General features: G+C 37.7%; 1 protein-coding gene across 2 annotated transcripts; it reads right to left on the reverse strand.

Moving 5' to 3' along the window:
• Positions 1 to 48661: 48661 nt before the first annotated feature.
• Positions 48662 to 121263, reverse strand: LOC129025944 (deleted in azoospermia protein 1-like). 2 transcript variants are annotated; one of them, XM_054473488.2, is made up of 31 exons: positions 121053 to 121261; positions 114607 to 114753; positions 114241 to 114332; positions 113631 to 113682; positions 113132 to 113195; positions 112903 to 113042; positions 96831 to 96977; positions 96466 to 96557; positions 95855 to 95906; positions 95361 to 95424; positions 95132 to 95271; positions 92768 to 92818; positions 86240 to 86386; positions 85874 to 85965; positions 85262 to 85313; positions 84763 to 84826; positions 84534 to 84673; positions 83052 to 83141; positions 80636 to 80707; positions 78187 to 78276; positions 75769 to 75840; positions 73321 to 73410; positions 70902 to 70973; positions 68435 to 68524; positions 66036 to 66107; positions 63589 to 63678; positions 61190 to 61261; positions 58763 to 58834; positions 57972 to 58006; positions 53159 to 53257; positions 48662 to 48955 (listed from the first exon to the last, which is right to left on the reverse strand). In XM_054473488.2, exons 1-30 carry the CDS (start codon positions 121053 to 121055, stop codon positions 53194 to 53196), a joined length of 2520 nt encoding a protein of 839 aa, XP_054329463.1. In that variant the 5' UTR covers positions 121056 to 121261; the 3' UTR covers positions 48662 to 48955; positions 53159 to 53193. The 2 variants fall into 2 exon arrangements, with proteins under 2 accessions (XP_054329463.1, XP_054329464.1); XM_054473489.2 differs by lacking the exons at positions 61190 to 61261; positions 63589 to 63678 and having other exon boundaries at positions 121053 to 121263.
• Between the last annotated feature and the right edge of the window lie 3565 nt (positions 121264 to 124828).

Genomic DNA, 124828 nt, shown 5'->3' on the forward strand with positions numbered 1-124828 from the left:
CTTCATGTCTAAAACACCAAGAGCAATGGCAACAAACGCCAAAATTGAAAAATGGGATCTAATTAAACTTAAAAGCTTCTGCACAGCAAAAGAAACTACCATCAGAGTGAACAGGCAACCTGCAAAATGGGAGAAAACTTTCACAACCTACTCATCTGACAAAGGGCTAACATCCAGAATCTACAATGAACTCGAACAAATTTACAAGAAAAAAGCAAACAACCCCATCAAAAAGGGGGCAAAGGACATGAACAGACACTTCTCAAAAGAAGACATTTATGCAGCCAAAAGACAAATGAAAAAATGCTCATCGTTCCTGGTCATCAGAGAAATGCAAATCAAAACCGAAATGAGATACCATCTCACACCAGTTAGAGTGGCAATCATTAAAAAGTCAGGAAACAACAGGTGCTGGAGAGGATGTGGAGAAATAGGAACAATTTTACAGTGTTGGTGGGACTGTAAACTAGTTCAACCATTGTGGAAGTCAGTGTGGCGATTCCTCAGGGATCTAGAACTAGAAATACCATTTGACCCAGCCATCCCATTACTGGGTATATACCCAAAGGACTATAAATCATGCTGCTATAAAGACACATGCACACGTATGTTTATTGCAGCACTATTCACAATAGCAAAGACTGGAACCAACCCAAATGTCCAATAATGATAGACTGCATTAAGAAAATGTGGCACATATAAACCATGGAATACTGTGCAGCCATAAAGAATGATGAGTTCGTGTCCTTTGTAGGGACATGGATGAAATTGGAAATCATCATTCTCAGTAAACTATCGCAAGGACAAAAAACCAAACACCACATATTCTCACTCATAGATGGGAACTGAACAATGAGAACACATGGACACAGGAAGGGGAACATCACACTCTGGGGACTGTTGTGGGGTTGGGGGAGGGCGGAGGGGAGAGGGATTGTATTAGGAGATATACCTAAGGCTAAATGACGAGTTAATGGGTGCAGCACACCAGCATGGCACATGTATACATATGTAACTAACCTGCACATTGTGCACATGTACCCTAAAACTTACAGTATAATAATAATAAAAAATTTAAAAGAAATAGAAAAAGAAATTATCAGAAATAAAGAATATGTTTTTCTGCTTCAAAAAAAACAAGAATAGATATCGTTATTTCTTGCATACTGTCTGAGAAATCCTTTGAGAGTGTGTGGTAGTAGGATAACGAAGTAGATAAACTGGGTATTCCAGTTCCTGTAGCAGTAGCCATTCTTAACCCTATAAGAAGGGGTATCAGTGGTATGGCTCTGCACTGACAGACCTGAGCTTTGAGGGTTACCGATAAGGTCTGATTTCCTGGGGCAATGTTAATGTTGGGACTTAGAAAGACTAAGGTGTAGGTGCCTGTCAAGTTAGTGGGGAGGCAGATATAGGTCATTGTTCCACATAAGAAGAATATGCCTTGTCTGGGTAGACAGAACTTTGCTCTGGCTTTTAAAGGAATAGGGTACACTGCTTTTTTCTTTACTATTTCTTTCTCTCTCTTTCTCTCTTTGACTCCTTCTTTGTCTCTTCCCCTCTTTTTAAGTCCCTCTTTGACTTTCTGTGTCGGTCCTTCTTTCTCTCTAACTCCTTCTCTTTGTCTCTCTGCTTCTTCCTCTCTCTTTCTCTTTCTCTGACTTTCTTTTTCTCTCCTTCTTGCTGGTCTTTCCCTACCTCTGCCAGTTGCTTATGCTGCTGTTCTCCCCTCTTCTTCCCATTTTGATGGCTGTGGCCGTGTAAGAGTGCCACCTGCTTGTGTTTTTGCATTGCATATAATAACTCCATGATCTCCTTGTGGTATTTAATGGGGGTTCCCCCAGAGGTTAGGAACTCCATCTCTCCATATTGCAGCATGGGCATGCAGGATTAGATAAGCATATTTGCTCTCTGTATACACATTTATTCTTTTTCCCTTTCCCAGTTCTAAGGCTTGGTTAAGTGCCACCAGTTCTGCTAACTCGGCATTGGTCCCCAGGGAAAGAGGCTTACTTTCAAGTATGGATACATCACTAACTATGGCATAACCGGCCCTTCGTATCCTATTCTCCACAAATGAAATTCCATCGGTACGTAGGTTAAGGTCAGGATTAGTTAAGGGGACTTCTAAGAGATCATCTCAGGTGGCATAAGTCTGGACTACAATTTGTTGGCAGTCATGCTTGATTGGTTCCCCTTCCTCTGGGAGAAAAGTGTCAGGGTTGAGCGCCATGCACATGTGTATTTGAAGCACCAGTCCCTCAAGGAGTAATGCCTGGAATCTAAGTAGGTTGTTGTCTGATAGCCACAGACTTCCTTTGGCACCTAGTATACCATTTACATCATGAGTAGTCCAGACACTGAGATCCTTTCCTTGTATTATTTTGATAGCCTCTGACACTAAGGTAGCCACTGCTGCAACTACCCTTAAGCAGTGAGGGCAGCCTTTTGCTACTACATCAATTTCCTTACTTAGGTATTCCACTGGTTGTGGGGTGGTCCCACGAGTATCAGTAAGGACTCCAAGAGCTATCCTGGCTCTCTCTGTAAAGTATAAAGAGAAGTTTTTTCTGGTGGGAAGGCTTAAAGCTGGAGCTTGTACTAGGGCCTGCTTTAAGGTTTTGAAGGCTGTTTCTGCCTCTGGTTCCCATTCTACTAGATGAGCATTTGCCTTCTGGGTTTCCTTGATTAGAGTATAGAGGGGCCTGGCTATCTTATTGCATCTGGGGATCCATAGTCAGCAAAAGCCGGTAATTCCAAGGAACCCCAGCAAATGTTTTAACGTTTTAGGGTGAGGATAAGCCATTATAGGCTGTATCCATTCCTTGCTGAGGGCCCTGGTCCCTCTGGCTAAGATTAGATCTGGATATTTGACCTGCTGTAGGCAAACCTGGGCCTTCGTCCTAGACACCTTGTACCCTTGATTAGCTAGAAAGTTCAAGAGATCTAGAGTAGCCTGCTGGCATGAGGCTTCCAAACCCATAGGCAAAGTAAATCATCCACATACCAAAGGACCAGAGTGCCTGGACTTGAGAAGTGGCCTAGATCTTGGGCCAGTGCCTGATCAAACAGGTGAGGGCTATCCCTAAACCCTTGGGGCAAGACCGTCCATGTTAAATTGGGACATGTGGTCTGTGGGATCCTCAAAGGCAAAGAGGAACTGGGAGTCAGAGCACAGGAGAATACAGAAGAAGGCATCCTTGAGGTCCAGAACCATGAAACATTCTGCTCCCCCTGGTATTTGAGAGCTGGGTATAGGGGTTGGGTACAACTGGATATAGAGGAATTACTGCCTCATTGATGAGTCTAAGATCTTACACTAGTCTCCACTGACAGTTCAGTTTTTGTACTCCAAGAATTGGGGTGTTGCAGGGATGGCTGCATTTCCTTACTGAGCCTTGAGCTTTCAAATATTTAACAATATTCTGTAATCTTTTATTAGCGTCATGCCCTAAGGGATATTGTCTTTGATAAGGAAAAGTGGTGGGATCTTTCAACCTGATTTGGACTGTGTGGGCATTTTTTGCCCTTCCAAATTGTCCTTCCACTGCCCAGACTTAAGGGTTGATTCCCTCCTCAAGTAGAGGACAAAAAATGGGTAACTTGTTCCCCATATTCATGTAGATAATAGCTCCAGCCTTGGCTAATATATCCCTCCCTAATAAGGGTGTGGGACTTTCAGGCATAACAAGAAAGGCATGTGAAAAGAGCAAAGTTTCCCAATTCCAACTCAGGAGATGGGAGAAATACCTGTTAACAGGCTGTCCCAGGATTCCTTGGATGGTAATGGACCTTGAGGACAGTCATCCAGTACAGGAGATTAACACTGAGAAGGCCGTGCCAGTGTCCAGGAGTAAGTCAATTTCTGGGCCCTCAATAGTTAAACATACCCGGGGCTCAGTGAGGGTGATGACGAGCTGGCACTTGCCCCAGGCACCCTCAGTCCTGTTGTTGGATCATCTGGTTGGGGGCTTCTGACCCAGGAAACTTTTGTCCTCTGGGGCCGTGCACCTTCCAGTGATTGCCTCGGCATAGTGGACATGGATGAGGGGGCAGCCTGTTTCTCACTGGACAATCTTTTTTAAAGTGTCCTAGCAAGCAACACTGATAACAAGCCCTACTGGTGACTGACCTGCTCCATTTTCTGTCCTCTCTGAACCACCAAGGTTTGTTTATCTCAGGGCCAGGACTAAGGTTGCAGCCTCTCTCTGATCTTGCTTTTCCTTTTCGGTCTGTTCCTCTTGGTACCTATTATAGAACAACGAGGTTGCCAGGTTTCATAGTGCCTCTAGATTTTGTTCAGGGCCCAGGGCTTGCTTTTGGAGCTTTCTCCTGATATCTGTGGCTGATTGGGTATTAAATTTATCTTTTAGAATCAATTGACCCTTGAGGGATTCAGGTGAGAGGGGAGTATATATTCTTAAGGCCTCTCGTAGCCGCTAGAGGAAGGCAGAAGTATTTTCTTCCCTTCCCTGAGTTATGGTGGACATCATTGAATAATTCATGGGTTTTTTTCTAATTCTCCTTAGTCCCTCTAGAACACAGGTCAGCAGATGTTTACGACTCCAGTCCCCATGATCTGAGTCAAGGTCCCAGTGGGGATCCATACTGGGGATGGCTTGCTGACCAGTAGGGAATTTGTTCCTTTCTTCGTCTGTCATTCTGTCATTTACTGACTAAGATACCAGGTATCTCCAAACTCTCAGGCTGCAGCTAAAGCCACATTGTTTTCATTAAAGGCCAGGGTTTGATCTAAGGGTAGCATGACATCTCTTCAAGCAAGGTGAAAGGTTTGCCCTAGATCATGTAGGACATCTATGTACCTATCAGGATCATCTGAAAACTTCCCCAGGTCTGCCCTGATCTCCTTTAAATCAGAGAGGGAGAAGGGGACATGCACCCATGTTTGGCCAAATTTCCCTCCCCCTACAGCTTGAAGGGGACATAACCGATAGCCCAGAGGGGTTTGTGGTCCTTTGGAGATTTCTTTGCTTATTTCCTTCTGGGCAGGGGAGATTAGAGGAGGATTATCACTAATAGGAAGGGGAGCTATAGGGAGGCTAGGATATAGGGGTAAGCTGAGAGGTCCTCCTGTGGGATGTAAATTGTAAGCTTTGCATAGTTGTGTATTCTCCCTCAATGAAAAGAAAGCTTGGGCATAAGGTATTTCACGCCTTCCCTCTTACAGAAAAGGTCAAGCAACAGGATAGTACTGTAATTTCTATTTCCCCCAGGTGGCCATTTTTCCCCATCAGACAGAGAATATTGGGGCCAAGCCATAGTGCAGAAAAACATGAGCCAGCTCTTTTTCAGGGTTTATGGGTTAAATTGGTCCCAATGACTTAGGATGCATTTCAAGGGTGAGCCTGTTGATGCCTGAGTGTTTGCCACCTGAAAGACAAAACTGCCTGTGGTTTTGGCTTGTTTTGTTTCACTCCCTGCCCTAGAACCCACAACGGTCCCTGGACCCTGCTGATCAGAATACTTGCACTCACCAACGCAGCAGCAGAAACCACACCTGCCCAAGAACCCACAATGCTCCCTGGACCCTGCTGGTCAGAATAGTTGTGCTCACCGATGCAGCAGCAGAAACACTAGTTTTCCTCCCAGACCACATGGAGGACCAAGGAAGGTCGGTCCTTACCAACACGTTCTCAAAAACCTGCACCATTGCCTGTCCTCCTAGACCACAAAGAGGACTGACTGAGAAAAATCAGATTTAGTGGCCCCTACCGACACATTCTCAAAAACCTGTTAGAGTCCTAAGCATTCACCTGTTGGTATTGGGACTTTACCCCTGTCCTATAAAGATGTTATGCCCCAAAAATGAAGTGGAGGGCCATACTCTGAGGGAGGGAGGGGATCTCCAGGGCTGGAAGAGTGACACCTTTTGTCCTCACTTACATGAATAGGAAGGATACAACTTCTGAGGCTCCCCATATCCTAGCTTCAGGAATAGCTTTGGTTAGGCCTATTAGTCTGAGAAGGGATCCTAAAATTCCAGGTAGTCCCCACTATGATGGGGCTTTGGGCAAAAATTATGTCTTTCCAATTGGTGAGCCTGGGTGCCTAAAGAAAGTAACAGAGTCCTGGAGTTTATACTAGAAGTCATTCTTATAGGAGAAACTAGAAAAGCACCAGAGACAGGTAACAATTTTTAGAAGCAGGACTAACCTCAGAGAAGAGAGGCAAGAGGAAGTTTGTGTGGCAAGCATTTGGACCCAGGGGGCAAGGGTCAGGATAGATAAGATATATGGGTGAGTCTCGCTTGGGTGACATGCCTTTGAGAGTTCTGCTTATGGCTGCAGGGTCAACCAACATGTTGTCGGGATCCCAGAGCTGTGTGGCTTTCCTCTCTGTTGACCCTCGGCTCAGCCCAGAAGTACAGGAACAGCAGAAGCTTGTTCTAGGCAGACCAACACTCCCAACTCCAAAGAGTTGGGGGTTGCTAGAGAGCCTTTTTCCAAAAAGCCTGACACCCGTGTCTTTAGTCTGGTGGCCGCACTAGTCGCTTTTGGCTGGCCAACAGGTGCCTGGTATTTAGACCCTGAATTCTAAGGAAAATAGGACACAATAGCAAGCAAAAGGTGTCCGATGGTAGTCACTGCTTGGTGACAGGCGATAGTCCCTTGGTGGTCGCCAAAATGTGTCTGGAATTGGTGGGTTCTTGGTCTCACTGACTTCAAGAATAAAGTCGTGGACACTGGCGGTGAGTGTTACAGCTCATAAAGGCAGCATGTCTGGAGTTTGTTCCTTCTGATATTCAGATGTATTTGGAGTTTCTTCCTTCTGGTGTCTTCTTGGTCTCGCTGGCTGAGGAGTGAAGCTGCAGACTTTTGCGGTGAGTGTTACAGCTCTTAAGGCAGCATGTCTGGAGTTGTTCATTCCTCCTGGTGGGTTCGTGGTCTCACTGGCTTCAGGAGTGAAGCTGCAGACCTTCTCAGTGAGTGTTACAGCTCATAAAGGCAGTGTGGGCCCAAAGAGTGAGCAGTAGCAAGATTTATTGCAAAGAGCAAAAGAACAAAGCTTCCACAGTGTGGAAGGGGACCAGAGCAGGTTGCCACTGCAGGCTCAGGCAGCCTACTTTTATCCTCTTATCTGGCCCCACCCACATCCTGCTGATTGGTCCATTTTAGAGAGAGCCAATTGCTCTGTTTTACAGAGAGCTGATTGGTCTGTTTTGACAGGTAATTGGTGCATTTACAATCCCTGATTGGTGCGTTTACAATCCCTGAGCTTGACACAAACCTTCTCCACCTCCCCACTAGGTTAGCTAGATACGGAGTGCCGATTGGTGTATTTGAAAACTCTGAGTTAGACACAGAGTGCTGATTGGTGTATTTACAAACCTTCAGCTAGATACAGAGTGCCTACCAGTGCATTCACAATCTCTTAGCTACACATTAGGATTCTCCAAGTCCCCACCAGATTAGCTAGACACAGAGCTCTGACTGGTGCATTTACAAACCTTGACCTAGACACGGAGAGCCCACTGGTGCATTCACAATCCCTTAGCTCCACATAAAGATTCTCCAAGTCTCCACCAGATTAGCTAGATACAGAGGGCCTGTTGGTGCATCCACAAACCCTGAGCTAGACACAGGGTGCTGATTGGTGTGTTCACAAACTTTGAGCTAGACACAGACTGCTGATTGGTGCACTTACAATCCCTTGGCTAGACACAAAGGTTCTCCAAGTCCCCACTAGACTCAGGAGCCCAGCTGGCCTCACCCAGTGGATTTCACACCAGGAGGCACGTGGAGTGCCCGCCAGTCCCTCACCATGTGCCCGCACTCCTCAGCCCTTGGGCTGTCAATGGGACCAGGTGCCATGGAACAGGGGGCGGGGCTCATCTGGAAGGCTCAGGCCAGGCAGGAACCCATGGTGGGGAGGGGGGGATGCAGGGGCGGGAGCCATTGCGGGGGGATGGGTCTGTGGGGACAGCGGCTTGGGGGGCGGGTTGGGGGGAAACTGGGGTGGCAGGTGGGGTAGGGACCACTGGGCGGGCGGGGGTAGGGGCCGGGAGACTCAGTCATGGCGGGCTGCAGGTCTGGAGCCCTGCCCCGCAGGGAGGCAGCTAAGGCCGGGCAAGAAATCCAGGGCAGTGCCGGTGGGCCAGCACTGCTGGGGGACCCGACGCACCCTCGCAGTGGCTGGCCTGGGTGCTAAGCCCCTCACTGCCTGGGGCTGGCAGGGCCGGCCGGAGGTTCCGAATGCGGGCCCGCCAAGCCCATGCCCACCTGGAACTCTAGCTGGCCAGCAAGCACCCTGCGCAGCCCCGGTTTCCCCTCGTCCCCCCTCCCCCCTCCCCGCCCCCTGCCTCCTTCTCCATACTTACCCACAAGCGGAAGGAGCTGGCTCCAGCCTCGGCCAGCCCAGAGAAGGGCTTCCATGGTGCAGCGGCTGACTGAAGGGCTCCTCAAGTGCGGCCAGAATGAGCGCTGGGGTTGGGGAGGCACCGAGAGCGACCGAGGGCTGCGAGGGCTGCCAGCACGCTGTCACCTCTCACTAAGACAGAGATTCTCAAGTTTTTCCAGATCACAGCTCCCCTAGTAGCTCTGTAATTTTTTCATGGCACATACAGGTCAAAAGAAATACCCCAAAATTTGTTTATGAATTGGGTCCAAATAATTTACCAATTATTTATGTCCTGAGAACACCTTGGCCACTTCAGGAAAAAATAACACAGACGGACTGAAATAAAAATACATTTACTTTATTTTCAAATGATTACAATTTTTTTTTTTTTTTTGAGATGGAGTCTGGCTCTGTTGCCCAGGATGCAGTGCAGTTGTGTAATCTTGGCTCAGTGCAAGCTCCACCTCCCAGGTTCACACCATTTTCCTGCCTCAGCCTTCCGAGTGGCTGGGACCACAGGTACCCGCCACCACGCATGGCTTTTTTTTTTTTCCTGTATTTTTAGTGCAGACGGGGTTTCACCGTGTTGGCTAGGATGGTCTCGATCTCCTGACCTCATGATCCACCCACCTCGGCCTCCCAAAGTGCTGGGATTACAGGCATGAGCCACCACGCCAGGCCACAATTTCTTAGTAATGCAAGGTGTGTGCCTGTTGGGCACTGAACAGTTACTCAGACCTTGGACTCAGATTGGATACTGCCATTGTCATTTTCTATTTCACACTGATTTTTTTCACAATGCATCTTTTTTATCATAGCAACTATCTGAAACTCAGATAGTGTGCAAAACCATCGAAACCAGTGCTTTTGCACAGTATCTGACAGATGTTAATGAGTTTCCTTCAAAAGGCTAAACTGTCTTGCAGTGTTCCGATGTGTTCACTGAGGCACCTCAGAGAGCCTTAGCACACAATTTGAGAACCATGGCGTACAAGTCACCATGCTATTCCTAGATATGGCTGTTGTGGAGGAGTAATGCCTTCTAACCTCCCTGGCAGCCACTTCCTCTGTCCTTCCCAGGCTCCTGTGTCATGCCAGGAGGACAAAGGGCTGACGATTTGACCAGCAATTTCCCTGCTACCATTCCCCACTCAGGAGGAACCAAGCTTCCCAACATGAAGCAAAACCTAACCCATTTAAAAAGTAAAGTTGATGATGGTAGGCTCCTGCATGTTTCCTGAAATTACCTATATTCCTCTCATCCTGTGCTCACAGGCGTATGACATAGATAAGACTGAAAACTGGATTGGATTGTGAGGAAAGAACAAGTTTCCTCAGCTCCCAAGCATGTTCCATCAGAATACCAAAAACTATGTGTAAATCTTAAACAGCAGGGTGTGGAGGAGAATGCATTCAAATTAGAGTCTCCTGGGGAAGGAGATCTGAACCATCAGGCATCTGCAGAACTGCTTGGTGGCGAGGTAGTGTCGAGGCATTTCAGTGTGGTTAGTGCTACACATAGCCTCCATGCAGATGGGTGAGAAGCCTGATTGTCTTTGACTAAGACTGAATTTGGTTCCACTTCAAACTCTTATTCTACTGCACGGTAGAAGTGAAATAGCAGGCAGTTCAGGCTTTCCAATGATGTTACACAAAACAATGTGAAATTGCTGCTATTTGATCATTTCTAAACTATAAAAATCACAACTACATATGGCCCAGCTGATAATTTATCTCCATCACTCCCAGGGTTTGTGACAGTCATAATCACAGGGGCCACCTGGTTTCCATCACCACCCACTCTGTTGTGCCTCTGAGATGCCCTTGCTCTCCTATGCTCTCCATCATTGGTCCACAAAGACCTCATCTGCCTTAGCCCCATCAGTCAGGGCTTCCTGAGGCTGGAATGAATCATCTCAGCATTTCCCACATCTCCCTTGGGTGCTGCTATGAAAGGTCTGTGGCAGGAATGAGGCACAGTCCCTTTTCTCAGTGACATTTACCAACAGCCAAACTCTCATGGTCCCTAGTCTCTCTTCTCTCCCGCTCTCTGGAGTGAGAAGAACCATCTCTTCCAACTTTATTTACATCTTCCAAGTCAAATGCTTCTGGCATCAACTTAGTACCTGAACTGTAAGGGTCAGGGTTTTAAGCTCCTGCATCTCAAACCTTTGGTGTGGGAACAGGAAACATGAGTGTCTCTTTATAGTCCCCAGCATCCCTCCTTTTAGACAGCACATATCTCCCAGTGTAGCTCCAATGGAAGAAAGCCCTTGGGGTGAAACTAGTGAGGAAATCAGGACCCGCACATCACCTTGGTGTGCAGTGGGTGTCTGGCTCCTCTCATGCCTGGGTCTTGTCCAGGTGTGTGGGATGCACCTGACAGGGAAAGTCCTGACCTCAAATTTCCAAGCTGTGTAACCCTGGGCAAGCCACTGACCTCTCTCCAAACATCAGTTTCCTCGGGCCCTCAGAGTTAGAAAACATACTGCCAGCAGGACCAAGGCTCATCCTGTATGGTCAAATACAGTCAAGCAGAGAGAGAAAAGTCTTCCAGATTCAACAAAAATGCAACAACTTCCTGTTGCATTAGGAGTAGCAAGACTGGATGGCTTTCTAAAAGCTTAGAGATATTATTTTTGAAGCTATCTGTGTATACTTTATTCCCTTTCATATATCCCCTTCTGGCTGACCCAAATGAAAAAAGATATGAAACTCATTTCTGGCCCATCTCTTGCCTGATCAGATGGAATGTGTGGTGATACACCCATTTTTCCGCTCAGTTGTATTCCTGTTTACTCCTGTGAACACATGTTCTCTGTAATTGACAATAATTTTTTTCTTTGGGATATTTACCTTCATTTTATGGGCCAGCCCAGACTCTTGGGTGGATCCGTTTCCCACTGAATTACCAGAAAAGGGCATAATGTGATTGGGAGAACTACGTGGAAGAAAGCTCAGTTCCCAGGCCCTCACACAAGGGACTCTGTGCTCCCATCTATGTCAGAGCCTGGGGGCTGTGAGGAGATTGAAACGGAACATCCTGTCCCCTCCACCAACATTCTTTCCCCACCAAGCAGTGGCATTTTCTTTTCTGTTCTCACACAATTCAGACTAGGTGGAGTAGCCTGTACGGCATGACTGGAATGACCCTACTGAGCAGAAGTGTTCCCCTTCTCCCTTGCCAAAACTGTGGGCTGAGAGAGAGCCTGCCTGATAGCCCCCTGCTTTGGAGGTGTTTCTGTGGTGGTCCTTTTAAAAAGGTGTATTTGGGGCATGGGTTGAAACACCAAGGGGGCATGGGTTGAAACACCAAGCAAGTATAAATCACAGGCTTCACACACTTGGCTTTTGGGAGGCAGGTCAGCTCCAAGCTGCAGCAGCTGAGAAAGAATACATAGGGGTCCTTGAGGACAGAGAGCTTTGTCGATGACCAGCCTTAGGGCATAGGAGAAAGAGAAAGGCTGGAGCAGCCACAACCACTTCTCTGTGCCCAGCAGTGTAGCCACCCGCCTAACAATGCTCCAGCCATGCAGAATGGGCCTGCCTCCTCTCTGCCCTGTCCTGAGGATGGAGATAACTCTGACCTGGAGGTCCTAGGACTTCACTTCCTAAATGTGTGACCCTAGATAAGTTGCTTAACCTCTACCAGAACCTCAATTTCATCATCTGTAAAACAAGAATAATCAACCCACCTACCTCATAGGGTTGTTTTGATATTTAAATGAGACAAAGCCCATGTCTAAGGGTTTTCTGATTCGTAAAACATCACAGGCATATAAGGATTGTTCTCCTGACTTCTCCTAGGATCTTTTGAAAGAGACCTTCAATAAGAGACCTTCAGTAAGTTCTCTAAGTTCAACCTGTACTATGCAGAATCCTGGACAAAAGGCCATCTACCCTCTGCTTGAATCCTTTCTATTATGGGAAACTTACTACCTTCCTTTGAAGAAAAACTCACTACCACAAAGCCCTATGACTTGAGCTTCCTCTGGTTAAATCACAGCCATCTCACATGAGCTCCAGAGTAAATGGGAAGGCAGAACTTGACTCATCCAGCAATAGCAGAAAGATCATCATGTAGATTGGGTTGTTCAGCTATTTACAGATATTTGTGAAAAACCTGAAGTCAAAGTCATTCCTCTTCCCTTTTGAAGGTTAAGTGTGTTTGTTTTTGTTTTCATGACTGGAAATACATTAAAATTGGATTAGGAGCAATGTTCAGAAAAATTCACAGATGCTCAGTGCAGTGTATTCATTGTATAAACATGGAGTGAAATATTTGTCCCAAGACTATTTCACTTTGTCCCCTTAGAAAGATTTCCTGTGACTTGCATAAATGTGGAAGAAAGCTTCTTCATTTCTTTTTAGCCAGGATAGTTTGATGACATTTTCAAATGTCAGAGAGACTCCTAACTTAAATCTGACCTACAAAGGGCCACTGAGAAGAGTGATGTGTGCCCCCAAAGCCAAAAACTTTGTATAGTTTTAATTTCAGTATAGAGGTAAATCGGCTTTTGCTTTTGGATTTAAGATTTGGCAAGCACGTGAAATTAAATATCACTTAGGGGGACATTTTACAGTGGGAAGCTAGGAGATTATGAGTGTTAGTGCTTACAGTTTTAATCTGCAATTAGCATAAACATGCAAAGGTCACCCTAAAGAGATGCTTGCCCCTGTGATCTGTAGGGGTAGCTGTCAGAAGTAGAAAGAAATGGCACACAGTTTTGCAAACAAATGTGTGGTGAGAATTCAGATTTTCTTGTACATGTTGCATCTGTGGCCTAGAAGATATCAGACACATGGCCTAGCAGAAATCAAGGGTGAGAAATCACCAGCCCACAGAGAAGATATCACTAACCTTGAGGCTAACAGAAGTAAATGACAATTGTGGCAGCAGCTGTTGGTCACCAACTCGACAGTGATTACCTCCTTCTTCTTTGTTAACAGAAAATGATTTCTGTTCAGGAACTGAGCAGCAGGTAGTTTTTAGAATCTGGACTCCATTGAAGTTTCAAGGTGTAAACCTTGATTAGTCTGTGTCCAAAATTGTAGTTCTGTGCCCCTTGTTAGTGATTGGTTTAGGATGAGGCATGTGGCACAATTCTGGTCAATGAGAAGTCTGCTAGAGGTACTTCTAGAAGAGTTTTCCTTACTCTTAAAAAGGAAGAAACCAAAGAGACTTTCTGTTTCTGTCATTTGGATGTTGCTGGGAGATAATATGATGCTTGGAGCTGTTGTAGCCATTTTGCAACCATGAGGGGAGGACCCTGAGGCAAAGGCAACGTGCTTAGGGTAACAGAATAGGAACATTGACAAATCTCGACTCCTGTATTAGGTTGAGCTGCTAAACCAATCAATGCCAGTACTGCCTCTCTGTAGACTTATTACCTGGTCACTCAGAGATGAGACTACGGAGTCAGATTTTCTAGGTTCAAATTCCAACTTTACCACTTACCAGCTGTGTGAGTGTGACTTTGGACTTCTCTGTGCCTGATATTTATGATTTGTATACCTACCCTGTAGTATTCTTGTTATAATTAAATGAATTAATATGTGGAGAATGCTAGAACCATACCTGATCACTCAAACATTTAACATTTTTCATCATTTAAGTCATTTTGAGTTGCATCTTCTAGTTGTTGCTTTTGAAAGTATCCTATGAAACACAGCAACTTTCAGTTAATTTTTTTCCTATCAAAAAGTTAGGAAACTAACAACAAAAAGACAAACCATCCCTTAAACAATGGAAAAAGGACTTGAGTGGATATTTTTCCAAAGAAGATAGACCATGGCCCACAAACACATGAAAACCTGCTCAGCATCATTCATCATTAGGGAAATGCAAATAAAAATGAGGCACCACTGCACACCCATTAGGATGGCAATAATTTTTTAAAAAGAAAACAGAAAACAGCAAGTATTGGGGAGGATGTGGAGAAAATGGAATTTGTCTATTGCTGGTGGGAATGTAATATGGTTCAGCTACTGCAGGAAACAGTTGGTGGTTCCTCAGATGACTCAACACAGAATTATCACAGGACCCTGCAATTCCACTCCCAGCCGTCTGTACCCAAAAGAATTGAAAACAGGGATGCAAGTACATGCATACACATGTTGATAGCAGCACACTAGCCAAAAGGTGGAAGCAAACCACATGTCCATTGATGGATGAGTGGATAAATAAATTGTGATATATGCATACAGTGGAATAACATTCAGCCATAATAAATTAGAAAAAAATGATGAGAAATGAGAAAAATATCCCATTTACAAAAGCAACCAACATCATAGAATACTCAGAATCAAACACAGAAGAAATACAAAATGGCCTAAGGACACGGAAGAAGACATGAAATGAAGGGAAACCTCACACATGTGAATGAGAAGTCTCAGGCCTGACAAGATATCAATTATTTCCCAGTCACCCTGTGAATTTAGTCAATCTTTGATTTTTTAACTTAGAAAACTGATTTTTAAATTCTACTCAAAGAATACATTTGTAAAAGTAACTAAATTAATTTTTTTAAAGGAGTCAGGTGTGGTGGTGTGAGCCTGTAGTCCCAGCTACTCTGGAGCCTGAGCTGAGATAGAAGGGTTGCTTGAGCCCAGAAGTTTAAGACCAGCCTGGACAACAGAGTGAGACCCCATTTAAAAAATTAAAGGGGATAGCTCTTACTAGATAGTAAGACATATTTTTAAATTACTCTAATTTAGGAATTTGATACCAACATAGGAATGAGAAAATTGATTACTGAACCATAAATCAGAATTTATCATATACTGATTGGTATTTGCAATCGGCAGGAAAAGGACAGATTAATTAAATAGTCTGGGAACAACTGCCTTGAAACTAATATACTAAAAGAAACTCCATGTGGATTAAATACAAAAATAAAACCACAATAGAACTCAAAGAAAATATAAGAAAATATTTTCCCATTTACCAGAACTCATCCACATGGTTCAATTCAACTGCAGGGGAGGTTTGAAAACGTGTGTGGTTTTTTGGGAGGCACTCACTGTTATTGTCATAGATACATAACCTATTTCTAGGGATGAGGGAAAGGACAAAACAAAGGATTGAAACTGAAGGGCTTTCTGCCTATCCTTATGTTTATCAAAAAATTCCAATACCCAAAATACACCATCCCACAGTTATAATTGGTTGCATAGGCAAAGCTTCTCTTTCTCGTTTGATGATCCTAATATATCTCTATAAGGACCACATCTTAGCTGATACTCCAGCTGCATATTGGAATTACATCTGTTCTCATTCTCATATTCATAATGAAGCTTGATTAATAAATTGCAAGGGCTAACTCTGGAGCTATTGGTTCAAAATTCCTTGCTAGTGAGGAAAACAAAAGAACAAATGTATTTTAAGAGTAGATCCACCATAATAACATGCTGATGGTCAAAACTGATCAGGTGGTCTGGATGAAGCCTCACACCTTCCTACACTTTGCAAAAGAAGTAGCAGGTAAGGAAGGACTAGCCTGAGCTCCTGTTCAGCCCTGGGGAGGAAGCAGGTATGGTGGAGCTGGCAATGTGGTCATTCCTGCTGTGCTCAGCCATTTTGCTTGAACTTGAAACAGAAGTGCTAAACTCATGGTGTGCAAGTTCATCCATCCTCTGCTTTTGTCCTCCTTGGAGGCTTTCAGTGGCACACATTGGGGGAAAAGAAAGGCGCTTGTTCTCTTCTCAGTTGTACAGGGCAGCTGATCAGTGTCTGCAAGACTTCTTGAACAAAGAATATATTTCAGACCTTCTTATTGCTTGCTTACTTAATTTAACAGATGTCAGTTGTGACACACACATACGACTTTCTCCCTAGGCAATGGATTATGGCAAATTTCATTTTATGCCTGGCATGAAAGCCATGCAATATTGGGTATTGAAAGGGCTTTTTTTTGAGAGAGAGACAGAAAGAGGGGAAAAACCGTTCTGCCTTAAAATCCCTAATAACGCAAGAAAACCAATTTCCACAAAGGCATTGTCCTGGAAAGCTTTGTTGGTTTATGTTGCTACCTAATGGGAATGTGTCAGATTACACAAGGGCTGTTGTGTCAGGTCACACACCCTGTCACAATGAACACACTGGTGGTGTGTGGGTGGGAATGCAATTTATGGGGATGCCTGTGCCGGATGAGATGTTATCTTCACATTCTGTGTCTACTTCTAGTTATTTAACCTTGGGCAAGTCTCTCAACACCTCTTAACTCAAGGATCCTCACCTAAAGGAGGGTTCTGGATGCCAGCTTTGTGAGATTGTTGACAGAACTAGGAAAAGGTGTACTTAACTGGGCTAGGTGGCTCATGCCTGCAATCCCAATGCTTTAGGAGGCTGAAGCAGGAGGATCACTTGGGGCCAGGAGTTAGAGACCAGCCTGAGCAAGATGGCAATATCTCATTTCTTCAAAATAAAAATTAAAAAATTAGCTGGGTGTGGTGGTGTGAGCATGTATTATATGGCATACCTGGATAACAGAGGGACTCTGTCAGGAAAGAAAAGAAAAGAAAAAAGAGAAGAGAGGAGGAGGAAGGAAGGAGAGAAAGGAAGGAAGGGAGGGAGGGAGGGAGGGAGGGAGGGAAGGGAAGGGAAGGGAAGAAGGAAGGAAAGAAGGAAGGAAGGAAGGAATATATTTTAAACTGAGGCATAGCCCAGGGCTTGTCAACTCAGGGTCCTGTGAGTGGATGTAATAAAATCATGAAGCTCTACATATTTTGTTTTTCTTCTTTTGGTATAAGCTTCGGTTTCAGAGGTATGTTTTTTGACACAAGTAAAACTTCCAGCATGGAAATAAACTGCAGTCAATGGCTCCCCGGGAAGTTGGAGAGGTGATAGGAAACTGCATTGAACTGGACTGCATTGAACTGGTTTGACTGGCTGCATTGATAGGCTGCATTGAACTGGACAACACTTATCTGGTCTCAGGTGGATGACTACTGTCAGCCCAGAATGGCCAGGATGTGTGGCAAGATTTTTCTGTTTATCAAAATCGACCAACCACTTGGGATATACTGCTTGTAAATGGTTTTTATCCTGCTTGTAAATTTTTTAAACACTACAGGGGCTAAACAAATCATCCCTGGGGACCAAGTTCAGCTTGTGGATCTCAGCTTGCACTCTGCTGTTCATTGCTATAGTCTTGCAATTAGGTGGGTGCTAGGTGGGGAGCCTACTCTATCTGGGGTACTCTATATGTGGGGAAGGGGGGCTCAATGCTCCATGTCTGTGGGGAGGTTAGTGGGAATCTAGAGACAGAATCAGGATTGGGGACCTGAATTACTATGTTACTGGCCTGACGCCAGAGGCTCAGCCTGGTAGAGGTCTATGTAAGGCCTTCCCTGGTCGTCAATCCTCCTTCCTCGCCACCATGTCTTTCTCTCCTCTTCCTTGGGACAGCTCTCCCTGAAGCCTCCAGGCGTCCCTTGTGAGATCCCCCCAAGAGCTAAACAGTTCCTGGAGACCACTGAGAAGACTGCCAGAATGAGAGTCAGACTTGTGGATACACACTTGCTGTTTGGCCTTGAGCAGGAACCTCCATCCCTCTGAGTCTTTGTTTCCTCATTTGTAAAGTGAGGAGGAAGAGAAAAGCCTTTCCCAGCTTCGTCAGGATGGCACCTGGGTAGAGATCATAGAGATGATGCATGAGGCATGCTTTGTGAACTTGAAAGTGCTGAGCAGTACTTGGTCATTTTAAAACAATGACGTCTTTGAATAATTCTTAAATCCTGGTACAGAATTAAGAAAGGATCATCTATTCAATTAGTCAACTATTTGTTCCAGAAATATGTACTGAGCCTTCATTATGTGCCAGGTACTTCTAAGCAATGACTAAGACAGACATGGATTGCCTGTCGTGAAATGTCAATTCTAGAGTAGGAGGCAGAGAATACGGAAGAAAGGAGGGAAGGAGGAAGAAAGGAAAGGAGGATGTGAGAAGGAAAGGAAGAAAAGGAGGGAAGGACAGAAGAAATGAGGGAGGGAGGAGGAAACGCAGGAAGGAGGGCAGAAGCAGAGGAGGGAGGGATGGAGTGAAGGAAAGAAGGCAGCTTAAAATTGGCCATGATGAGTATTTATACTACTAACATTGAAAAACCCAGTTTCTTCAGGGCTGATGATAGGTTGTGTCATTCAACCCATTCTGCACTGACCACCATTTGACTTTGCTACTAATAAATAATCAAAATATATTTCCCCACCCCTTGATGTGGGGTTTGGCCATATCAGTTGCTTTGGCTGAAAGACTGAGATGAACGGGAGTGACAGGGAACTCGTTATGAGATTTCTGTTTTAAAGGCTTTCCACATTTGCCATTGTCATCTGCCATTGTTTGCCACCAGAGGAGAATGAGAGACACACACTCCAGAGCCAGCCTAGCTAAGCCATGCCTAGGTCAGCCAAAAAGCAGCTGACCTGCAGACACGTGAGCAATTATAAATGATCATTGCTTTATCCTGCGGAGTCTTGAGGAGGTGTTTGCACAGCAACAGCTGAATGATGCAGGGCCTTACTGTGTGTCCCACAGTGTAGTTTGGCTTTTCCTCATTTGGTGTAAGTAGGGACTTCAATTACTTCTAAATGCTTTCCAAATGGTTGATTACTATTTATTTTGGTAGTACTGAAAGTGCCTTTGCAAAAATTGTATCCGTGAGAAAAATTATAACAGTAAGCTGAGCTAACTAGTTACACGTAGTTAGAGAGGCATGACTGGGACAAGAGAGAGATCTTCCCCCTCCTACTAGGAATGTTAGGTGATGGTTTGAGAGCTATCACACTGTTTCTGAAAAAAACATACTTTGGGGGTCTAGGCAGGGCAGTTCACACCTATAATCCCAACACTTTGGGAGGTGGAGACCAACAGAGAGCTTGACCCCAGGAATTCAAGGCCAGCCTAAGCAACAAGGCAAATCCTGTCTCTACAAAAAATACAGAAATTAGCCAGGTGTGGCAGCACACACCTGTAGTCCTGGCTACTCAGGAGGCTAAGGTGGGAGGATCAATTGAGCCCTGGAGGTTGAGGTTGCAGTGAACCATGATTGCCCCACTGCACGACATCTGGGGTGACTGAGTAAGACCTTGACTCAAAAGAAAAAAAAAAAAAAAAAAAAGCTTTTGTTACCATAGGTAGTTAGGCAGACATGAGCAGGGAAGGAGATGGCCCTCTTCACCAGGAATGTCAGGCGACCATAAGGTGATAGTGAGGTGATTGTTAAACTGTCTCTAAAATAATAATTAGTTGCAGCTGGCACCAGGGAAAGTCAGTCTCCCAATAGATAGAAAACACCTGAAACTGATGATCAGCAGCTTCCTGATTAGAGCTCAGGAGTTGGGTGAGTGAACTCAAGCACGCACACTAAGAGGCAAAATGGTGGAATGAACTGGTATATGACCTTCCTTAGGGAATACTCAACCGGTAAGGGAAAAATGTTTCAAGGCAGCCTGCATATAACTTTAGTAAACACACTGCACATGTGGCCCCTACTAAGTGCTGGCAGGCCACTCAAAGGGAAGTATCAGGGGAGAAGGGCACAATCACCCCAGAAGCATAAAAACCCAAGTCAAAGGTCAAACCTTGCACTTGATCTCTCAAGTCACCCGCTTACCCCTCTTCCAAGTCTACTTCACTTCCTTTCATTCTTGCTCTAAAACTTCTTAATAAACTTTCACTCCTTCCCTTAAACTTGCCTCAGTTTCTCCCTAGGCCTTATTCCCTTTGGTTGAATTATTTCTTCTGAAGGAGGTAAGAATTGAGGTTGCTGCAGTCTTGTATGGATTCACCACTGCTAACAGTTAAAATGGTAAATTTTATGTTGTGTATATTTTATCACAATAAAAATTACCAAATAAGAGATAATTGGCTATTTAAACATAAATAATAACCATGTATTATTGGGGTTATGACTTATATAAATTGGAAAACAAACACAATAACATAAAGGCTGGTGGGGGAGAAATAGAAGTATAGTCATCTAAGGATGTCATACCACATATGAAGAGGTATAATATCACTCAAAAGTATATTGTGATAAGAAAAGATGTATGCTACCACTAAAATAACAAAACAAAGAGTTATAGCTAATAACTCTATAAAGGAGATAAAATAGATCATAAAAATACTCAACTAATTCAAATCAATCCAGTTAATCTAATTAATCCAATTAATCTGAAATAAGACAGAGAGGGAGGAAAAAAGGAACAAAGAACAGGTGGAACAAATAAGAAACAAATGCCAATGTGATAGAGTGAAAGTTAGCCATTACAGATAAAAAGTTTAAATAAAAATAGTCCAAATAGCCCCATTAAAAGGCAGACTGTCAGACTGGATAAAAATGCAAGACAACTTTGTGCTGCCTGCAAGAGATGCACTTTAAAATATAAAGACACAAATGGGTTAAAAGTGAAAAAAACATTTTTTTTCTTGAGGCCAGTCTGTTCTCAAACTCCTGCACTCAGGATCCACCTGCCTCAGCCTCCCAAAGTACTGGGATTACAGGCATGAGCCACGGGGCCTGGCCAAATAGTCTTATGTTTTGACAAGGGTATGCTATTGCTGACACTAGTCAAGAGGAAGCTGGAGTAGCTGAGCAGTTTTCTGAGAGACAAAACCCAACGCTGTGTGTGAGTTTTCAGCCATTACAAAGGCCTTATCACAGGGTTTGTTCCATGGGTGCTCCCCACCCAGCCTCGGTGCACAGAGCACAAAGTATCCTAAGGGAGTTGTATCCAAGACTCAGTTCCCCCCGCACTTATGTTCTTACACATACCTGCATTCCCAGCCCAGATACTTCCTTGCAGAGGTCCCTGGATCAGGGGGGTCCTGGCAGAGGTCTTTCTTGGCTGCCTCTACTGGAGACCAACTTTTTGAGGGTAACCTGAACAACATGCTTTTCTCTGTTCTTCTTCTCGTTGTTGTTCTTGTTGTTGTTGTTGTTGTTGTTCTTCTTCTTCGTCTTCCTCTTCTCTTCTTCCCTCCCCCACGCCTCCCCCTCCCCTACGCCTCCCGCACCCCCCACTCCCCTCCCCTCCCCCTCCCCCTCCCCCTCTTCCTCTTCCTCTTCTTCTTCTTCTTCTGGAGACGGAGTCTCATGCTGTCGCTTAGGATGGAGTGAAGTGGCGCGATCTCGGCTCACTGCAATAACCTCCACCTCCGTGGTTCTCAGTGTTAATTATCTTCCACTCCTAGCCGTCCCCAAACTCCCACACTTCACCACAGGGTGCATAAATTCCCAGCAAGAGCGAAATAGCAGGAGGCTCATGTTTGGCAGCCCCTCTCCCTAAGCCGGGAGATGATCACCCCCATACCCCAAACTCCCCTCCTCTGAGCTGCTCCATGGGGGAAAACATGGAACATTCTGGGAGCTGCCACTTATTCCTTTTTTGCTTCTTGCTTATACTACTGCACAAGTGAATAAAGTCTTCATGGTCTCTTTTTTTTTTTTTCTTTTTACTTTAAGTTTGGCCGTTTTCTTAACTGACCACGTTAAAACCTGGCAGCTCAGCTCTCTCTCCAGCTCAGCCCTTGACAGAGGCTATATTAATATACTAAAAGAAGTCAATCTTAGAGTGAAAAATGTTACTGTAGTCATTTCATCATGACAAATTGGTCAGTTAATGAAAATGTGACAATTCTAAGTGTTTATGTACTTCATAACAATGCTTCAAAATTCGTGAGGCAAAAACTAATAGACTGCAAGGAGAAATAAACACATCCATAATTGTAGTTGGGAATTTCAATAATCCTTTCTCGATAATTAATAGAACAAGTGGACAGAAAATCAGCAAGGATATAATAGATTTGAACAATACTATCAAACAACTCCTAATTGACATTTTTACAACACTCCATCCAATGGAGGCAGAATACATATTATTTTCAAGTACACATGGGCCATTTACAAAGACCAACTACATTCTGAGCCATAAAACCATTCTCAATATATGTAAAAAGATTCAAGTCATACAAATATGTTCTTTGACTACAGTGAAATTAAATTAGAAATCAATAGAAGAGGGATAACTGAAAAATACCCAAATATCTGGAAACTAGATAACATGCTTCTAAATAACTCATAGTTCAAAGAAGAAATCAAAAGGGAAATTACACAATATTCTGAAGTGAATGAAAATGACAATACATTATATCAGAATTCATAGGATGCCACTAATATTTGGCACCTAATACTAATACTAATACTAATGGAACTGTATAACACCAAATACCTATTTTACCAAAAAAAAAAAAAAAAAAAGATTCCAGACAATGAACTCAGGATCCATATCAAGAAATAAATAATAAAAACAAGAGTTCACATTAAACTCAAAGGAAGCAGACAGTAGGAAATAATAAAGATCAAAAGAGAAATCAATAAAATAGAAGACAAAAATAGAGAAAATCAACAAAAACAAAGTTGGTTTCTTGACAAGAAAAATAAAATGGAGCTGGGCACAGTGGCTCATGCCTGAAATCCCAACACTTTGGAAGGCCAGGGCAGGTGGATCACCTGAGGTCAGGAGTTCTAGATGAGCCTTACCAATATGGTGAAACACCATCTCTACTGAAAAATGCAAAAATTAGCTGGGCTTGGTGGTGCACACCTGTAATCCCAGCTACTCAGGATCTTGACGCAGGAGAGTCGCCTGAACCCAGGAGGCAGATGTTGCCCCATTGAGTTGAGATCGACCCATTGTATTGCAGCCTGGGCAACAAGACTGAATCTCCATCTCAGAGAGGAAAAACAAAAACAAAGCAAAAGAAAATGGATATGTCTCAAGAGAGACTGATTAGGAAAAAGGAGAGATCAAAATTTTTCATATTAGGAATGAGAGAATAGGTATCACTAGTTTCTAAGATATTAAAAAGTATAAAAAGGGAATATCACTTTTAAAATTTTATGCCCATAAATTTTACAATGGAAATGAAATTAACAAATTTCCTAAAACACATAAAATATCAAAGCTCAGTCACAAAGAAACAGATAATAGCCTTATATTTAAAAAAAAAATCAATATAGGGTGTGCACGGTGGCTCATGCCTATAATCCCAACACACTGGGAGGCTGAGACAGGTGGATCATCTGAGGTCAGAAGTTCGAGACCAGCCTGACTAACATGGCAAAACCCTGTCTCTACTAAAAATTCAAAAACAATTAGCTGGGCATGGTGGCACACACCTATAATCCCAGCTGCAAGGGAGACTGAGGCAGGAGAATTGCTTGAACCCAGGAGACAGAGGTTGCAGTGAGCTGAGATCGCACCACTGGGCTCCAGCCTAGGTGACAGAGAGAGATTCCATCTCAGAAAATAAATAAATGTATAAATAAAAATAAATTTAAAATTTTTCAATTTGTAGTTAGAAATCTTCCCACAAAGGAAATTCGAGACCCAGATAGCTTTGCCAGCGAATTCTCCCAAATATTTAATGAAGAAATAATACCAATTTTATACAAACTATCCCAGAGAATTTATGAGATGGGGAATACTTGTAAGAGACCAGAATTACCATGACACAGAAACCTTACTAAGATGTAACAAAAAAGCAAACTATAGGCCAAGATCCTTCATGAATATAGAAGAAAAAAATTAAAATTTTAGCAAGCTGAATTCAAAATATGTAAAAAGGATACAATATCATGATAAACTGGGATTTTACTTCCCAGGAATTCAGAATGATTCTACACTGAAAATAAATCAATACAATTCTCCATGTTAGCAAAGAGATAAATCACATGATCATCTCAAAAGACACAGAAAAAGCCCTGCACTTTTTGAAGAGTTTGAATAATCAGGCAATTGACCGCATCAAACAAATTAATCTCTAGGGAGAGGTTGAAAATCCCTCCTCCAAAATGCTTGAAACCAGAAGTGTTTCGGATTTGGTGGGTTTTTTTGTTTGTTTGTTTTTGATTTTGATTTTGGTTTTGGAATATTTGCATATATATATAATGAGATATCTGGGAGTGAGACCCAAATCTAAACATGGAATTCATTTATGTTTCATATATACCTTAGGCACACAGTTTGAAAGTAATTTTATACAACACTTTAAATAATTTTGTGTATGAAACAATGTTTTTGTACACTGAACCATCTGAAAGCAAAGGTTTCACTATCTCATGTTAGCACTGAAAAACTTTCAGATTCAGGGGCATTTTTGGATTTGGGATTTTTGTATTAGGATGCACATCCTGTACTGATTTTAAAAGAAGGCTTTCCTGGGAATGATGCAGCCCAATAGAAAAGGCAACTGCCATCAAAATCAAAAAGCTAGATTGAAATATTATCAGAATAAGTTGCCACATCACTGATTATTCACTAAAACACTTCTATTCAAAAGGCCCAATTTTTGTAGATTCCTGAAGTAGGACTTGACACCAGGTATCACAAATTTACAAACTTACCACTTCAGCGTTTTAAAACTTTCTTACCAGGATCCCTGGACTTCCGGGTGCCATGGCAACTCCAACTAGAAAAAAAAAAAAAAAAAAAAGAAAAGAAATTCCCCTCAGCTGGAAACTCTGTTCATGTCATTCCTGAGCCCCCCTAGGTGTCTAATGTAGATTATATAAGCTACAGTTGACAAATGCACTTTGCATTTGTTCCACAAACCCTGCTGAACACCCGTTTTGTAGGAGGTTCCACCTGCTGGGCAAAGAAGAATGAATATAACACAGTCTCTGCCCTGGAAGAATTTACAAAGAAATAGTGGTACTACAGGTGCTGTGGAACAGCAAACAGTGTGTAAGTGTTAGCTTAATGGTATCTTTCTAACATCAAACTTTTTTATGTCTTCTGTTTTCACACTCTCATTGCAAAAAACTCAAATAATTCAGAAAAGAATAAAGAAGAAAATTTAAGACTCTTTGAAATCCTACCATCAAGTAATAAGCATTGCTAACATCTGATGAATATCTTTCTTAAGCAGTCATGTATTAAAAAAATGAGAATTATACTCTAAATGCTATTTTTATAAAATCAGTGCTATTTTTCAACATTCCTTTTCCTAATCAGGAGCATGCAGTAGATCTCATGAGATGTTGCATCTTTTTTTTAACGTGATGTCAGCTATTATCATTTATATGCATTGGCCTGACATAAAATTCTGCAGAATCTAACTCAGGCCACTTATTTTCATTCACCTCTACCTTATCTTGTAGGTGCTGCCTCTTGTCCCAGTGTGGAAGGAACCGTGACCTTGCAATTGAAAGGCCTTTCTTCTGGTGCTGACCATGTTCTGACTCTCGGCCATCCCTTAAACCTCCCTAAATTCCAATGTTCTCTTCCATAAAATGAGGGTTGTAAATATTTGCCCTGCCTGCCTTCTTCCTACCGGCTATTCCCTCTACCAAAAACTGGGCTACTTGACCTCCAGGAATCTACAGGCCAGTGGGGGATACAGGTAAGAAAAAACAAAATTGCAAAACACTGTCAAGGGCTACCTCTACCCTAATACCCTAACAGTTTGTTCTCAACTCAGTATCTAGAGTGACTCCTTAAATACATAAATCAAATCTTGCCACTTGTATTAGTGTGTTCTCATGCTGCTAATAAAGACTGGATGATTTATAAAGAAACAGAGGTTTAATGGACTCACAGTTCCACCTGGCTGGGGAGGCCTCACAATCATGGTGGAAGGCAAAGGAGGAGCAAAGGCATTTCTTACATGGTGGCAGGCAAGACATTGTGTGCCGGGGAACTTCCCTTTATAAAACCATCATATCCCATGAGACTCATTCACTATCACGAGAACAGCATGGCAACCACCACCCACCCCCACCATGATTCAATTACCTCCCACCAGATCCCTCTCATGACATGTGGGGATTAGGGAAGCTACATTTCAAGATGAGATTTAGGTGGAGACACAGCCAAACAATATCAATACTGCCCTATTCAAAAATATTTCAGTGGCTAAGAACTCATTCGGAGTTAAAAACAATGTCCTCACTATGATCTCTGAGGGCCTTTGTGATCTGGCCACCCATTACCAATCTGTCCTCACTCCTGCCACTGTGTTCTTCCCTCACTCCACTTCAGCCACACCAAAAAATCAACAGACTTGCTGTTCCTTAAGATCACTAGGCATGCTTTTCCCTCAGACCCTATGCACTAGCTGTCCCCACTGTCTGCAATGCTCTTCCCCAAGATATCAGTATGATTTCCTACTTGACCTCTTTCAAGTATTTGCTCATTTGTAACTTTCTGAGTAAGGCCTGCTGCCACCATTCTATTTAAAATGGAAATCTCACTCTGCTGAAGCCATGTGGATCTCCCTTGCCACCTTGCTCTATTACTACTTGTTAACCTTGCATATGTGTCACTGCTTATTCTCCTTATCATCTTTCTCCTTCACTAGAACATACGCGCTACAAGGGCAAACATTTTTATATGCTTTGTTTCCTGATATTTCTGTCTAGAACAATGTCTAGTGTAGTAGATGCCAAACAAATGCTTGTTGAATTAACTGGATAGAGCTGAACAGAGAACGGGAGGTGGGAAGACTGCCTCATCACACAACTCTGGGGGCATCCTTCACATTGTAGTCCACATGATGGCATCTCCTTGAATTGTGCAACTACACAGGCTTCACAGCTGTGCGGCAACCCCAACAACAACCATGGAAGTACTTTGTCAAAGAGTATGAATTATTAAATAAAAATATTTTTTCTAGTAATGAAAAAATGTGAAAACAAAAAAAGGAAAAAAAATCATCTCAAATTCTTCAACCTAGTGATAATATCTTCATTAATATTTGCTGAACATCCTTTGGACACTTCTGTACTGATATATATACGTACCAATCTTCATTTTGCATAAGTGACATCGTACCATAAATGCTATACTGATATCTGCTTTTGTTTTTACCCAATAGTATGTTACAATCAGCTCTCTTTGTCAGTAAATACAAATCCATATCATCTCTATAAACCAGGGGTCTCCAAATTAAGGCTCACAAGCCAATTCCACCTGGGTTTTTTTTTTTTTTTGTAAATGAACAAAGTTTTATCAGAACATGAATGTGCTGATTCCTTTATATATTATCTATGGCCATTTCTGTGCTACAATAGCAGAATTGATTATTTCTGACAGAAACCACATGGCCCACAAATCTACAATACTTACTATCTATTCTTTTCCAGAAAAGTTTGCCAGCCCTGCTTCGTAGCTGAGTATTAAATGGTATGAAAATACTCTATTTGAATTATTCCTCTATTAGAACATATTTAGCTTGTTCCAATTTTTGTTGATGAATATGTCGTATACACGTCTTTCAACTCATGTCCGGTATATCACCTTAAGATAACTTCCCAGAAGTGGATTGGCTGGGCCAGACATGAACTCTATAAAGGTTCTTGATACACATGATTAAAATGTCCATGGCATGGAACCCTCATCTATTTCTGTGCTTTTGTATTTTCTGTGCGTATTTCAGTTTTGTTTAGTTGGCTCAAGTAAAATTAGTTCCTTTTGGAAACGTTCAGCTTGTATGAACTCAACTAAGGGTACCAGGAATTTCCATCCACAACCCAGCCAGGAGTTTGCCAGAGGCCAGGAGAGCTCCTGTCCAGGCAGCTCCAAAGAGGCCCGGGGTCCGGTGAGGAATGGAGAAGAGCAAGACTGAAAACTTAGAAGAGAGCAGCCAGGGACTGATGCCAGATCCTTTGACCCTGTCAAAAGATCTGAACTCTGGCCCACATTTGTCCTTTTGACCCCATCAAGTTAACCAAGAGTTTAGCCATCCATGCTCCACACAACTGTAGCTTTTCTTCTTCTTCTGAGCACCTATAACTCTGTCTCATTAGATTGCTCTGAATTTTGTTACTGATTATCTAGGAAATAAATACAACCAACTTTTTGCCTATTTCCCAATTGTTGCAGCTGGCAGAAATAATCAGCATAAAATAAAACTGACAACAGGTGATACCATACATGGCAACAGTGCTATTGATTAAAAATGGAAAGAAGGCTCGCATCCTTTTAATAAAATTCATTCAAATTTTATTTTTTGTTTTGTTTTTACTTTTTATTTTGATAGCTTTAGGGGTACACGTGGTTTTTTGTTACATGGATGAATTGTGTAGTGGCGAAATGTGAAATTTTAGTGCACCCATCACCTGAGTAGTGTATATCGTACCCAAAATGTAGTTTTTAGCCCTCATGCCTCACCCACCTTCTCCCCCTTTTTGAGTCTCTGATGTCCATTGTAGAACTCTGAATGTCTTTGTGTCTTTATAGCTTAGCTCTCACTTGTAACTGAGAACACATGGTTTCTGGATCTCCATTGTTAAGTTACTTCATTTAGAATAATGGCCTCCAGTTACATCCAAGTTGCTGCAAAAGACATTTTCTTTACATTTAGACTTGCAACATTTGATGTCAGGGAGATTTGGATTTGGAAAACAAAAGCAAAAATTGCAGTGGTTGAAACTAAATAAGGAAAAATTAATGTGATACAGAAAACCGATCAATGAATCTAATTTGTGTAAAAACAATGGAAATAAGGAAAGAATTGCAGTGAAAAGAAAGTTCAACGAAATAAAAATAAACACAGCAAACATGGAAACTGGCTTTGCTGCACGGTACAGAATACAATCAAGGGATTAAATTGGCTTGAGATTGTGCTGGAAAATATTTTCTTGATGAAAAGCCACCTATGTTGGGGATGAAATTTCTTTAAACCAACAGCTAGACAAATAACTTTCTACTCATTATTGGACTTCTTTAGTCAATTTTTCACAAGAATGTTGGGGTCTCTGAAATCACTAAAGCCCCAGTAAAAAGGAAAATGGAATCTCCTCTCAGTTGCTGTATGTAGAACCTCTTTTGTAAGCAAGTGGCAGCCAATGTTAACACTTCTCACACTGACCTTAACAGTTCTTAGAATATTAAAAAAATTCTGCACAGAAATTAAGTATTATGTACTTATTTCTAATAATTCCAAGGAGGTAAACATTATTGTACAATTTCAAAGTCTTTTTATAGTGCACATTTAATAGCAAATAAGAGAATATTTTACAGTTTGATTACATAATTTTACATGTGAGTTTTGTAGGGTTTATAGGCCATATTATTTTTTACCCATCTACTATACTTATTTAATAGGCTTCTGGAGAGGATTTTATAATGTTACACTAATTTGTCTTATTTTTATTAGAATACGCTTTTTATTGAAGATTTCCTATATCAAAGAAACAAAGGAGAAAAATAAAATACAAAAATTAGAAATCAGCCATAGCCTCTATGGAGTGCAGTCACCAATATGCCAATTCCAGAGGCAAAGTATTTTTGTTTTATTTATATTGTTATGGCTCATGTGGTGACTTCATTTAAAGACACTGTTCCCAAAGCTGAATTATGTATGAAAGCAAATACGGGAGACAGGAAGCAGGGAAGGAAAAGAGTAAAATCAAGAAAGCAACCTCTCAAATACCATGAATGATCCCGTTACTTTTTCACCCTCATCAGGACTGACTCAAGGCCAGGGCTGCAAAATACTGAGAAAGACCAATTAAAAACTAAACTGTCTGAAATGACTGTGGTCACACAGGTGAAATTTTGTTTTCTTAAGAGAAAAAAGAAATTTGTCAGCTTCTTGAGGGCAGAAATATTGTTGTAGATCTCTATGTTGCCGACACTTAGTAAAGAGCTAGTATAGTTCTTTTTGAATAAATGAATGGGTAAGAAAAAAATGATGCACAAATGAAAATATGTCATTATTTAAATACCTGGGACTTGTCTGTCTAGTCTTGCTCAGTGGTTCTCGGTGGTTCTCAACATTGACTGCACATTACAATCGTTTAGAGAGTTATTTTTTCTTCACTTTGTACTATGTATTATATACAGAGAAGTACACATTTCTAGGGGAGCTTTTAGAAACCGCTAATGACCCCTATAATGGTTTAAATTTAAAATACTGACAATATTGGTGTTGTGGCAAAAATGTAGGACAACTGAACACTCACACATCACTGGTGGATGTGCGAAACAGTACAACTACTTTGAAAAATGGTTTGGAGGTTAGGCACAGTGGCTCGTGGCTGTAATCCCAGCACTGTGGTAGGCCGGAGAGGGTAGATTATGAGGTTAGGAGTTGGAGACCAGCCTGGCCAACATGGTGAAACCAACGCCTCTACTAAAAACACAAACATTACCTGGGCATGGTGGCATGTGTCTGTAATCCCAGCTATTCAGAAGACTGAGGCAGGAGAATTGCTTGAACCTGGGAGGCCGAGGTTGCAGTGAACCGAGATCACGCCATTGCACTCTAGTCTGGGAGAAAGAGCAAGACTCTGTCTTGGAAAAAAAGAAAAATGATTTGTAAGTTTCTTATAAAGTTAAACAGACACTTACCATAAGACCCAGCAATTCTACTCCTACACATTTACCCAAGAGAAATGAAAACATATCTCCACACAAAGACTTCTATGAACGTACACAGAAGCTCTATTCATGACAGTCAACACGTGGAAACAGCCCAGATATCCATCAACAGGTGAATGGATAAACAAAATGTGGTACCTCCATACAATGAAATACAAATCAGTAGTGAAAAAGAATAAACTATGGACATATGTAACTATATGATGACTCCGAGCCAGACTGTTAGATTCTGTGTATACAAAATTCTCAAATAATCACCATTAATCTATAGTAACAAGCCAGATCAGGGGTTGCCTGAGGTGAAATGTGGGGTATTTGAAGATGATGGAAATATTGTATACTTGATTAGAGTGGTGTTTATACGGAGGATATATACTTGTCAAAACTCATTGAACTGTACACTTAAAATAAATGCATTTTGTTGTATGTAAATCACTACCTTTGAAAGATTAATTTAAGAAAAAAAAAAAAAAAAAACTATTGACACCCAGACTCCACCTCAGACCAATTAAATTAGAATCTCTAATGGAATCCAGACATTAGACCTTATTTAAAAGAGCTTCCTGAGTAGTCTGATGTGTAGGAAGAGTTGAGAACTAGTGGCCTTAACTTTAAGAGAATACTGGAGAGAAAATAAAACAACAAAATAATTTTTTAAAGAGTGACATGAAGGATCATGGATGATTTTTATTTTCTTCTTTAAGCTACTCTTTATTTTTGGATTTGTTTCCATCATGAATTACGTGCATAATTTTCAAAGACAGTGTTATTTTATTTATTTACCTATTCTACTCCTTTCATCCTCTCCAATTTTGCCCTCTCATTCATTTTGGTTCAGATAAGCCATTATCTGACATTCGTTCATCCAAAGCTGATTAGCCATCCTTTTATGCAAAGGACTGTTTTAGGAATTGAAGGTGCAAAAAAGAACAAATAAATCTACTCCAGGCAATCAAACGCATGGGCGACAAAGATGTACACATTTATTTTTAAAAGAACCTCCAAATATTACAGTAGCAACAAAGATGACAAGAGATAAGATTATGTTAATTTATTCTTGTGTGTTTCCAGAAAACAGTGTGGAAATTTCTTTAAAAACTTAAAATGCACCTAACATAGGACCTTGCTGTTCAATTCCTGGGTGTTTGCCCAGAAGAAATAAAAGCATACATCTACACAAAGACTTACACACTAATGTTAGTAGCAACTTTATTTGCAATAGCCCCAAACTTGAAATAGCCCAAATGCCCATCAGCATAAGAATGGAAGCACAAGTTGTGTAAAATCCTTATTATGAAATACTACTCAGCAATAAAAATGAAGAAACTATTGATACATGCAACAACACAGACAAATCTAAAAATCATTATGAGAAATGAAAGAAGTCACAGATCAAAGGGTATATACTGTATGATTCCATTTATATAAACTTCTAGAAAGCTTGAAGTAATTCACAGTGACAGAAAACAGATTATTAGTTGAGGGTGGGTTGGAGAATGAATTACAATGAGATGATGGGAATGTTTCTTATCTTCACTGTTGTGATGGTTTCACAGTTGTATACATATGTCAAAACTCAGCAAGGTGTACAATTTTAATATGTGCAGTCTATGTACTGCACATATTAAATAACAGCAATGAAGCTGTTAAAATTAAAAGGAGGAAGGAAGAAAAAGTGAAACCAACAAGGCTGTGAATGGGCCTGAATGAGACCTATGGCATCCAATTTGTATCCTTGCTAACAACAAAGAACCATTTTGTGGGTCTGGACTAGGGAGAAGAATCTGGTGACTTCCTAAACTTTAGAGTCTGTTACTAATAGGAGAAGCAGCCAGTGGAGAGGAGGACACTTGGGATGGGCCTTCTTTGAACCTTGAGAAGAACCTGCATGGATGACAGACATATCAAGAAAACATGGGGCAGAGTCCCAGCCCTTCCTTGTCTCATTGATTCTTTGGATTAAGCTAAAGTGATTTCAATCACTATTCAACAAACAAAAAGGTACCAAGACCTTTTAGTGGGGGAAAGAAGTGTTTTTAATGATGCTGGGACCACTGAATATCCAAATGCAAAAGAAGAAAGACAAGACCCTACTTCATACTATATAAAACGTTAACTCAAGATGAATCAATAACCTAAATATAAAAGCTAAAACTATACCCCTTAGAAGAAACCATAGGTGTAAATCTTCTTGAAAGTGGATTTAGCAATAGATTATTACATATGACACCAAAAGCATGAAAACAAAAATAGATAAATTATATTTTGTCAAAATTTTAAAATTTTATGCATCAAAGCAAGGACATTACCAAGAAAGTAAAAATCCAGCCTACAAAATGGGTGAAAATAATTGCGAATCACATTTTTGATAAAGATCTGGTATTGAGAACATACATATAAACAGCTTTTAACAACTCAACTACAAAAATACCTAACAATCCAATTTAAAAATGAGCAAAGGACTGAATAGGTATTTCTATAAAGAATATATACAAATGGCAAACAAACATGATTTACAAATGTTGAATATCATTAGTCATTAGGGAAATGCAAATAAAAGCCACAACAAAGTATCATTTCACAGCCTCTAGGATAGCCATACTTTTTTTAAACGGAAAATTAACAAGTGCTGGTGAGAAATTAGAACTTGTACATTGCTGGTTATAATGCAATATGGTTCGGCTGCTGTGGAAAACAGTTTGGCAATCTCTCAAAGGATTAAACACAGAATTACCATGTGACCCCCAAGTTCATTTCTGTGTATACACCCAGGAGAATTAAAAATCGGAACTCAATAAAAAATAATAGATGCTAGTGAGGTTGCAGAGAAAAGGGAACCCTTATACACCATTGGTGGAGCGTAAATTCATTCAACCCTTATGAAAAGCGGTATGGCAATTCCTCAAACAGCTAAAAGCAGAACTACCATTCCACCCAACAATCCTATTACTGGGTATATACCCACAGGAATACAAATCATTCTGCCTTAAAGACAAATGCACACAAATGTTCATTGCAGCAGTATTCACAATAGCAACAACAAGGAATCAACCTAAATGCCCATCAATGACAAATTGGATAAAGCAAATGCGGTACACATACACTATCAAATACTATGTAGCCATACAAAAAGAACAAGATCATGTCTTTTGCAGGAACGTGGATGGAGCTGGAAGCCATTATCCTCAGCAAACTAGTGCAGGAACAGAAAACCAAATACTGCATGTTCTCACTTATAAGTGGGAGCTAAATGATGAGGACTTATGAATACAAAGAAGGAAACAACAGGCACTGAGGGGCACTTGAGGCAGGAGGGTGGGAGGAGAGAGAGGAGAAGAAAAGGTAACTGTTGGGTACTGGGTTTAACTCCTGGGTGACGAAATAATCTGTACAACAAACACTCCCATGACACGAGTTTATCTACGTAACACACCTTCACATGTGCCCCCAAGCCTAAAATAAAAGTATTAAAAAAGAAGAAAATAGGGACTCATAAATAAGTACATGTGCACACATGTTTATAGCAGCACTATTTACAATAATCAAAAAGTAGAAACAGCCCAAAAGTCCAGCAGGGGGAATGGATAAACATAATGTGGTATATTCATGGAACGGAATATTATTCAACCATGAAAAGGAATGAAGTATTTGATACCTGCTACAATGTATGCTAAGTGAACAAAACATACTAAGTGAAAGCAGATAAAAGGTCACATACTGCATGATTCAATTTATACAACATATCCAGAAAAGGTAAGAGTGCACATTGGTGGTTTCCAATGATTGCAGTTGTAGTGGGATGGGGAAAAATTGCTTAAAGGTATTTTTACTTTGGCATGATGAAAACATTTTAGAACTAAGATAGAGGTGCTGTTTGTATGACATTATGAATCTACTTAGTGCTACTTTAAAATGGTTAATTTCATTATATTAATTTCACCTCAACAAATTAATTTTTAAAAAGATTCTCCATATTCATGTGTTTTTTGGCTGCATAAATGTCTTCTTTTGAGAAGTGTCTGTTCATGTCCTTTGCCCACTTTAGCTCACCATCACTGGCCATCAGAGAAATGCAAATCAAAACCACAATGAGATACCATCTCACACCAGTTAGAATGGCAATCATTAAAAAGTCAGGAAACAACAGGTGCTGGAGAGGATGTGGAGAAATAGGAACACTTTTACACTGTTGGTGGGACTGTAAACTAGTTCAACCCTTGTGGAAGTCAGTGTGGCGATTCCTCAGGGATCTAGAACTAGAAATTCCATTTGACCCAGCCATCCCATTACTGGGTATATACCCAAAGGACTATAAATCATGCTGCTATAAAGACACATGCACACGTATGTTTATTGCGGCATTATTCACAATAGCAAAGACTTGGAACCAACCCAAATGTCCAACAATGATAGACTGGATTAAGAAAATGTGGCACATATACACCATGGAATACTATGCAGCCATAAAAAAGGATGAGTTCACGTCCTTTGTAGGGACATGGATGAAATTGGAAATCATCATTCTCAGTAAACTATCGCAAGAACAAAAAACCAAACACCGCATATTCTCACTCATAGGTGGGAATTGAACAATGAGAACACATGGACACAGGAAGGGGAACATCACACTTCGGGGACTGTTGTGGGGTGGGGGGAGGGGGGAGGGATAGCATTGGGAGATATACCTAATGCTAGATGACGAGTTGGTGGGTGCAGTGCACCAGCATGGCACATGTATACATATGTAACTTACCTGCACGTTGTACACATGTACCATAGAGCCTAAAGTATAATAATAATAATAATAATAATAATAATAATAATAAAAAAAGAAAAAAGAAAAAAAAAAAAAAAAGAAAAAAAAAAAAAAAAAAAAGATTCTCCATATTCTAAACAAATCAGATCTGTTCTATGTAAACCACTGCCTTCTAAGAAAAGGGCATGGAGTGAGAAAGGATTGAAGTTTAAGTGACAGAGGAATTTAGGGTGGTAAACTGGGGGGCTCTGCAGTCAGACCCCTGACTCTGTAGCTAACTAACTCTGTGACATCAGCTAAGATATTTTATAGTATAAGTATTTGTGTTCTCACATACAAAAAATAAGAATAATATCTAACTTCACTAGGGTGTTGTAAGGATTAAATGAGGGGAGTTACTGAACGCAATTTTGTACAGAGCCTGCTGACACATGGTAAATTTTAGCTCAACCTATTCCAAGTAAATTTTTTTCTCCCTCAAATTTTAAGTTGTCCATTTCACATTATAGTCCTGGTTATAGCTTTTATAAAGCCCAGTCAAAAATATTTCTGTCTCTTGGATTAATTAAGAGCAAGGCTGACTAGAAGCCCCTAGAGCTTGTCTCCATCACAGATGCCAGAAAGACTAAAAAAAACGACATTTTAATGAGAGTAACTGAAGGAGAGTTCCAGAGAAACTCAGAGGAATAGCAGGAACCCTGATGAGCACAGAAACAGAACAGCTACAAAGAGAATGGAAGGAAATGCCAGGCCTTCACCACTCCATCCCCAAATTGAGGTAAGCTAGGAACAAAGAGGAACTTCTTCATACAGTGAGGAGGTAAGCAAGAGAACACCAGCAACCCCGATCAACATCTTGGACATCCACAGACCTCACCATGGCAGAGGTGCCCTACGGTCCTCACAGGCACTACCTAAGCCCACCTGAAGGAGCTGTCTAGAGTTCACAAAGCTGTGCTCCCTTCAGAGAAGTAGCTAAAACTATGTTCTCCTCTGTGGCCCACATGTCTACTGTGCTATATACCATCTTGCAGCTAGACCTACGGCTGGAGTGTGTTGTGCTCAGGGTTCAAGTAGGCACAGGGCCCCTTCACCCCTGAGGCTAAACTGCCACCACAACACCCCCAGCCTAGTGACTGAACATCCCCAAGGTGAGCTATAAGCAGCTGTTACACACTTCTCCTGGGGCCAAGTGGAGGTGGAGCTGATCCACCTACTCTTCCCCTGACTCCTCAGGCCAGATCTGAAACAGTACCCTGTCTCCAAGAAAACAATACCTTAGTCACTTTGAGCAGTCATGTCTCCCTGTGCCTAAGTTTTAGCAGTGCCCTGTGTCCCAGAAAATGGTGTCTGGGCCACCTGGGGAATCAGTGCCCTGGCCAAGCTGAACTAAACTGCTGCAGTACCTTGCATCCCAGAGAAGCAAAACCGTGGCTGAACTGAGACAGTCAGCCCTACAGGCCAGACAACTCTAGTATCCTAACTCCCTGGAGAGCTGGACTAGCCACCTAGAGCTGGAGCTGCTGAGACACCCCTCTCCCTGGAAAGTAAAATCATCACGGTGCTGTTTCCTGCCTAACACGGCCCAAAGGACAGCTGTTCTCCACTTGCTACTTGCCACTGCTACATCTGGCCTCAGGGTACTTGCTACTGCTACACCTGGCCTCAGAGAATCTGGAATACTGCTGACTCCACCATCACAATGTCTAGAGTCACTACTACTGCCACTACAACAACTACTACTACTACTACAACTACAACAACTACAACTACAACTACTACTACAACTACTTCTACGACAGCTACAACTACTACCACTACTACTACTACTACTACTACTACTACAATGGGACCCACATTGCCACTGATACCTATTGGCTTAGGTTCCCGAATTGCAGCACTACCCTGCCATCCCTAGGTCCAAACATCCAGAGCACCCCTTCTTCACCAGAGTTCGTCCAGTGCTGCTCCCTGGCCACTAGGGATAGAATCACAGCTGCAACCCAAATCCCTGTAAACAAGCTGCTAGGGGGTACCTCAGAGTCACACATCTTTGGGCAACCTGCATTCAACCTCACCACAGAGAATAAACAAGCACCCCAAGATCCAAGTGCCACAAACAGTTCATGAGACCTTGAGCCTAGGAACCTAGCACCATAGCCATTTGGAACACCTAAACCTGGAACCCAGCACTGCTATAGCTACTTATAGGCCATGTCAGACTTGAATCCAGAAAGGATACTCTAGTCTAAATCTACCCAGTGTGTGGAAAATGAGAATGAAGAAAACCCCCAAAGCCTTTGATACGGAGGATATTAACAACTTATGCCACCATGACTACCACAAATTTTTATGGTCTAGGCAACTGAGGTACCCACAGCTACTGCTGATATTGAATGAAGCCAAAGAAGCTGCATGAGGCCATACCATTTCACCTATCTTGAAAAAGAGTCACTACACCCTTCTCAACTGGCACACTAAAACTCAGATGCACATGAAAGTCTTTCTCTACAAAGGCAAGAGAAAAGCATCAAGTCACATTTAAGGGAATCTCCATTAGACTAGCAGTGGATTTCTCTGCAGAAATCTTACAGGCCAGGAGAAAATGAGATGATATAATTCAAAGTGCTAAAAAAAAAAAAAAAATCAGTCAAGAATGCTATTCCCAGCAAAGCAATCCTTCATAAATGAGGGAGAAATAAAGTCTGCCTAAGGCAAGCAAAAACTGAGGGAGTCCATCACTGCTAGATTGGCCTTACAAGAAATGGTTAAGGAAGTCCTACATCTGGAAGTAAAAAGATGTGTCACTATTTTTTTTTCTGTTTTTTTTTTGTTTGTTTTGTTTATTATTATTATTATTATTATAGAGACATAGACAAGTGTAAAGATCATTGGTAAAGCAGATATACAAAAAAAGGAATAATAATCAAATCTTATCACTATGGAAATGACCAAACTGCAATGATAAACAATGAGACAGAAATAAATGAACAAAGGATATACAAAACAACCAGAAAATAATTAACAAAATGACAGGAGTAAGTCCTCACCTGTCAGTAATACCTTGAATGTAAGCAGATTAAATTCCTCACATAAAAGACTTAGGCTAGCAGAATGGACTGAGAAAAAAAAAAAATGACCCAACCGGATGCTGCCTACAAGTAACTGACTTCATCTGTAAAGACACTTGTGTGATTACATAGACTGAAAGTGAAGGAACAGAAAAAGATATTCCATGTGAACAAAAACCAAAAGTGAATTAGAGTAGCTATGCATATCAGATGAAACAGACTTAAAGTCAAAAACTGTAAAAAGAGACCAAAAAGGTCATTATGTAATGATAAAGGGTCCAATTGAACCAGAAGATATAACAATTGTGAATATATATTCACCCAACATCAGAGCACCCAGATATATAAAAACCAAATATTATTAAATCTAAAGGGTGAGACAGACTTCAATATAGTAATTGTTGGGGACTTCAACACTCACTCTCTGCATTAGACAGATATATATATATATATACAGAAACCAACAAAGAAACGTTGAACAGGAAATGAATCTCAGACCAGACAGACCTAACAGACATTTCTAGAACATTTCATCCTATAGTTGCAGAATACACATTCTTTTCATCAGTAAATTCTGAACATGGAATGTTCTTGAGGAAAGACCACATGTTCATCCACAAAATGAAGTTTCAACAAATTTAAATAAACTGAAAACATGGTAAGTATCTTCTCTTACCACAATGGAATAAAACTAGAAATCGATAACAAGAGTAACTTTTGAAATTATACAAATACATGGAAATTAAACAGCATGCTCCTGAATGAGAAGTAAGTCAATGAAAAAATTAAAAAGATAATTTAAAAATTTCTGGAAACAGATGAAAATAGCAACATCTGAAAACCTATGCAATACAACAAAGCCATTTTAGGAGGGAAACTTACAGCAATAAATACCTATATCTGAAAAGTGGAAATAAAATTAAAAACCTAACAATGTATATCAAGGAACTGGAAAAGTAAGAGCAAACCATGACCAAAATTAGTAGAAGAAAAAAATAATGAAGATCAGAGCAGAAATAAAATGGGAGCTACAAAAATACAAAAGATCAACAAAAGAAAAAGTTGGTTTTGTGAAAAGATAAAATCTGCAAATGGTTAGCTACACAAACCAAGAATAAAAGAGACAAAGACCCAAATAAATAAAATCAGAAATGAAATAGGAGACTACCAGAGAAATATAAAGGATCATTAGAGACTATTCTGAACAACTATACACCAAAAAATTAGAAAACCTAGCAGAAAGAAATAGACAAATTCCTGGACACATAAAACCTACCAAGATTGAACCAGTAAGAAATAGAAAACCTGGGCCGGGCGCGGTGGCTCATGGCTGTAATCCCAGCACTTTGAGAGGCCGAGGTGGGCGGATAATGAGGTCACGAAATCGAGACCATCCTGGCTAACATGGTGAAACCGCATCTCTACTAAAAATACATAAAATTAGCTGGGCATCGTGACAGGTGCCTGTAGTCCCAGCTGCTCAGGAGGCTGAGGCAAGAGAATGGCATGAACCTGGGAGGAGGAGTTTGCAGTGAGCCAAGATCGCACCACTGCACTCCAGCCTGGGTGACAGAGAGAGACTCCGTCTCAAAGAAAGAAATAGAAAACCTGAACAGACCAATTATGAGTAACAAGATTGAATCTGTAATAAACAGCCTCTCATCAAATAACTGAGGAGCTGAGGGCTTCAATGCTGAATTACACCACAAATTTAAATAAATAATAGCAATTCTTCTCAAACCCTTCCAGAAAGTTGAAGAGGAGAGAATTCTTCAAAGTTCATTATTTCAGGTCAGCATTACTCTAATACCAAATCCAGAGAAGGACACAACAAAAAAAAACAAAACTATAGACCAGTATCTCTGATTAACATAAACGCAAAAAACCTCAACCAAATACTAAGAAACTGAAACCAAATACTAAGCACATTAAAAAGATCATTCCCCATGACCTCAAGTGGGATTTATCCCAGAGATGCAAGGGATTCATCCCAATAGAGCAGACATACAAGGGAGAAAGGAAAAAGAATCAAACTTTGTCACCACAGGAAAATACTAAACTGCAATGATAAACAATAAGAAAGAAATCAACAAACGTTATACAAAACAACCAGAAAATAATTAACAAAATGACAGGATATTTCAACATATGCAAGCCACCTTAAATATGATACATCACATTGACAGAGTGAAGAACAAAAACCATTTGATCATCTCAATAGATGCAGAAAATGCATTTGATAAAATTCAACAGGACTTCATGATAAAAACTCTCCACAGGTCAGAGGTAAAAGGAATATATCTGAACACAATAAAGGCCATATATAACAAACCCACAACCAACATCACACTGAACAGGGAAAAATTCAAAGGTTTTCCTCTAACATATGGAACAGACAAAAATATCCACTTTCACAACTTTTATTCAGCATAGTACCAGAAGTTCTAGCCACAGCAATTAGGCAAGGGAAAAAAAAAAAAAAGAGCATCCAAATTGGAAAGGAAGAAGTCAAATTGTCCCTGTTTGCAGATGACATTATCTTATACACACAAAACCCTTAAAACTCTACCAAAACACTTTCAGAGGTGATAAATGAATTCTGTAAATTTGCAGTACACAAAATTAATATACAAAACCAGTAGAATTTCTGTGTACCAACAACAAGCCAGCAGGAAAAAATAATCAAGGAAGCGATCCCATTTACAATAGGTACAAAAAATAAAATAAAGTATCTGGGAATAAATTTAACCAATGAGATAAAAACCTCTACAAGGAAAACTATTTAAAAAACTTATGAAATAAATTAAAGATTACACAAAAAAGTAGAAAGACACCCCAACCTCATGTTCACAGGTTGGAAGAATTAATATTGTTAAAATAACCAATTCTGCCAAAAGTGATCTACAGATTTCATGCAATCCCCGTGAAAATACCAAATACTTCTTCATAGAAATTAGAACAAAAAAAACTCATAAAATTCTATGGAACCACAAAAGACTCCAAGCAGTGAAAGCGATCCTGAGTCAAAAGAATAAAGCTGAAGGCATCACACTAGCAAATTTCAAAATGTACTGCAAAACTGTAGGAGTAACCAAAACAGCATGGCGTGTTGAAGGGATCTCTGCACTCTCATGTTCATTGCAGTACTATTCACAATATCCAAGATTTGGAACCAACCTAAGTATCCATCAACAGATGAATGGATAAAGAAAATGTGGTACATCTACACAATGGAGTACTACTGAGCCATTAAAAAGGATGAGATCCTGTCATTTGCAGCAACATGGATGGAACCGAGGACATTATTTTAAGAGAAATAAACCAGGCACAGAAAGACAAATGTCGTTATTCTCACACATATGTGGGAGCCAAAATAATTGATCTCATGGAGGTAAAGTGTAGAACAGTAGTTAACAGAGCCTATAGAGAGGGAGTGTTGGGGTTGGGGGAGGGGAATTAAGAGAGGTTGTTTACTGGATACAAAAATACAGTTAGAAGGAATAAGTTCTAGTGTTTGACAGCACAGGAGGGTGACTATAGTTAACAATAATTTATTGTGTAGTTCCAAATAGGTAGAAAATGCTCCCCACACAAAGAAATGATAAATGTTTGAGGTGATGGATATCCCAATTACCCTGTTTTGATCACCACACATTGTATGGAAGTATGAAATTGTCAGAGATATCCCATAAATGTGTATAATTATTATGTATTAGTGAAAATATTTCTGTATTTTGATTTGGAGAGTCTGCTATCTATGAGATAGTATAAAAAGCAATGGCCCAGATGTAAAGTCTCAGTTTCTTATTTATCTGAATCCCAGGGTGTGTAAATTTAAGAAAATCACACCTAAAACCTAGACATGTCAAGCACTTCAAAGGAGTTGACGAAGACTGAACAAAATCATATATACGAAGCAGCTCTGAAAACCCTAAAATCCTATACAAATATCAGGGAGTATGCATGTGATAAGAAGAATGGGATATGAAATCCTGCCTGCCACCTCCAGCATTCCATGAAGGAAAAACAGAAATTGTGCTTAGGGAATGCTGGCCTATGTACCATTATTTCACTCATTTGTTAGTGTTCTACTCATTCAAGGCCCTCTCAGAAAAAGGGAACTATTCTAGAAAATATCCTGAAGAGCCTAGCATAATGAGCTCCTTCCTACCACCAAAGAAGATACACAAAAGACTACATTTCAGGACACAGTCATTCACCAAACCATGGCTGCTCTGTACATAGACCACTTGTGAAGTTCTAGTTACTGAAATGTAAAGGCTACAGAAAACTTAGGTGGGTTTGAGTGGGAGGCAGGTGGGTAGATTTGTGGATGGCAAGCTAACCACATTGATGCGTTGCCCAATATAATCTCATCGTAACACTATGAAGTAGATATTAGTATCGTTGTTTTAAAAAGGAGGAAACCAAGACTCAGTGAGAAGCTCATCCAAGCTTACTCAGGAAGTATTTGGGGCTGGGATTTAAAGTTCACTCTTTATTGTGACATTCAAGTACCTAAGTGATCAGAGGCATTTAACAATGTTCGTAGGAGCATAGTTTGTAACAGCAATCAACGAATCAACACAATTTACATTTAAAATTTTAAAATGAAGAATAAAATTCAATTGTCCCCCAGCAAGGGAAATAATAAGCCATAAAATATTCAACTGATACAACTAAAAAGCAGTGAAAATAAATACAACCTCCAAGTCAACACGGATGAGTCTAACAATGTGCCAAAAAAAAAAAAAAATTCAGTATATGTTCTCTTAAATTTCAAAATCTTGTGAAAAGAAACATTTTATTCAGTTGATGATTAAACCAAAATTCAATTTAGTGGTTTCTTCTTCTTGGGGAGGAAGAGGGTGTGATCAGGGAGGGCACTTTTTTTAATTAATGAAATTTTCTATTTCTCAAGCCAACTTGGGTATTTATTATTCTTTAAATAAATATTTTTATACTTTTGAGTGAATTAAATGTGAAATTTTAAAACACAAAGACACATACAAAAAGAATATGGGTATCAAATGCCTAAGGCTGTCTCTGGAACTTGATCTCAACATATTTTTTGATATTGATTTGTTATTATCATTCTTGCTTAAAGATGTAAAAGGTAGTAGTTAATTCCACAGCAGGAAAAGGAGCAATGTCAGGCCATACTTTTCTAAGAACCATGGGTAATACTATTTGTAAAGTTTGTCAAGTGAGTCAAAGGCATAGTTCTTCACTCCAGGAGGCAAACACAGTGTTTCTGTCCTCACGATATCCACTCTGCCCCCTCCCACTGGAGCCTAGTCCCTCACCCTTGGCTTGCCTGCTCTTGGCCTTGGAACCCAGCTTTGCCTCTGTAGTCACTCCCTCCTGTCACTGATTTCTGGCCACAAGTCTTGATTTTCAAACTTTTTGTTCCATCTATTTCAGCCCACTCATGAATTACTCTTGCCTGTGGACAGACGGCATTCCCAGGCACGGGCTTGGCAGGGAAAGATGAATTCGGTGAATTAAGCCAACGGAATCCTTTCTGAAAGTCATAATTGACCTGACAGGGCCGTTTCTATCCTAAATCCAGGGGTAGCTTGAGATGATATGATGAGAGCTCCACAACTGAGGCCATATTTCTCAAAGTATGTTACACTGGTCAGAATCACCTGGGGCACATGTTAAAAATGCAGATTACTGGGCCCATCCAGAGCATTAGCACAGGAGCATCTGAGAATGGGGCCCAGGACTTGGCCTCTGAAAAACACCCCTTATGATAGCTCTGATGCTCTTTGACTTCCCTGTAAAATTGGTATCTTGAGGAAACCTGCCCTATCAAATATTGAACTGATCTAAACATGGACACAACTTTGGATGGTGAGCATATGGGTTTGTGAAAAACACATCACCAACCAAAATGATGAGCAACAACCAAGTCATGTTCAGGGAAAAAAAAATAAAAAGTGCAGGTCACACTTTTCTCAATATAGCCATTTTACTGCTTAAACACTGTTCAGATTTTACTCACAATGAAGCTGCTCCAACACTAGGTAGGGGATCAGCATAGGTAAAAACGAAGAGAAAATGTCTTCTGCCTTTTAAATTACCTCTCTCCATTCTTATTGGCCTAGTCAGATTTATGGAGGGTGTGAAGGAGGCGGGAAGAGTCATATCAAAATTTTTAAACAAATGTAGAAGGGCAGAGGGGACATGTCCACTTAAACAGCTGGCCTGGTTGTATCATTATCAACTGCCTTTCTTCTGAAGTTTCATCTAAGATTGAGCCAGAACGGAGTGTGTCTCTATCCATTTTATTTTGGGCAAAGATAATAGATGTGATTAGAACCTTAGTGTATTTTTGCTAGATTTTTCTATAAAAAGATCTGATTGAGGATTATGAAACCTCCAGTTTTCCAAAGTGCTTAAAATGTTATACTATTGCTTCAAATTTATAAGGAGTGTTCATGACCTGAATATCCCAGTCATGCAAGTATTTCTTCTATTGTTAAAGACCTAGTGAACTGGTTGGTATCTTGAAGTTTCATGTGGAAAAAGGCACATTCCTGGCATGCAGCATTAATGAAGGTGCACATAAGATACAAAGCCTTGTCTTGGGAAAACGAACTAGAGACTTTAACTAGAAAACTGTTTCAGATCAGTTAAAAATGTAAAATATAGCGACCATAGAGTTTAATTGTACAGTGGTAGTTTCAACTTCTGTACCAAGAGACAATTTTTTTTTTTGCATTTTCTTGGGATTGGCCCACAGCTACAGCCATATTGGACAGATGTTTTTAACTCTAAATGCAATGTTGAATTACCTATTATTTATTTGCTATGCAGACTGAATATTTTGCATGAGCATTCAAAAACATCTGTTCATAGTTTGAACTTATGTCTATTGTTTTCTACTACAAAATGTACTGTCTAAAGATGGAAAGTCCTGTCTTTGATGAGTGGTAAGGAATTGCTCACAACCACCAGTTACATACACAGACATACTACCCATGTTGGGAAGGGATAGATTACAGTTATCAAAATATGTACAGGAGCAATCCTTATCTAGGGACTCCAAATGATCATACTCAATAGCTGGCCCATTCGCAAGACGTGGTCAAGGGAAAATAATGCTACTTTTCTCTCCCTTATGTTTCCCCACTTTCTCTATTGGCATCTTTGTGAAAGCAAGGTGGCATGCTGCCTTATCGTTGCTGCTCCTTATTACCCTCAACTGACAGCAAGGGAAGTAGGCAAGGCGATTAAGCAATGTGGCAGCCCATTTTTATCAGTTTACCTTTTAAAAAAGCCAAGAAAAATTTCGTGAAGAAGGGCTAGAGGTGCTTTATAACGAGGGAAGTGCTGTGGAGTATTTATTTTTAAGAGTCAATGACTTCCCTGCAAGACAGGTACTATCAATTTTGAAGTTATTTTCCATTAAAGGTAATCTGATTTTACATGAAGAAAAAACCAACATGCAGAATACACTCTTGGAGGTGACCAACCTTTTTAGAGCTGATTTCGCCATAACTTGAACTTTTTACAAAAAAGTGCTCAACTGTTGTTTTTCAATTCCAAAGATTTTTGTGTTAATAATTTAATATGAAACTAGAAACAAGCTGGTGTAAAGCAACTATCTTAACGCATATGTAATCTAGTTTTGGGGTTTGAAAATACTGAAAACTTACTAGCTTCATCAGCTAGAACCAAATATTCTGGATAATCGGTAGTATGTATGTAACCACAGATACATGCAATCATAGATACATGCATATATAGACACATGTATACATATATACACATATGCACATAAAAGAATTACCAATTTTTAGCCTATTATTGGACACTAAACATCACAATTTAATCTTTGGTGACACACAAAGCACTGTTTGCTATCCTGCAGATCCTTGGAGTCAACTTTATGGTTATGAATCAGCAAGCTTACTAAGTAATGAAATACAAGAGTGTCTGAGGAGAGTTTCCTCTCCATTGGACTCAGCTTATAGAACTGAGTACCAACACTAGAGCTAGAAGAAGTGGTACTGATTTTTTTGATTGTATCCACATGAAGTACATGCAATATAAAAAATTTAAGCTCCATTAGGCAACTGCAATACCCCAAAATAAATGATCTAGAGACTAGGCCCAAAGTGTACAGTACACAAAATGCTTCATAGCATCCAAAATGTGAGGGACCTTAGCCGTGAGATAGCAGAGTTGGATGCGTTCATCAGCATTCCTATTCCGCACTGCTGTGGATGCACCTCTTAAATTTATCTTTGTACCTACATTTGATTTTATGGGCTAACTCAGACAGATTAGTAAATTGAACTTTATACTTCTGCATTTTGAGAATCTAAAGCTTGTTATACGAATTTACACCTTGTTACACAGTTCCCACACAACTCCCCACCATTTTAGATTATTACATCAGAAAGCCAGAAACACTTTTGAAGAAAAAAAGTTTATTTTTATTCATTTATGCAAAGACAGTATCAGCAACAGGTAGCAGAAACATTTTTCTAAGTTCAGAATTAATTTTCCATTTTGAAAGGTTTAGGACTTAATATCTCTTTTACCTTACGCTTTTAAATACTTCACTCCAACAAAGACAAAAATTTATTCCCTTACTTTTCCTTAAGGTCATATCGGAATAATCCAAATTAGCTCTTTAGAATATAGGTATCATTTATAGAAATCTGGAGATTTAATCACAGAATGATGTACATCAGAATGTTAAAGCACTAAAAAAACTATGGGTGATTTTTAATGGACAAATTCATGGTGCTTTTGATTTCTGAGGTGTAATAAAGCCCTCTTGAGAATTCTAAAGTTAAAATACTCTCTCCTTCAGATTCAGAATGAAAATGTTGAGAAATCATAGACCCCAGTGGGCATTACTAATATGGCCCATAGTAACTACATTAACTTAAGAGTCTCCATGTTTTAGGGAAGAAGCCATTGAAAGAAGGGCCAGAAAGCCACTTTAAACTCATGTCCATGGCAGATCAAATGATACTGATACAAATGTTTCCCTCAGAAAGGTATTATATCCCATTGCTACCATTCCACGGCTTGGCCCTTGAACTGCTCATACAGCTACTTCCATTCTTTACATCACCAGTCCTAAGAGCAAACCTCCTGAAAGACTAGTAAAAGAGGCTGGGAAAAAAAGACTGTGAGTATAGCAAAAGGGCTCCGGTGCTCTAGCTGTGTGGTCACAATATAAAATGAGGACACTACCTAATCTAGAAACAACGTTAACTTTAACTCTAGCAGATTCTTAAGATATACTTACTAAACAACTTTTGTGATTTAGAAATATCAAAACTACCTATTTTGTCTCCTCTGGACATATTTTATTTTACAAAATGAAATATAACAGGCTAAACAACAAAAATAAAAATCTATTTATAGCAAGTAACTAATACTTCAATGTTTTTATAAAAGCAATTCCTGATTAATCTTTGAGTGACATAAAAAAGTTGCAGCGTTCTTTAATACCAGTTATTTTGCAAATTTCACATACAGCCATTAAGTTTAGCATTTCAAGGAACAATTTTTTTTTAATAAAAACGAAGAATGGTAACTCATTGAGAAGGTTATATACCTAGTAAAGTTTAGTTTGCCTTGGATTCTTTAAAAAATTAGGCCCAGAATTTTAGTTACCTAATTACTATCCCAATCGAATTGGATATATATATATATATATATATATGTGTGGATTCTAGATAAAAGATAACATACTTTGAACAAACATTATGATTCACTGACTGGACTGTTTGCTTAGAATCTGTTTTACTGGGTTTGGATAAGAAGACTTCAATAAAGCTAATTATACATTGAGTTCCACTGATTAAAAATGCAGTTTTAAAAATTCTGCTTTTCAGGTAAATTTCTAGATAAATCATAAATGCAAAGCTCAATACTGAAATACTGTACTGTTCACAGGTACTTCTTGGAGAAGTGAAATGCTTGTGTTCGGACTATCAAAATTCTTAGCTTTCAAATCAGGTTTTAAAAACTTGTTTTTGAAAATCAGTATTTGCTTTTAAACACTTAAAATGCAAATTTCATTTTTTAAAAAATCCTTGCAGATAAATCTTAACATTCTTTCAGTCTCAATTATTTTTTACTTTAAACTATATATTAAACACAGAACCAGGTTCTAAATAAACATCTAAGGAAGAACAGTTTCAATGTAAGATAAAACTAGAGAGTCTAATAATACAACTTATACAGAAAGTTTCAGTGTGATTTACCAAAATTCAGAATTTCTGGAACAGTGGAAAACTTTTAGCTTAATATTCAAAACCACCAACTTCCCACAGAACTAGACAGCTGAGAGGATCAAACAGATTTAAATACTGTCAAACTTCTTCTGAAGCGATGCACTCTTTTATCCTGGAAAAGACAGAAATAGTCCTTTTATTTTACCGAAAATTTCTGATGACTACTATGGGTCTGAAAGTCGTCAAAACTTAAACCGTTTGTTTTGAGTTTAAACATTACAAATAATAAGAAAAAAAGATGATTCTTTTCAGGAAGCATATTTGAACACTGGGATGATAAATGTACCAAGATGGCTAGTTTTATTAAACAGTTAAAAAAGAAATCAATAATTAAAGAAAACAAATTCCAGTAAACTCAGAAATAACAGGACTTAAACTCAGTATCATTTTATGTACTTCTTAGTTAATAATTTTGCAGTGATGTCCCAAAGACAGCTGGTAGAAAATGTAATTGTAAAAAATCCTTTTTTTCACTAATTGAACTGCATTTAATAGCAACTACAGCTTGCGAACAGCTCTCCAATCTGAAAGTTCATGTTTTTAGATTAAAATATGTAAGTTTTGGCATTTAAAGACGTATTATTAACCTGTGAAGACATGCCATTCTTTAGAAAGGAAGATAAAACTTTAAAATACATGCAAAACTTTATTTTCACTCTATGTTGCCTACAGACATGCAAAGAGAAGTGAGAGGCCTTACAAGGAGGAATGGGAATGAGTAAATGAGTAATAACATTTCCTTTTCTACAAAGCTGTGCCCTTTTTTTAAGACTTCAGTTTCATTTTCAGCCTTCATTTTTAAGGCTTCAGTTTCATTTCAAGCCATAAAAGTGGCTTCTGGAAGTTACCTCATCTGTCAAAAGAGTGATAATCTATTTAGGTTAAAATCTAGAAAACTGGACACCAACATGTATCTTCAGAGGTCATGTAGGAAGCAAGATTGTGAAAGGGCTGGATAATTAAGACAATGAAGAGTGAAATCAGCTATGGAAATTGTAAATACATTCAAAAATATCTCAGGCATTCTAATTCAATATAACAACATGCAGTCAATCAAAATAGGTCTAGATGTTAGACAACTGCAGGATGCCAACTTCTGATTCCTCTCCCAAATAAGCAGAAAACTCTGCAAGTTTCAAAGGGAGTCTTTTGTCTAACACCAGACTTGAGTTCTCAAGTTTTAAACTTGAGAACTCAAGTTTAAAAAAATATTTTCTGGGCCGGACATGGTGGCACACGCCTGTAATCCCAGCACTTCGGGAGGCTGAGGCAGGAGGATCACTTGAGCCCAGGAGTTGGGCACGGTGGCTCACGCCTGTAATCCCAGCACTTTGGGAGGCCAAGGCAGGCATGTCACAAGGTCAGAAGATCGAGACCATCCTGGCTAACAGGATGGAACCCCATCTTTACTAAAAACACAAAAAATTAGTTGGGCGTGGTGGCAGGTCCTTGTAGTCCCAGCTACTCACGAGGCTGAGGCAGGAGAACGGCGTGAACCTGGGAGGGAGCAGAGCTTGCAGTGAGCGAAGATCGCACCACTGCACTCCAGCCTGGGTGACAGAGTGGGACTCTATCTCAAAAACAAAAACAAACAAACAAAAAAAACTTTTTAACTAGCTAAGTGTGGTGGTGCATGTCTGTAGTCCTAACTATTCGGGACGCTGAGGCAGAAGGATCCCTTGAGTGCAGGAGTTTGAGGTTGTAGTAAGCTGTGATTGCGACACTGCACTCCAGCCTGGATGACCAAATGAGGTCACCTCAAAAAAAAAAAAAAAAAAAAGAAAACAATCTTTTTAACCAGCTAAGTGTGGTGGTGCAAGTCTGCAGTCCTAACTATTTGGGACGCTGAGGCAGAAGGATCCCTTGAGTGCAGGAGTTTGAGGTTGTAGTAAGCTGTGATTGCGACACTGCACTCCAGCCTGGATGACCAAATGAGGTCAACTCAAAAAACAAAACAAAACAAAACAAAAAAACAAAAACAAAACAAAACAAAACAAAAACACACGAAAGACTGTCTTCTGCTTTGAACATCATTTAAGTACTACTGCAGACACCAATGTAATCAGAACTTTGGGCAAGGTAAGCTGATGTACAATTCCAGTTCTTTCTTTTCTAAATTATACTATCTATGTAGAATGAAGCAACAAGAGAACAAATGTCAAATTTAAATATGTTTACTCCCTGTTGCAAAGATGTTAAGAACTTAATTCTGCTATGTGCCTCTACTCTTCTACATTATACAGATGATCCATAATACAACCTTTTAAAAAGTCTTAAGCTTCATCCCATATCCATTCACAGATGAAAAAAAGCTGGTTGTGTTTTAAGACACAAAGCGATGGTTAAACATTTTCTTTCTAATGTAAAGTGTGTAGCCAGTTTTGACAAATCTGGCAGTTCCACTAAAGGTTGAATATGACTTAGCAATTCCATTCCCAAGTATATACGCAAGAGAAGCAAGCACGTATGTCCACACAATAACTTGTACGTGAATGTTCACAGCATTATTTATAACAGCTAAAAAATGGAAATAATCCAAATGTCTTTAACAGATGAACGCATAAACAGAATAAAGTAATATCTACAAATGAAAAGAAATGATGAAGTTCTGATAAGTGCTAGAATACTGACGAACCTTACAAACATTAAGCTGAGTGAAAACATCCAGTCACAAAATGCCACATCATTATGTGTGATTCCATATACAAGAAATGTCCGCCACAGGAAAATCCTTAGAGGAAGAAAGTAAATTAGTGGTTGCCTGGGGATACACAAGTTCTGGGAAAATAGCAGGTGACTGCTAAGGTAGTGGGGCGATTTTTGGGGTGATTTAAATATTCTAAAATTGATTGTGGACATGGTTGCACAACCTTGAATATACGAAAAAACAGTGAAGTGCACACTTTAAATACATAAATTGTATTACTGCTATTATTTCAATAAAATTGTTACTTAAAAAACACCTTCCCTTTATTAACCATAGTATTTTTCTCCCACTGGGCTGACCAGGTTAGTTCTTTTTCATATTTATAGACTTAAAACCACAAGAACCCAGAAACCTTTAGTCCTGTACCTTCTCATTCTAGACTTGTAAAAACTAGAACCTTAATAAAAGATTTATCTATCCAACATGGATAGAAAGTGGGAGCAGAAATCAGATCTTTCTGGAATTCAACTAGCCACATTCTCTTCCACTTCACCAACTCTGAATCAACCTTTCTTTCTTTCTACTGAACTTTTTACTGCTTCATTTTACCCCTTTTCTCCCTTCACACTGTTCAGGTGTATCATCTGAATAAACCATTTCTTTTCTTCTCTTTAGTCCAATACGCACGTGTTAAGTTCTACTTTTCTTTTCTTTTTTTTATTTTTTTTGAGAGAAAGGTCTCTCACTCTGTTGCCCAGGCTGGACTACAATGGCACGATCACGGCTCGGTGCAGCCTCAACTTTCCAGGCTCAAGCAATCCTCCTGCCTCAGACTCCTCTGGAGTAGTTGGGACTACAGGCATGTACTATCACAACTGGATGATTTTTGTATTTTTTTGTAGAGATGGTGTTTTGCCATGTTACCCAGGGTGGTCTCAAACTCCTGAGCTCAAGCAATCCACCCACCTCAGCCCCCAAGTGTTGGGATTACAGGCGTGAGCCACTGTACCCGGCCAAGATCTGCTTTCTGTATCTAAAATTTTCTTTTACTATTTGGTCATGGTAGTCAACTAACTCTCTTCTCTAGTAAACCCTTTCAATTACAGATTTCTGCCGCAGGGTTCTTCCCTAAATTCGACTACATATATATATCAAGGTTTGGCAGCAGAAAATATACTGCCAAGTAAAACCCACACTGGTTTACTGGGTTACAGTCAAATGCCAACAGTTCAATTAAATGCTCTAGGCCGAGCGCGGTGGCTCACGCCTGTAATCCCAGCACTTTGGGAGGCTGAGGCGGGCAGATCACGAGGTCAGGAGATAGAGAACATCCTGGCTAACACGGTGAAACCCCGTCTCTACTAAAAATAGAAAAAAATTAGCTGGGCGTGGTGGTGGGCGCCTGTAGCCCCAGCTACTTGGAAGGCTGAGGCAGGAGAATGGCATTAAGTAAACCCAGGAGGTTGAGCTTGCAGCTTGCAGTGAGCCTAGATGGTGCCACCGCACTCCAGCCTGGGTGACAGAACGAGACTCCGTCTCAAAAAAAAAAAAAAAAAAAAAAAAAAAAATTCCTCTAAGAAATCTCAAAATACATGTACCACAAGGAAAACAGCTAACTTGAGAGGGAACAAGTGGGCTTTTTAATTATGCATACCATTCCTTTCATACCTTGAAGTAGTCATCTTGAGTAACAACAGAATTTATCAGTCTGCTCTCTGGATTAAACAGACAAGATACCACCATCTGTATGCTTCGGTCCACAGATTTCTGAAACACACAAGTTTTCAGTAATGTAAAGACAACTCGTTCTTTCACTCGCTCTTAATAAGGGTGTGTGTTTCTTTTATTTTGATGGTTTACTGAACATATTAGTTTATTTCTAAAGAAACGCAAAAAATGCTAAAAGAGGCTGGCAACAGTGGCTCACACCTGTAATGCCAGCATTTTGGGAGGCCGAGGCAGACAGATCACCTGAGGTCAGGAGTTCAAGACCATCCTGGCCAACACGGCGAAACCCCTTCTCCACTAAAAAATACAAAAATTAGCTGGGTGGCGGGCGCCTGTAATTCCACCTATTCAGGAGGCTGAGGTAGGGAGAATTACTGGAACCTAGGAGACGGAAGTTGCAGTGAGCCGAGATCACACCACTGCACTCCCAGCCTGGGTGACACCGGAAGACCCTGTCTCAAAAAAAAAAAAAAAAAAAAAAAAAATTCATAAAAATGTGACTTGTAATTCCTACCACATATCCTCAGTATGTAAGTTTTCTGACAAATCAAAGAATTATTTTAGAACCTTAGCGATACAATACTGGTTTAAAAAGCTCAGTTTGTTAAATCCCTAAGTGAACTCCAATGTTTCAAGAAAAAAAAAAAAAAAAAACTCAGGACAAAACCTGCCAATTACACTGTAAGAGTATGTTTTAATATTTATTCACTATTTAAAATCCAATATCAAATCAAGGAATTTACACTCCAATGGGATTTCTTGGGTATTATACCTATTACCAGTACATCAACTACTTCCACACTCCCACCTATTTAACAGAACATATGTGATGCAAGAGTGACAGTATTGTTATTACAGAAATTTGCAGTAATGATAAAAAACAGAAACAACGCTGTCTACTTCAGTATTTGAATAATTACTCCTGACTTCACCACTGTTGGAAACTTCTGCCACATATAATGTTATGGATAGAATGCTTATTTAAATAATATTTTTCACTGCTTAAGATCAAAACTGTGGTAAAAGAAAAGGGACATGTAATTCATACGAATTCTTCTTTTGAGTAGAATTCTAGAGGAAACCCTCCCATAGCATTCTTCCAAATCATATTAATACAGTATTTATTAAAGAATGGCTTTTTAAAATTAGTGGAACTGAAATACAGGAAACGACTGCTGAATCAGAAACTTTATGTACATACTGAATATTTGGGGTATCTGAAATTTCAACAACCTTCACATTAACTTCTGAGTATCGGTCCATTATTTAAGCTCCGTGATTTATGGCTAACATCTTAAAATTTGGGCAAAACTGTTTGCTTCTCAAAAAAAGTTATTAAAACTAGAAAAAAACACAAAATACATATTTTAAAAAAATTCAAAGTTAGATGTTTGCCTTCCTTCTGTGGGCCATTTCCAGAGGGTGTGGTAGCTTCATGAATTGAGCATTCATTTGGCACAACATCACCTCCTGTTATCAACTTCTCCACAGTGATAGTTAAGAGCTGAATAAGGCCTATATTTAAAATAATGAAAGTGTAATTAAACAGATACACAGATACGTTTAAAAGCTACTTATTTATTCCTCAAAAAGGTGAGCTGGTATCAAAAGTTTCAACGTAGGTTGTGTTGAAATTCAATTGTGCTACTTCAGAAACCTTGTTTTAAACGAAAAGTCGAAATACATTAAGGCAGCCTTTGGTTTTAAAATCTCTTCCAGGCATCAACATAATCAGAGGTAGAAGGATTCTAAGAAACAAAGGTAGTACGGGAGTGTTTGAGAATTTTAACACTTATTATATCCTTCAAATATCCAGTCGTGATGTAAGACAGCAGCTCTGGTGTATTCGAGGTAATACTCTAATTCCTCTTTAAGAGGAATTAATAGCAAAACATTTTATTCCGATTCCTCTTTAAGAGAAATTAATAGCAAAACATTTCGGTTTCTCTTCAACAAATTTTTTATGGCTAGTAAAGCCAGAGGCATATTCTAGGCAGATACATGCTAATTCTAAAGCCAAGTTAATACTACCATTCCTGGATTATATGGTCTATCAACAAGTAACTGAACACTTATCATTATGTGGACCAGCTACTCTTTCAGCACACAAAAACCTGAGAGACAAAAAGGCACTGTTGCTCCCATGGGAGTTTACAATTGGGTTAAAGTAACAAAACATAAAACATTAATATAAAGAACCATTTAAAAATATCTATAGGCATATATGGCATAGAAAAAAAAGTCAAGAAAGATGAGGAAGTCTATGTTTCATTAATTTCACTTTACTCCATAACCCCTTTTGCTCCCCAACAGGCCACTATGGTGGCATCTTTAAAAAAAAAAAAAAAAAAAAAAAGGAAGGAAACCAAAACTATTAAAATATTCTTACACATTTTAAAACACTCATGAGATACACAATATTGAAGCACTTATCATGCTGGCTCCTTTGTTACTAAAATGAAAGAAACAGAGTAGAAAAAAGAAGTACTTATGTTTCTAACCCCTGACGTTCTTGTTACTTTTATATGTAAAACCTCGCCATTCTCCCAATTTTCTGGAGTTGGCATTGTGGAAATCTCAAGGATACGAGTTCTTTCAATTTATTACTTATCACCATAGATATGATTATGGGTCACAGATATAGTCACATCTATGAAAAGAGGCCCAGAGAACTACTATCATGAAGCAGCAAACTAAAATAGAAATATAATTGGAATTCTGTGCTCTAAGAATGGGATGATAATTTTATTTCACTCTATCTCCCTGAACAATTGATGAAAGTCAGTCTGGATGTTTCAGCTATTTGACAGTGAAGATGAAAAACTACATGCTGAAATACAGATGGGGACAATGAATCTCAGAAAACTGTTTTACAGAGAATCTCAGAAAACTGTTTTACAGAAAAGTTATCGCTAACTATATTCCTGTCACAATGTTAATCCATTACTTCTAAATAGTACAGAGGGCTTCATTCTAGACCAATTGCAAGTGTTTTCCTAAATTTTAGGTACACTTCACTAGTTTAAAATGACACACTATTCAGGAAATTTGTATAAACAACTTAAAGGGCTCAACAGTATCTGAAAATAAATCATTTTACTCCCTCTTCAGTTACCTGATAATTATATACAGGCAACTGATACCCAGTGGTGACCTGACCTGGTGAATCTGGGTAAGATATGTCTGAAAGTAAGTTTACAGAAAGAATGAATACGGTAAAACATCTTTTTAAATTAGAAAGAAATATTATTCCCAAAATTTAAAAAAAAAATGAAAAACTTTAAAATATTTGTTACTTTTCTAAATACAACAATGCGGAATTCTAAATGAATGAATCACTTTAGGAAGAAAGAAATATTCTCTATCAAGTGCTAAGCCCCTTTGGGTGGGGCAGGGGAACACACAAATGACAAAAGTAGTGACTATTTCACCAAGCAAAGTTTACCTAACTTACACTGTCTACTTACGCCCACCCAGAAGTTATTTCTTACACTGCTGATAAGGCTCCATTAAGACAGATGTCAATGTAAGTTAAGTTAATACATTTGCTATTTCTTTGTCAATATACTTCCAGATAGTTTTGTGTTTGACAATACTACACGGTAATATGTAGTTCTCCTACAGATGTTATGTTTTTTTCTGTACTTCATTTCGAAAAACTAAGGGCAGTATACAATCCAAAACTGGAGAAGGACAGTACAATGTCTTATATGTTTCAATAAATACTTATTGTTTGAAAACATATAGGAAGCAGCATACATGAATACACCCAGATTCAGTAACGGCTCACTGTAAATGTTAGAAACAAGTAGGGCTTTTTCTCTAGCCATTGTTCAGAGAAGAAAAAAGAAGAAGAGGTATAATCCTACACATTTCAAGTACATGCAGAATGTCAATAAATGAGAGACACTGAAGAACTATTTCACTACTATTTTGTTACTTTATTTTCCATCAAAGAAAATGTCTTTTCAACTAACACATAAAGAGAATGGACTAAGAAGAAAATAAACGTTATTTATCACCAATAAGTGATAGAGTATGTCAAATCCTACTTTAAATATCAAAGTAATCAGGATCAGAGAAATTACATGCCAGAAATTCACAGGATTTATAGGTATAGTAAATGACATCAGAAATCTATACATTCCAGAACCAGAATATACCCAGAAGTCAGCAGTTTATATGAGGTGGCATCTGGAAATCATTGCAAGTAAATAAGAGCTAGATTAATCGCTATCCTTAAAGAATAAACTAGGCAGAAACATCAGAACAGCTGCTTTCTAATATTTTCGGAACTAGGTATAAGGGGGGAAAGAAGCTCAGGTGTTTTAGAGGTAATACTCTTTTTTATTCCTACTCTTATTTAAGAGTAATTAACAGCAAAACATTTCTGTTTCTCTTCAACAAGTTTTTTGTGGCTGGTAAAGCCAGAGGCAGACCCTAGGCAGATACATGCTAATTCTAAAGTAACATTAATACTATCTTTCTTAGATTACACAGTCTATCAACAAGTAACTGAACACTTATTATGTGGACCAGCCACTGCTTAAGCACACAAAAACCTGAGACAGAAAAAGGCACTGTTGTGCCCATGGGAGACTGCAACTGGGTTAAAAAGAAAGTAACAAAATGTAACACATTAATATAAAGAACCATTTAAAAATACTTATAGGCATATATGATATGGAAAATAATCCAGAAAGAACAGGAAGTGCATGGTAGGCTAATTCACTTTACCCGAGGTACAACCTACCTCCTTTGCTCCGCAACAGGCCACTGCAGTGGCATCTTAAAAAAAAAAAAAAAAAAAAAAAAAACAGGAAATCAAAATTACTCAAATATTCCTAAACATTTTCAAAAACACATGATATATATAATATTGAAGTACTTATACTGGCTCCTTTGTTATTATAATAAAAGAAACGGAATGGAAAAAAATAAGTGCTTTATGGTTCTAATCCCTGATATTCTTGTTACTTCCACATATAAATATAAAACCTCACCTTTCCCCCAATTTTTTGGATTTGGCATTGTGGAAATCTCAAAGATGTTACTACTTTCAATTTATTATGACAGATATGATTATTGGACATAGATAGAGTCCTATCTACTATGAAAAGAGAACCAGACAACAACTGTGGTGAAGCAGCCTGCTAAAATGAAACTATAATTTGAATTACGTGCTCTAAGAATTGGGTAATAATTTTATTCACTCTATATCCCTAAAAAATTCATGAAAGTCATTCTGGATGTTCCATTCAGCTATTTGACAGCAAAGATGAAAACTATATCCTGAAATATAGAAGGGCCAAATCTCAGAAAACTCTTCTACAGAAAAGTTATTGCCAAGTATAGTCCTGTCAAAATATTATTCCATTACTTCTAAGTAATACATAGGTCTTCGTTCTAGACTTATTCTAAGTGTTTTCTTAAATTTTACCTATACTTCACTAGTTTAAAATGACAAACTATTCAGGAAATTTGTATCAACAACTTTAAGGCCTCGATAATATCTGAAAGCAAACATTTTACTCCTTACATTACCTGATAATTATATACAGGCAACTGATATCCAGTGGTGACCTGAATTGGTGAATTTGGATAAGCAGGAAATGCCTGAAAATAAAGGTTACAGAAAAAAATGAATACGGTAAACCGTGTTTTAAAATTAGAAAGAAATACAATTACCAATATAACAAAAATATGAACAACTTTGAAACAGTAATTGTTTTTCTACGTACAGCAATGCAGATTTCTAAATGACTGACTTTATAAAGAAATAAAAATTCTCTTGTCAAGTGCTACCCTTTGGGTGGGGAGGGGGAAGAGACAAATGACAAAAGAAGTGACTATTTCACCAGCCGAAGTTTACCTTATATATATCGGGTACTTATGTTCACCCAGAAGTTATTTCTTACACTGGTGATAAGGCTCCATTAAGACAGATTGCAATGTAAGTTAAATTAACACATTTGCTATCTCCCTGTAAAAATATTTCTAGACTGTTTTGTATTAGACAATATTATAGGGTAACATGTAGTTCTATAGATGTTATGGCTTTTTCTGTACTTCATTCCGAAAAACTAAGTGCAGTCTATAATCCAATAGTGCAGAAGAGAAAGTATGTCTCGTATGTTTCAATAAATTCTTATTGTTTGAAAACATACAGGCAGCAGCATACATGAATACACCCAGATTCAGTAATGGCTCACAGTCAATGACACAAACAAGTAGGGCTTTTTTTCTAGCCACTGTTCAGAGAAGGAAAAAGAAGAGGTATACCATACATGTTTCAAGCACGTGGAAAATGTCAACAAATTAGAGACACTGCACAACTGGTTCACTATTATTTTGTTACTTTATTTTCCATCAAAGAATATGTCTTTTAAACTAACACATAAATAAAATAGACTAAGAAGAATACAAACGTTATTTATCAACAGTAAGTGATAGAGTATGTCAAATCCTACTTTAAATATCAATGTAAGCAGGATCAGAGAAATCAGATGCCAGAAGCTCACGCGATTTACATATATATATATCAAACCACATCGGAAATCTACCCATTCCAGAACCAGAATATATCCAGAAGTCAGCAATTTACATGAGGAGGCATCTGGAAATCATTTCAAATGAAGAGTAGCTAGATGAACTGCTAAACTTACAGAAGAATAAAGTGGGCAGACACGTAAGGAGAGCTGCTTTCATGCACTTTAGGAACTGGCGATAAGGGGGGAAAGCAGCTCAGGTGGTTTAGAGGTAATACTCTTGTTTATTCCTATTCTTATTTAAGAGTAATTAACAGCAAAGCATTTCTGTTTCTCTTCTACAAATGTTCTATTGCTGGTAATGCCAGAGGCAGATGCTACACAGATACATACTAATTCTAAAGCCATGTGAATACTACCTTTGATTATATAGTCTATCATTATGTGGACCTGCCATTGCTTAAGCACATAAAAACCTGAGAGCAAAAAAGGCACTGTTGCTCCCATTGGAGTTTATAATCGGGTTAACAAGAAAGTAAAAAAACAAATAAATAAAACATTAATATAAAGAATCATTTAAACATATTTATAGGCACATATGACATGGAAAAAAATCAAGAATGAACAGGAAGTGTACGTTTGGCTAATTCACTTAATGTCAAGTACAACACAATCCCTTTGCTCTCCAACAGGCCACTATGGTGGCATCTTTAAAAAAACAAACAAACAAACAAAAAAAAACAAAAAAAAAACGGACACCAAAACTATTAAAATATTCCTACACATTTTCAAAAACACATGAGAAACACAATATTGAAGTACTTATCCTGCTGTCTCCTTTTTCACTATAATAAAAGTAACAGAATGGAAAACTTAAGTACTTTATGTTTTTAGTCCATGACATTCTTGTTACTTTTATATATGAAACTTCACCTTTCTCCAAATTTTCTGGAGTTGGCAATGTGGAAACCTCAAAGATAGTAGCTCTTTCAGTTTATCACCATAGATATAATTATGGGTCACAGACATAGTCCTATCTATGAAAAGAGATCCAGAGAATTACTACCGTGAAACAGCCAGCTAAAATGAAAATATAATTGGAATTCTGTGCTCTAAAAAGTGGATCATAATTTTACTTCACTCTATCTCCCTAACAAAATTCAGCAAAGTCAACTTTGGATGTTTCATTCAGTTATTTGACAGCAAAGATGAAAACTACAATCCAGAAATGAAGAAGGGGACACCAAATCTCAGAAATCTGTTCTACAGAAAAGTTACTGCCAAGTATATTCCTGTCAAAATATTACTTCATTACTTCTTAATAAGACAGAGGTCTTCATTCTACACTAATTCTAAGTGTTGCCTTAAATTTTAGGTACACTTCACTAGTTTAAAATGACAAACTATTCAGGAAATTTGTATAAACAAGTTAAAGGCCTCTATAATATCGGAAAGCAAATCATTTTACTTCCTCTTACATTACCTGATAATTATATACAGGCGACTGATATCTAGTGATGACCTGAACTGGTGCATTTGGATAAGTACGATATGCCTGAAAATAAATTATACAGAAAGAATGAATTAATAAGGTAAAACTTTTTTTTTAATTAGAAAGAAATATTCCCAGTAGAACAAAAATATGAAAAACATTGAAATACTAATTATTTTTCTATACACAACAATGCAGAATTGTAAATGACTGACTGATTTATGAAGAATGTATTATTCTCGGTCAAGTCCTACGGTTGGGCGTGGAGGGGGAACAGACAAATGACAAAATAATTGGCTATTTCACCAGGCAAAGTTAACCTTACTTATATTGTGTACTTATGCCCACCCAGAAGTTATTTCTTTCACTGGTGATAAGGCTGCATGAAGACAGAGTTCAATGTAAGTTAAATTAATACATTTGCCATTTCGCTGTAAAAATGCTTCCGGACTGATTTGTGTTTGACAATACTATAAGGTAATATGTAGTTCTACAGAATTTACGGCGTTTTCCGTACTTTAAGTTGAAAAACTAAGTGCAGTATATAATCCAATACTGGAAAAGAGAAAGTATAAAGTCTCATATGTTTCAATAAATACTAATTGTTTGAACACATATAGGTACGCAGCAGGCATGAATACACCCAGATACGGTAATGGCTCACAGTAAATGTTAGAAGTAGGGCTTTTATTCTAGCCATTGATGAGGTATACCGTACATGTTTCAAGCACAGGGAAAACGTCAACAAATGAGAAACACTGAATAACTATTTCACTACTATTCTGTTACTTTATTTTCCATCAAAGAAAATGTCTTTTCAACTAAGATATAAATAAAATGAACTAAGAAGGAAATAAACGTTATTTATCACCAATAAGTGACAGAATATGTCAAATCTACTTTAAATAGCAAAGCAACAAGGATCAGAGACACTACACGCTAGAAACTGATGGGATTTACAGATATCTAAAACTATCAGAAATCTACCCATTCCAGAATCAGAATATATCCAGAAGTCAGCAATTTATATGAAGAGGCATCTGGAAATCATTTCAAAGAAAGAATAGCTGGATTAATTGCTAAACTTAGAGAAGAATAAAGTAGGCAGACACATGAGAAGAACTGCTTTCAAATATTTTAGTTACATGGGGGAAAGCAGCTCAGGTGTTATAGAGGTAATGCTCTTTTTAATCGTATTCTTCTTTAAGAGTAATTAACAGAAAAACATTTCTGTTTCTCTTTATCAAATTTTTTATGCTTGGTAAATCCAGACGCAGATTCTAATCAGATAAATGCTCTTCTAAAGCCAAATTAATACTACCGTTCTTAGGTAAAGCCACATTAGGACTACCTTTCTTACATTAAATAATCTACCAACAAGTAACTGAACACTTGTCATTACGTGGATAAGCCATTGCTTAAGCATACAAAACCTGAGAGAGAAAAAGGCACTGTTGCTGCCATGGGACGTTAAAGAGAAAGTAACAAAACTTAACACATTAATATAAAGCATGATTCAAAATATTTATAGGCACATATGACACACAAAAAATCAAGAAAGAAGAGGAAGTATATGTTTCACTAATTCGCTTTACCAGAGGAACAACATAACTCCTTTGCGCCCCAACAGGCCAGTGCAGTGGAATCTTTTAAAAAAAAAAAAAAAAAAGTAACCAAAATTATGTAAATACTCCTACACATTTTCAAAAACCCGTGAGTTACATAATATTGAAGTATTTATCATGATGGCTCCTTTGTTATAATGAAAGAAACAGAATAGAAAAAAAGAAGTACTTTAGGTTTCTAATCCCTGAAGTTCTTGTTGTTACTTCTACATGGAAAACCTCAATCTTCCCAATTTTCTGGAAATAGAATTGTAGCATCCTCAAAGATATTAATTCTTTGAATTTGTTACCACACATATGATTACGGGTCATAGATAAGAGTTGTTATCGTTGAAAACAGACCCAGAGAACTACTACCATGAAGCAGCAAGCTAAAATAAAAATACAATTGGAATTCTGTGCTCTAAGAATTGGGTAAAGCTTTTATTTCACTTTATATCTCTGCAAGATTCATGGAAGTCAGCCTGGATGTTTCAGCTCTTTGACAGCAAAGATAACAAAATACATGCTGAAACAAAGACGGAAACACAAATCTCAGAAATTGTTCTACACAAAAGTTATTGCTGAGTACACTCCTGTCAAAATCTGATTTCATCACTTCTAAGTAACACAGAGGTCCTCATTACACGAATTCTAAGTGATTTCTTAAATTTTAGGTACATTTCACTACTTTAAAATGACAAACTATTCAAGCAATTTGTATAAACAAGTTGGAAGGCCTCAATAGTAGCTGAAAGTAAACCATTTTACTCCCTCTTCAATTACCTGATAATTATATACAGGCAACTGATATCCAGGGATGACGGAATTTATAGATGTAAATTGACCTGGTGAATCTGGATAAGTAGAATAAGCCTGAAAATAAAGTTGACAGAAAGAATGAATTAATACGGTAAAACGTTTTTTTAAATAGAAAGAAATACAATTCCCAATATAACAAAAATATGAAAAACCTTGAAACAGTAATTGTTTTTCTACGTACAGCAATGCAGATTTCTAAATGACTGACTTTATGAAGAAATAAAAATTCTCTTGTCAAGTGCTACCCTTTGGGTGGGGAGGGGGAAGAGACAAATGACAAAAGAAGTGACTATTTCACCAGCCAAAGCTTACCTTATATATACCGGGTACTTATGCCCACCCAGAAGTTATTTCTTACACTGGTGATAAGGCTCCACTTAGACAGATTGCAATGTAAGTTAAATTAACACATTTGCTATCTCTCTGTAAAAATATTTCTAGACTGTTTTGTATTAGACAATATTATAGGGTAACATGTAGTTCTATAGATGTTATGGCTTTTTCTGTACTTCATTCCGAAAAACTAAGTGCAGTCTATAATCCAATAGTGCAGAAGAGAAAGTATGTCTCGTATGTTTCAATAAATTCTTATTGTTTGAAAACATACAGGCAACAGCATACATGAATACACCCAGATTCAGTAATGGCTCACAGTCAATGACACAAACAAGTAGGGCTTTTTTTCTAGCCACTGTTCAGAGAAGGAAAAAGAAGAGGTATACCATACATGTTTCAAGCACGTGGAAAATGTCAACAAATTAGAGACACTGCACAACTGGTTCACTATTATTTTGTTACTTTATTTTCCATCAAAGAATATGTCTTTTAAACTAACACATAAATAAAATAGACTAAGAAGAATACAAACGTTATTTATCAACAGTAAGTGATGGAGTATGTCAAATCCTACTTTAAATATCAATGTAAGCAGGATCAGAGAAATCAGATGCCAGAAGCTCACGCGATTTACACATATATGTATCAAACCACATCGGAAATCTACCCATTCCAGAACCAGAATATATCCAGAAGTCAGCAATTTACATGAGGAGGCATCTGGAAATCATTTCAAATGAAGAGTAGCTAGATGAACTGCTAAACTTACAGAAGAATAAAGTGGGCAGACACGTAAGGAGAGCTGCTTTCATGCACTTTAGGAACTGGCGATAAGGGGGGAAAGCAGCTCAGGTGGTTTAGAGGTAATACTCTTGTTTATTCCTATTCTTATTTAAGAGTAATTAACAGCAAAGCATTTCTGTTTCTCTTCTACAAATGTTCTATTGCTGGTAATGCCAGAGGCAGATGCTACACAGATACATACTAATTCTAAAGCCATGTGAATACTACCTTTGATTATATAGTCTATCATTATGTGGACCTGCCATTGCTTAAGCACATAAAAACCTGAGAGCAAAAAAGGCACTGTTGCTCCCATTGGAGTTTATAATCGGGTTAACAAGAAAGTAAAAAAACAAATAAATAAAACATTAATATAAAGAATCATTTAAACATATTTATAGGCACATATGACATGGAAAAAAATCAAGAATGAACAGGAAGTGTACGTTTGGCTAATTCACTTAATGTCAAGTACAACACAATCCCTTTGCTCTCCAACAGGCCACTATGGTGGCATCTTTAAAAAAACAAACAAACAAACAAAAAAAAACAAAAAAAAAACGGACACCAAAACTATTAAAATATTCCTACACATTTTCAAAAACACATGAGAAACACAATATTGAAGTACTTATCCTGCTGTCTCCTTTTTCACTATAATAAAAGTAACAGAATGGAAAACTTAAGTACTTTATGTTTTTAGTCCATGACATTCTTGTTACTTTTATATATGAAACTTCACCTTTCTCCAAATTTTCTGGAGTTGGCAATGTGGAAACCTCAAAGATAGTAGCTCTTTCAGTTTATCACCATAGATATAATTATGGGTCACAGACATAGTCCTATCTATGAAAAGAGATCCAGAGAATTACTACCGTGAAACAGCCAGCTAAAATGAAAATATAATTGGAATTCTGTGCTCTAAAAAGTGGATCATAATTTTACTTCACTCTATCTCCCTAACAAAATTCAGCAAAGTCAACTTTGGATGTTTCATTCAGTTATTTGACAGCAAAGATGAAAACTACAATCCAGAAATGAAGAAGGGGACACCAAATCTCAGAAATCTGTTCTACAGAAAAGTTACTGCCAAGTATATTCCTGTCAAAATATTACTTCATTACTTCTTAATAAGACAGAGGTCTTCATTCTACACTAATTCTAAGTGTTGCCTTAAATTTTAGGTACACTTCACTAGTTTAAAATGACAAACTATTCAGGAAATTTGTATAAACAAGTTAAAGGCCTCTATAATATCGGAAAGCAAATCATTTTACTTCCTCTTACATTACCTGATAATTATATACAGGCGACTGATATCTAGTGATGACCTGAACTGGTGCATTTGGATAAGTACGATATGCCTGAAAATAAATTATACAGAAAGAATGAATTAATAAGGTAAAACTTTTTTTTTAATTAGAAAGAAATATTCCCAGTAGAACAAAAATATGAAAAACATTGAAATACTAATTATTTTTCTATACACAACAATGCAGAATTGTAAATGACTGACTGATTTATGAAGAATGTATTATTCTCGGTCAAGTCCTACGGTTGGGCGTGGAGGGGGAACAGACAAATGACAAAATAATTGGCTATTTCACCAGGCAAAGTTAACCTTACTTATATTGTGTACTTATGCCCACCCAGAAGTTATTTCTTTCACTGGTGATAAGGCTGCATGAAGACAGAGTTCAATGTAAGTTAAATTAATACATTTGCCATTTCGCTGTAAAAATGCTTCCGGACTGATTTGTGTTTGACAATACTATAAGGTAATATGTAGTTCTACAGAATTTACGGCGTTTTCCGTACTTTAAGTTGAAAAACTAAGTGCAGTATATAATCCAATACTGGAAAAGAGAAAGTATAAAGTCTCATATGTTTCAATAAATACTAATTGTTTGAACACATATAGGTACGCAGCAGGCATGAATACACCCAGATACGGTAATGGCTCACAGTAAATGTTAGAAGTAGGGCTTTTATTCTAGCCATTGATGAGGTATACCGTACATGTTTCAAGCACAGGGAAAACGTCAACAAATGAGAAACACTGAATAACTATTTCACTACTATTCTGTTACTTTATTTTCCATCAAAGAAAATGTCTTTTCAACTAAGATATAAATAAAATGAACTAAGAAGGAAATAAACGTTATTTATCACCAATAAGTGACAGAATATGTCAAATCTACTTTAAATAGCAAAGCAACAAGGATCAGAGACACTACACGCTAGAAACTGATGGGATTTACAGATATCTAAAACTATCAGAAATCTACCCATTCCAGAATCAGAATATATCCAGAAGTCAGCAATTTATATGAAGAGGCATCTGGAAATCATTTCAAAGAAAGAATAGCTGGATTAATTGCTAAACTTAGAGAAGAATAAAGTAGGCAGACACATGAGAAGAACTGCTTTCAAATATTTTAGTTACATGGGGGAAAGCAGCTCAGGTGTTATAGAGGTAATGCTCTTTTTAATCGTATTCTTCTTTAAGAGTAATTAACAGAAAAACATTTCTGTTTCTCTTTATCAAATTTTTTATGCTTGGTAAATCCAGACGCAGATTCTAATCAGATAAATGCTCTTCTAAAGCCAAATTAATACTACCGTTCTTAGGTAAAGCCACATTAGGACTACCTTTCTTACATTAAATAATCTACCAACAAGTAACTGAACACTTGTCATTACGTGGATAAGCCATTGCTTAAGCATACAAAACCTGAGAGAGAAAAAGGCACTGTTGCTGCCATGGGACGTTAAAGAGAAAGTAACAAAACTTAACACATTAATATAAAGCATGATTCAAAATATTTATAGGCACATATGACACACAAAAAATCAAGAAAGAAGAGGAAGTATATGTTTCACTAATTCGCTTTACCAGAGGAACAACATAACTCCTTTGCGCCCCAACAGGCCAGTGCAGTGGAATCTTTTAAAAAAAAAAAAAAAAAAGTAACCAAAATTATGTAAATACTCCTACACATTTTCAAAAACCCGTGAGTTACATAATATTGAAGTATTTATCATGATGGCTCCTTTGTTATAATGAAAGAAACAGAATAGAAAAAAAGAAGTACTTTAGGTTTCTAATCCCTGAAGTTCTTGTTGTTACTTCTACATGGAAAACCTCAATCTTCCCAATTTTCTGGAAACAGAATTGTAGCATCCTCAAAGATATTAATTCTTTGAATTTGTTACCAGACATATGATTACGGGTCATAGATAAGAGTTGTTATCGTTGAAAACAGACCCAGAGAACTACTACCATGAAGCAGCAAGCTAAAATAAAAATACAATTGGAATTCTGTGCTCTAAGAATTGGGTAAAGCTTTTATTTCACTTTATATCTCTGCAAGATTCATGGAAGTCAGCCTGGATGTTTCAGCTCTTTGACAGCAAAGATAACAAAATACATGCTGAAACAAAGACGGAAACACAAATCTCAGAAATTGTTCTACACAAAAGTTATTGCTGAGTACACTCCTGTCAAAATCTGATTTCATCACTTCTAAGTAACACAGAGGTCCTCATTACACGAATTCTAAGTGATTTCTTAAATTTTAGGTACATTTCACTACTTTAAAATGACAAACTATTCAAGCAATTTGTATAAACAAGTTGGAAGGCCTCAATAGTAGCTGAAAGTAAACCATTTTACTCCCTCTTCAATTACCTGATAATTATATACAGGCAACTGATATCCAGGGATGACGGAATTTATAGATGTAAATTGACCTGGTGAATCTGGATAAGTAGAATAAGCCTGAAAATAAAGTTGACAGAAAGAATGAATTAATACGGTAAAACGTTTTTTTAAATAGAAAGAAATACAATTCCCAATATAACAAAAATATGAAAAACCTTGAAACAGTAATTGTTTTTCTACGTACAGCAATGCAGATTTCTAAATGACTGACTTTATGAAGAAATAAAAATTCTCTTGTCAAGTGCTACCCTTTGGGTGGGGAGGGGGAAGAGACAAATGACAAAAGAAGTGACTATTTCACCAGCCAAAGCTTACCTTATATATACCGGGTACTTATGCCCACCCAGAAGTTATTTCTTACACTGGTGATAAGGCTCCACTTAGACAGATTGCAATGTAAGTTAAATTAACACATTTGCTATCTCTCTGTAAAAATATTTCTAGACTGTTTTGTATTAGACAATATTATAGGGTAACATGTAGTTCTATAGATGTTATGGCTTTTTCTGTACTTCATTCCGAAAAACTAAGTGCAGTCTATAATCCAATAGTGCAGAAGAGAAAGTATGTCTCGTATGTTTCAATAAATTCTTATTGTTTGAAAACATACAGGCAACAGCATACATGAATACACCCAGATTCAGTAATGGCTCACAGTCAATGACACAAACAAGTAGGGCTTTTTTTCTAGCCACTGTTCAGAGAAGGAAAAAGAAGAGGTATACCATACATGTTTCAAGCACGTGGAAAATGTCAACAAATTAGAGACACTGCACAACTGGTTCACTATTATTTTGTTACTTTATTTTCCATCAAAGAATATGTCTTTTAAACTAACACATAAATAAAATAGACTAAGAAGAATACAAACGTTATTTATCAACAGTAAGTGATAGAGTATGTCAAATCCTACTTTAAATATCAATGTAAGCAGGATCAGAGAAATCAGATGCCAGAAGCTCACGCGATTTATATATATATATATCAAACCACATCGGAAATCTACCCATTCCAGAACCAGAATATATCCAGAAGTCAGCAATTTACATGAGGAGGCATCTGGAAATCATTTCAAATGAAGAGTAGCTAGATGAACTGCTAAACTTACAGAAGAATAAAGTGGGCAGACACGTAAGGAGAGCTGCTTTCATGCACTTTAGGAACTGGCGATAAGGGGGGAAAGCAGCTCAGGTGGTTTAGAGGTAATACTCTTGTTTATTCCTATTCTTATTTAAGAGTAATTAACAGCAAAGCATTTCTGTTTCTCTTCTACAAATGTTCTATTGCTGGTAATGCCAGAGGCAGATGCTACGCAGATACATACTAATTCTAAAGCCATGTGAATACTACCTTTGATTATATAGTCCATCATTATGTGGACCTGCCATTGCTTAAGCACATAAAAACCTGAGAGCAAAAAAGGCACTGTTGCTCCCATTGGAGTTTATAATCGGGTTAACAAGAAAGTAAAAAAACAAATAAATAAAACATTAATATAAAGAATCATTTAAACATATTTATAGGCACATATGACATGGAAAAAAATCAAGAATGAACAGGAAGTGTACGTTTGGCTAATTCACTTAATGTCAAGTACAACACAATCCCTTTGCTCTCCAACAGGCCACTATGGTGGCATCTTTAAAAAAAAAAAAAAACAAACAAAAAAAACCAAAAATAAACGGACACCAAAACTATTAAAATATTCCTACACATTTTCAAAAACACATGAGAAACACAATATTGAAGTACTTATCCTGCTGTCTCCTTTTTCATTATAATAAAAGTAACAGAATGGAAAACTTAAGTACTTTATGTTTTTAGTCCATGACATTCTTGTTACTTTTATATATGAAACTTCACCTTTCTCCAAATTTTCTGGAGTTGGCAATGTGGAAACCTCAAAGATAGTAGCTCTTACAGTTTATCACCATAGATACAATTATGGGTCACAGACATAGTCCTATCTATGAAAAGAGATCCAGAGAATTACTACCGTGAAACAGCCAGCTAAAATGAAAATATAATTGGAATTCTGTGCTCTAAAAAGTGGATCATAATTTTACTTCACTCTATCTCCCTAACAAAATTCAGCAAAGTCAACTTTGGATGTTTCATTCAGTTATTTGACAGCAAAGATGAAAACTACAATCCAGAAATGAAGAAGGGGACACCAAATCTCAGAAATCTGTTCTACAAAAAAGTTACTGCCAAGTACAGAAAAGTTACTGCCAAGTATATTCCTGTCAAAATATTACTTCATTACTTCTTAATAAGACAGAGGTCTTCATTCTACACTAATTCTAAGTGTTGCCTTAAATTTTAGGTACACTTCACTAGTTTAAAATGACAAACTATTCAGGAAATTTGTATAAACAAGTTAAAGGCCTCTATAATATCGGAAAGCAAATCATTTTACTTCCTCTTACATTACCTGATAATTATATACAGGCGACTGATATCTAGTGATGACCTGAACTGGTGCATTTGGATAAGTACGATATGCCTGAAAATAAATTATACAGAAAGAATGAATTAATAAGGTAAAACTTTTTTTTTAATTAGAAAGAAATATTCCCAGTAGAACAAAAATATGAAAAACACTGAAATACTAATTATTTTTCTATATACAACAATGCAGAATTGTGTATGACTGACTGATTTATGAAGAATGTATTATTCTCGGTCAAGTCCTACGGTTGGGCGTGGAGGGGGAACAGACAAATGACAAAAGAACTGGCTATTTCACCAGGCAAACTTAACCTTACTTATATTGTGTACTTATGCCCACCCAGAAGTTATTTCTTACACTGGTGATAAGGCTACATTAAGACAGAGTTCAATGTAAGTTAAATTAATACATTTGCTATTTCGCTGTAAAAATGCTTCCGGACTGATTTGTGTTTGACAATATTATAAGGTAATATGTAGTTCTACAGAATTTATGGCGTTTTCTGTACTTTATGTTGAAAAACTAAGTGCAGTATATAATCCAATACTGGAACAGAGACAGTATAAAGTCTCATATGTTTCAATAAATACTAATTGTTTGAATACATATAGGTACGCAGCAGGCATGAATACACCCAGACTCGGTAATGGCTCACAGTAAATGTTAAAAGTAGGGCTTTTATTCTAGCCATTGGTCAGAGAAGGAAAAAGAAGATGAGGTATACCGTATGTGTTTCAAGCACAGGGAAAACGTCAACAAATGAGAAACACTGAATAACTATTTCACTACGATTCTGTTACTTTATTTTCCATCAAAGAAAATGTCTTTTCAACTAAGATATAAATAAAATGAACTAAGAAGGAAATAAGCGTTATTTATCACCAATAAGTGACAGAATATGTCAAATCTACTTTAAATAGCAAAGTAACAAGGATCAGAGACACTACATGCTAGAAACTGATGGGATTTACAGATATCTAAAACTATCAGAACTCTACCCATTCCAGAATCAGAATATATCCAGAAGTCAGCAATTTATATGCAGAGGCATCTGGAAATCATTTCAAATAAAGAATAGCTGGATTAATTGCTAAACTTAGAGAAGAATAAAGTAGGCAGACACATGAGAAGAACTGCTTTCAAATATTTTAGTTACATGGGGGAAAGCAGCTCAGGTGTTATAGAGGTAATGCTCTTTTTAATCCTACTCTTCTTTAAGAGTAATTAACAGAAAAACATTTCTGTTTCTCTTTATCAAATTTTTTATGCTTGGTAAATCCAGACGCAGATTCTAATCAGATACATGCTCTTCTAAAGCCAAATTAATACTACCGTTCTTAGGTAAAGCCACATTAGGACTACCTTTCTTACATTAAATAATCTACCAACAAGTAACTGAACACTTGTCATTACGTGGATACGCCATTGCTTAAGTATACAAAACCTGAGAGAGAAAAAGGCACTGTTGCTGCCATGGGAGGTTAAAAAGAAAGTAACAAAACGTAACACATTAATATAAAGGATGATTTAAAATATTTATAGGCACATACGACACACAAAAAATCAAGAAAGAAGAGGAAGTATATGTTTCACTAATTCGCTTTACCAGAGGAACAACATAACTCCTTTGCGCCCCAACAGGCCAGTGCAGTGGAATCTTTTTTAAAAAAAAAAAAAAAAGTAACCAAAATTATGTAAATACTCCTACACATTTTCAAAAACCCGTGAGTTACATAATATTGAAGTATTTATCATGATGGCTCCTTTGTTATAATGAAAGAAACAGAATAGAAAAAAAGAAGTACTTTAGGTTTCTAATCCCTGAAGTTCTTGTTGTTACTTCTACATGGAAAACCTCAATCTTCCCAATTTTCTGGAAACAGAATTGTAGCATCCTCAAAGATATTAATTCTTTGAATTTGTTACCAGACATATGATTACGGGTCATAGATAAGAGTTGTTATCGTTGAAAACAGACCCAGAGAACTACTACCATGAAGCAGCAAGCTAAAATAAAAATACAATTGGAATTCTGTGCTCTAAGAATTGGGTAAAGCTTTTATTTCACTTTATATCTCTTCAAGATTCATGGAAGTCAGCCTGGATGTTTCAGCTCTTTGACAGCAAAGATAACAAAATACATGCTGAAACAAAGACGGAAACACAAATCTCAGAAATTGTTCTACACAAAAGTTATTGCTGAGTACACTCCTGTCAAAATCTGATTTCATCACTTCTAAGTAACACAGAGGTCCTCATTACACGAATTCTAAGTGATTTCTTAAATTTTAGGTACATTTCACTACTTTAAAATGACAAACTATTCAAGCAATTTGTATAAACAAGTTGGAAGGCCTCAATAGTAGCTGAAAGTAAACCATTTTACTCCCTCTTCAATTACCTGATAATTATATACAGGCAACTGATATCCAGGGATGACGGAATTTATAGATGTAAATTGACCTGGTGAATCTGGATAAGTAGAATAAGCCTGAAAATAAAGTTGACAGAAAGAATGAAATAATACGGTAAAACGTTTTTTTAAATAGAAAGAAATACAATTCCCAATATAACAAAAATATGAAAAACCTTGAAACAGTAATTGTTTTTCTACGTACAGCAATGCAGATTTCTAAATGACTGACTTTATGAAGAAATAAAAATTCTCTTGTCAAGTGCTACCCTTTGGGTGGGGAGGGGGAAGAGACAAATGACAAAAGAAGTGACTATTTCACCAGCCAAAGCTTACCTTATATATACCGGGTACTTATGCCCACCCAGAAGTTATTTCTTACACTGGTGATAAGGCTCCACTTAGACAGATTGCAATGTAAGTTAAATTAACACATTTGCTATCTCTCTGTAAAAATATTTCTAGACTGTTTTGTATTAGACAATATTATAGGGTAACATGTAGTTCTATAGATGTTATGGCTTTTTCTGTACTTCATTCCGAAAAACTAAGTGCAGTCTATAATCCAATAGTGCAGAAGAGAAAGTATGTCTTGTATGTTTCTATAAATTCTTATTGTTTGAAAACATACAGGCAGCAGCATACATGAATACACCCAGATTCAGTAATGGCTCACAGTCAATGACACAAACAAGTAGGGCTTTTTTTCTAGCCACTGTTCAGAGAAGGAAAAAGAAGAGGTATACCATACATGTTTCAAGCACGTGGAAAATGTCAACAAATTAGAGACACTGCACAACTGGTTCACTATTATTTTGTTACTTTATTTTCCATCAAAGAATATGTCTTTTAAACTAACACATAAATAAAATAGACTAAGAAGAATACAAACGTTATTTATCAACAGTAAGTGATAGAGTATGTCAAATCCTACTTTAAATATCAATGTAAGCAGGATCAGAGAAATCAGATGCCAGAAGCTCACGCGATTTATATATATATATATCAAACCACATCGGAAATCTACCCATTCCAGAACCAGAATATATCCAGAAGTCAGCAATTTACATGAGGAGGCATCTGGAAATCATTTCAAATGAAGAGTAGCCAGATGAACTGCTAAACTTACAGAAGAATAAAGTGGGCAGACACGTAAGGAGAGCTGCTTTCATGCACTTTAGGAACTGGCGATAAGGGGGGAAAGCAGCTCAGGTGGTTTAGAGGTAATACTCTTGTTTATTCCTATTCTTATTTAAGAGTAATTAACAGCAAAGCATTTCTGTTTCTCTTCTACAAATGTTCTATTGCTGGTAATGCCAGAGGCAGATGCTACGCAGATACATACTAATTCTAAAGCCATGTGAATACTACCTTTGATTATATAGTCCATCATTATGTGGACCTGCCATTGCTTAAGCACATAAAAACCTGAGAGCAAAAAAGGCACTGTTGCTCCCATTGGAGTTTATAATCGGGTTAACAAGAAAGTAAAAAAACAAATAAATAAAACATTAATATAAAGAATCATTTAAACATATTTATAGGCACATATGACATGGAAAAAAATCAAGAATGAACAGGAAGTGCACGTTTGGCTAATTCACTTAATGTCAAGTACAACACAATCCCTTTGCTCTCCAACAGGCCACTATGGTGGCATCTTTAAAAAAAAAAAAAAAACAAACAAAAAAAAACAAAAAAAAAACGGACACCAAAACTATTAAAATATTCCTACACATTTTCAAAAACACATGAGAAACACAATATTGAAGTACTTATCCTGCTGTCTCCTTTTTCATTATAATAAAAGTAACAGAATGGAAAACTTAAGTACTTTATGTTTTTAGTCCATGACATTCTTGTTACTTTTATATATGAAACTTCACCTTTCTCCAAATTTTCTGGAGTTGGCAATGTGGAAACCTCAAAGATAGTAGCTCTTTCAGTTTATCACCATAGATACAATTATGGGTCACAGACATAGTCCTATCTATGAAAAGAGATCCAGAGAATTACTACCGTGAAACAGCCAGCTAAAATGAAAATATAATTGGAATTCTGTGCTCTAAAAAGTGGATCATAATTTTACTTCACTCTATCTCCCTAACAAAATTCAGCAAAGTCAACTTTGGATGTTTCATTCAGTTATTTGACAGCAAAGATGAAAACTACAATCCAGAAATGAAGAAGGGGACACCAAATCTCAGAAATCTGTTCTACAGAAAAGTTACTGCCAAGTATATTCCTGTCAAAATATTACTTCATTACTTCTTAATAAGACAGAGGTCTTCATTCTACACTAATTCTAAGTGTTGCCTTAAATTTTAGGTACACTTCACTAGTTTAAAATGACAAACTATTCAGGAAATTTGTATAAACAAGTTAAAGGCCTCTATAATATCGGAAAGCAAATCATTTTACTTCCTCTTACATTACCTGATAATTATATACAGGCGACTGATATCTAGTGATGACCTGAACTGGTGCATTTGGATAAGTACGATATGCCTGAAAATAAATTATACAGAAAGAATGAATTAATAAGGTAAAACTTTTTTTTTAATTAGAAAGAAATATTCCCAGTAGAAAAAAAATATGAAAAACATTGAAATACTAATTATTTTTCTATATACAACAATGCAGAATTGTGTATGACTGACTGATTTATGAAGAATGTATTATTCTCGGTCAAGTCCTACGGTTGGGCGTGGAGGGGGAACAGACAAATGACAAAAGAACTGGCTATTTCACCAGGCAAACTTAACCTTACTTATATTGTGTACTTATGCCCACCCAGAAGTTATTTCTTACACTGGTGATAAGGCTACATTAAGACAGAGTTCAATGTAAGTTAAATTAATACATTTGCTATTTCGCTGTAAAAATGCTTCCGGACTGATTTGTGTTTGACAATATTATAAGGTAATATGTAGTTCTACAGAATTTATGGCGTTTTCTGTACTTTATGTTGAAAAACTAAGTGCAGTATATAATCCAATACTGGAACAGAGACAGTATAAAGTCTCATATGTTTCAATAAATACTAATTGTTTGAATACATATAGGTACGCAGCAGGCATGAATACACCCAGACTCGGTAATGGCTCACAGTAAATGTTAAAAGTAGGGCTTTTATTCTAGCCATTGGTCAGAGAAGGAAAAAGAAGATGAGGTATACCGTACGTGTTTCAAGCACAGGGAAAACGTCAACAAATGAGAAACACTGAATAACTATTTCACTACGATTCTGTTACTTTATTTTCCATCAAAGAAAATGTCTTTTCAACTAAGATATAAATAAAATGAACTAAGAAGGAAATAAGCGTTATTTATCACCAATAAGTGACAGAATATGTCAAATCTACTTTAAATAGCAAAGTAACAAGGATCAGAGACACTACATGCTAGAAACTGATGGGATTTACAGATATCTAAAACTATCAGAACTCTACCCATTCCAGAATCAGAATATATCCAGAAGTCAGCAATTTATATGCAGAGGCATCTGGAAATCATTTCAAATAAAGAATAGCTGGATTAATTGCTAAACTTAGAGAAGAATAAAGTAGGCAGACACATGAGAAGAACTGCTTTCAAATATTTTAGTTACATGGGGGAAAGCAGCTCAGGTGTTATAGAGGTAATGCTCTTTTTAATCCTACTCTTCTTTAAGAGTAATTAACAGAAAAACATTTCTGTTTCTCTTTATCAAATTTTTTATGCTTGGTAAATCCAGACGCAGATTCTAATCAGATACATGCTCTTCTAAAGCCAAATTAATACTACCGTTCTTAGGTAAAGCCACATTAGGACTACCTTTCTTACATTAAATAATCTACCAACAAGTAACTGAACACTTGTCATTACGTGGATACGCCATTGCTTAAGTATACAAAACCTGAGAGAGAAAAAGGCACTGTTGCTGCCACGGGAGGTTAAAAAGAAAGTAACAAAACGTAACACATTAATATAAAGGATGATTTAAAATATTTATAGGCACATACGACACACAAAAAATCAAGAAAGAAGAGGAAGTATATGTTTCACTAATTCGCTTTACCAGAGGAACAACATAACTCCTTTGCGCCCCAACAGGCCAGTGCAGTGGAATCTTTTTAAAAAAAAAAAAAAAAAGTAACCAAAATTATGTAAATACTCCTACACATTTTCAAAAACCCGTGAGTTACATAATATTGAAGTATTTATCATGATGGCTCCTTTGTTATAATGAAAGAAACAGAATAGAAAAAAAGAAGTACTTTAGGTTTCTAATCCCTGAAGTTCTTGTTGTTACTTCTACATGGAAAACCTCAATCTTCCCAATTTTCTGGAAATAGAATTGTAGCATCCTCAAAGATATTAATTCTTTGAATTTGTTACCAGACATATGATTACGGGTCATAGATAAGAGTTGTTATCGTTGAAAACAGACCCAGAGAACTACTACCATGAAGCAGCAAGCTAAAATAAAAATACAATTGGAATTCTGTGCTCTAAGAATTGGGTAAAGCTTTTATTTCACTTTATATCTCTGCAAGATTCATGAAAGTCAGCCTGGATGTTTCAGCTCTTTGACAGCAAAGATAACAAAATACATGCTGAAACAAAGACGGAAACACAAATCTCAGAAATTGTTCTACACAAAAGTTATTGCTGAGTACACTCCTGTCAAAATCTGATTTCATCACTTCTAAGTAACACAGAGGTCCTCATTACACGAATTCTAAGTGATTTCTTAAATTTTAGGTACATTTCCCTACTTTAAAATGACAAACTATTCAAGCAATTTGTATAAACAAGTTGAAGGCCTCAATAGTAGCTGAAAGTAAACCATTTTACTCCCTCTTCAATTACCTGATAATTATATACAGGCAACTGATATCCAGGGATGACGGAATTTATAGATGTAAATTGACCTGGTGAATCTGGATAAGTAGAATAAGCCTGAAAATAAAGTTGACAGAAAGAATGAATTAATACGGTAAAACGTTTTTTTAAATAGAAAGAAATACAATTCCCAATATAACAAAAATATGAAAAACCTTGAAACAGTAATTGTTTTTCTACGTACAGCAATGCAGATTTCTAAATGACTGACTTTATGAAGAAATAAAAATTCTCTTGTCAAGTGCTACCCTTTGGGTGGGGAGGGGGAAAAGACAAATGACAAAAGAAGTGACTATTTCACCAGCCAAAGCTTACCTTATATATGCCGGGTACTTATGCCCACCCGGAAGTTATTTCTTACACTGGTGATAAGGCTCCACTTAGACAGATTGCAATGTAAGTTAAATTAACACATTTGCTATCTCTCTGTAAAAATATTTCTAGACTGTTTTGTATTAGACAATATTATAGGGTAACATGTAGTTCTATAGATGTTATGGCTTTTTCTGTACTTCATTCCGAAAAACTAAGTGCAGTCTATAATCCAATAGTGCAGAAGAGAAAGTATGTCTTGTATGTTTCAATAAATTCTTATTGTTTGAAAACATACAGGCAGCAGCATACATGAATACACCCAGATTCAGTAATGGCTCACAGTCAATGACACAAACAAGTAGGGCTTTTTTTCTAGCCACTGTTCAGAGAAGGAAAAAGAAGAGGTATACCATACATGTTTCAAGCACGTGGAAAATGTCAACAAATTAGAGACACTGCACAACTGGTTCACTATTATTTTGTTACTTTATTTTCCATCAAAGAATATGTCTTTTAAACTGACACATAAATAAAATAGACTAAGAAGAATACAAACATTATTTATCAACAGTAAGTGATAGAGTATGTCAAATCCTACTTTAAATATCAATGTAAGCAGGATCAGAGAAATCAGATGCCAGAAGCTCACGCGATTTATATATATATATCAAACCACATCGGAAATCTACCCATTCCAGAACCAGAATATATCCAGAAGTCAGCAATTTACATGAGGAGGCATCTGGAAATCATTTCAAATAAAGAGTAGCTAGATGAACTGCTAAACTTACAGAAGAATAAAGTGGGCAGACACGTAAGGAGAGCTGCTTTCATGCACTTTAGGAACTGGTTATAAGGGGGGAAAGCAGCTCAGGTGGTTTAGAGGTAATACTCTTGTTTATTCCTATTCTTATTTAAGAGTAATTAACAGCAAAGCATTTCTGTTTCTCTTCTACAAATGTTCTATTGCTGGTAAAGCCAGAGGCAGATGCTACGCAGATACATACTAATTCTAAAGCCTCGTGAATACTACCTTTCTTTGATTATATAGTCTATCACTATGTGGACCTGCCATTGCTTAAGCACATAAAAACCTGAGAGCAAAAAAGGCACTGTTGCTCCCATTGGAGTTTATAATCGGGTTAACAAGAAAGTAAAAAAACAAATAAATAAAACATTAATATAAAGAATCATTTAAACATATTTATAGGCACATATGACATGGAAAAAAATCAAGAATGAACAGGAAGTGTACGTTTGGCTAATTCACTTAACGTCAAGTACAACACAATCCCTTTGCTCTCCAACAGGCCACTATGGTGGCATCTTTAAAAAAACAAACAAACAAACAAAAAAAACCAAAAAAAAAACGGACACCAAAACTATTAAAATATTCCTACACATTTTCAAAAACACATGAGAAACACAATATTGAAGTACTTATCCTGCTGTCTCCTTTTTCATTATAATAAAAGTAACAGAATGGAAAACTTAAGTACTTTATGTTTTTAGTCCATGACATTCTTGTTACTTTTATATATGAAACTTCACCTTTCTCCAAATTTTCTGGAGTTGGCAATGTGGAAACCTCAAAGATAGTAGCTCTTTCAGTTTATCACCATAGATATAATTAGGGGTCACAGACATAGTCCTATCTATGAAAAGAGATCCAGAGAATTACTACCGTGAAACAGCCAGCTAAAATGAAAATATAATTGGAATTCTGTGCTCTAAAAAGTGGATCATAATTTTACTTCACTCTATCTCCCTAACAAAATTCAGCAAAGTCAACTTTGGATGTTTCATTCAGTTATTTGACAGCAAAGATGAAAACTACAATCCAGAAATGAAGAAGGGGACACCAAATCTCAGAAATCTGTTCTACAGAAAAGTTACTGCCAAGTATATTCCTGTCAAAATATTACTTCATTACTTCTAAATAAGACAGAGGTCTTCATTCTACACTAATTCTAAGTGTTGCCTTAAATTTTAGGTACACTTCACTAGTTTAAAATGACAAACTATTCAGGAAATTTGTATAAACAAGTTAAAGGCCTCTATAATATCGGAAAGCAAATCATTTTACTTCCTCTTACATTACCTGATAATTATATACAGGCGACTGATATCTAGTGATGACCTGAACTGGTGCATTTGGATAAGTACGATATGCCTGAAAATAAATTATACAGAAAGAATGAATTAATAAGGTAAAACTTTTTTTTTAATTAGAAAGAAATATTCCCAGTAGAACAAAAATATGAAAAACATTGAAATACTAATTATTTTTCTATATACAACAATGCAGAATTGTGTATGACTGACTGATTTATGAAGAATGTATTATTCTCGGTCAAGTCCTACGGTTGGGCGTGGAGGGGGAACAGACAAATGACAAAAGAACTGGCTATTTCACCAGGCAAACTTAACCTTACTTATATTGTGTACTTATGCCCACCCAGAAGTTATTTCTTACACTGGTGATAAGGCTACATTAAGACAGAGTTCAATGTAAGTTAAATTAATACATTTGCTATTTCGCTGTAAAAATGCTTCCGGACTGATTTGTGTTTGACAATATTATAAGGTAATATGTAGTTCTACAGAATTTATGGCGTTTTCTGTACTTTATGTTGAAAAACTAAGTGCAGTATATAATCCAATACTGGAAAAGAGACAGTATAAAGTCTCATATGTTTCAATAAATACTAATTGTTTGAATACATATAGGTACGCAGCAGGCATGAATACACCCAGGTTCGGTAATGGCTCACAGTAAATGTTAAAAGTAGGGCTTTTATTCTAGCCATTGGTCAGAGAAGGAAAAAGAAGATGAGGTATACCGTACGTGTTTCAAGCACAGGGAAAACGTCAACAAATGAGAAACACTGAATAACTATTTCACTACGATTCTGTTACTTTATTTTCCATCAAAGAAAATGTCTTTTCAACTAAGATATAAATAAAATGAACTAAGAAGGAAATAAACGTTATTTATCACCAATAAGTGACAGAGTATGTCAAATCTACTTTAAATAGCAAAGTAACAAGGATCAGAGACACTACATGCTAAAAACTGATGGGATTTACAGATATCTAAAACTATCAGAACTCTACCCATTCCAGAATCAGAATATATCCAGAAGTCAGCAATTTATATGCAGAGGCATCTGGAAATCATTTCAAATAAAGAATAGCTGGATTAATTGCTAAACTTAGAGAAGAATAAAGTAGGCAGACACATGAGAAGAACTGCTTTCAAATATTTTAGTTACATGGGGGAAAGCAGCTCAGGTGTTATAGAGGTAATGCTCTTTTTAATCCTACTCTTCTTTAAGAGTAATTAACAGAAAAACATTTCTGTTTCTCTTTATCAAATTTTTTATGCTTGGTAAATCCAGACGCAGATTCTAATCAGATACATGCTCTTCTAAAGCCAAATTAATACTACCGTTCTTAGGTAAAGCCACATTAGGACTACCTTTCTTACATTAAATAATCTACCAACAAGTAACTGAACACTTGTCATTACGTGGATACGCCATTGCTTAAGTATACAAAACCTGAGAGAGAAAAAGGCACTGTTGCTGCCACGGGAGGTTAAAAAGAAAGTAACAAAACGTAACACATTAATATAAAGGATGATTTAAAATATTTATAGGCACATACGACACACAAAAAATCAAGAAAGAAGAGGAAGTATATGTTTCACTAATTCGCTTTACCAGAGGAACAACATAACTCCTTTGCGCCCCAACAGGCCAGTGCAGTGGAATCTTTTAAAAAAAAAAAAAAAAAGTAACCAAAATTATGTAAATACTCCTACACATTTTCAAAAACCCGTGAGTTACATAATATTGAAGTATTTATCATGATGGCTCCTTTGTTATAATGAAAGAAACAGAATAGAAAAAAAGAAGTACTTTAGGTTTCTAATCCCTGAAGTTCTTGTTGTTACTTCTACATGGAAAACCTCAATCTTCCCAATTTTCTGGAAATAGAATTGTAGCATCCTCAAAGATATTAATTCTTTGAATTTGTTACCACACATATGATTACGGGTCATAGATAAGAGTTGTATCGTTGAAAACAGACCCAGAGAACTACTACCATGAAGCAGCAAGCTAAAATAAAAATACAATTGGAATTCTGTGCTCTAAGAATTGGGTAAAGCTTTTATTTCACTTTATATCTCTGCAAGATTCATGAAAGTCAGCCTGGATGTTTCAGCTCTTTGACAGCAAAGATAACAAAATACATGCTGAAACAAAGACGGAAACACAAATCTCAGAAATTGTTCTACACAAAAGTTATTGCTGAGTACACTCCTGTCAAAATCTGATTTCATCACTTCTAAGTAACACAGAGGTCCTCATTACACGAATTCTAAGTGATTTCTTAAATTTTAGGTACATTTCACTACTTTAAAATGACAAACTATTCAAGCAATTTGTATAAACAAGTTGAAGGCCTCAATAGTAGCTGAAGGTAAAACATTTTACTCCCTCTTCAATTACCTGATAATTATATACAGGCAACTGATATCCAGGGATGACGGAATTTATAGATATAAATTGATCTGGTGAATCTGGATAAGTAGAATAAGCCTGAAAATAAAGTTGACAGAAAGAATGGATTAATACGGTAAAACATTTTTTTTAAATAGAAAGAAATATCATACCCAATATAACAAAAATATGAAAAACTTTGAAACAGTAATTGTTTTTCTACGTACAGCAATCCAGATTTCTAAATGACTGACTTTATGAAGAAATAAAAATTGTCTGTCAAGTGCTACCCTTTGGGTGGGGAGGGGGAAGAGACAAATGACAAAAGAAGTGACTATTTCACCAGCCAAAGTTTACCTCATATATACCGGGTACTTATGCCCACCCAGAAGTTATTTCTTACACTGGTGATAAGGCTCCATTAGGATAGATTTCAACGTAAATTAAATTCATACATTTGCTATTTCTTTGGCAAAATACTTCTAGATTGTTTGGTATTTGACAACATTATAGGGTAATACTGTAGTTCTTCGACAGATGTTACGGCTTTCTCTATACTTCATTTCCACAAATTAAGGGCAGTATATAGCCATAACTGGAAAAGAGACAGTATAACGTCTTCTACGTTTCAATAAATTCTTACTGATTAAAAACATACAGGTAGCAGCATTCATGAATATACCCAGATTCAGTAATGGCTCACCGTAAATGCTAGAAACACGTAGGGCTTTTCTTCTAGTCATTGCTCAGAGAAGGAAAAAAGAAGAAGAGGTGTACCCTACACGTTTCAAGTACATGGAAAATGTCAACATATGAGAGACACTGAAGAACTATTTCACTACTATTTTGTTACTTTATTTTCCATCAAAGAAAAGGTGTTTTAAACACACACTGAAATAAGAGGAACGAAGAACAAAATAAATGTTATTTATCACCAGTAAGTGACAAACGATGTCAAATCTCACTTTAAACATCAAAGCAACCAGCATCAGAGAAATGACATGCCAGAAACTCACGGGATTTACATAGAGTAAAAGAGATCAGAAATCTACCCATCCCAGAACCAGAATATATCCAGAAGTCAGCAATTTATATGACGAGGCATCTGGAAAGCACTGCAAGTAAAGAATAGCTAGGTTAACCGCTAACCTTGGAGAACAATAAACTAGGCAGACACATAAGGAGAGCTGCTTCCAAATACTTTAGCAACTAGTTACATAGGGTGAAAAAGGAAGAGACAGGAAGAGATTTGTTCATGTGTCTAAAGAGGTCATTTCTGAGAGAAAGCCTTGCAAAGTACATAGAAGATTTTTAGCTCAAATAACCAACACTAAGAGTAAGAAATTTCTAACAAAAGTAACAAATTTCCCATTACTCACACTGTTTAAACAGGGATTCCATTGCCACTTACTACGGAAAGTGTAGATACAATTCCACAGACGCAAGGATGACTACAATAAACAAGAGAACAGGACCATAAGCACTTCTTACCTGAACGTACTGAGTTATAGGATTCAGCGTGATTAGGGGCTGCAGGCAAGTTTCAGTGTTTGCATTCCTCCAGATGTTCTGAAACTGTGGTGGAGGAGGAGGATTTAATACCAAAGGACGTGGCTGCACAAGACGAGCGCCTTTTTGAAAAGCAAGAAGAAAAAAGCCTATTTTTAGTTATTTGAAAAGCTACCCGGGTCAAAAAAGAACAATTTCTTTTCCTACTCACAGAACTTTTGTTTCCTGATTGCAGGGCCCAGCTTCAGCTTTTTACCCTGGAGATGTATCTGTGACTGAAAAGAGAACAGTAACAAAACTAGAATCCATTTTCAAGTCTTAGCTTCCAAGACTTGGGTAAACACCTAAAGCTTTCTAAGGTTCCTATCATCATAGACGATCAGTGACAACTACGCACCAAATTAAATGTTGTCATCATGAAGCCACCTTATTTACCCTTGCCACTCTAATCAGTGTCAAGAGGCATCAAGTGAAAGTTGATCAAAAACTTTTCATCACCCTGTCTCCAACCTTTCCTGTCTGTAGTTCATGAACCTAGGTGTCCACTCAAAAATAAACATGATCTATCAAGTTATGGGAGGTTACTCTGAGTTTGGATTTTGAACAGGAAGTCTAACTTTCTCCAAATTTTACACAAGTCTGAGTATATCACTAACACTAAACGTCGTATCAGTAAGATAAATAAGGGACTTTTCCATTGAATTACTTACCTCTACTATCTTCTGGACATCCACGTCATCAACAAATGAAACAAATCCATAGCTATGAAGGCAGACAAATGAAGCATAAAATCACCATCATACAGTACATGGTTCAGAACTTCTACTATTCTATATACAGAAGTGATCATGACCAAAGATGAATAATATACCATGATAAGTATTTGCTAACATGCACATGACAGATCCTCTACAAATACTACTTTTTCTTAAGTAGAACTATGTCAAAATGTGCTAGGATTAGGGTACTGTGAAAACTTCATTGATTAACAAAGAATTCACATCTGTGAACCTGAATTTAACTTACTATCTAAGACAAGGTGGTTAAAATTAAAGATGCTGTGCAGTGTATGAAGAAAACAACAATTTGAGAAAACTGATTAACTCACCTGTATGAAATAAAAATTGTAGACATTTCAAAACAAACATTAGAAAAATGATTAAATAAAAGAACTGGTAATAACCTTTTATCCCCTACGTGAAAGAAATTAACACCGCAAACAGTTTCATTTATACAAGGGTCAGAATATCAGTTTTGAAGTCTTGTCTCATACCTATAGAACAGGGGACTAGAGTTCAGATATTTTTGATAAAATTACTCACCCTTTGGACACACCACTTCGATTTGTGATTATCTTCACTTCTTTCACTGAACCGTATCTACCTAAGCAGCTTCTGATCTCAGTTTCATCCGTCTATGGAACAGAATGGAACGTCAGAGTAAAAATTCAGCATTCAAAAATTTCAACTTTACTACAATTTTACTACCATGAGGGGGAAATTTCTTCCCCATTTATCCCCAAAATGACCAGTAGCTCTTTGTCAAAGATATTTTTAGTACCTATGGGTCAAACCTGAAAGCAATTCTAAACCTCCATGAAGTACAAAAACACATTAAGTTTGTAACAGGGCCCAAATCCCACTGTTCATGATGTACTTTAAGGTAACAATGAGGTATGAATACAATACCCTATCATCAATTCCACCAACGAAAACAGTGTTTGGCATGATTTTGCCTTCTGGTAAAACCCAGCCTTGGCTAGCGGCAGCTGATGAAGACTGGGTGCTGGCCTCTCTGCAGGTGGTTGAGTTGGGAGTCTCAGGATTTGCAGCAGACTGTAATTTGGAAAGTAGACATCATAATTACGTATGCAGGCAAAACCCATACACAATGTGAAATATCATTTTTGTATTTTAAGTATAATATATTTTACATAAGTTATTTTCATTGGAAATTAGTCACCAGTGCAGCTCAGTGCAGGCTCAGGATTTAAACTAATCAGAGGACATCAGCATGGAATTTTAACCAAAGGATATACTACTTTCTTAAACCTAGTGTCGCTCATCACCGTGTCTTGTATAATGCTGTGGAAGAATACTCATTCAGTATTTGTGAAAATACTCTGTGAAGTAGTTAAAAAAGACACCCAAAACTAGAAAGTTTAGATTTGTAAAAATTAAAGTTTTAAAATCATCCTGTTCTACATTCGTGAGCAACTTTTCACTTTACTGAGTAGACTAAAGATAAACCTTAAAAAAAAAAAAAAGAAGCCGCACCAAAAACAAAATAAACCTCAATGTTTTAAACCAATTTCTTATAATCTTCTTCCCTAACGCTAGGGTGTTCAAAGCATCTTCTGAAATAACATTTTTCTTCCTGAGTAACGCGAAATCAGTCCAAGTGATAATTCTAATTTTCACAGTGGCCTGATAGATATAAATGAGTGAATTCATTTTGTACGTATAAAGTGGTAAAAGTGGAAAAGTGGTATGCCAATGTAAGTTAGTGTCCTGTTATTTGAATTTATTTTCAGCAGATTTGTTTTCGAGTTTCTTTTTTGGCTCCACTATTTAGCTGACTTATTTTGAAAAAAGTTTAATTAAGAACTAATCGAAACATCAGGAAACTATGACACATCATTAATTTAAAAATCACTGGTGAAGTGCTGTTGACTCTGAAAGCACAAAAAGCTGCCTAAGAGAAAGCTATTACACATACAGCTGTCTGAAAGAAAACAAAAGACGAAAGAAACTGTGTATCTTTTTGAACAACACAATAATGTTATAGTAGTAAGAAAGGAGTTCCTACTTTGTTAATTAGATGCTAGAAGTTACTGATTCTACACAGCTTTACTATACATGAAATCTAAATTGTGAAATCAACTGAAGCCGAGGTTACTGCACTTCTCTTTTCTTTCCTGCCTGTACTTGCTATTTTGGGTTTGTAACTAATGCCTAATGCTTTCCTTTAACAGCTTTATTTCATGACAGTGTTGTGGAAGAAAAATTTACAACACTATTTTTAAGTTTTTCCTTTCTAAAAATGTCTTCCATTATTGTTTTTTCCAAATGACATTAAGCTGCATTATCTTGAACTATTAGGAACCTGATTAGATTTCCCTTCCCTATACACAATTCACCAATTCCTTCTCAGTTCATTCAGAAATCCCAAACAGAATAAAACAAAAGAAATTCTGAAATTCTTGTAGTTCTTCTCTTTTTCAATTCCCCCTTGATTTGCGGATGAACTTTGGCTATGTTTTTCTTTGATAAACAAGCTACATTACAGTATTGTCTCTGCACCATAGTGTTTGGATGTATTTTAATTTAGAAATCTAACATCTGGCAGAAACCTGTATCAGATTATGAGAGGTTATGGAAATGCACTGATTCTCAACTGGGCAAGATTTTTGAGCCCCAGGGGCATTTAGCGACGTTTAGAGATTGGCTGTCACAGCTAAGATGTATTCCTGCAATCTGATGGGCTGAAGCCCAGCCATGCTACTGCACATCCTACAATGCAAAGACAGCCTCCTACAATAAAGAATTATTTGGTGCCAAATTTGCAAAGGGTCTGGTTAAGAAACCTTGTGACAGTGCCACAAGAATTGAAGAGGAAAATTCTTGTTTGGGAAGAACCTGATTTCCATTGCTCACGAAAGTGAATCTTTTCATGACCTCAGTTTCAGTTTCCTTGCTTCAAAACAAATGGCTGGAAAAGATCTCTGGTGCCTCTTCTGATTCTCATACTCATTTGGATACCCGAAACAACCGTAGTTTGGTAAAGAAGAAAAAAAAGGCATTTGGTTTTATAAGAAGTTTGACTTTAGCTTGGATCTTATAAACTGGCTGCCTGCTCAACTGGAATCGTACATATAAAATTCACCGAATCTCTTTAATAGAGTCATCATATTTTAAATTAAGGAAGTAATGATCATGTCCTAGTCCTCGGCCAGCAGGTGGCGATCAAAGCAAACAAAGTAAGCAACGTACTTCATTTTTTGCAATGTACTTCATTTTTGCCATGGCTCGATTAGCAGGGATTGTTCAATTCCCACTGTGTGTGTATTTATACATAATTATATAATGTATATATAAAAATCCACAATCAACAGACAACCTTTGGTTACTTCTAAACTATGGCCAAAAATATAAATCAATGCTTAGGATAAGAAAAGTTTAAGTTTAAAGAAAGTACCAACGTAACCGTCAATGGCATCCTGAAAACAAACTGCATTAAAGAAGTAATTTTCTTAATCATATCTTCAAGTGAGTTGTTGAATTTTGAAATGAGAAATGTTGGAATAGTAAACAGGAGTGAGCTTCAAGACCATCATATACACAACTCTCATTGCCACATAGAGCAAATACATTCCTTGTTACATGTGGACAACCAAGTGACGACGACAGCTAAAAGCTGCAAAAAAATTATCGTTATTTAAACTCCTGGGAGGTCAGCTCCTTTGCCAGTATTATCTAATTCAATTACTGTGTCAACATGTAAGCAAATTGGTATTTATATAAACTGACCAGGAAAAAGCCTATCATTTGTAGTCAGCAAAGTTACATTGGCAGCAAAAGAGGAGGAGCAAATAAAGAGAGTGATAAAATTTAGAAAATACGACGTGAAAATCAGAATGAAAACTTTAGTAAATCAAAGCGCAGATTCTCGGGGAGTGGTGCGTGGGGAGGATGAAATTCAAGCAATAAACAATCCTGGCAAAACAAAGCAAGAAAACACAAGAAAACAAAAGTATATATGAGACCTGAAAAATGGGTTGTGGCCATAGATAATAAAAGAATGCTATGCCGAAACTCTGTTTTCAAAGAGGAAGAAAGTATTTCTCAACGCATTTTACAAAGCTAAAAGCATATAAGCAACAAAGCCTCACCCAGATGATCCATCCCTGCCCTCAACACAAATGGGAAATTCCAGCAGTATATAAAGAGTCTAAGTTTATATTGGGAATGCAAGAATACTCAATTTGCAGGACACATTACTTTAATTCATCACTGAAAATCATTTGACAAAATACAGCACTCATTTTTAAATTTTTTTAAAACCCAAGTAAAATAGAGATAGAGGAATCTTCTTTTCGATCAATCTCATTCTACCCTATCATCAAGCTTACAAGTGAACTAGTTGAGTCAACTGAACTGAAAATAGGAATAAGGTAAGGGCACCAGGGCACCTCCTTATTACTCCTATATATTTTTTCCACTATGTATGACAAAAGTGAATACCAATACAAAGTCTTCTATGAATCAGTAAGAAAAATAAAATTAAAAACCTAATTTAAAAAGCTAAAGATCAATGATCAACTTCAATGATGATTTTAAAAAGTGGGCATCAACACAATGTAATATTTTCCAGCTATTAGGCTGACAATTTAAAAAATACTAGTAACTTTCACTGGAATGGGTGTGGAAAAGAGAGCGCTCTACACACCGTCAATGAGAAAATACCAATACGTGATTTACCAAGAGTACTGTGGAAAAGGTGCATCATGATTTGATAAGCGGGGATACTCACCAGTATACTAAAAAGGAGAAGTAGTTATAAAATTGTTATAAAAGGGGCAAAGTGCTTTCACCTAGCTATTTCACTGATAGCAATTCATCTCAAGAAATTAATAGCAGAAGCGTGCCAAGATATTTACACAAAGATATTCATGGCATCGCTTTTTTTCAGACTGAGTCTCTCTTTGCTGCCTAGGCTGGAGTGCAGTGGCACAATCTCAGCTCACAGCAACCTGCGTCCCAGGATCAAGTGATTCTGCTGCCTCAGCCTCCTGAGTAGTTGGGATTACAAGTGTGCGCCACCACGCCTGGCTAATTTTTTTGTGTTTTTAGTAGAGACAGGAAACAAAAATCATTCAAATATTCCTTCACATTTTCAAAAATACATGAGGTAACACAATATTGAAGTACATACGCTGGCTCCTTTAATTTGTTATTATAATAAAAGAAACGGAACAGAAAAAAGAATTACTTTAGGTTTCTAATCTCTGACGTTCTTGTTGTTAACTCTATTATGTAAAACCTCAACTTTTTCCCAATTTTCTGGGGTTGGTATTGTGGAAATCTCAAGGATATTAGTTCTTGGAATTTATTACCACAGATATGATTATGGGCCACATACACAGTCATATCTATGAAAAGAGACGCAGAGGACTATTATTGTGAAGCAGCCAGCTAAAATACAAATATAATTCAAATTCTGTGCTCTAAAAGGTGGGTAGTAATTTTATTTCACTCTGTCTTTCTAAAAAATTGATAAAAGTCAGTCTGGATGTTTCAGCTATTTGACGGCAAAGATGAAAAAAAACCATGCTACAATATAGAAGGGGACACCAAGTCTCAAAAAACTGTTCTACAGTGAAGTTTTTGCTAAGTACATTCCTGTCAAAATATTATGCAATTACTTCTAAATAATACGGAGGCCTTCATTCTAGACTAATTCTAAGTGTTGTCTTAAATTTTAGGTACATTTCACTACTTTAAAATGGCAAACTGTTCAAGCAATTTGTATAACAAAGGGCTCAATAATATCTGAAAGTAAATCATTTTAGTCCCTCTTAAATTACCTGACAATTATATACAAGCAAACGACATCCAGTGATGACGTGAACTGCTGAATTTGGATAAGTAGGATATGCCTATAAATAAAGTTTACAGCAAGAATGTATGAATACGGTAAAACATTTTGTTAATTAGAAATACTATTCCCAATATAAAAAACTATGAAAAAGTTTTAAAACATTACTTTTCTATATACAGCACCGCAGATTCTAAATGAGTGACTGATTTTATGAAGAAAGAAAGATTCTGTCAAGTGAGGCCCTTTGGCTGGGGAGGAGGAACAGACTAATGAAAAAAGAAGTGACTATTTCACCAGACAAGTTGACCTTATTTATACTGTGTACTTATGCCCACCCAGAAGTTATTTCTTATTCTGGTGATAAGGCTCTATTAAGACAGACTTCAATGTAAGTTAAATTAATGCATTTGCTTTCTTTCTTTCTTAAAATACTTCCAAAGGGTTTTGTATTTGACAAGACCACAGGGTAATATGAAGTTCTCCTATAAATGTTACGGCTTTTTCTGTACTTCATTTCAAAAAACTAAGGGCGGTATATAATCCGCAACTGGAAAAGAGACAGTATAATGTCTTCTACGATTCAATAAATACTTAGTGATTGAAAACATATACATAGCATCACACATGAATACACCCAGATTACGTAATGGCTCACAGTAAATGTGAGGAACAGGGCTTTTTTTCTAGCCATCGTTCACAGGACGAAAAAGAAGCAGAGGTATACCCTACCCGTTTCAAGTACATGGAAAATGTCAACAAACGAGAGACACTGAAGAACTATTTCACCACTATTTTCTTACTTTATTTTCCATCAAAGAAAATGTCTTTTAAACTAAGACATAAATAAAACAAACTAAAAAGAAAATAAACGTTAGTTATCACCAGTAAGTGACAGAGTATGTCAAATCCTACTTTAAATATCAAGGTAACCAGGATCAGAGAAATTACATGCCAGACACTCACGGGATTTATAAATATAGTAAAACACATCAGAAATCTCCCCATTCCAGAACCAGAATATACCCAGAAGTCAGCAATCTATATGAGGAGGCATCTGGAAAACACTGCAAGTAAAGAATAGCTGGATGAATTGCTAACCTTAGAGAAGAATAAACTAGGCAGACACACGAAGACAGCTGCTTTCAAATATTTTTGGAACTAGTTATTTGGCGGGAAAGCAGTTCGGGTGTTTTAGAGGTAGTATTCTTTTTTCTTCCTATTCTTATTTAAGAGTAATTAATAGCAAAACATTTCTGTTTCTCTTGAACACTTTTTTTTTTTTTTTTTTTTTACGAACGGAAAGGCCAGAGGCAGATTCCAGGCAGATACACGCTCATTCTAAGGCCACATTAATATTACCTTTCATGGACTGTATAGTCAATCTAAAAGTAACTGAATTCTTATCATTATGTGGACCAGCCATTGCTTAAGCATGCAAAAACCTGGGAGAGAAAAAGGCACTGTTGCTCCCATAAGAGTTTAAAATTGGGTTAAAAAGAAAGTAACAAAATGTGCCACATTAATACAAAGAACGATTTAAAAAAACTACAGGCACGTATGAAATAGAAAAAAATCAAGAAAGAACAGGGAGTGTACGTTTGGCACATTCACTTTACCTGAGGTACAGCATAACTCCTTTGCTCCCCAACAGGCCGCTGTGGTGGCATCTTGGGGGAAAAAAAAAAAAAAAAAAGGAAACCAAAATTATTCAAATATTACTACACATTTTCAAAAACACGTGAGACAGACAACATCGAAGTACTTCTCATGCTGGCTCCTTGGTTAATAGAATAAAAGAAACAGAATAGAAAAAATAAGTACTTTAGGTTTCTAATCCCTCAACTTCTTGTTCTTCCTTCTACATAGAAAATCTCACCTTTTTCCCAATTTTCTGCAAATCGCATTGTGAAACTCTCAAAGATACTAATTCTTTGAATTTGGTACCACACATATGATTATCGGTCATAGATATAGTTGTATCATTGAAAAGAGACCCAGAGAACTACTATCATGAAGCAGCAAGCTAAAATAAGAACACAATTGGAATTCTGTGCTCTAAGAATTGGGTAAAGCTTTTACTTCACTCTGTATCTCTAAATTCATGAAAGACAGTCTGCATGTTTCAGCTCTTTGACGGCAAACATAACAAAATACATGCTAAAACAAAGATGGGAACACCAAATCTCAGAAATTGTTCTACAGAAAAGTTATTGCCAAGTACCCTCCTGTCAAAATATTATTTCATCACTTCTAAATACTACAGAGGCCTTCATTACGCTAATTCTAAGCGTTTTCTAAAATTTCAGGTACACTTCACTAGTTTAAAATGACAACCTATTCAGGCAATTTGTATAAACAAGCAGAAGGCCTCAATGGTAGCTGAAAGTAAATCATTTTACTCCCTGTTCAATTAACTGATTATTATATAAAGGCAACTGATATCGAGTGATGACCTGACCTGGTGAATTCGGGTAAGTAGAATAAGCCTGAAAATAAAGTTTACAGAAAGAATGGATTAATACGGTAAAACACTGTTATTTTAATTAGAAGGAAGTATCATTCCCAACGTGACAAAAATAGGAAGAACATTGAAATAGTAATTGTTTCTCTACCTACAGCAATGCAGATTTCTAAATGAATGACAGACATTATGAAGAAACAAATATTCCCTGTCAAGTGCTACCCTTTGGGTGGGGAAGGGGAAGAGACAAATGACAAAAGAAGTGCCTATTGCACCAGCCAAAGTTTACCTTATTTACACTGTCTACCTATGCCCACCCAGAAGTAATTTCTGACACTGGTGATAAGGCTCTATTAAGACAGATTTCAACGTAAGTTAAATTAATATATTTGCTATTTCTTTGGCAAAATACTTCCAGACTGTTTTGTATTTGACAATATTATAGGGTAATACTGTAGTTCTTCGACAGATGTTACGGCTTTCTCGGTACTTCATTTCCACAAATTAAGGGCAGTATATAAGCCACAAATGGAAAAGAGACAGTATAATGTCTTCGACGTTTCAATGAATACTTACTAATTAAAAACATACAGGTAGCAGCATTCATGAATACACCCATATTCAGTAATGGCTCACCGTAAATGCCAGAAACAAGCAGGGCTTTTATTCTAGCCATTGCTCAGAGAAGGAAAAAGAAGAGGAGGTGTACCCTACACATTTCAAGGACATGGAAAATGTCAACAAATGAGAGACACTGAAGAACTATTTCACTACTATTTTGTTACTTTATATTCCATCAAAGAAAAGGTCTTTTAAACACACACAGAAATGAAAGGAACGAAGAACAAAATAAACGTTATTTATCACCAGTAAGTGACAGAGGATGTCAAATCCTACTTTAAATATCAAAGCAACCAGCATCAGAGAAATGACATGCCAGAAACTCACGGGATTTATAGACAGAGTAAAAGAGATCAGAAATCTACCCATCTCAGAACCAGAATATATCCAGAAGTCAGCAATTTATATGAGGAGGCATCTGGAAAGCATTGCAAGTAAAGAAGAGCTACAGAAATCTACCCATCCAAGAACCAGAATATATCCAGAAGTCAGCAATTTATACGAGGAGGCATCTGGAAATCATTGCAAGCAAAGAATAGCTAGGTTAACTGCTAACCTTAGAGAACAATAAGCTAGGCAGACACATAAGGAGAGCGGCTTCCAAATGCTTTAGGAACTAGTTATATGGGGTGAAAAAGGAAGAGATAGGAAGAGATTTGTTCGTATGTCTACAGAGATCATTTCTCAGAGAAAGTCTCACAAAGTATATAGAAGATTTTTAGCTCAAATAACCAACACTAAGAGTAAGAAATTTCTAACAAAAGTAACAAATTTCCCATTACTCACACTGTTCAAACAGGGATTCCATTGCCACTTACTATGGAAAGTGTAGATACAATTCCACAGACGCAAGGATGACTACAATAAACAAGAGAACAGGAACATAAGCAGTTCTTACCTGAACGTACTGAGTTACAGGATTCAGCGTGATTAGGGGCTGCAGGCAAGTTTCAGTGTTTGGATTCCTCCAGACGTTCTGAAACTGTGGTGGAGGAGGAGGATTAAATACCAAAGGACATGGCTGCACATGACGAGCACCTTTTTGAAAAGCAAGAAGAAAAAAGCCTACTTTTAGTTATTTGAAAAGCTACCCGGGTCAAAAAAGAACAATTTCTTTTCCTACTCACAGAACTTTTGTTTCCTGATTGCAGGGCCCAGCTTCAGCTTTTTACCCTGGAGATGTATCTGTGACTGAAAAGAGAACAGTAACAAAACTAAAATCCATTTTCAAGTCTTAGCTTCCAAGACTTGGGTAAACACCTAAAGTCTTCTAAAGTGCCTATCATCATAGACGATCAGTGACAACTACGCACCAAATTAAAATTTGTCATCATGAAGCTACCTTACTTACCCTTGCCACTCTAATCAGTGTCAAGAGGCATCAAGTGAAAGTTGATCAAAAGCTTTTCATCACCCTGTCTCCAACCTTTCCTGTCTGTAGTTCGTGAACCTAGGTGTCCACTCAGAAATAAACAGGATCTATCAAGTTATGGGAGGTGACTCTGAGTTTGGATTTTGAACAGGAAGTCTAGCTTCCTCCAAATTTTACACAAGTCTGAGTATATCTCTAACACTAAACGTCGTAGCAGTAAGATAAGAAAGAGATTTTTCTATTACTTACCTCTACTATCTTCTGGACATCCACATCATCAACAAATGAAACAAATCCATAGCTATAAAGGCAGACAAATGAAGCATAAAATCACCATCATACAGTACATGGTTCAGAACTTCTACTATTCTATATACAGAAGTGATCATGACCAAAGATGAATAATATACCATGATAAGTATTTGCTAACTTGCACATGACAGATCCTCTACAAATACTACTTTTTCTTAAGCAGAACTATGTCAAAATGTGCTAGGATTAGGGCAGTGTGAAAACTTCATTGATTAACAAAGAATTCACATCTGTGAACCTGAATTTAACTTACTATCTAAGACAAGGTGGTTAAAATTTAAGATGCGGTGCAGTGTATGAAGAAAACAATTATTTGAGAAAACTGATTAACTCATCTGTATGAAATAAAAATTGCAGACATTTCAAAGCAAACATTAGAAAAATGATTAAATAAAAGAACTGGTAATAACCTTTTATCCCCTACGTGAAAGAAATTAACACCGCAACAATTTCATTTATACAAGGGTCAGAATATCAGTTTTGAAGTCTTGTCTCATACCTATAGAACAGGGGACTAGAGTTCAGATATTTTTGATAAAATTACTCACCCTTTGGACACACCACTTCGATTCGTGATTATCTTCACTTCTTTCACTGAACCGTATCTACCAAAGCAGCTTCTGATCTCAGTTTCATCCGTCTATGGAACAGAATGGAACGTCAGAGTAAAAATTCAGCATTCAAAAATTTCAACTTTACTACAATTTTACTACCATGAGAGGGAAATTTCTTCCCCATTTATCCCCAAATGACCAGTAGCTCTTCGTCAAAGATATTTTTAGTACCTATGGGTCAAACCTAAAAGCAATTCTAAACCTCCATGAAGTACAAAAACACATTAAGTTTGTAACAGGGCCCAAATCCCATTGTTCATAATGTATTTTAAGGTAAAAATGAGGTATGAATACAATACCCTATCATCAATTCCACCAACAAAAACAGTGTTTGGCATGATTTTGCCTTCTGGTAAAACCCAGCCTTGGCTAGCCGCAGCTGATGAAGACTGGGTGCTGGCCTCTCTGCAGGTGGTTGAGTTGGGAGTCTCAGGATTTGCAGCAGACTGTAATTTGGAAAGTAGACATCATAATTACGTATGCAGGCAAAACCCATACACAATGTGAAATATCATTTTGTATTTTACGTATATTTTATATAAATTACTTTCATTGTAAATTAGTCACCAGTGCAGCTCAGTTCAGGCTCAGGATTTAAACTAATCAGAGGACATCAGCATGGAATTTTAACCAAAGGATATAGTACTTTCTTAAACCTACTGCCGCTCATCACCGAGTCTTGTATAATGCTGTGGAAGAATACTCATTTAGTATTTGTGAAAATACTCTGTGAAGTAGTTAAAAAAGACACCCAAAACTAGAAAGTTTAGACTGGTAAAAATTAAAGTTATTAAAATCATCCTGAGTTGAAAATTTAGGGGAGGAGCCAAGATGGCCGAATAGGAACAGCTCCGGTCTACAGCTCCCAGCGTGAGCGATGCAGAAGACGGGTGATTTCTGCATTTCCACCTGAGGTACTGGGTTCATCTCACTAGGGAGTGCCAGACAGTGGGCGCAGGTCAGTGGGTGCGCGCGCTGTGTGCGAGCTGAAGAAGGGCGAGGCACTGCCTCACTCGGGAAGCGCAACGGGTCATGGAGTTCCCTTTCGTAGTCAAAGAAAGGGGTGACAGACGGCACCTGGAAAATTGGGTCACTCCCACCCGAATACTGCGCTTTTCCGGCGGGCTTAAAAAACGGCGCACCAGGAGATTATATCCCGCACCTGGCTCAGAGGGTCCTACGCCCACGGAGTCTCGCTGATTGCTAGCACAGCAGTCTGAGATCAAACTGCAAGGCGGCAGCGAGGCTGGGGGAGGGGCGCCCACCATTGCCCAGGCTTGCTTAGGTAAACACAGCAGCTGGGAAGCTCGAACTGGGTGGAGCCCACCACAGCTCAAGGAGGCCTGCCTGCCTCTGTAGGCTCCACCTCTGGGGGCAGGGCACAGACAAACAAAAAGACAGCAGTAACTTCTGCAGACCTAAATGTCCCTGTCTGACAGCTTTGAAGAGAGCAGTGGTTCTCCCAGCATGCAGCTGGAGATCTGAGAACGGGCAGACTGCCTCCTCAAGTGGGTCCCTGACCCTGACCCCCGGTCAGCCTAACTGGGAGGCACCCCCCAGCAGGGGCAGACTGACACCTCACACGGCCGGGTACTCCAACAGACCTGCAGCTGAGGGTCCTGTCTGTTAGAAGGAAAACTAACAAACAGAAAGGACATCCACACCAAAAACCCATCTGTACATCACCATCATCAAAGAGCAAAAGTAGACAAAACCATACAGATGGGGAAAAAACAGAGCAGAAAAACTGGAAACTCTAAAAAGCAGAGGGCCTCTCCTGCTCCTCCAAAGGAACGCAGTTGCTCACCAGCAACGCAACAAAGCTGGACGGAGAATGACTTTGACGAGCTGAGAGAAGGCGGCTTCAGACGATCAAATTACTCTTGAGCTACGGGAGGATATTCAAACCAAAGGCAAAGAAGTTGAAGCCTTTGAAAAAAATTTAGAAGAATGTATAACTAGAATAACCAATACAGAGAAGTGCTTAAAGGAGCTGATGGAGCTGAAAACCAAGGCTCGAGAACTACGTGAAGAATGCAGAAGCCTCAGGAGCCGATGCGATCAAATGGAAGAAAGGGTATCAGCGATGGAAGATGAAATGAATGAGATGAAGCGAGAAGGGAAGTTTAGAGAAAAAAGAATAAACAGAAACGAGCAAAGCCTCCGAGAAATATGGGACTATGTGAAAAGACCAAATCTACGTCTGATTGGTGTACCTGAAAGTGACGGGGAGAATGGAACCAAGTTGGAAAACACTCTGCAGGATATTATCCAGGAGAACTTCCCCAATCTAGCAAGGCAGGCCAACATTCAGATTCAGGAAATACAGAGAACGCCACAAAGATACTCCTCGAGAAGAGCAACTAACTCCAAGACACATAATTGTCAGATTCACCAAAGTTGAAATGAAGGAAAAAATGTTAAGGGCAGCCAGAGAGAAAGGTTGGGTTACTCTCAAAGGGAGGCCCATGAGACTAACAGCGGATCTCTCGGCAGAAACTCTACAAGCCAGAAGAGAGTGGGGGCCAATATTCAACATTCTTAAAGAAAAGAATTTTCAGCCCCGAATTTCATATCCAGCCAAACTAAGCTTCCTAAGTGAAGGAGAAATAAAATACTTTACAGACAAGCAACTGCTGAGAGATTTTGTCACCACCAGGCCTGCCCTAAAAGAGCTCCTGAAGGAAGTGCGAAACGTGGAAAGAACAACCGGTACCAGCCGCTGCAAAATCATGCCAAAATGTAAAGACCATCGAGACTAAGAAGAGACTGCATCAACTAACGAGCAAAATAAACCAGCTAACATCATAATGACAGGATCAAATTCACACATAACAATATTAACTTTAAATGTAAATGGACGAAATGCTCCAATTAAAAGACACAAGACTGGCAAACTGGATAAAGGGTCAAGACCCATCAGTGTGCTGTATTCAGGAAACCCATCTCACGTGCAGAGACACACATAGGCTCAAAATAAAAGGATGGAGGAAGATCTACCAAGCAAATGGAAAACAAAAAAAGGCAGGGGTTGCAATCCTAGTCTCTGATAAAACAGACTTTAAACCGACAAAGATCAAAACAGACAACGAAGGCTATTACATAATGGTAAAGGGATCAATTCAACAAGAAGAGCTAACTATCCTAAATATACATGCACCCAATACAGGAGCACCCAGATTCATAAAGCAAGTCCTGAGTGACCTACAAAGAGACTTAGACTCCCACACATTAATAATGGGAGACTTTAACACCCCACTGTCAACATTAGACACATCAACGAGACAGAAAGTCAACAAGGATACCCAGGAATTGAACTCAGCTCTGCACCAAGCGGACCTAATAGACATCTACAGAACTCTCCACCCCAAATCAACAGAATATACCTTTTTTTCAGCACCACACCACACCTATTCCAAAACTGGCCACATACTTGGAAGTAAAGCTCTCCTCAGTAAATGTAAAAGAACAGAAATTATAACAAACTATCTCTCAGATCACAGTGCAATCAAGCTAGAACTCAGGATTAAGAATCTCACTCAAAACCGCTCAACTACATGGAAACTGAACAACCTGCTCCTGAATGACTACTGGGTACATAACGAAATGAAGGCAGAAATAAAGATGTTCTTTGAAACCAACGAGAACCAAGACACAACATACCAGAATCTCTGGGATGCATTCAAAGCAGTGTGTAGAGGCAAATTTATAGCACTAAATGCCCCCAAAAGAAAGCAGGAAAGATCCAAAATTGACACCCTAACATCACAATTAAAAGAACTAGAAAAGCAAGAGCAAACACATTCAAAAGCTAGCAGAAGGCAAGAAATAACTAAAATCAGAGCAGAACTGAAGGAAATAGAGACACAAAAAAACCCTTCAAAAAATTAATGAATCCAGGAGCTGGTTTTTTGAAAGGATCAACAAAATTGACAGAGAAGAATCAGATAGATGCAATAAAAAAATGATAAAGGGGATATCACCACCGATCCCACAGAAATACAAAAGGAATTTGTATTTCAATTCCTAGAAATTTCAAAAGAAATTTGAAAGGATCAACAAAATCGACAGAGAAGAATCAAATAGATGCAATAAAAAATGATAAAGGGGGTATCACCACCGATCCCACAGAAATACAAACTACCATCAGAGAATACTACAAACAGCTCTACACAAATAAACTAGAAAATCTAGAAGAAATGGATAAATTCCTCGACACATACACTGTCCCAAGACTAAACCAGGAAGAAGTTGAATCTCTGAATAGACCAATAACAGGATCTGAAATTGTGGCAATAATCAATACCTTACCAACCAAAAAGAGTCCAGGACCAGATGGATTCACAGCCAAATTCTACCGGAGGTACAAGGAAGAACTGGTACCATTCCTTCTGAAACTATTCCAACCAATAGAAAAAGAGGGATTCCTCCCTAACTCATTTTATGAGGCCAGCATCATCCTGATACCAAAGCCGGGCAGAGACACAACCAAAAAAGAGAATTTTAGAACAATATCCTTGATGAACACTGATGCAAAAATCCTCAATAAAATACTGGCACACCGAATCCAGCAGCACATCAAAAAGCTCATCCACCATGATCAAGTGGGCTTCACCCCTGGGATGCAAGGCTGGTTCAATATACGCAAATCAATAAATGTAATCCAGCATATAAACAGAACCAAAGACAAAAACCACATGATTATCTCAATAGATGCAGAAAAGGCCTTTGACAAAATTCAACAACCCTTCATGCTAAAAACTCTCAATAAATTAGGTATTGATGGGACGTATCTCAAAATCATAAGAGCTATCTATGACAATATTGACCCACAGCCAATATCATACTGAATGGGCAAAAACTGGAAGCATTCCCTTTGAAAACTGGCACAAGACAGGGATGCCCTCTCTCACCACTCCTATTCAACATAGTGTTGGAAGTTCTGGCCAGGGCAATGAGGCAGGAGAAGGAAATAAAGGATATTCAATTAGGAAAAGAGGAAGTCAAATTGTCCCTGTTTGCAGACGACATGATTGTATATCTAGAAAACCCCACTGTCTCAGCCCAAAATCTCCTTAAGCTGATAATCAACCTCAGCAAAGTCTCAGGATACAAAATCAATGTACAAAAATCACAAGCATTCTTATACACCAACAACAGACAAACAGAGAACCAAATCATGAGGGAACTCCCATTCACAACTGCTTCAAAGAGAATAAAATACCTAGGAATCCAACTTACAAGGGACGTGAAGGACCTCTTCAAGGAGAACTACAAACCACTGCTCAAGGAAATAAAAGAGGATACAAACAAATGGAAGAACATTCCATGCTCATGGGTAGGAAGAATCAATATCATGAAAATGGCCATACTGCCCAAGGTAATTTACAGATTCAATGCCATCCCCATCAAGCTACCAATGACTTTCCTCACAGAACTGGAAAAAACTACTTTAAAGTTCATATGGAACCAGAAAAGAGCCCGCACCACCAAGTCAAAAGAACAAAGCTGGAGGCATCACACTACCTGACTTCAAACTATACTACAAGGCTACAGTAACCAAAACAGCATGGTACTGGTACCAAAACAGAGATATAGATCAATGGAATAGAACAGAGCCCTCAGAAATAACGCTGCATATCTACAACTATCTGATCTTTGACAAACCTGAGAAAAACAAGCAATGGGGAAAGGATTCCCCATTTAATAAATGGTGCTGGGAAAACTGGCTAGCCATATGTAGAAAGCTGAAACTGGATCCCTTCCTTACACCTTACACAAAAATCAATTCAAGATGGATTAAAGACTTAAACATTAGACCTAAAACCATCAAAACCCTAGAAGAAAACCTAGGCATTACCATTCAGGACATAGGCATGGGCAAGGACTTCATGTCTAAAACACCAAAAGCAATGGCAACAAAAGCCAAAATTGACAAACGGGATCTAATTAAACTAAAGAGCTTCTGCACAGCAAGAGAAACTACCATCAGAGTGAACAGACAACCTACAAAATGGGAGAAAATTTTCGCAACCTACTCATCTGACAAAGGGCTAATATCCAGAATCTACAATGAACCCAAACAAATTTACAAGAAAAAAACAAACAACCCCATCAAAAAGCGCGCGAAGGACATGAACAGACACTTCTCAAAAGAAGACATATATGCAGCCAAAAAACACATGAAACAATGCTCACCATCACTGGCCATCAGAGAAATGCAAATCAAAACCACAATGAGATACCATCTCACACCAGTTAGAATGGCAATCATTAAGAAGTCAGGAAACAACAGGAGCTGGAGACGATGTGGAGAAATAGGAAAACTTTTCCACTGTTGGTGGGACTGTAAACTAGTTCAACCCTTGTGGAAGTCAGTGTGGCGATTCCTCAGGGATCTAGAACTAGAAATTCCATTTGACCCAGCCATCCCATTACTGGGTATACACCCAAAGGACTATAAATCATGCTGCTATAAAGACACAAGCACGTGTCTGTTTATGGTGGCATTATTCACAATAGCAAAGACTTGGAACCAACCCAAATGTCCAACAAGGATAGACTGGATTAAGAAAATGTGGCACACATACACCATGGAATACTATGCAGCCATAAAAAATGATGAGTTCATGTCCTTTGTAGGGACATGGACGAAATTGGAAATCATCATTCTCAGTAAACTATCGCCAAGAACAAAAAACCAAAATCCGCATATTCTCACTCATAGGTGGGAATTGAACAATGAGAACACATGGAAACAGGAAGGGGAACATCAGACTCTGGGGACTGTTGTGGGGTGGGGGGAGGGGAGAGGCATAGCATTGGGAGATATACCTAATGCTAGATGACGAGTTAGTGGGTGCAGCGCACCAGCATGGCACAAGTATACATATGTAACTAACCTGCACATTGCGCACATGTACCCTAAAACCTAAAGTATAATAATAATAAATAAATGAATGAACAAATTTTTTAAAAAATCATCCTGTTCTACATTCATAAACAACTTTTCACTTTACTGAGTATACTGAAGATAAACCTTAAAAAAAAAAAAAAGACCCCGCACCAAAAAGAAAATAAGCCTCAATGTGTTAAATCAATTTCTTATAATCCTCTTCGCTAACGCTAGGGTGTTCAAAGCATCTTTTGAAATAACACTTTTCTTCCTGAGTAACACGAAATCAGTCCGACTGATAATTCTAGTTTTCAAAGTGGGCTGATAGATATAAATCATACCATCTTTATTTTCAGATTAAAAAAACACATACATATAACTCATTCATTTTCTAGATTCTGATCAGAACTGTCTTTATTCTTTCCACTGTTGACTCTAAGGTTAATGTAAAATTTTCTGAAGTAGTATTCATAACTAATATATATGTTGGACAAACAATATAGCACAGTGAAACAAAAATTAATTTAGTCAGGAGATCTAGGTTTATGTCCCTTACAGGTAAGTGGTTATAAGCCACCTACTTACTTACCAGCTATGTATCTGTGGGCAAACTGCTTTGAGAATGAAATGAGATAACCTCTGTGAATTCATTTTGTATGTATAAAGTGGTAACAGTGGTAATGCCAATGTAAGTTAGTGTCCTGTTATTTGAATTTATTTTCAGCCGATTTGTTTTCAAGTTTCTTTTTTGGCTTCACTATTTAGCTGACTTATTTTGAAAAAAATTTTAATTAAGAACTAATTGAAACAACATCAGGAAACTATGACACATCATTAACTTAAAAATCATTGATGAAGTGCTGCTGACTTTAAAAGGTAAGTACAAAAAGCTGCAAAAGACAAAACTATTACACATACACCAGTCTGAAAGAAAACAAAAGACGAAAGAAACTGTGTATCTTTTTGAACAACACAATAATGTTATCAAAGTTAATAAGAAAAGTGGGTTCCTGCTTTGGTAATTAGATGCTAGAAGTTACTGAGTCTAATTAGATGCTAGAAGTTACTGATTCTACGCAGCTTTACTACACACGAAATCTAAATTGTCACATCAACTAAAGCCGAGGTTACTGCATTTCTCTATTCTTTCGTGCTTGTACCTGCTATTTTGGGTTTGCAACTCATTCCTAATTCTTTAACAGCGTTATTTCATGACAGTGATGTGGAAGAAAAATTTACAACACTATTTTTAAAGTTTTTCCTTTCTAAAAATGTCTTCCATTATTGTTTTTTCCAAATGACATTAAGCTGCATTATCTTGAACTACTGGGAACCTGCTTAGATTGCCCTTCCCTATAGACAATTTACCGATTCCTTCTCACTTCATTCAGAAATCCCAAACAGAATAAAATAAAACAAAACAAAAGAAATTCTGAAACTCTTGTAGTTTCTCTCCTTTTCAACTCCCCCTTGATTTGTGGATGAACTTTGGATATGTTTTTCTTTGATAAGCAAGCTATATTACGGTATTGTCTCTGCACCACAGTGTTTGGATGTATTTTAATTTAGAAATGTAACATCTGGCAGAAACCTGCGTCAGATCATGACAGGTTATGGAAATGCACTGATTCTCAACTGGGCAAGATTTTTGATCCCCAGGGGCATTCAGCGACGTTTAGAGATTGGCTGTCACAACTGAGATGTATTCCTGGAATCTGATGGGCTGAAGGCCAGGCATACTACTGCACATCCTACAATGCAAAGACAGCCTCCTACAATAAAGAATTATTTGGTGCCAAATTTGCAAAGGGTCTGGTTAAGAAACCTTGTGACAGTGACACAAGAACTGAAGAGGAAAATTCTTGTTTGGGAAGAACCTGATTTCCATTGCTCACGAAAGTGAATCTTTTCATGACCTCAGTTTCAGTTTCCTTGCTTGAAAACGAAATGGCCGGAAAAGGCCTCGGGTGTCTCTTCTGATTCTCATACTCTATTCACAAATAGTAAAATGGATACTTAGTTTGGTAAAGAGGAAAAAAGGCATTTGGTTTTATAAGAAGTTTGACTTTAGCTTGGATCTTACAAACTGGCTGCCTGCTTAACTGGAATCGTACATATAAAATTCACTGAATCTCTTTAACAGCGTGCTAACATTTTAAATTAAGCAAGTCACCATCACGTCCTAGTCCTCAGCGAGCAGGTGGCGCTCAAAGCTAACAAAGTAAGCCACGTACTTCATTTTTTGCAATGTACCTCATTTTTACCATGGCTTGACTAGCAGGGATTGTTCAATTCCGACTCTGTGTGTATTTATACATAATTATGTAAGGTATATATATCTATATAAATATTATATATCTATACAAATATTATGTGTATATAAATATTATATATATATCTATAATTATATATTATATAAATGTTATATATATAAATATTATATAAATGTTATATATATTTTACATAAATGTTATATATAAATATTTTCTACATCTATTTTTATATATAATATATTTATTTATATATAAATATTTTATATGTGTATATATATATGTATATATATAAATCCACAATCAATAGATAGCCTTTGGTTTTTTCTAAACTATGGCCAAAAATATAAAGGAATGCTTAGGATAAGCTAAAGTTTAATTTTAAAGAAAGTACCATCGTAACTGTCAATAGCATCCCGCAAACCAACTGCATTAAAGAAGTAATTTTCTTAATCATACCTTCAAGTGAGTTGGTGAATTCTGAAGTGAGAAATGTTGGAATAGTAAACGGGTGAGCTTCAAAACCATCATATACACAACTCTCACTGTGATTTCTAGCAAGCGTATTCCTTGTTATATGCAGACAATCAAGTGACAAAGACAGCTAAAAGCTGGAGAAAATTATCATTAAACTCCAGCGATGTCAGCTCCTTTGCCAGTATTATCTAATGCAATTACTAAGTGAACATGTAAGCAAATTGATATTTACATAAGCTGGCCAGGAAAAAGGCTAGAATTTGTAGTCATCAAAGTTACATTCACAGCAACAGGAAGAGGAGCAAATAAAGACAATGCTAAAATTAAGAAAATATGACGGGAAAATCAGAAGTTAATGCAGCAGCAGATTCTTGGGGAGTGCTGCGTGGGAAGGATGAAATTCAAGCAATACGCAATCCTTGCAAAACTATGCAAGAAAAAGCAAAAATATATACGAGACCTGAAAAATGAGTCGTGGCCAGCGGTTACAAAAGAATGCTACGTGCAATCTCTATAGGAATAAATTTATATTATATATATTATTTTTCTATAGGAATAAATATTTACATAAACTGATCAGGAAAAAGCCTATCATCTGTAGTCAGCAAAGTTACATTCACAGCAATAGGAAGAGGAGCAAATAAAGAGAGTGATAAAATTAAGAAAATATGACGTGAAAATCAGAATGAAAACCTTAAGTAAATCCAAGAGCAGATTCTCGGGGAGTGGTGCGTGGGGAGGATGAAATTCGAGCAACAAACAATCCTGGCAAAACAAAGCGAGAAAACACAAGAAAGCAAAAGTATATATGAGACCTGAAAAATGGGTTGTGGCCACAGATAATAAAAGAGTGCTATGCAGAAACTGTTTTCAAAGAGGAAGAAAGTATTTCTCAACGCATTTTACAAAGCTAAAAGCATATAAGTAACAAAGCCTCATCCAGATGATCCATCCCTGCCCTCAACACAAATGGGAAATTCCAGCCGTATATAAAGAGTCTAAGTTTATATTGGGAATGCAAGAATACTCCATTTGCAGGATACATTACTTTAATTCACCACTGAAAATCAATTGATAAAATACAGCACTCATTTTTAAATTTTTTAAAACCCCAAGTCAAATTTCAGAGAAAGAGGAATCTTCTTTTCGATCAATCTCATTCTACCCTATCATCAAGCTTACAAGTGAACTAGTTGAGTCAACTCAATTGAAATTAGGGATAAGGTAAGGGCACCAGGTCACCTCCTTATCACTCCTATATGTTTTTTCCACTATGTATAACTAATAGTGAATACTATTAGTATTAGAATAGTGAATACTAACAAAAAGCTTTTTATGAATCAGTAAGAAAAATAAAATTAAGAAGGTAATTTAAAAAGCTAAACATCAATGATCAACTTCAACGATGATTTTAAAAAGTGCCCATCAACATAATGTAGTATTTTCCGGCTATTAGGCTGACAATTTAAAAAATACTAATAACTTTCACTGGAATGGGTGTGGAAAAGACAGCATTCTACACACCATCAGTGAGAAAACACTAATACGTGATTTACCAAGAGTACTATGGAAAAGGTGTATCATAATTTGATAAGCGGGGATACTCACCAGTATACTAAAAAGGAGAATTAGTTATAAAATTGTTATAAAAGGGGCAAAGTGCTTTCACCTAGCAATTCCACTGATAGCAATTCATCTCAAGAAATTAATAGTACAAGCGTGCCAAGATATTTACACAAAGATATTCATAGCAATTCATCTCAAGAAATTAATAGTACAAGCGTGCCAAGATATTTACACAAAGATATTCATAGCATCTTTTTTTTTTTTTGAGACTGAGTCTCTCTTTGCAGCCTAGGCTGGAGTGCAGTGGCACAATCCCACCTCACAGCAATCTGCATCCCAAGATCAAGTGATTCTGCTGCCTCAGCCTCCCGAGTAGCTGGGATTACAAGTGTGCGCCACCACGCCTGGCAAAATTTTTTGTACTTTTAGTAGAGACAGGAAACAAAAATCATTCAAATATTCCTTCACATTTTCAAAAACACTTAAGATACACAATATTGAAGAACATATGCTGGCTCCTTTAATTTGTTCTTCTAATAAAAGAAACAGAACGGAAAAAAGAATTACTTTAGGTTTCTAATCCCTGACGTTTTTGATGTTACCTCTGTATGTAAAACCTCAACTTTTTCCCAATTTTCTGGGGTTGGTATTGTGGAAATCTCAAGGATATTAGTTCTTGGAATTGATTACCATAGATATGATTATGGGTCATATATACAGTCACAGCTATGAAAAGAGACCCAGAGGACGACTAATGTGAAGCAGCCAGCTAAAATACAAATATAATTCAAATTCTGTGCTCTAAAAGGTGGGTAGTAATTTTATTTCACTCTGTCTTTCTAAAAAATTGATAAAAGTCAGTCTGGATGTTTCAGCTATTTGACAGCAAGATGAAAATAAACATGCTACAATATAGAAAGGGACACCACATCTCAAAAACCTGTTCTACAGTAAAGTTTTTGCTAAGTACATTCGTGTCAAAATGTAACGCAATTACTTCTAAATAATACAGAGGCCTTCATTCTAGACTAATTCTAAGTGTTGTCGTAAATTTTAGGTACATTTCACTACTTTAAAATGGCAAACTATTCAAGCAATTTGTACAAAAAAAGGGCTCAATAGTATCTGAAAGTAAATCATTTTACTCCCTCTTAAATTAGCTGATAATTATACACAGGCAAATGATATCCAGTGATGACGTGAACTGCTGAATTTGGGTAAGTAGGATGTGCCTAAAAATAAAGTTTACAGTAAGAATGAACGAATATGATAAAACATTTTGTTAATTAGAAATACTATTCCCAATATAAAAAACTATGAAATAGTTTTAAAACATTATTTTTCTACATACAGCGTTGCAGAATTCTAAATGAGTGACTGATTTTATGAAGAAAGAAAGAGTCTGTCAAGTGCTGCCCTTTGGGTGGGGAGGGGGAACAGACAAATGACAAAAGAAGTGACTATTTCGCCAGACAGGTTTACCTTATTTATACTGTGTACTTATGCCCACCCAGAAGTTATTTTTTACGCTGGTGATAAGGCTCTATTAAGACAGACTTCAATGTAAGTTAAATTAATGCATTTGCTGTTTCTTTGTTAAAATACTTCTAAAGGGTTTCGTATCTGACAATATTATAGGGAATCATGAAGTTCTCCTACAAACGTTATGGCTTTTTCTGTACTTCATTTCAAAAAACTAAGGGCAGTATATAATCCGCAACTGGAAAAGAGACAGTATAATGTCTTCTACGTTTCAATAAATACTTACTGACTGAAAACACATACGCAGCATGACACATGAATACACCCAGATTACAGAATGGCTCACAGTAAATGTGAGAAACAGGGCTTTTTTTCTAGCCATGGCTCAGAGGACGAAAAAGAGGCAGAGGTATACCCTACCTGTTTCAAGTACATGGAAAATGTCAACAAACGAGAGACACTGAAGAACTATTTCACCACTATTTTCTTACTTTATTTTCCATCAAAGAAAATGTCTTTTAAACTAAGACATGAATAAAACAAACTAAAAAGAAAATAAACGTTACTTATCGCCAGTAAGTGACAGAGTATGTCAAATCCTACTTTACATATCAAGGTAACCAGGATCAGAGAAATTACATGCCAGACACTCACGGGATTTATAAATATAGTAAAACACATTAGAAATCTACCCATTCCAGAACCAGAATATATCCAGAAGTCAGCAATCTCCATGAGGAGGCATCTGGATATCATTGCAAGTAAAGAATAGCTGGATGAACTGCTAACCTTAGAGAAGAATAAACTAGGCAGACACATGAAGACAGCTGCTTTCAAATATTTTCGGAACTAGTTATATGGGGGGAAAGCAGTTCGGCTGATTTAGAGGTAATACTCTTTTTTCTTCCTATTCTTATTTAAGAGTAATTAATAGCAAAACATTTCTGTTTCTCTTTAACAGATTTTTCTTACGGAGGGTAAAGCCAGAGGCAGATTCCAGGCAGATACATGCTCATTCTAAAGCCACATTAATACTACCTTTCATGGATTGTATAGTCTATCAAAAAGTAACTGAATTCTTATCATTATGTGGACCAGCCACTGCTTAAGCATGCAAAAACCTGGGAGAGAAAAAGGCACTGTTGCTCCCATAGGAGTTTATAATTGGGTTAAAAGAAAGTAACAAAACGTGCCACTTTAATACAAAGAATGATTTAAAAAATTTACAGGCATATATGACATAGAAAAAAATCAAGGAAGAACAGGGAGTATACGTTTGGCGCATTCACTTCACCTGATGTACAGCATAACTCCTTTGCTCCCCAAAAGGCCACTGTGGTGGCATCTTGGGATAAAAAAAAAAAAAAAAAAAAAAAAAGCAAGCAAAAAAAAAGGAAACCAAAATTATTCAAATATTCCTGTACATTTTCAAAAACACATGAGATACACAATATTGAAGTACTTCTCATGCTGGCTCCTTGGATAACAGAACAAAAGAAACAGAATACAAAAAAGAAGTACTTTAGGTTTCTAATCCCTGAAGTTTCTTGTGGTTACTTCTACATACAAAACCTCACCTTTTCCCCAATTTTCTGGAAATGGCATTGTGGAACTCTCAAAGATATTAATTCTTTGAATTTGTTACCACACATATGATTATGGGTCACAGATATAGTCGTATCGTTGAAACGACACCCAGAGAACTACTAACATGAAGCAGCAAGCTAAAATAAAAATACAACTGGAATTCCGTGCTCTAAGAATTGGGTAAAGCTTTTATTTCACTCTGTATCTCTATAAAATTCAGCAAAGTCAGTCTGTATGTTTCAGCTCTTAGCAAACAGAACAAAATACATGCTGAAACAAAGACGGAAACACAAATCTCAGAAATTGTTCTACAGAAAAGTTATCGCTAGGTACCCTCAACAGCAAACATAACAAAATACATGCTGAAACAAAGACGGAAACACAAATCTCAGAAATTGTTCTACAGAAAAGTTATTGCTAAGTACCCTCCTGTCACAATACTCTCTCATCACTTCTAAACGATACAGAGGGCTTCATTACGCTAATTCTAAGTGTTTTCTTAAATTTTAGGTACATTTCACTAGTTTAAAATGACAAACTATTCAGGCAATTTGTATAAACAAGTGGGAGGCCTCAATAGTAGCTGAAAGTAAATCGTTTTACTCCCTCTTCAATTACCTGATAATTATATACAAGCAACTGATATCCAGTGATGACCTGACCTGCTGAATTTGGGTAAGCAGGATAAGCCTGAAAATAAAGTTTACAGAAAGAATGGATTAATACGGTAAAACATTTTTTTTTTAATTAGAAAGAATTACCATTCCCAATATAACAAAAATACGAAAAACTTTGAAATAGTAATTACTTTTCTATACACAGCAATGTAGAATTCTAAAAGAATGACTGACTTCATGAAGAAACAAACATTCTCTGTCAAGCGCTACCCTTTGGGTGGGGAGGAGGAAGAGACAAATGACAAAAGAAGTGACTATTGCACCAGCCAAAGTTTACTTTATTTATACTGCGTACTTATGCCCACCCAGAAGTTATTTCTTACACTGGTGATAAGGCTCTATTAAGACAGATTTCAACCTAAGTTAAGTTAATACATTCGCTCCTTCTTTGGCAAAATACTTCCAGACTGTTTTGTATTTGACAATACTATAGGGTAATACTGTAGTTCTTCGACAGATGTTACGGCTTTCTCTGTACTTCATTTCCTAAAAGTAAGGGCAGTATATACACCACAAATGGAAAAGAGACAGTATAATGTCCTCGACGTTTCAATAAATACTTACTAATTAAAAACACACAGGTAGCAGCATTCATGAATACACCCACATTCAGTAATGGCTCACCGTAAATGCTAGAAACAAGTAGGGCTTTTCTTCTAGCCACTGCTCCGAGAAGGAAAAAGAAGACGACGTGTACCCTACACGTTTCAAGTACACGGAAAATATCAACAAATGAGAGACACTGAAGAACTATTTCACTACTATTTTGTTACTTTATTTTCCGTCAAAGAAAAGGTCTTTTAAACACACACAGAAATGAAAGGAACGAAGAACAAAATAAACCTTATTTATCACCACTAAGTGACAGAGGATGTCAAATCCCACTTTAAATATCAAAGCAACCAGCATCAGAGAAATGACATGCCAGAAACTCACGGGATTTATAAATAGAGTAAAAGAGATCAGAAATCTACCCATCCCAGAACCAGAATATATCCAGAAGTCAGCAATTTATATGACGAGGCATCTGGAAAGCATTGCAAGCAAAGAATAGCTGGGTTAACTCCTAACCTTAGAGAACAATAAATTAGGCAGACACATAAGGAGAGCGGCTTCCAAATACTTTAGGAACTAGTTATATGGGGTGAAAAAGGAAGAGATAGGAAGAGATTTGTTCATGTGTCTAAAGAGGTCATTTCTGAGAGAAAGCCTTGCCAATATATACTTGGCAAGATTTTTAGCTCAAATAACCAACACTAAGAATAAGAAATTTCTAACAAAAGTAACAAATTTCCCATTACTCACACTGTTCAAACAGGGATTCCATTGCCACTTACTATGGAAAGTGTAGATACAATTCCACAGACGCAAGGATGACTACAATAAACAAGAGAACAGGAACATAAGCAGTTCTTACCTGAACGTACTGAGTTACAGGATTCAGCGTGATTAGGGGCTGCAGGCAAGTTTCAGTGTTTGGATTCCTCCAGACGTTCTGAAACTGTGGTGGAGGAGGAGGATTAAATACCAAAGGACATGGCTGCACATGACGAGCACCTTTTTGAAAAGCAAGAAGAAAAAAGCCTACTTTTAGTTATTTGAAAAGCTACCCGGGTCAAAAAAGAACAATTTCTTTTCCTACTCACAGAACTTTTGTTTCCTGATTGCAGGGCCCAGCTTCAGCTTTTTACCCTGGAGATGTATCTGTGACTGAAAAGAGAACAGTAACAAAACTAGAATCCATTTTCAAGTCTTAGCTTCCAAGACTTGGGTAAACACCTAACGTCTTCTAAAGTGCCTATCATCATAGACGATCAGTGACAACTACGCACCAAATTAAATTTTGTCATCATGAAGCTACCTTACTTACCCTTGCCACTCTAATCAGTGTCAAGAGGCATCAAGTGAAAGTTGATCAAAAACTTTTCATCACCCTGACTCCAACCCTTCCTGTCTGTAGTTCGTGAACCTAGGTGTCCAGTCAAAAATAAACAGCATCTATCAAGTTATGGGAGGTTACTCTGAGTTTGGATTTTGAACAGGAAGTCTAGCTTTCTCCAAATTTTACACAAGTCTGAGTATATCACTAACACTCAACGTCGTATCAGTAAGATAAATAAGAGATTTTTCTATTAGACTACTTACTTCTACTATCTTCTGGACATCCACGTCATCAACAAATGAAACAAATCCATAGCTATAAAGGCAGATAAATGAAGCATAAAATCACCATCATACAGTACATGGTTCAGAACGTCTACTATTCTATATACAGAAGTGATCATGACCAAAGTTGAATAATATACCATGATAAGTATTTGCTAACATGCACATGACAGATCCTCTACAAATACTACTTTTTCTTAAGCAGAACTATGTCAAAATGTGCTAGATTAGGGCAGTGTGAAAACTTCATTGATTAACAAAGAGTTCACATCTGTGAACCTGAATTTAACTTACTATCTAAGACAAGGTGGTTAAAATTTAAGATGCGGTGCAGCGTATGAAAAAAACAATTATGTGAGAAAACTGATTAACTCATCTGTATGAAATAAAAATTGCAGACATTTCAAATCAAACATTAGAAAAATGATTAAATAAAAGAACTGGTAATAACCTTTTATCCCCTACGTGAAAGAAATTAACACCGCAACAATTTCATTTATACAAGGGTCAGAATATCAGTTTTGAAGTCTTGTCTCATACCTATAGAACAGGGGACTAGAGTTCAGATATTTTTGATAAAATTACTCACCCTTTGGACACACCACTTCGATTCGTGATCATCTTCACTTCTTTCACTGAACCGTGTCTACCAAAGCAGCTTCTGATCTCAGCTTCATCCGTCTATGGAACAGAATTGAACGTCAGAGTAAAAATTCAGCATTCAAAAATTTCAACTTTACTACAATTTTACTACCATGAGGGGGAAATTTCTTCCCCATTTATCCCCAAAATGACCAGTAGCTCTTTGTCAAAGGTATTTTTAGTACCTATGGGTCAAACCTAAAAGCAATTCTAAACCTCCATGAAGTACAAAAACACATTAAGTTTGTAACAGGGCCCAAATCCCATTGTTCATAATGTATTTTAAGGTAAAAATGAGGTATGAATACAATACCCTATCATCAATTCCACCAACAAAAACAGTGTTTGGCATGATTTTGCCTTCTGGTAAGACCCAGCCTTGGCTAGCGGCAGCTGATGAAGACTGGGTGCTGGCCTCTCTGCAGATGGTTGAGTTGGGAGTCTCAGGATTTGCAGCAGACTGTAATTTGGAAAGTAGACATCATAATTACATATGCAGGCAAAACCCATACACAATGTGAAATATCATTTTTGTATTTTAAGTATATTTTATATAAATTACTTTCATTGTCAATTAGTCACCAGTGCAGCTCAGTGCAGGCTCAGGATTTAAACTAATCAGAGGACATCAGCATGGAATTTTAACCAAAGGATATAGTACTTTCTTAAACCTACTGCCGCTCATCACCGAGTCTTGTATAATGCTGTGGAAGAATACTCAGTCAGTATTTGTGAAAATACTCTGTGAAGTAGTTAAAAAAGACACCCCAAACTAGAAAGTTTAGATTTGTAAAAGTTAAAGTTATTAAAATCATCCTGTTCTATATTCATGAACAACTTTTCACTTTACTGAGTAGACTAAAGATAAACCTTACAAAAACAAAACAAACAAACAAACAAAAAAGCCGCACCAGAAAGAAAATAAGCCTCAATGTTTTAAACCAATTTCTTATAATCCTCTTCCCTAACGCTAGGGTGTTCAAAGCGTCTTTTGAAATAACATTTTTCTTCCTGAGTAACACGAAATCAGTCCATCTGATAATTCTAATTTTCACAGTGGGCTGATAGATATAAATCATGCCATCTTTATTTTCAGATAAAAAAACACATACATATAACTCATTAATTTTCTAGATTCTGATCAGAACTGTCTTTATTCTTTCCACTGTTGACTCTAAGGTTAAGGTAAAATTTTCTGAAGTAGTATTCGTAACTAATATATATGTTGGACAAACAATATAGCACAGTGAAACAAAAATTAATTTAGTCAGGAGATCTAGGTTTATGTCACTTACAGGTAAGTGGTTAAAAGCCACCTATTTGCCAACTGCGTATGTGTGGGCAAACTGCTTTGAGAATGAAATGAGATAACATCTGTGAATTCATTTTGTACGTATAAAGTGGTAAAAGTGGTAATGCCAATGTAAGTTAGTGTCCTGTTATTTGAATTTCTTTTCAGCCGATTTGTTTTCAAGTTTCTTTTTTGGCTTCACTATTTAGCTGACTTATTTTGAAAAAAATTTTAATTAAGAACTAATTGAAACATCAGGAAACTATGACACATCAATAACTTAAAAATCATTGATGAAGTGCTGTTGACTTTAAAAGGTAAGTACAAACAGCTGCAAAAGACAAAACTATTACACATACACCTGTCTGAAAGAAAACAAAAGACGAAAGAAACTGTACATCTTTTTGAACAACACAGTAATGTTACAGAAGTTAAGAAGAAAGGTGGGTTCCTGCTTCGCTAATTAGATGCTAGAAGTTACTGAGTCTACACAGCTTTACTACACACGAAATCTAAATTGTCACATCAACTAAAGCCGAGGTTACTGCATTTCTCTATTCTTTCGTGCTTGTACCTGCTATTTTGGGTTTGCAACTCATTCCTAATTCTTTCCTTTAACAGCGTTATTTCATGACAATGATGTGGAAGAAAAATTTACAACACTATTTTTAAAGTTTTTCCTTTCTAAAAATGTCTTCCATTATTGTTTTTTCCAAATGACATTAAGCTGCATTATCTTGAACTACTGGGAACCTGCTTAGATTGCCCTTCCCTGTAGACAATTTACCGATTCCTTCTCACTTCATTCAGAAATCCCAAACAGAATAAAACAAAACAAAACAAAAGAAATTCTGAAACTCTTGTAGTTTCTTTCTCTCCTTTTCAACTCCCCCTTGATTTGTGGATGAACTTTGGATATGTTTTTCTTTGATAAGCAAGCTATATTACGGTATTGTCTCTGCACCACAGTGTTTGGATGTATTTTAATTTAGAAATGTAACATCTGGCAGAAACCTGCGTCAGATCATGACAGGTTATGGAAATGCACTGATTCTCAACTGGGCAAGATTTTTGAGCCCCAGGGGCATTCAGCGACGTTTAGAGATTGGCTGTCACAACTGAGAGGTATTCCTGGAATCTGATGGGCTGAAGGCCAGGCATACTACTGCACATCCTACAATGCAAAGACAGCCTCCTACAATAAAGAATTATTTGGTGCCAAATTTGCAAAGGGTCTGGTTAAGAAACCTTGTGACAGTGCCACAAGAATTGAAGAGGAAAATTCTTGTTTGGGAAGAACCTGATTTCCATTGCTCACGAAAGTGAATCTTTTCATGACCTCAGTTTCAGTTTCCTTGCTTGAAAACAAAATGGCCGGAAAAGGCCTCGGGTGTCTCTTCTGATTCTCATACTCTATACATAATTAGTAAAATGGATACTCAGTTTGGGAAAGAGGAAAAAAGGCATTTGACTTTATAAGAAGTTTGACTTTAGCTTGGATCTTACAAACTGGCTGCCTGCTTAACTGGAATCGTACATATAAAATTCACTGAATCTCTTTAACAGCGTGGCAACATTTTAAATTAAGCAAGTCACCATCACGTCCTAGTCCTCAGCGAGCAGGTGGCGCTCAAAGCTAACAAAGTAAGCCATGTACTTCATTTTTGGCAATGTACCTCATTTTTACCACGGCTTGACTAGCAGGGATTGTTCAATTCCGACTCTGTGTGTATTTATACATAATTATATAATGTACATATATATATATAAAAAAAAAACACAATCAATAGATAGCCTTTGCTTATTTCTAAACTATGGTCAAAAATATAAAGGAATGCTTAGGATAAGCTGAAGTTTAATTTTAAAGAAAGTACCATCATAACCGTCAATAGCATCCTGCCAACAAACTGCTTTAAAGAAGTAATTTTCTTAATCATACCTTCAAGTGAGTTGGTGAATTTTGAAATGAGAAATGTTGGAATAGTAAACAGGGGTAAGCTTCAAGACCATCATATACACAACTCTCATTGCAAATTTCTAGCAAGCACATTTCTTGTTATATGCGGACGGACAATCAAGTGACAAAGACAGCTAAAAGCTGGAAAAAATTATCATTAAACTCCTGCGACGTCAGCTCCTTTGCCAGTATTATCTAATGCAATTACTATGTGAACATGTAAGCAAACTGATATTTACATAAACCGGCCAGGAAAAAGCCCATCATTTGCAGTCATCAAAGTTACATTCACAACAATAGGAAGAGGAACAAACAAAGAGAATGCTAAAATTAAGAAAATACGACGTGAAAATCAGAAGTTAATCCAAGAGCAGATTCTCAGGGAGTGCTGGGCGGGAAGGATGAAATTCAAGCAATAAACAATCCTTGCAAAACTAAGCAAGAAAAAGCAAAAATATATATTGAGACCTGAAAAATGGGTTGTGGCCCGTGGTCACAAAAGAATGTTATGCACAAACTCTATAGGGATAAATTTTGAAATCAACGACATGGTCAACTTGTACAGAAATTTTAATTTTTCCCAAACAATCTTGAAAAAGAACACCCAATGGTATTTGGCTTAGTTTCCCTGGGAGTTTTTTCAACTTGTGAAGAAACAGGCAACTTGGGTGTATGTGGTGTTTCAGAGAGAGGTGCACACAGATACCAGAAACCTGAAGTAAAGATAGAAGACACAGAAGAAGAGATTAAGAAATTTAAACTCTTTTCTTCAATTTTCAAAGAGGAAAAAAGTACTTCTCAATGCATTTTACAAAGGTCAACAGCATATAAGCAACAAAGCCTCATCAAGATGGTCCAACCCTCTCCTCAACACAAATGCAAAACTCCAGTAGTAAAGAATATAGTTTATATTGGCAATGCAAGAATACTCCATTCGCAGGATACGCTACTTTAATTCATCATTGAAAAAGTATTTAATAAAATACAGCATTCATTTTTCAATCTTTTAAAAACCCAAGTAAAATAGAAATAGAGGATTCTTATTTTCTATCAATCTAATTCTACCCTATCGTTAAGCTTACAGTGAAATACTACAGCCATCTCCACTGAAAATAGGAATAAGGTAAGGGCACCACGGCTCCTCATCGTTACTACTATATGTATTTTCCCACTATGTATGACAACTGCGAGTATTAATACAGAGTTTTTATGAGTCAATAAGGGAAATAAAATTAAAAAGGAAATTTAAAAAGCTAATGATCAATGATCAACTTCATTGATGATTTAAAAAAGTGCACATCAACATAGTGTAATATTATCCAGCTATTAGGTTGACAATGTAAAAAATCCTAATACCGTTCATTAGAAAGGGTGTGGAACAGAGATCACTCTACCCACCATCAGTGGGAAAATACTGACACATGCTTTACCAAGAGTACCTTGGAAAAGGTCTATCATAATTTGATAGGGGGATACTCACCACTATACTAATGAGGAGCATAATTTAAAATTGTTATGAAATGGCAAAGCACTTCCACCCAGCAATGCCACTTACAGCAATTCATCTCAAGGAATTAATAGTACAAGTGTGCCAAGATTAATTTACACAACGACATTCACAGCATTTTTTTTTTTTTTTTTTTTTTTTTGAGACTGAGTCTCCCTTTCTTGCCTAGGCTGGAATGCAGTGGCACCATCTCAGCTCACTGCAACCTGCTTCCCAGGTTCAAATGATTCTCCTGCCTCAGCCTCCCGAGTAGCTGGGATTACAAGTGCACGCCACCATGCCTGGCTAATTTTTCGTATTTTTAGTACCGATGGGGTTTCACCATGTTAATCAGGCTGTTCTCGAAATCCTGACCTCCAGTGATCTGCCCACCTCAGTCTCCCAAAGTGTTGGGAATACAGGCGTGAACCACGGCGCCCAGCCCATGATAGTTTCAATACTGAAAAAGTATTCATCATAAGGGAATTCAGTAAAACAACAGCATAATTTTTAACATGATATACTGAAAGTTATCTTCAGAATAATGCCCACATTAACTGAAAGCTGCAAGTTGTAAAATAGTATTAAGCAGTACTATGTGACTTTTGTAAAAGTTGGCCTATCTATATGCAATCGCAATACACGCACAAAAATAAGCTGGAAGGGCATTCATGCATCAAAATTTAACTGTGGTTTTATGTGTTGGTATTAAGATGGACTTCTATTTTCTTACTGTGATTGTTTTCAAATGAGTAAATATACTACTTTTATAATCAGGAAAAAAACCTAATGAAACTGTAAGCATTTCTTCCCTTTACCTCTAAAAATGAAAAGTATTATTGTAAATAATTGTAACTTATAAATCAAGGTGACTTTTTATTAGCATGGATAACATGTTGCACACTTATGACACATAATAGTTGCTTATATATATTTAATGTTTATACATGGTAATATAAACCGTGTGTAAAACTCCTTTTATCTCTAAAAATGAAAAGACAGAATTATCAATGCAGACACACACACACAGAGCATGTAACACGTGTGTTTGACTCAGTGTTTGGTCAGCGTATTCAGAGCCACATCTGTGACGGCGCTCAACGAACGCTGGGCATTTACCAAACTCGCAGGAATGCACACCCAACATTATCTACCAATTGGACATTTTGTCAAAGATTCCTGGTTTATCTAGAAGGGAAAAATTGTGCCTGGAGTTTAAAAATTCTAAAATTCTCAACGGTAACTACTGAAGCCAACCTCTTGCCACAAAGATAGCGTCGAGTGAGCTTTTGTGCCTGTCGCCGCCGCAGGAGGGAGCCGCCATCAGCAAGTCCCCAGCAGCCGCTAGCCGCGAAAGGACCAGAGGCACTTCCCACCCAGCCCCCTCAGCTAGTGGGCCATGCCTTCAGGCCCCCACAAACCCCACCAACCCACCCCACCCAGTACAAGCACACTCAGGCCCCCACAAACCCCACCAACCCACCCCACCCAGTACAAGCACCAGGAGGGAACCACTTCCTGAAGAAGTTCCGGCCCTCCCAATTGAAGGGAGCCAAGTCCCTCAGCAGGCCCGCGGCCATCTTGCAGAGCCACCGGGAGAGCGTCAGAAATGAAGTTGGCGGGGTGGGGGCGCATGGGAGTGGGGGAGGGGGAAAGGGCGCCTAGGAGTGGAGGTGGGGACGCGTGGGGGTGGGGAACCCACACCCCAAATCGCTACCAGGAGAGAACCTGGGGCAGGAAATGGGTTCTGCACGAAGGCTGTGGCCCTTGCAAGCGAACTGTGAGGCAGCGCGTCCTGGGGACCCACGCCATGCTCGCTGTCCCGCCACTTCTGTGCCTGCCTCTCTCTGTGTGTGTGGGCCGCACTGCTGCCAGGCCGCCTCGCCCCACCCTGCGGGTCACGGCTCCTAATGCGTCCAGGCGGGTGGCCCCGAAACAGGAAAACCGAGGATAAGGCGCAGCCTGGTTTCACCCACCGGTGAAAACCCCACAGGCCTCGCCCCTCAGGTCTTTCCTTCAACTCACCATGATGGCGGCAGGCAGCAGCTCCCCACAGGCTCAAGGAGGAACAGAGGCTGTGTTTCACCCACCACTTCTGGGTCCGCTGGTGAAGTCCGCTGGAACCCGCTGTGGGGCTTCGAGTGGTCAAAGGAGCCAAAGGCGAAGGTGTAAGGAAAACCAAGGGCGGGTGAACCCTCGGAGGTAGAACCGCCAGGCTGAGGCGCGCAGGCCGACTGAGGCGTGGACCGGGGGCCTCTGGGAGGTGGCTCCTGTGCCGGGTATCGGGGCGCGTGGTATCGGCCTCAGCCAATGGGTGGCAGCGCTCACGCCCCCTGGAGGGTGGAGGCCTGCGGGGGATGACGGCGTCCCCCACGCTGTGGGTGGGTAGAGGACGCAGGGTACGCAGTGCGTGTGTGCTGGTCCCAGGCAGGCACCGCCCTCACGTAGACCGACAGGCACACGCATCGCCTCCAAAACACCCTTGAAATAAGTATGCATACTGAAATATATGGTGTAGTTTTAAAAAACGAGAATGTGTCTGGGCTGTAGTTTCAAAATGGCTTCTGGAATGCACAGGTTTAGCACAATCACTGTTAGCGTCACACCCACCCCAAAATCTTTTAAAGTACCTACAGAAATAAATAGTAGCAAGTCTGTGGAAAAGGGAGGGAGACATCAACAGGCCAGAAACTTGGACTCCTTTCTGTCAAGTTTGAGATACAAGGGATTGGATGGGAGGAAATGCCAGTTTTGACATTCAGGGTGTTCGTTCTTTCAAGAAGTAGTTACTGAGTGCTTGTGATTACCAGCTACTGCAGATGCAGGAGTGAACAGAATAAAATAGTATCTCTTTGCTCAGGGATTTTACATTTTAATGGGAGAATTCACCTTCTAGGACTTACAGGAAGACGCTAGGCCTGCCTAGAGACTTATAGAACATTCTCAAGATCAGAGCAAGGGCCTAGAGCGGGAGCAAGCTGTGGGGCAGGTGGTGGAGCCAATCACATAACTTTGGGGACCACTCCAGCACCCTGTTATACACACAGGGCTAAGTGGCTATGACCTTTATCCTCAAACTTCACTTCTGTACTGACGGAAAGAATTAAAATGTGACGTTTTGAACTGGCAAAATGCTGGACTTCTATAACGTGGGAAGTGTCTCACTACTGACATCTAGTAATGCGGGATAAAAAACAAAAAATAATAACGTTTTGTTTCCAATAGGCAGATAAACCCATAAAAAAAAAAGGAGGGAAATTCCAAGTACCAAAAATAAACTGAAAACCAGAGCAATGAATTGTTCAACTGATTCTTCTCTTGCCCTGGATATGGGGGCTGGGTTGTACGGCAGCCAGTCATACTGGTTTGCCCAGGACTTACTGGTTTTAGCACTGAGAAATTCCTGTGTCCCTAAGGAAACCAGAAGGATTGGTCCTCCTAGGTGTGGGCAAAATGTTACTCTCTCTAACTTGAGTTCTGGATGTTTAGGGGCAGGAGGTTAAGGGCTGAAGGTGGGAGCTGGAGCTGAGTACTCTGCGAAAAGCCGTTGTCCCTAAAATCCTTAGGAAAAGGATAGAGTGGGGAAAATGTAAATCATCACCCATGAACGAGCAGATGAGGAAGCCTGCCCCATCTCTGGATGAAGAAAATACGTATTTAACTCTCATTAAATTTTGAAACCCTAGACCTGCATTTCATCAAAGTTTGGGGTTTAAATCTATAACGTGTTATTGGAATCTGCAAGCCAAGAAATGGGTCCTCCTACACCATCACCCTCTCTCCTGCCTAAAGAGGTCCTAGACATGGGGCATCTAGAATGCCTGGCAGAAGCAAACGTAAAGCCGACTTGGATGAATCCTTCTACAACCTAGGCTGAAAGAAAGTGATCCTTTAAGGACACGCTCACAGTAAAAATTTGTAGAACACTACTTACCTTGAATAAGAATGGCATACAAACAAGAAAGTTAAAACTTACAGAAGAAGCTTCTCAGTAGCAATAGAAACTAGAAGATAACAGTAATATGCTCACGTGTGTACGCGTTTTTTTTGTGTGTTTTTTTGTTTTCTTTTTCTCACGTTGTTTTTTTCCTCAACTTATTTGGAGTAATGCAGTCTATATTTTTAAGTGACTGTTGTACTATTTTAAAATGTAAATTTAAAATATAAAGCTAATACATAGCTTTACTCTCCTCTTGAATAATACAAAGGCCTTCAGGATGTTTTAGCTCTAGACACCCTCCCCTCTCTCAGTTTATACGTTATTCACTATTTTAGCTCTATCCTGGTTTCGTCATATAAATTAGACATCGTTTTTTAGACCCATCTACATATGTAATAACATTTTGCTTACCATTCCTTTGCATATCTCAGATCTGCCTTCTGAGTCATTTTCCTTATGCCTGTAGCAAATTCCTTATAATTTCCTTGTGTGACAGTGTGATGTGGTAAACCCTTGGGTTTTTTTCTACCTAAAATATTTTGATTTTTCCCTGTTGTTTCATAATTCTACTGAATATATAATTCTAGGTCTAAAAGTATTTTCCCTCTCAGAATATTGAGCATATTACTCTGTTATCTTCTAGTTTCTATTGCAACTGAGAAATCTGCTGCCAGTCTTTTTGCTGTGTAAGATCAGTTTTTCTTTGGTGTTCTGAACTTTCACAATGATGTAAGTAGGTGTGGAGTTTTAAAAAATGTCTCCTGCTTAGGAGTTTTAACGTTTTCTGGATTTGTGTGTTAGTTCTTAACAGTTCTGAACAGTTTCACCCATTTTCTTGTTAAAGGTTAGCTGGTCAAGGGATCAAACATTATTTGTATTTTATATTTCATAAGTGATTCTTAGAATTTACTTTTCTTTAGATCATGAATTTTTCAAAGGCTGGTGCTGTTTTCTTGAAATCTTATGAAATCTCTTAAAAAATTTTTAGGATCAAAACTGATTGTATCCATTTCAATGTGTTAAGTAAGATTAGTGGCGTAATTTGTATCAGCTCAGAAATAAATCTCTATATTTCTTTCTTATACGTTGGGGGAGAAGATGTATACATGCTGGTGTCTTTGAACACCTCTGCCAGTTCTTCTGTGCTCCTAAAGCACAGTTGGGAAACACTGGATTGGCAGAACTCTATAGAGCTTTAGGTATGCAAAGTTAGGCCCAAGGGACTAAAGAGTAGAGTTTCAAATTGTTCTGCCTAATAAATGAGAATAATCAAATTACAAGGGGAGAAACCAAGCAAGGGGGTGGGGGGAGAAGTGGAAGTCCTGGAAGCTGGAGAAAAGAAGTAACCTTGCAGGTGGGCTTATTTGCTCACACTTGTAATTCTCACACTTTGGGAGGCTGAGCCCGATGGATTGCCTAAGTTCAGGAGTTTGAGACCAGTCTGGGGAACATGGGAAAACCCTGTCTCTACCAAAAATACCAAAAATTAGCTGGGTGTGGCAGTGTGCACCTGTGGTCCCTGCTCCTCAGGAGGCTGAGGTGGGAGGATCATTTGAGTCTGGGAGGTGGCGGTTGCAGTGAGCCAAGATTGCCCCCACTGCATTCCAGCCTGGGTGACACAGTGAGACTCCTTCTCAGAAAAATGAAATTAAAATAACCTTGCAAAGAGACAAGAAGTTGGATCCTGCAGTGAAAGCTATCTGAGTATATTAGAAACTTAAAAAATTTGTGTGTCCATGCCTCACCCCAAACCAATTAAATCAGCTGAGGGCAGGGCTCAGAAGTCAATATTTTTTTTTTAAGGAAATGTTTCTCTTGTTACTCCAATATGGAGCCAAATTTGAAAATTGGTGCTATTGGT

This window comes from Pongo pygmaeus, chromosome Y, assembly GCF_028885625.2.
Source record: "Pongo pygmaeus isolate AG05252 chromosome Y, NHGRI_mPonPyg2-v2.0_pri, whole genome shotgun sequence".
In the NCBI taxonomy this organism is placed as follows: domain Eukaryota; kingdom Metazoa; phylum Chordata; class Mammalia; order Primates; family Hominidae; genus Pongo; species Pongo pygmaeus.

What these genes read in the sequence shown, in the direction of transcription:
- LOC129025944 (XM_054473488.2), bottom strand. An exon ending in CTGTAACTCAGTACGTTCAG is followed by an intron (nt 92,819 to 95,131) that starts GTAAGAACTGCT and finishes TTTTCCCCCAAG; the next exon opens with ATGCCACCACAGCGGCCTGT. An exon ending in TGCCTGTATATAATTATCAG is followed by an intron (nt 66,108 to 68,434) that starts GTAATTGAAGAG and finishes ATTTATTTTCAG; the next exon opens with GCATATCGTACTTATCCAAA.